At 38.7% G+C, this 116,606-nt stretch overlaps 2 protein-coding genes and 1 non-coding gene across 7 annotated transcripts; 2 read left to right on the plus strand and 1 right to left on the minus strand.

The window, feature by feature from the left end:
- The first annotated feature begins 207 nt into the window (after positions 1-207).
- On the plus strand, positions 208-11,565 carry HACD4 (3-hydroxyacyl-CoA dehydratase 4). 2 transcript variants are annotated; one of them, XM_027722387.2, is made up of 6 exons: positions 208-392; positions 1,258-1,385; positions 5,366-5,478; positions 7,878-7,984; positions 8,718-8,849; positions 9,574-11,565. In XM_027722387.2, exons 1-6 carry the CDS (start codon positions 263-265, stop codon positions 9,654-9,656), a joined length of 693 nt encoding a protein of 230 aa, XP_027578188.1. In that variant the 5' UTR covers positions 208-262; the 3' UTR covers positions 9,657-11,565. The 2 variants fall into 2 exon arrangements, with proteins under 2 accessions (XP_027578188.1, XP_039244756.1); XM_039388822.1 differs by lacking the exon at positions 8,718-8,849.
- A 5,784-nt stretch (positions 11,566-17,349) lies between these two features.
- Positions 17,350-114,329, minus strand: FOCAD (focadhesin). Of its 4 annotated transcripts, none has more exons than XM_027722357.2 (44): positions 114,236-114,329; positions 111,134-111,222; positions 108,110-108,184; positions 106,327-106,481; positions 99,461-99,565; positions 95,385-95,486; positions 92,438-92,642; positions 89,984-90,190; positions 89,463-89,550; positions 88,587-88,789; positions 83,568-83,825; positions 77,179-77,283; positions 76,668-76,769; positions 75,386-75,516; positions 73,703-73,829; positions 65,629-65,763; positions 65,223-65,273; positions 64,506-64,589; positions 63,003-63,135; positions 58,650-58,838; positions 58,276-58,397; positions 51,487-51,579; positions 49,507-49,595; positions 47,337-47,378; positions 45,946-46,054; positions 45,318-45,434; positions 41,334-41,572; positions 39,819-39,908; positions 36,638-36,785; positions 34,621-34,740; positions 33,594-33,716; positions 32,683-32,760; positions 32,249-32,320; positions 31,980-32,082; positions 30,792-30,872; positions 29,604-29,732; positions 27,306-27,421; positions 25,285-25,545; positions 24,607-24,696; positions 23,054-23,231; positions 21,557-21,654; positions 20,434-20,685; positions 19,229-19,304; positions 17,350-17,789 (listed from the first exon to the last, which is right to left on the minus strand). In XM_027722357.2, the coding sequence occupies exons 2-44, from the start codon at positions 111,188-111,190 to the stop codon at positions 17,716-17,718; spliced, it is 5,412 nt and encodes a 1,803-aa protein (XP_027578158.1). In that variant the 5' UTR covers positions 111,191-111,222; positions 114,236-114,329; the 3' UTR covers positions 17,350-17,715. The 4 variants fall into 4 exon arrangements, with proteins under 4 accessions (XP_027578158.1, XP_039244727.1, XP_039244726.1 ...); XM_039388793.1 differs by lacking the exon at positions 114,236-114,329 and adding an exon at positions 112,674-113,885; XM_039388792.1 differs by lacking the exon at positions 114,236-114,329 and adding an exon at positions 112,128-113,885.
- On the plus strand, positions 59,641-59,712 carry TRNAK-CUU. The gene has a single exon. It is a non-coding gene; the product is annotated as a tRNA-Lys (tRNA).
- Positions 114,330-116,606: the final 2,277 nt, after the last annotated feature.

Consider the following 116,606-nt stretch of genomic DNA (forward strand, 5'->3'; position numbering starts at 1 on the left):
AGCACTCCAGGTGGGGCCTCACCAGACCAGAGCAGAGGGTCAGAATCACCTCCCTCAACCTGCTCGCCATGCTGCTTTTGATGAGGCCCAGGATACAATTGGCTTTCTGGGCTACAAGTGCACATTCCTGAATCATGTCCAGCCTCTTATCCAGCAGCACCCCCAAGTCCTTCTCAGCAGGGCTCTTCTCAATTTCAGCTCTTTTTCTTTGATTTACTAACATGTCCAAAGAGAATGCAATTTCTTACAATGTTGTTGTCATATGGTTTATTATTTTCACTTCCACAGCTTTACCATGAACATGTACCTGTTTGTGTATGACTTAATGCAATTCTGTGGACATTCATGGATATTTACAAATATGATCATCAGGTTCATGACATTTGGAAAAGGTAGGATTCCTTCTCTATTTTCCTTAAGCATTTTAAGACAGATTGACAGACACAGAGAAATATCAAATGAGAGATTAAGTTAAGATTCTGAGTGACTATAATTCAATTAGAAAAATACTCCATTAAAAAGACTGAACAAATTCCTGGTACCTATGTTCTGTCCCTGTTACATAAGGAATGAAGCTCATTTTGCTAATGGGCTTTAATATTCAGCAGCATGCTAGTAACATTTGACTTAGACATAGACCTAAATGTGACTAGGTCCAGTTATTATGGCAAACATTAATCTTACTGAAGCCACCAGGAGAGAAGATGTTAGTGGTTATTGCACATGATTCTCTATCTCCAAAAACATTACAATGTATTTCTCTCTCTATTGCCTGGAGTTAAGACACAAAAATAGAAAACTAGTGAAGATTTATAATGGTGGACAGTTGTAGGCATATAAAATGCCTCCTTTCCGATCTACTTGTTTTAGGCAGTGCCATGCGTACGGATACAGGCGGGAACTCAACATCTCCTCATGTTTAGACATTCCTCATGCATTTGCTCAACATTTCCTCCTATTTAGAAATATCCTAAAGTGGTATCTCTAAACCAACACATCCAGCACAGCGTTTGCCCATAAATTAAATATAGGGAATTTAATTACTATCTCAGCTCCCTGCCTCTGTATCAGCCACACACGGAATGGACTGCCTCTTCCACTCCCTGAAGCTTGGCTTCTGCTACCCAAAAGTTTGGTACTGTGTGAACTTTACTTCTCTACATCTCCAGTGGTGATAGGACAAGAGCTAACCCAGAAGTTGCTTCAGACCTTTACTGTATAACTATCCTCTACTTTTCCTCTTCACTTTGTCTGTAGATTCGTTGGCTGACACATTTTACTCCATAGGACTTGTAATGCGTGTTTGCCAATTGTTATCTATACTGGAGATCCTGCACATCCTCACTGGCATTGACAAAAGCCGTCTCCTCCCCAGGTTTTTGCAGGTAAGACCATTTCTCAAAACTCTCTTCATGACCTGCACATGTCAGCCATGGCCACCCCTGGGGACAAGCCCAGGCTGAACTACCCTGAATGTTCCACCTGCACCCTTCCTCAGGGAGCCTAGTCTGCTGATAGTTTGCTAACTGCAGGAATTGAGTCCTCAGAACTGGGTTGCTTGGGAAAGGATTTCCCACTGAGGGACAAAGTCTCAGGCCACCAGGCATCTGAGAAGGGTTAGGTAGGCCAAGGCCAAGTCACACCATTAAAGAAAATGAGTCCTGTGTGATGGATGTGCTGGGGGAAGGCAAGACAGGGCACAGTTGCAAAGCTCGTGCAAAAGGGATGTCTCTCAGGGCATTTTGCAGCTTGAGTTGGAGGAGGGCAGGACAACATGTCTTTGTCACCAAAACAGAAGAAAATAAAATGTGACAGTCTGGCCAGGGAGTAAAGGCAGATGGGACTGGTACCTCAGTAAGGAGATAGAAAAGATATAAAAAAAGATTGGTGGTTTTGTGAACAAAACAGCAGTTCTTCATCCTATGCAAACAGAATTTGATTTACTGAACCAAAACCAACGTACTACTGTGATAAAACCATTAATTTTAAACTTTAAATATTTAGTAGCACTTTTCTCACTTTCTTTTGTTGTTGTTTTTTTTTAAACATTCACTGAATTGAAGAGCTGTGTAAGGGTTTCAGCTACCAAGTATGATACTGCAATCACAGTCATTAAAAAATGGAAGTGAATGTGCTGTCTGCTCCTGCCCAAACCTCAGCTAGCCAAATTTGCTCTGTTTCATTTACTTGATTCAGAAACACAGGCTGCCTTGTGGAAATTTATGCCCTTCTACAGAACTTGCTGTATTCTGTGAGAGATCAGTGCTGGGAGAGGAAGGAAATTCCAATTTGATTTTAAAGAAGGAAAGAAAACTGAAACCATTGTAATTATGCTTTGTGACATGTTAGCACATATTTTCTTTTTATGAATGTGAAAACATAGGACTTGGGGATTTGCTGGTTGGTTTTTTTTCTGAGCAAGAGAGCAGCAAAAGAGAATCCCATATTTTCCTTCATGCAAAGACAGATGATCCATACAGGAAATGATCCATTGCTGAGCAGTAGCATGTGCTTTTTATCTGTGTGTGTATATTTATATATGTACATGACTCCACGTATATATGTATACAGATTCGGTGTGTATAGGGGCACAATATCAACAGACATTTACTGGAATCTCCTCTTCTTCAAGTAGCTTGTCACTTGCAGAGAAGGTCCCCAGTCTCTGATTAACCCCTGCAGCTACCTTTGATTTATGCATACTACATAAAGGTATGAGCTGCGAAAGAGCACAACGTCTTGAAAGAGAATAAAGGCAAGCAGGCAGGCAACCCCCTGATTTATGCAGAAAAAGAGGTAGGATGCCACTGCCTGTCCTCAAGGGGACATTACAATTGCTCTGAGTAGCCAGGTCTGTGTCCTGCCTGCGGACATGCTCCAGAGTAAGGCCACATGTTGTTTCCGGTTTCAGTGTCTGGTGGCTGCTTTGTGCATCCCATTGTTGGCCAGATGAGACTGCAGTCTAACAGGAACAGAAGACCCACAGGGGGCGCAGCTTTGTAGCATGTTCAGTTTCCTGCTCTTGCAGGTGCTTAACATAGTTTACTGTCTGATTACCAAGTTCCATCATGTGCAAATAGTAAAGCTGAGTGCCTCCATCACTCCCCTTCACAAACCTCTGATGAAGGAAATCTGCCTCTCAGGTTTCTGCTTGTGCCCTAATGAGAGAAGGAAATCCACAGCCTCTTCCACTTCTAGATCACGACGCTGAATTGTGGGTCTCCATAGCCACTCTGTCTCACTAGCCAGTGCACATTCTTTTGAAACTGGGGATGGTGACTTCCTACTGCTTGTCCTTTCTCTCACTGATATGGAATCAGATTCTGATCATTTGACCCATGCTGTTTTCCAATGCATTTCCACCGAGCTGCTTCTTGAAAAGCAAGTGACCATTTGGAAAATCTTCCAGCTCTGACATCTAAAAACATGTCCATCTTTTCATTATCAGGAAGAAGCCTTGGTCTCTAGGGCAATTTCCTGTGGCAACTCCCTGAAATAGCTCTTTATTAACAACATTGCAGAACTCTCTCCACATCTCAGTCTGATGTTAGGGTCAGTAGCAAAATGCTCACATCACCAATGCTGCACTCTTTACTACCCTTCATCTAACAATTTTATCTCAGGTCTATTTTATCTGTTCTCTCCAGCACACAATTCCATTCAGTGCTCACACTGCTTTTACCTTTGTTTTATTTTCCCTCTTGTGATGGTTGTCCTGCCATGTTTCTCCTACCTCTGTTCTATCTGGTTTCAGATCCTGAATCAGTACTTCCAGTTCCCCCATGTTTTTGTCAGGGTCCTCAGCATCATAGTACAAACACAGGACATACTACCTCTCACTTTCTGTTTCTTGGCCCATATATACAGAAGTCTGTCAACATCTGACCTTCTTGGAAATCAATTCCTCAGTTAGGGACCTATGGGATCAGCAACACAAGATGACAGTCAGGAGAGCGTTAGAGGCAGCAAAACCATTTTTAGCTGTTGTGGCCCTCAGTGCTTTCCAAGATGAGGAACCAGATCCCCAGGGGATAGACATGCTTTCTTTCTGTATGAAAAATTGCTCTCACGTAATTTGGCTGAATAGTGAAGTGAAGGCTGCTTTATGCAACAGATGTGGATTGCAAAAAAAAAAAAAAGTTTGTCCCAAAATGATCCATACAGGAACCCATAAACATTATGTAGCAAAACTACCACACAAATTGGCTAAGAGGCAAAGTTCTTATTTTGTTTAAGGTAGGAGTAAGGGGGAAAGGGGGCACCAGTGAAGAATAACTGTGCTTATAAAAATAACCTTGGTAATCCATTTTCATTTCACAACTTTTCACTGACTTGACACCTCAACCTCTGAAATCATTAAACCTAAGGTATCTTATGGAAGACATGGCAGTGGGTAAAAAAAACAAACAATGAAGCCATATTGATTCATACCAACTGATTAGATGCATGTTTTCTCCTTCAACACTTTCAAACAGAGTGTAAATCAGAGTGAATTGGTAATGTTCTCGGCGAGCCTGACAAGCAAATTCTTGGCAGTACTAATATATTTACTTTGCAGGGCAGGGCATGGATACTGTTAGGAAACTTTTCCAGGAAAGCTGCAAAAAGACAAACTTGTTTTTAATTTCTTGAGCTTTGGTACCACAAAAGTCTTTATTTTAAGCTGGGGACACTGCCCATTTAATCCACTTTTATCTCTTCATTTGTAAAGGCATACCTTGTGGGTTGGATAAAGTTCAACCACTAGAAAAATCTTATAAATGCTGTGGCAATCATTCACGTAAGTGACAAGCTTAAATCCACCTCCCCCAGTCAAGAATAAGATGGAAAGAAAGACAGGAATTCTGCTTTTCCTCCCTCTTTCTGCAAATCTTACATGACAGAGATGCCTTGAGACACAGATCTCTTAAGTTATGGCAAACAGAGCTGGGAGTGTGAGATTAGTACTTTCCGGCACACTACCCCTCCAAGAAGTGCCCTCTGTATCCCACTGCCTCCCCCACAGCCTACAAGCAAGGAAACTCATCTCTGCTGGCCCTCCAGGCACCCATGTGCAGTGGGAGTAGTCCTTGCTTCCACGACCTCAGCCGGTTCAGCCACAGGTTTCCTTGGCTACAAACCCAAATCATGCCGGTTGGCAAGCAAACCTCCACACTTACCACGGCAGATCTGTGATGCTGCAGCCAGCAGTCTCCAGTTGCCTGTGCTGAAGGCCAATGGGATCTTGAACAAAAGCAGGCCAAGAAACAAAACATTCACTGCTGAATTTGCATAAAGGAAACTGGATCCACCCGTGGCCAAAATGGCACAGAAATAACAGCTACAGAAGGTGCTACATGAATTCAAAATCCTCTTTTCTTTTCAGATCACTGAGAGAATAATTGTTTTATTTGTCGTGATCAACAGTCAGGAAGAAGTTCAAGGGAAATATGTCGTGTGTGTTTTATTTTTCCTTTGGAATTTATTAGATGTGGTCAGGTAAGGAGTCAACATCAAAACCACGAGGGGAAAATGGGTTATTCTTGCCACCAGAAGCCCACCCTTACTGTGCAGCAGGCTCACTGAATTGTTTCAAAATTGGTAAAGCATATTATCCATTTTAAGTAAAGCTTGAACCTTGTAAGTTACTTACTGTTTTTTATAAAAATCCACATGGTTGAGAGGCAGAGTGACTTAAAAATATAAGACAGAGTAATGCAGTAACATAATGCATTATCATTTGTAGTTCAAAGGCTTTGCCTTTTTTAACAAAAATTTAAAATGAAATCACAACTACCTTCCAAGGAACACCAATTTCCGAAAGCGATTTACCATCCTGTTGCTTTATTTTTTTGTTTTTATCCACTTTGATCCAAGATTGACAGCACAGTATAGCACGAGCAGAACTTCTTGCTAAAATGAAAAGACTATTCTAGGTTAATTGCACCTGTGCTTTTCAAAGAGCCAAGAGGTCCCGCAGCAGAGATGAGCATTTTGGTGTAGTAGGGCATATATCACACCACAAGGACAACAAACATACTTCTCAAATGTAACATAAGCCTCTATGCACCTCAGTTTGTAGACTTACAGCAGGTAAAACATACAGAATTAAGAAGCATTTTAAGAAGCATTTTAAGAAGCCCTCACAGTAACCTACGTATGGCAGCAAAATCTTTTTTTCTTCTGCTAAATAGCTTTCTGCTACTTTGAATATATTGCTTAGGGGACTGACTGAAAAATATGGATTTAGGCAGCAAAGGAAATGCATGTTATAAAAGAGATCTAAAAAAGGAAAGTGTCAGAACTGATAGGGATTTTAAGCCAGCTTCAGAATATTTGTACTACATGTGTTAATAGACTACTACTTGTATTGTTTTTATTATTGCTCCATCCCATTTATTTTTGAAGCTTGTAAAGCTAAAATAGTAGAACTTAATCTGAAATGAAAGGGTTCTGTGCAGCTGGAGAGATGTCAAAAATATAAACAGAATTGGCTGTAAAGTCCTGTCAGTGCACAGTAATTCAATCAATGCATCATTAATTTTCTACCATTGCTAAAGAACATGCTCCAGCATCACAGCAGTAATGGCAGTTGCTTAGTAAGCAAAATACTGTAGTCTATAGCAGCAAATGACCAATTCAAATAACATATTACAACTCATATAGGTTTAGAATTATTGCCTGATTTATTTTATAGCATCTGTGTCACGCCTAGTATCTCAAAGAAACATCTATGTCTAAAAGTGCAAAGGGATCTATCCCATCCAACTAATCTTGAAATATTACAAGTTCTTCCACATAGTCCTTCAGGGACATAAATATCCCTGAAGGACTACTTACTATGCATTGTGATTAATGGTGGCCATGAGCAAATTCTGCAAGGTTTTCTATACCTGATCTTTCCTGCTTATAGCATGAACAGCCCATGGAGTTGTATAGAGAGGGAGTAGCTGTGTCCTTTTCCTGTTTTGTATCAGGTTGAGATTCAGCTTTAAAAGCAACAATAATAAAAAATGGAGACAATCCCAAGGTTTCAGAGATCAAACTTGAGAGAAAATGGTACAGTTACAGCCTATCAAACTCTTCTACAGTCCAGGTATGATGCAAAATGAATCAATTAATAAGAAGGGAATATAGAAAGTTTGTTTAATGTTGGTTTCATCTATCAGAAAATCTTGGGTAACAGATTTTCATATCTCTAGCAAGACCACAGGGCAAAAAGCCTTTCAGCTGACCAAAAAAGTGATCAGACCTGTTTCTCAGTGTTTGGAAAGCTGCTGTACCACTTTAAGATCAAACCAGAATTAGCTCATCTTTGGAGACTGAAGTCCTAAGCATTCTGGTCTCCCAGTAACAGCCACAGTAAGAATAAAATGATGAAACACATTGGAGCACAACTGTGTTTTTTTGCTCCTACTACCCCTTCTGAGGTCTAGCATAGGAGCAGATGTACTACAGAAGGTTAAGTTCCTGCAATTACCTTCCTGTTTAGCCTTCTCCAGCAATGATTTAGCTAGCTCAGCAGTCACAAATTAGCATTTTCTTAGTCCCAAGTGATAGGCATATTCTACCTGCACCTACCCAGATGCAATATCCCCATCTGAAATTCATTTTCTAATGGATCAGTATGAAATCATGATGTTTCTGATGGAGCTGTCTGTCTGGAGGGCTCTATTGCTGTCTGCCTGCTCTGGGGTAGCACCACAGACCCACCTCTCCAAAACAGTGAACCATCTACTTTTAGGCTATGGAGCCTTAAAAAAGCCGTTGCTCACTCTGAAATTTACTGAGATAGGCAGCTCCAAGCTCTTCTGCAATTCCTTTGGATTTTTCAATAACATCTCTTTATTCTAAAAGACTCATGCCCTCTGAGCTCATCTGCTTTCCTCTTGCTGCAGATACACTTACAACATGTTGGCAAGGATGGGAATATACTACCTACCATTGACATGGCTCAACTTCTCACTGTGCATCCCACTTTATCCCCTTTCAGTTCTGGCTAAAGGTAAGGAAGTGGGAAAGGTACCAACAACTTGCTTCCTCAATATTCTTCAATAAAATGTGAACACTTTAACTGCCATTTGCGTTTAAGGTAGTTCTTCTTGTGTTGCCAAAGTTGTCATAAATGTTTATGTATCTTCATATTAACCTGTATGTCACCTCTCTTTCTCTTTTCTGTTCTTTTTTCTTTAATAGGAGCTCTCTGACGTTTGGAGTTTGTGTGTCTGGTGGGGTTTTTGTTTGGTTTTGGATTGTTTTTTAACAATATAGGAAAATGTTCATTTTTCTAAGTAAAGCAGAAAAATACTCTCGTAAAAGACAAACGGATTTCCCCATTCCAGACTGAGCACATTAGACAGCAAGTTCCAAAGCTGCCTTCTCCCCCATGAGGTTGACCTTACTGGTTTAGGCCATACTTAGCAGATCATCACACTTACTTCAAGAAAAGTGCCCACTGAGAGCACACTGAAAGGACTGTAACTACAGGATTGACACTGAATAGGAAATACTTGCTAATTCTAGTACTAAGAGCAATTAGCACCTCAGTCCTACAAAACTGAACTCAAGGAGAAAATGTTCATATGTGTATTAATATATATGAATGTGAATATATATGTATATTAATGCATAGGTATATACAATACAGCTGTTTGTGCTTTAAAAGTAATTAACTGTTACACAAAGCTTTTTGATGATCTTCCACCTCCTTTTGACTAAGGATTTACCATGTTTTACAGCATTTGCAATTTGTGTATCACTGCCTTATTTTGAATATTTTGGCACATACTCCATCAAGCTACCATTTCCATTCGCCTTCTCAATCTACTTCCCCTATGTTCTGAAAATGTACCTACTAGTGCTCTTTACAGGTAAGTATCTCATCTTTCAGAAAGCTGGGTCCCAAGGCAACTGGGATGTCTATGGCAACAAAAAATCAAGTCAGTATTGTGCCTTTCACAAACTCTGTCTCTGCCACATCTTCTGCAGACCACTGCAGGGAAGTGCATCACCACCTGTTTTGATTTCCAGTATCTTTCAAATACAAGTTTGAATTTGTAAGATACACTATGTGTATGAGGTATAAAAATACAAACCAACAAAAATTGTTTCAGTGGTCCTGGCCTTACAGCTACTTAGCGAAGCTTTCTTTTTTTGTTTTGTTTTGTTGTATTTTTGTTTTTTTTTTAAATCAATTTCCATTTGATCATACTCTTGTTCTGTGCAATTATTGCTCATTCATTTGTGCTAGCTGGGATGAGAAGTTATATCTAAATTAACACTTTTACTGCTTGATTATTCAAAAGGATGAAAAAACTAGCCCACTCCAAAATCTGCATGTAAATAGACTCCTTCTCCTCCTCATCAAAACACTTTTGAAAAATTTGGACATTACAGACAAGTCTTTGTTCTGTCATTGACTTTAACATGAATTTGAAGGATCTCAGCTTTATGACGCAGTGTTCTGTTCCTAAGTACATGGAAGGAACCCTGCAAGGTTGCCAGACGAAGGCTCCTACTGCTCCTTCTAAATTTATTCAAGACAGTTTTGGACTCTGCTCCCTTGTTCTTACACCATTTTCTGTTTTGATTCAGGTATGTGCTTTATCATCCAGAACCTCTTCTCCGAGAGAAAGGCACACCTAGGGACAGGCAACATCAAAACCAAAAGAAGCTAAGTTGATATTTTGTTTCGAAATACAAAATATACTCCTAGTGGACTGCTGCATATCATAAGTTAAAAAGAAATTAGACGAAGATTTTTCAATGCAACACTCCTCTTTGCATGTACATCATCTGGCTGTGTAGAGTTTTCAGAAAGGCAGGTCTCTTGAATGCACCTCAAAAATGGAGCAACTTCGGAAAACTTTTGAAAGTTTTAACTAAAAATTACTGGAGTTTTTGATATTAATATATTTTTTCTAACATATATTAGAGAATTCTGAACAAACTGAAGAGTGCCTCCACTCACAGTCACACCAACAAACCTTATTTCGGTATTAATTCTTACCTCATTGGCAACAAATACTCTGTAATGACAATTACCATTTAATCTGTAAGATTACTTTATATTAGGCCAACATGTATGTGACTGATATATAAAAGTTAAAAAGGCTGGAACTGGATCTCTCAAGGAGAAGCCAGAACCTTTGCAACCTATGAGACTCACATGCTGATTAGCCCCAGGCACTCACATTCTGGCCCATTCTTCACTTAACAAAAGAAGATTCCAGTACATGCAGCTAAACCAGAAAGGCAAGTGATCAGGTACTCAACTACTATATATTCAAGGGGATATTTAAGGAGCAGAAATAAATACTTATGATCATGTATCTGCCATGACTTGCCTCTCTCCCCTCAATGATTTTCTCCCATGCTGAACAGCAGACAGATGTGTGCAAAAGAAGTGGGATACAGTCAGGCCAAATACATGTTGCTCTTTAAAGGGAACTGAATGACTACCAAAAACCATGTGCAAAAATTTAGGCATTTTACTCAATTGCATTGCTCCTCATACTTCTGCAGGACTATCTGTGAGAATGCAACTAGATCATTGGCTCTTCAGAGGTTGGGAATTAAGAATACAACAGCAACACAGTGGATTGTACAGGCAAAAGTAGCCAAATAACTCATTTTGGCTGGCAGGGGCTTTTCTGATGTTTTATTTGTATTGATTATCACCTGCATTTCAATTCAAATAGGCGGGGCCGAAAAGTGAGGCTAACTTTTTGAGTTTGACTGAAAACTGTGGGGAGGGAAGCAAGATAATAGTAGGAGGGAATATAATAGGAAAATAAACACTATCACAATATGAAGAGGCTTTTGCCTGTAAGACTTTTTAAACCATGTAGCCTAAGAAGTTCTATAAGGAAACAGAGAAGCTAAACTAATGTGTTATGAAAGGTCACCTACTATAATTTTTATATATTTAATATCTATGGCAGGCAATGCCTGCAGACTATTGTGACCACTCTATTTGCAAACCATAAGCAACAAGATCATGCATGCAATAGTATAGGGTCAACTCTGGATTCTTTTTTTTCAAAGCACTGGAAACAGATAGGAATTTGGAACTTACTAGACAAACACAAGTACTTCCACTTTGGACTTCTGTCTAATCCAAACTGATTTCAGTGTGAACAACGTGAAGAAACATCTAGAACAACTGAATAAGATGACAGTTTTGAAGAGGATAGCCCGAATAAATCCATATGAAACCACTATATAACTTTGAAACATGGACATTATCCCCCTTGGAAATTCAATCTAATATGTTTGTTATCAAACTACCTGGAGTTAACATACCCTGTAGGAGGAAACATCACATATGATATTGTATTGGGTCTACGTGGCAAGGCTTTGGTACTGTAGAAGCTGCAGGAATGGCCTCCATGAGAAGCCAGGGGCCTCCCCCATGTCAGAAACAGCTGGCTCTAGCCAGTTCCAAAATTGAGCCACTGCAGGACACTGATGAGCCAAACAGCAAAAATGGTGGCATCTCTGTCAACATGTACATAAGAAAAGGTAAAAAAATGTTATGCAGCAGCTGTGAGAAAGAAGAGTAAGAAAAATGTGAGAGAAACAGCTCTGCAGACACCAAGGTCAATAGAGAAGGAGAGGAGGAGCTGCTCCAGGCACTGCAGCAGATTCCCCTGCAGGCCATGGAGATCATGGTGGACCAGGCTGTCCCTCTGCAGCCCATGCTGAAACACGCTATACAGGAGATATCCACACTGCAGCCTGGGGAGGACCCCATGCTAGAGCAGGTGGCTGTACCCTGAAGGAAGCTGCAGCCCATGGAAGGCCCACACAAGAACAAGTTCCTGGCAGGAACTGTGGCCCATTAGGGACCCAGGCTGAAGCAGCCTTTTCCCAGTGGATTGTACCCAATGCTAGAGCAGTGCTTGAAGAATTGCAGCTTGTGAGAAGAAACCATCAAGGTCTGTATCCCATGGGAGGGACCCCATGCTAGAGCAGGGGAACAGCGTGAAGAGAAACATGCAGCAGAGATGAAGGTTTATGAACCAAGTGCAACTCCCATTCCCTACCCACCTTGCACTGCTTGGGGAGGGAGGAGGTAGAAGATTCAGGAATGAAAGAGTAGAGCTGACCCTAGGCAGAATGGAGGGGTAAGGAGAAGGCAATTTTAGTTTTGTCTTTCTTAGCATCCTACTCTATTTTTAACTGGCAATAAATTAGTCTTCCACAAGTTGAATCTGGTTTTCTGATAGTGAATGGTAAATGATCTCCCTATCTTGACCCACGAAGTTTCTCCCTGTCCTGTTAAGTTGCTGGAGTGAGAATGGACATCTGGCAGCCAGTCGAGGTCAAACCAACCGCAGATTAAACCATGTTTATTATTTTATGTTAAAAAACTGTTATATCACTGAGTCTTGCAGCAGTCTAAAAGGCTAGAATAGGAAAAGGATTCTTTGAAATTCACTATGGGGAGGACTCCTGTAGGCATAGATATGCTTTTGGAAGAATTCGTAAGGGGAAACTAGAACTTGCTGTTCCACTTAGGAAGCTTTTCTCCCTATCCCTTCTGCATTTCAGAGAAAGCTGCAGGGAGAGCTGTGAGTAAGCTCTCTCTGGAATGCAGGAGAGATTAATTTCACAGACATGTACAGGGCCTCCTTGGGCCAGAGATGGTGGGGGAGGAGAAAGAGAGGATAAAAAAAGCCCTGGAAGAGCAGGGGAGCCTTTTCTCTGAGGCCCAGTGCTGTCCTGCAGCACTGTGAGGTTTTTGTAAGATTTTAGCATCCTTGTCTTTGAAATAAACCTTTCTGAATCCTTTCCACTGCCTTGGCATTTTTGGGTAAAGTATCTGCATACCTTACAACCCTCAAACCCAAACTGCAAGAAAAAGGCATGAACCTAATGTCAGAAGAATTCCCCACCTCCTTCTGGTACAGAGGTAACTTGAGGCAGGCAACTGGGAGATCCAGGCAGTCAGACTTCCATGTGCGACGACAGCAGGCCACTGTACCTTCAGCTCCAATGCCTCACCTGAGTTTCTGGGAAAGCTCTGGATTGGGCAGGCAAAAAGATGTTTAAGACAATGGCTTTTATGACAAAGAGTTGTACTTCAATGATTGTAACCTGTTAGAGAGGGATGGGATCCACTTGTCTAAAAATGGCAAGAGAATCTTTGGCAGCTTATGTTCTCCTGGGGCGTAGGCATGGCAGGATGGATCGACAAGGGGAGAACAGTGGATGTTGTCTACCTTGACTTCAGCAAGGCTTTTGACATCGTCGTAGGTAAGCTCAGGACATGTGTGTTAGATAAATGGACAGTGAGGTGGATGAAGAACTAGCAAAGCTCAGAGGGTTGTGTTCAGCGAAACAGAATCTGGTTGGAAGCCTGTAGTCAGTGGCATTTCCAGGGATCAGTAATGGATCCAGTCTTAATTCAACTTGTTTATCAACAACCTGGATGAAGGCATCAAATGCACCCTTCAGCAAGTTTGCTAATGATACAAAGCTGGTGGGAATGGCTGATAAACCTGGAAGCTGTGCTGCCATTCAGCAGAACCTTGATAGTCTGGAGAGTTGGGCAGAGAGAAACCTAATGCGGTTCAACAAGGGCAAGTGTAGGGTCCTGCACCTGGAGAGGAATAACCCCAAGTACCAGTACAGGCTGGGGGCTAAACTACTAGAGAGCAGCTCTGCAGAGAAAGACCTGGGAGTCTTAGTGGATGACAAGTTAAACGTCAGCCAGCAGTGAGTTCTTGTGGCCAGGAGGGCCAATGGTATCCTGGGGTGCACTGGGAAGAGTGTGGCCAGCAGGTCGAGGGAGGTGATCCTGCCCCTCTACTTGGCCCTCCATACTTGAGGAGAATTGTGTTGAATTCTAGACTCCACAGTTCAAGAAAGACAAGGAGCTACTGAAGAGGGGCCATCAGTGGGCCACAAGAATGATCAGGGTTCTGGAACATCTCTCTTATAAGGAGAGACTGAGGGAGCTCGGCCTGTTTAGTCTGGAGAAGACTGAGAGGGAATCTCATCAATACATATAAATATCTCAAAGGTGGATATTAAAAAGGTGGTGCCAGACTCTTTTCAGTGGTGCCCAACTACAGGACAAGAAGCAACAGCCATAAACTAAAACACAAGTTCCCCCTCAACATGAGGAAGAACTTCAAATTGAGCATGGCAGAGCATTGGAACAGACTGCCCAGGGAGGTCATGGAGTCTCCCTCTCTGGAGACATTAAAAACCCACCTGGAAATCTGCTTTTGAGGACTTAGAGATCCACAAGTGTTGGTCAGTCTTTAAGAACCACCCTTTAGAAGCACAGGAGCAGGCTGTGCCAAAAGTCAAACAAGACAGGCAGAAGAGCAGCTTGGCTGAACAGAGGACATTACTAACTAGCTCCCTAAAGCACTTAAGATTTCCTCTCCTGAAATCCAGGGTAGCAATTCTGATGACCTTTTTTCTCATTTACACCAAAAAATTTAAACTGAACCATTTCATGGTCACTGTGGCCAAAAGAGACACCTACCATCCCATCTCCCATGAGTCCTTCTCTATTCACAAACAAGTCAGAGGGGCATCTTTCCTAGCTAGCTCACTGAATACTTGTGAGAAGAAATTATCTTCAGCATAATTCTGGAACTTCTCAGACTTGCTTGTCGCAGTTATGTGTGAGAAGTTGAAATTTTCCATAAGGACAAGTGTTGGAGGTGCCCCAAGAGAGTCCTATGAGTGGTGGAAGAGACTTAATGAGGAGAGATCAGAGGAAGAGGAAAAAAATATCTCAGAGTGCTCCTACGCTGTCATGCACAAGATATGATCATCATAACCACGAGAATGCCTATTTCCAGTGTTTTACTTAGTTATACAATTGTTCCCTTGTTGGTATAATATGTTTTATTATGAGAATGTGTGATTCCCTTCTCTGTGCCCCTGTTACCTCTTCTCCTATTGGTTCTATGTAAACCCTTTCCTTATTTGTCCGACCCTGCTGCATCGCAGTACTCCCCATAGATGGCTTTTCATTTGTCCATGTTTAGATAAGTTCCACCCCTTGTTACTGTGATTGGCCGCTCCTTGAATACTTCTCCCAGTCTCCACCCTTTGTTCTAGCAAGTTCCCTGCTCTCCCTTTATAAGCCGGCGTCCATGTCCAATAAACGGCCATTCTGTGTCACACTGTGACTTGCATGCAGAGTGGTCCTTCTGGGTCTTGCTAAAGTGGGGGTTACAGCTCTCCCCCTGTCAGACAAGGGCTACTGATCCAGAGATTTCTCCTCATTGTCTATAGATTAAATAGTCAGTGCTGGCGTCATGGATGACTGAACAACAGCAGACAATGACATCTGCTTTGTTTTCCATCCCCCTTATTCTCACCCAGGGGGTTTCAGCCTTAACTGTAAGGACTGTACAGTCAAACCTGTTCCTCATACACAGTGCAACTCCTTTGCCTCATCTGACCAGCCTACCCCTCCTTAACAGCCCATAGCCCTGCATCCGAGCACTCCAGTCATGGGACTCATTCTACCAAGTCTCACTAATCCCAAGGATATCACAGGTCTGGGAGCTGGCTAATGCTTCCAGTTCATCCCGCTTACTTCTTATATCTTATATCTGGTGTACCAGAATTTCAATATGCTTCTAAACTCTCAGTGCTCCCTGCAGCTGTGTTAGCATTGCCACCCTCAGGCCATGCCATGCCATCCCTTGGCTTACATTTTTTACTACACATGAGTAGAAATTCAGTTAATTCAGATGTTTATATACTGCTCCACTACGCAAACTAAAACACAGCAAGTAGGCATCACCCAGTGGTTCCCTTTAAAAAAGACAAAAATTTCATCTGAATTAAAATGCTACTACACATGCAAACTAAGATAAGTAAAGGTATAAGTTAGCTTGAAACAGTACATTAGAGATGGCACTATTAAAATGTGACATATTTGGCTTTGTTAGATGTTACTTAGAAGTATACACACAAATAGAAACGTCATCAGCTAAGATACTGACTCAGTGACAACTGCTTTCAGTGAGTCATTCTGCACATTCACCTTTAGATAGTCTTCTCCATATACAGCTGCATATGCAGCATGAAATTACAATTAATTATACACTATTTTGGAAACACAAACAAGTACTGCACTAATCCTCCACACACTCAATCACTGAAGAAATGTCCAATCACTGTGGGAAGCCCACTGCCATTCCACAGTAGCCTTGTTGGATGAGAAACAACCCCCCCCGCTCCTGCCAAGAATCATAGAATCAAAGCATATTCTGAGCTGAAAGGGATCCACAAGGATCACTAAGTCCAGCTCCTGTATCTGCACAAGACAACCCCAAGAGTCACATCACGTGCCTGAGATCATTGTTCAAACACTTCCTGAACTCTGTCAGGCTTGGTGCTGTGACCACTTCCCTGGGGAGCCTGTTCCAGTGCCCACCCACCCTTTGGGTGAAGAACCTTTCTCTAATATCCAACCTACACCTCCACTGACATAACTTCAGGCCATTCCCTCATGTCCTGTCACTGGTCACCACACGAAGAGATCAGTGTCTGCCCCTCCTCTCCCTCTCATGAGGAAGTTGGGACTGCAATGAGGTCTCCCCTCAGACTTCTCTTCTACAGGCTGAACAGACCATGTGACCAAGAAGTCAGAGGAGAATTTCTTTCACAGATGAAATGTTACCAGTCCTGAAAATAGGAGAATTCCCGCAATGAGGTGTGTCTTCTAGATGTAGGGTGGTGACATTTCCTTCAAGCTGATCAAAATTAACAATTCTGTCACTAGTACTGTTTCAAAAGACATTAAGGAACAGTGCCCAAGCAATTATATTGAGTTAATTTTTGTCTACTCCAGCAAGGAGGATTTGTAAATACAAACCCTCTTTAAGATCTGTCTTAGCGAGACTGCAAAGTAGCAAAGTTCTCTGTTCCTTCAGAAAGAGAAAAGTATTAAATAAGAAAAATAGCACAAGCTAATCTACTTAAGATGGTAAAGGTGGAAAAGAATTGCCGTATTGTCTCTTTTTCCTAGAGTCAGAGAAGAATTCTTTTTATGTGCAAAGAAGGGTAAAGGAGACAAAACTAGTAATAAGTGGAAAGAAAATTGCAGCTGTCTTGGAGCTGCAGATTTAACAGCCATCATATCATTGACTTATTTCAGTGATCCTTATAAAGCCACTGCAAAATTGACAGACACACCACCCCTTTCAGAAACGCTGCTCACACTATACACCTGCTGTAACTGCTCACACTATGTATGTGTTGTCACTATTGCACAAGAACATAGTGTTATTTCTAAAAAAAAAAAAAAAGGATTATCAGTTAAAAAGTAATGCTCATTCAGAAGTCTGTTACACTAAAACACATTTCAGTAAATAAGCTACATCCAAACAAATTTCACAAGTTTGTTTTATTTCCATCTATTCCTACATAGCTTCCATGAACTAAAGGAATATTCCACTCCAGCTTGCAAGGTTCACAGGTGTCACTCAACTCAATTGAAACTCAACTGAATATGTCTTTCTCATTTATATTCAGCATGTTTGAAGAAGAACACCAACCCATCAGTTAAAACCAAAATATTTGTTTTCATCTTAGGAGTCTTTATAAGGAGGCAAAAGGGTAAAATAAAACAATTCAAAACCCTCTGATAGGAAACGTCTTTGGAATTTGGTTTATTGATACCTGAGTCATAATATTATGTTTTCAAGTATGAACAGTTTTCTTCATTGGATAAGATGCAGTGTGCACTGTATCTTACCACCCATAAGCTTTAGTCCATACTGCTTTCTTCTTGAACTCTGCAAGAGATCTCAAGGCCAGAAGTGTAACTGTGAAGACAGGGGAAAATTAAATTAATTTTGCAGTCCAGACTGGAAAAGATGTGAGTGTATTTTCCCTACTAATTTTACTAACACAGGTATGGGTTTAATTCTCCTTTTACTGACTCTTTTCATGACTCTTCCACTTTTTAGTATGACTTTTTAGTATTACTGACACTGTTTGCAAGGTACACTAGTCTCTACATCCCTCTGAAATGTGATGTTGTACTAGGCATTTCCTATGCCATAAATGGCATGTCTCCTACTGAAATGACATCACATCACCTAATAATTAGTCTATCACTTAGGCACATAGATGAATCACACTGCAGAAAGTTTGAATGCAATGAGCAATTATGCAAGAGGGGAGATAGGAGGCACTGGGAACAAGAGAAGCACAAAGTCGAAACTGTGCAACTCACTGATTCCTTAATTCAATTTGTAAAGATATATGTTTAGACAAAATCCAGTAGCCAAATTAGTAACAGTCTAGTTATTCAGAAGGGAGTTTCATGTTCTAGCACGTAAAAGCAAAAAAACAGTGCAAAGCTCAAGGGGAACAATGACTTATCTCAATCAGGGCATACTGAGAATCTACTGTGTTTATCAGAATCCTCTGATATACAGAGGAGATTCGCCAATAGCCCTTGGCATTGCTTCTGGTGGAGATCAGCAGACACAACAGGGAAATTTATCAGAGTGACTGAAGACTGCAGACCCTCAAAACAAGGCTAACTGTCCTAGTAATGAAAAGAACTTATATCTGGATTTCAAGAAGCCTTGTTTAGGTCCAAAAAATCAGGTGATCCAAAGGAGGTGGCTTGTGTTAATGGAAGGAAGCACAAGAGCACTTACTTCACTTGGAAATATTTGTAGTGTCCTCTTAAAATGACTTGCACTGATTGTATTCACAATCCTACATATGTAGGTGAGCAATGGGATTCATGTTAAGGCCACAGGCTCCTACTGCAATTCAAAATATCATTTACTTTCCATCTTTATTTTCAGATATGTTTTCAGCAACCCTCACTCCTCTTTCCTTTTTTTTCAGACCACTTCACTAGGCTGTCACTGTCCATCTCCTATCCCTTCCCTACAGTGCAATCTTCAGTTGCACCTAAGTTATGTGATTTCTCTTCTAGTATTGGAGTGTTTCTGAACAGTATGTTGCATTTTATTTTTAAGAGTAACTTCAAAAACAACGGACAGATCCATCACTGAAATAAGCCTGTAGGACTAGATGTACCTTTAGGTCCTTAGGATCCTCAGTGGTACATAGTAAGCAGATGAGACAGCAAATATAAGAAGGTGTTACAGACAAGAATATTAACTTACTTGTGACAGTTTTCTTAAAGACAAAATACAGCTCATCTCACTTCTTTTAACAACTGCATTTTGATCTGTCCTGATAGTTTCGAAAAATAAGGACCCAATTAAAAGTATCTTACCTTTCAGCAGGTCCATGGAAGACTTTGATAATGCTTCCTTAGGACTTTCCATCATATTGATCAGCCAGTCAATAAACTAAAGATTGAAATATGAAGAAAAGTCTCAATTAAAAGAGCCTCTGCATCAAAACATGACAAATTCTTTTCAGTTTGACAGGCAACATCTGATTGCTGCTAAATTCAATTATCTAATCAGAGGCAGTGACCAATGAAGCTTCTGCCCAGAGTATCCAAATGCCCTGTAGTACATCTCACTGTCAGGGCAATTTTTCCCACAGCTGGATCTGAAACTCCCTTTGTTCCTTCTCATTATCACAGCAATAATTCTTTGCAATGAAGAAGGCACAGTAAATAGTTTGCCACCATCTTGCCTGTTCATGCCTTTAACCTAATAATATGATTCTTTCTTATTAGTCTCTTGTCCAAATGTTCTACTGCAAATCCCTCAGAACTCTCATTGCCTTTGTTCCTCTTTTGACCTCTCTCATTTTTCGCTACTTTTCTCTGGCAGTGTGAGGTGTCTGGGCGACAATGTAGTATTTCAAACTTATAAGGATGATTTTCAGGGCAAGACCTCAAATTCTTCCTTAAAGCCTAATTAGGCCCTGCATTTCTCCCACATTCTGAATTCTGACTTCAGTGGTAGCTCTGAGCACAGGAACCTGCTCAGAGGAATGAGTTCCTAACAGATTCTGGTTTCCACAAAACAGCTAACTATTAATCTAAAGGTTTATAACAGCATTTCCGCATATATCAACTAGGTGCAATCTACAGTAGGTCTGACAAATTAGGCACAATTTTCCACACTTATTTTCAACTCATACTTGAAAACAAATGATACAAACTACAAAGAAGACATTTGATTGCCCCTAATTGATACTGTTGCATGACCAACTGTTGCAGGGGGTCTGTTTTTCAGTGTTTATAAGACTGAGTTGCTACCAGCAGCTCCAAACTCTCCTATCATGACTGTACCTTCTAAAGAGTTTAATTCCCATCTTTGGAATTATGTTTTTCTTTGCAATCCTCCCATTTTACTTCAGCAACTACATTCACATCTGATTAAAAATAAAGAAAAGTGATATAACAATTCATATGCAATAAATGTAGAGGAAATAACTGCTCTACCTAAGACCCAAGCTGACTACTAAAAATGGGGTCCTTTCTGACTCTTGTAAAATGCTTACCACTACACACAATTTTACCTTCTGGGTTTGCTCTTTCCAAGGCTCTTTAGCCAGCAAAAGGGAAATGCTGCTTGGAAGGAGAGTGAGAGTTTCTTGCACAGCAAACTTGTCAGTTGGGTGCTTGCCAATGTGATCCTCAGATAACTGCGGTAATATCGTGTGGTGCTTCCATGGTGACCAGTCAGCACTGAGGCCAAGCAGTAATGGTGCACCATGGTCAGCCCAGGCCACCACAGAAGCCGCAAACAGCCACAGGAGAAAATCTATGCACTAAACAGGAAAAAGGCAAAAATGCACTTTTATTAAATGAATAATACAAAAGGGGGGGAAAAGCCCAATTAAAAAAACCATTAAAACAACAACAAAAAAATCCATCCAAGGAAGAAACCAACCACAGAACCAAAATCCAGATAGCGACTTGCTCTTCAAAACAATCATCTGAAAATTCAGCTAAAACTCAAAATGTAAGAACAAAAAAGTGCTTAATATTCTTCCATGCTTTGAAACAGCTTATGCCTCTTTCTAAATTCAAACTAAACTGTCTACAACAGAAAGAAAAGAAGAAGCACACTCTTTTTAAATCATCCTTTATATTAAACGTTTCATTTAAAATGGAGAAATAACTTCTTCATAGCAACCTGACTGTTGAGTGAAATCAGAGATGCTCACCCTTTTGGTGGCTGGGAAATATTATAGCAATGTAACAAATGCCTTTCTGATCTAAGCAGCAGCTTATTTTTTGTCCTCAAACAGAAGACCTAAACAACATTACTTCTCTAAAACTGTCCAAGCCCCCTCAGAAACAGCAGAAACAGTTCTGACCTGCCTAGACAGTTCTACGAGTAAATTCAAAATTTTCCTTCAATTGTTCTAAATACAGTAAATGTGAAGTAATTATTTCCTTTAGCTTCTATCATAATTTAAATGTCAAGGTCATTTTAGAGTAAGAGTTTTAAATATTTATTCATTTACTAAACACACATTCATTCACAAAAATTGTGAATGATCTTCCTCTGTGGAGGAAAGATCACAATCTTCTAAAATATAAAAGCATGGGGAATAACACTTATAACCGAGGAAGAATGTGAAATATATCAGAATCTCCTTTTTTCCTGTTGCAAATTATTTTCACAGCATGTACCTCTTTAAGATTGACATTTTGTAAGAGTATTGACTTGTATGCTACATTGCTGATGCAGCCCATCAGGTCTAGCAGCCAGTCCATTCTTTTCATAACTCCTAGAAAAAGAATAAGAACATTGACTCATGCAAAACACTAGAATGCACTGATTTTCATTAAAAAGCAAGCACAGAAAATCACTATAGAAAGTACTGACTGTAGAAGAATAATGATCACCAACATGGTTGCCACTGAGAGAAGACATATGAGCCTTTAAAGAGTACAGAAACTTTGATTATAATGCAGGGAACACATTGAACACACAGAGAAAAGAATGCTGAGCAAAAATTGTTTCACATAATGGCAGCCTGCAGACCCCACTAACCAAGTCTACATACATGACCACAGAACTCTAAAGTCTCCCTCAAGTTTTTGCCCCAGTACTTCATCTAAGTCTAGCACTAATGTCACTGTAGATTGGGCAAGAATGTGGGCAGTGCTGTGAAAAGGCTCCTACAGTGTTGAGAGGATCAGTAAAATATGGCCAAGGCACACAAATAAAATCAGCCCTCAATTCAACCCAAGGACGGAACACATTTCACTGATCCAGATTCTGCTGTCCATAACCTATTGTATCTCCTACAAATTAATTCACCTTTGAGACCATGTCACTTCATATGCTACCATTTCCATGTAATCTTTACAAGTGCTCTCTTTCACGCTGCTCCTCTTTTACCCAGGAAGCCTCACTTCACTCAACTGAAACTCAATATTTTTTGAAGTTCTTCAAACACAGCTGGCAGCTAAGGCATCTGGCAATATAATGCATTCAAGTTGTTCTGTGAACACAGGCAGACAAAGACCCTTCTGCCATGAAAATGAGACGTCATTCTTGTCTCTTTCTGTTGTTTCTTCCTCCTTTATCTTTCTGTGTGATTCTCCTACTTCTCTTGTGTCAGCCTCAGTGCTCTGTCAGACCCATAGCTGAGCCACTCCAAATCCTTAACCCACCAGATTTGTTTCCTGTGTTAATTCAGAGCAAGCTTTTCAGGAAAGCAGGCTATCTCCCTGGTTCAATCAGTTTCATGGGAACATCCCCCCACCTACTGTGTCACACACCCCGCTAAGTCATTTATTACATCTTAAGGTTAGCAGAGTGGCACTATTACAGGTCTCTGATGTACAATGTACATTCATGACCTTACACTGCTTTACACTGAGAGTCTGAAATGAGTGGGAGACAAGGATCTAGTCAAAACTCTGGTCTGTAAACCATCTTGATGAGATAAATAACTTGTAGCTGAACCATGAAAAAATAAAGAATTGGAGAAAAACATAAAAGCAATGTTTGATACAAGTATTTGAAGAATACAAAAATTCTGAAGACAGTGGTTTCTAATATGGATAAATTTGGAAACACTTGGATTAAACCATCTTAGAATTATTTTAAAAGCATCAGTGTAGATTTATCAATATCTGTTCATTGTCTTGCTGATTCTTATTTAAGCCCGATCTTACCTGTGTTTTCATGTCTCATAATACGAGCATGATAAAAACTATACAAGAACATCCATAAAATATTTTCTTTCTGGTGATATCCTGCCACAGTATCAATCACAGCATTCAAGTTCACCAGAGACAGTCTGCCTTGGGAAACCAAATACACTTTCACGAATGTGGCCTTCTCTATATTGTTCTGCAAATGCAATTAAAAAACATGTTAAGTTGAAATGGGTGTTTCTTGTGGGAACGGTAAATGCGGCATTCTTTGAATATCTAGCAGGCTCATTTTTCCTGAAGATATATTATTAAACAGAAGACTGTACATATTATTCGAACTTTACAGTGGTCCAAATAATCCAGCAAAGTGTAACTCAGTACAGTTTGTTTTCATGTTGCTTTAAATCTTACATTCCCCTTTAAATTGAAATGAGTCAGCTTGACAGTTCTGGAGATTCAAGTTTTCTTGCAAGATAAATTCAATGCAGTGACAAAAAAGAGGTTTTCTTAAATGGTGTTTTCCAGTGTGGAAATAAGAACTAAAAAATACAAGGAAATGACAGTTCAGCTTCTCTAACTATTTGAATGTTTGATTCTCTAGTGAGTCTGTTAGCAAAAAGAACAGCACAGCTTTAAGTCGTGGATGTTTGTTTATAAAAGCCTGTTCAGAAACCATAAAGTGTTTCCACACAGGTCATTTCCTTAGCATTTCAGCTCTAAGAATTCCACTGCTAATTGATTCCATATTAATCAGGAAACATTCTAAGTGTGAATGCAAATATAGCAAGAGTCAAGAATCAAAGGATGTCCAGTCAATTACTTCACGTTTTTAAGAGAACCATGGATCCACCAGTTCAAGAACAGCTAATCACCAGGATACAATTACACTCCTTTTCAAGTAGGTGGTTATGTTAACCAAAGAGGACCACGGTTTGCAGTTTGCATCATCAATCTGGGATTAAGAAGATCTAACATCATTCCTGTGTGGCTAACAGAAGTAACTTTACAGAATCACAGAATCAATTAAGTTGGAAAACATCTCTGAAATCATTGAGTCCAACCTGTGACCAAACACCACCTTGTCAACTAGACCCTGGCACTAAGTGCCACATCCAGTCTTTCCTTAAACACCTCCAGGGATAGTGACTCCATCACCTCCCTGGACAGCCCATTGCAATACCTATTCACCCTTTCTGTGAAGAAATTCTTCCTAATGTCCAACCTAAATCTCCACTGGCACAGCTTAAGACTCTGTTCTCTTGTTCTATTGCTGGTTGCCTGGGAGAAGAGGCCAACCCCCACCTGACCAACTTATTTAAAATTCTCCCAAGTTCAAAGATCCAAGGTGAAAACAGCAGTATTTCAGTTGAGAAAGTTTTGGATATGGGTTCTTTGCACTTTTGCTGTAGGCACTTTTGCCTGCAGATTAGATCCATAACACTCTTACTTGCATAGCAGATAAGACAATTAATGCTGTTAATGAGCTAAAAGAGTCTGGTGACAACAAAATGATAAAGTATGCTTGTTTTGCGTGATTTGGTGATAAAAGACCAGAATCAAAACATAATTACCTTTGAGATCTGGACAATGCGATCAACCTCTGAATCAGCCATTTCTGAGATACATTTTGCTACATCAATATACATCTCCAGTTCATCTCTCTGCAAACAGAAAAGTAAATGCATATTTAAATGTCTATTTCCAGTATTCTAGTCTCAAGACTCATTTTACTTAATCTATTTTAGAAATTCTGTATTTGCTGGGGAATTCAGTGTACTTTATTATACAAGAATAATGGCAGTTGAATACTTTCAAAGAGCTTGTTTTATTTTTAATGAAAAAGTGCCCTTCCTTGGAGGTATTTTCTACCTCCTGCCTACCTGTAGCTAGATAGCTTCTTTAAATCACCGTGAAAAACTGAATGCTTGTGGAGAAAAAAAAAAATAAAGCCTTCTAATTGTTGTCTGCTTCTGTTTCAATAACATCTATTTCAGCATTAATAGTGTATTTTTCCATTACCAAATCACTTACGAGGGAGAAGCACACATTAAACTGGGTTCACAATGTCATATTCTGAAGTAACCAAAAGTAACTTCAGTTGAAATTATGCTACTATTTTAACTATTATCATTAAAAATTGTACAACTAATTCATTTTTCAAATCTGATGGGTTGGTGCAAAAAGATGGGACTTACCATCACTAAAAATATCTAGCTACAATGTTCATACACCTCATACTTATTCCTTACCTGAACCTCATTTGGAAGAAGCTCATATATTTTCTCCACCGCCTGGCACAGAAAGCTCCAGCAAAACTGGGCAGGGTTGGGAAGTTTCATTGCCTGGATAAGCCCATGTAGAACACACTGGCAAATTTCTGGGGGTTTTGTGCGGTTCTTCACTTCAAATTGTTGTATCAGAAGCACTTCTGTAAAAGACTGCAGTTTGTCTTCCGCAACGTGTTGCATCCACAGGGACAGCGACATGAAAAGGTACTTCTGAGTTTTCATCTGAAAAGGAAAAACTTTAACTCAGTTTCAGATTCTACCTCTTCATTGACTTTGAACTATTGTTATAAAGGATGAAATTATTTAAAAAGTGGCTTAAAAACCACTTAAAAAAGCACTCTTAAAATCACAATACCTCTCACTTTTTCCTCCCACTTTTGATGAGTTCAAACATGTCAACATTCTGTTTTCCTTAAAAATCAAGGAACTTACTTTCAATGAACCCTAAATACCACATCTCTGTATGGATAGAATGATTTTACTACATGGGGCCCACTGCATTCCTACACAAAGCATACAGACACTTTAGACAGCCAAGGACAGAAGTATTGTAGTCACGGCACCATTAATGTTGCCAGCTAGTGAGGAAGAATGAATACCTACTGGTAAGAAATGCAGAGCTTACACACTGGCTAACCTGATTTTGTGACCTCAAATTCCCACTGCAGCTGGCAATGTGGTGCTCAGAAACAAAATCTTTTTTTTTGATACCTTACCAATTATATATCTTATCATTTCCACCAACTGTTTACATATTTAAGACTAATGAATCAAAAAATATAAGACAAAAACACCCCTTGAAGAACTGTAATAGGTCACAGAAATACACAATGAATTTTTTGAGAATTGTCACAAACCTGCTCCTGAACTTGTATAAACTGACAGAACTGTGCAGTCAAGCCTACTGTGGAATTAAGAGAGTTTTACATACTGTACCATGGAGTCCACACTGTACCTCCAGAAGAACAGGAGGATAAGCCCAAATAATGGAGGATAAGCCCAAATCTGATCATACTGTAGGTTAGTCTCTACTAACTACTACTACTGGGTATCTACTGTTGGGAGATCAGGATTGTGTGAACAATTTCTCCTGCATTTTTGTAGGTCTTGCTTGACATAACTTTGGAAGTTGCAAGCTGTGTGGTGTTTATACTTACAGACTGTGTGAAACTATGTGAGTTTATACTTGTTAGTTGTGTGTTTATAGTTATAAGGTATGAGAAAATAGTATGTTTATAGTAGAAAGTTGTGGGAAAGCTGGAGATAAAGAGACACCTGCAGAATCTTGGAAAGTCCCTAAAGGCGGATCGATAGGAGGGACTTTGGGTGGCACGTATGATGTCAGGCCGCATGGACAGAGCTTCAGAACAAATGAACTGAAGGCATGAGACGCGTGCACAGACTGAGTTATCCGATCACCTTGTTGTAAGCACGTACCCGGAAGAAACTAAACTGTATAAAAGTTAACTCATTTAAATAATAAATTGGACATTGCTGATCATATTGATCGTCTGCGTGTGTTCCAGAGCTCCTGCTGTCAATAATCTACAGAATTAAGACAACGCTTTCAAGACATAATGTATTTTACTAGATCAAGAGACAATGCTAGAAGAAGCAGGTAAGCTTCTGCACAGATTAAGTTGGACCTTTTTCTAATACAATCAGCTGGTATAATAAAAGATACTTTTTCTCCCTACATACCATCTCTTCTTATGTCTCCAGGTTGTCAGAGCTACAGCACAAAATGAGAGAGGAAAAAGGTCTTAAGCAGTAATGTAAAACCAGTGTACCAGATCTTAAGTCTGCCTTGAATTTCAAGGCCCCAGAATAACATTTCTCTCATTATAAACACTTGCTAAACAGTATTTCTGAAGAACTGTGAAACCAGTAATCCTTTTCTGGTGAGACATTCTTAATATCATGACTGAGGAATTCTATAGGAAAGAGGTGCTGAACTCCCACAAGTTTTCTGACATACATACACTGAGACTGTAGACAAGAGGAGGTGCCACCCACATGCCCAAAAGCATTGCTGCATTTTTAGATGACTGGGCCTGTGTCACAGCCAGTTGAAGGCAGAGATGTTTTACCTCATCACCTACAACAGAAGAAAACAAACGTAAGTTACAAAGAAATTATTTCCGCCTTAAATTTGTTCTCAAGTCATAAAATAAAAGGGCTATTGTTTTACTAGAGCACTACATTACAACTTATTTTTCTAGAAGTGCTACTTAAGGCTTTTAATGTTAACATGTTAGAAGAATCCTCTTCCCATTCATGCACTTCCAGCAAGAAATCTCAGCATTTGTCCAAGTTAATTTCAATTCACTCAAGAACAAAAATGTGGGAATGCTAAGAAAAGTAAAAAAAAAACCCTCTTCACCAAATAAAGATAAGATTTAATCCACAGAAGGAAAGATGAGTCAATATCCCTTCCTCTCAAATGCAGGAGTAATTACCATTTGTTCACATGTTCCTACTCTTCTAAGTACCCCATGTCCATATAATATGTCACAAACAGAGGTTAATCACCATTACCGCTGTGGGTGGTTGGTTGCAACATTTTCCAGGTTAGCACATGGGAAGACCTTAATTTGCATAGAAACTAGGATGGTTATGGAATCCTTACTTTTTTCTCTTTAAAGTCCTCTTAATGACCGGTACAGTCCTTTTCTTAATAGAGTGACTGGTCATAAAGATGATGAAGAGGTACTTTGAGCAATGGCATGGGTTCAATATAGTTCATGACTGCTACAGCAACATAAGGCAAACAATTTAAGTATTATACTGGCATTTGACCCATTAGACAGAAGATCCATTACTGTTAAACATCAGCATAAAGCTTAAATATTGCTTAAATGCAAATGTTCTTTAAGTAATGAAAGAGACAATCAACACAGTATGACTTTTATAAAGTTCACTAACATTAGTGCATAAACAAAGCAAAAATTTAAGAGTGCAGTGTCAGGTTCTTCTAAATAAAATATCTTATAAAAGAAACTAAATAATTTGCAGAGCTTGGAAAGGGTGAAATTTTAACAAGATAACAACTGAATAATTCTATCTTGAACAGTTTATAAGATTATATATCTTATGACACATAAGATGCATGATTTGCCTAAGACTGTTCACTTCAGAGCACTACTGAATAAGAAAAACATAGTACTACAATCATGTAATATGGTTTCTGCTCAGCAACAACTACAATAAACCCTGGAAGACGGGAAAGCAATCTGTTGTCTTCCATGTTTATATGTGAACAAATCTTCACAGTAGAATCTGTGAAACACTTCGGGTTCACAAAACCAGTCATGAATTCTCAGACATGAGTAACATAGAGTATCCGACAGAACTGAGCATGTAGTCTAATTTTCACAAACATATTCATGATACAGCTGCTGGAGAGAAAAGTGTCTAAGAGTATCACATTTCTAGGTGGACTGTTAGGTCATAATACAATTGTTCTGCATTATACTTTCTAGTACAAAATGAATATGCTCATTAGCACATAGAAAGACCTATTTCTGAATGCATTTATAATCTAGAGAAGGATGTGCAACTTCTACAACACTACTGAAGAAAACTTATGCATAAAAATGTAGACTATGATGCTGTCTGAAGTCTAAAAAGAAAACAAATGTACTGTTTCCTATGGAAATTCCCTCATTTACAAAAGTAAGACTCCTAAGCGAAAAACAGGAATGAAAAAAAATCCCTCATACATTTAACAAGTTTCAGCTATTCATAAGTATTGCAGAGCTCAGTATAGGAAATTCTTTCAATTATTCTAAAGCTGTCAGCCAGTGGAATTTAGTAGAGAGTATATTTCAAACTAGTGATAGCTAGATGAACTACCAAGTAGTTCAAATATGTGAAAAAGTTGCCTGTAGCCTCTGACATGGACACTGGACCAAGCATTTAGCAGATACTGAAAATAGGATACAATTTCATGTTGTTTCATGATGGATTCTTCTTACAGTAAATAATTCAAATGAAATATTCAGACTACTTTCACCAGTGCTTTAGGGAATTTCTAATACTGCTCTAAATTTCTCAGTTCTGATCTTCTTTAGTTTTTTCTTGTGTTAAAGCAGTGTCCACATGGTGATCACAAATACATGCTTGCAAACATTAAAAAGTTGGTCCTGAAAGCATAGTAAACACTTAATAACTGCGCTAACTTCAAGTCCCTAAGTGGACTCTAAAGTTTGTGAATGCTGCATTAGTAAAGAAGTCTTGTGACAAATACAAAAGACTTACGAGAAAACTATTAATCTTACCAAAGTTTAGCCTCATCAAAGGAGAAAGAACTGATGCCCAGTTTACAGGTGGATACTGATGGCTTTCTCCAATTAATGCAATGGGTGCCAATGCTGCTTTCACCAGCTCAGCTGGGACAGCTTCAGGACCTAGAACAGAACATTCAATCAGAGCCTGAATTTTATACACAGACATTTGGCTGAACAACTCAGCCAAAAACTGTGAACACTGCATTGAAGTTCAAGCTGTAACAAAGAACTGAAAAGCATTATGAAATCATTGTTACTTCCTTTTGCATCTGAGAATTAGCTATGTCTTGTTTATAATCAACTGCTGTATTTTTAAAATTAATCTGTCTAAAATGGCTTTTTGTTACTGGTAAACAGAAACTTTCTGGTTACTTGTTCTTGAGTCAATTTATGAGTTAATTACAGATATTCCTCATCTAGTAAGATAGTATTTTTGCATTTGCTATTGGGAGAACAGCAAAGTTTTCTGACGCTGCTCTCCTTCCTCATCTTATTGGTGCAGGCCACGAAAATTGTCAGGTAAGTGCTAACCTTTGCTACATACTGTGTTACTTCCACACAGCAAGTTAATACGGTTCTCCTGGAGGCAAAGCATGGGCAATTTTTAACATCCATTTGGAGCAAAACTTGCTTCTTAGGACAGCAGTGAGTTCACTTAGCTCCACAAAGGAGTAATCCTCCCTGCTTTATCTCCCTTAAGACTTTACTCCAAGACATCTACCTTTATCAGCCTTCCTCATATAAGACCATACTTTCTTCAGGCTCCTTTGTGTTTATCACACATAGTAGTAACCTGTTAGAATACCACTGTTACAGAGAATCTTAACCTAGGATTACCAAAGTAAGGAGCAGCATAAAGTTGGTCTGATGATGGAGTATTCCCAAGGACACAAGCTAATGCTTAAAGTGATTTGACTTTCATTCCCACAGGGAAGATACATCATTTCACCCCCGGAAAAGAAGTCAAAAATTAAATGGAGAAAACTAAAGACCTAGCTACACAATTCCACCTTATCTTTTTGAGTGTTACTCATTTTTGTGTTAAAATATCCCGCATCAGTAACATCCAAATTAGTATTTAGAAAAGTTCTCTTAGCAAATAAAAGCAGGTCATTAGGGTCACCCTTAAGAGTCATAAGAAATTTCCCAGAGGAATACTATAGTTTTATCTTTTCTTACCTTTCTTTCCACTTTCAATGGCAAAGTCAATGGCTGCCCTGATAAAGCTGTTTACAGGTAAGTAGCTAAAATCTGGAGGAACTGTGAAGACAAAGGGACTGTTTATATTCTAAAACATCATCAGCAAAAAATTATAACCTTCTGCTCCCATGTACTTTTAAAGACCAAATTGAGCAATGTTTGAGCTAACTACTTCTGTAGGTGACTGTATTTGGAGCACAAGACTGATAGATGCATTTGCCTTTCCACTTCTAAGGCAAGAACATTTCTGGTGGTGAGAAGTGGTGAGAAGTGCCAGGTCTGAAAAAAAAAAATTCTTTCACCAACTAAAAAGTCAGGGATAAGAACTTCCTTAAAAAAATATTGGGCAATGCAAGTTGAGCTTTGAAAGGGAGAGCTTCAAAATTTTAGTAAATTTAATACAACAGTGACATTCTATACCTATCTAACCTCAGGCATGAGTGTCAAAATTCAGACAATCTTTTTTTCTGAGATGAGGAAGTTTATCTACATTTTCTGTTATTGGTTCCCAACTTAGTTCACACCAAAGTGAACAGGTTCAACTTCATTAGTTTCTGCCTATAGTTTCATCAATGACATAATCCTGCCTGTATTTTACCAATGGATATTGAAACAACACCAGAAGGTAATGATATATTGACTAGGGCACATAACACTAGTTTGTTTACTTCAGCTAACCAGAGAAGATATCTTCTAGAAGACAATTCTAAAAAGTCAGCTTGCTCTTGTTATGGACTAGTTTGGAAGTATGGACTTTTTCATACAGTGGGAAGTGTTAAAACAAAGAATAGATTAATCCATTTTCAAGGCACAGAGTGGATAATGTAGGTGTGGAACACATGCGCCATATTCTGTGTAAAACTTCTTTACAGTTTATCCTATTAAAAAAAATATAGAAGCAATATACAAGTTTGATGAGAACAACTTAGAACCTTACTTTCAATCTGCAGGTAGAAGCAGATGCAGGAGATCCTACTGAGCACACAGATTCCTGCTTCACACTTCAACCTTTAGAGCTGGCACACAGGACCATGAGACCTCCAGTTCAAAGGCTGTCATGTTACTAAATAAGGCTGCCATGTCAAGCCTGTAACGTGTCCCTTGATGTCTTTTTAGCGATGTGCTATTTCTGCATGTTCTTTAAGGAGCAATAATAAAACACCTTACCGGATGCCCTGTTCCGGGTAGAAGACAAACAGGACATGTGAAGGCATCCCAGAAGTCTTGCTGCATTTGTCTGAAGGCCAACTTGTCCTGAGAAACTGATTATCTGTTGAGACAAGAAACCACAAGTTGAACAAATTTCCCTACACTGCCTCATTCAAGCTGGACACAGACATTATGTAGTTTCTTCAAACAAATTTGACTTGTTTGTTCAAGGTGTCACAGTACACTAGTGGATTATCCAAAGCAGGAAAGAGAGACCACCTTCTTACCTGTGTAAGGGCTCTGATGACTTCATTCAGCTTACTTTGAAACTGTGAGGACTGCACGCTCTCAGATTTCAGCTGCCAAAAAAAAAAAAAAAAAAAAGATGTAACAAAACAGAGAACAGGTCCTGAAAAGACAGATTACATTTGCACACATGCCTTTTTGTGACAGAGTGGAAGAGAAAAGGAGAAAGCTCACATGGCTGGAAAGTTTTCCCCAGTGGCACTGCACATGGGCCATATGATGGGAACATGGAACAGACCCAGTTTTACCCACTGCAATTCAATATCTCTTGGCTCATACCCAATACGAATTATTGCAAAAATGTGATGCCCTGGTATATAATCACTCCCGTAAAAATGGAGAAGATGCATTCCATCTTGTCTTCAAGCCAAACTTCTCCATGAGATTAAGGTACCATTTGCTTGCATGTTCTCACCTGTATCATGCCTCCTTCAGAACCCACCAGTGCAACCAGCCCACTGACGGCAGCCAGACGCTCCATTGTTGGAGAACCCTGGAAGAATAATTCAGGACTAGTGAGTCATTGTTATCACACAACACTACTGTAGGAAAAAATACTTGTTTCTTCCAACTTAAAAACCATAACTATTGTACACCTCTCATCCTAACAGCCTTTTCAGGTCAGACTCCAGTATGGTAGATAATATTTATCCGTCTCTTGATGAGTGAAGGCTTTATACAGAGCTTCTCTCTCACTCCCCCAAATCTGAAATCATCGCAGATTGATAAATCACTTTTTTTCCTAGCACAGTCTGTACTCCACAAAATACACCAGTGCAATTCAACTCTAAAACACTGCTTCTTTACTGATACTTACCTTCAGCTGCAATCTTAATGTGTAAGTTTGGAGTTTGATTTCAAACATCTGACTTTTCTAACAAGATAAATTAAAATTATTGTAGCAACTAAGGCAATATAATCACTATTCTTTTAGTCTAATTTTGACAAGCACCACCTAATTTCACAAAACACTTTCATTTAATAATTTAGATTTTATCCTTGGACATCGTTACAAATTAGTAAAAATGTCCAAATTAAGATCTCATTGAGATAAGCATTTCTCATAAACCATCTGAGCAGAAGAGAAACAGGTTTTTTTTCCTTTAGCAAACAGCCCAAAGATGTATTTTTGCTTCCAAATATCAATTAAACAGTATGTTTAGATAGCAGTAACTTTTCCTAGCACCACTCCTGCAGAAGAAAGGAAAATTATGTCCCTACTGTTAATTTTAAATGACACACTGCCCGCCCCCAAACAAACAAGCAAACAAAACCCAACTCAAAGCAACAAGTACAAACCCAGCATATTAATTCAAACTCCTTTACCTCAGCAAGCACAATTTTTATCCAGGCTGGTATCAGTCTGTTACTCAGGTCTTCAGCTTTCCCATGACCACAAGATGACAATCCATGTACTACTGCACCTAAAGCTAAAGCAAAACTGTAGATCTGTAAGATGAAAAGGACACATTAAAAAACAGATCTTACAAAGGATTCTTTTAAACATTTATTATGGAAACCTTACCTAAATACTTATTATTTCCCAATAATTAGAAGCAATGTCATTGTCCAAAACACCGGATTGCTTGCTTATTTCAAGTGTTTTCTCATGTCAAACATCATGAGATTTTCTGAGATTAAATACTGATCTTTGGCATACAGAGTCTTTACTTTAGAGCAAACTTTCTGATATGGCGATAAAAAGCTGTAGCACAGGTTGTTCTGACTTCCTATTTTTCAGATGAACATTCTGAACAGCTGATTAGCGTAATACCAGGCTTTGATTCACAATGTTTGCCTCTTCCTGGCTCCTTTTTTTCCTGGCAAACATTTAACAGAAAAGAACCTGCACTAAGATATGGAGATTATTTTTTGCATTTTTTGGGGGTACCCTAGGACACTAGGGATGAAACATACATCTGGAGGAAGCTGTGGCTAAGGTTATGATGTATTGTCTGGAGGCTAAGGGAAAGCAAAAATTCAGAAGAGCACAGTTGACGTATTTTTCTACCAAGAAAAAGATTTTTAAGAAACATGCTATAAAAGAGACAAAAATTGGCAGGATATAGGGACTAAAGACATGACGAACTCAAAAATACCAACTTCCCTTTTAAATGAAATCAAACACGTAAAACCTGCCTTTATTTCACCATCTGGTAATTGCCTACACCTGTAGGCAACACATCAGTGAATCAAGTGGTAGCCTTGGTAATCGCATCGTATGCACAGCACACTCAACACTTGTTAAGGATGAAAGTAGATCAGTATAATTCCTAGACTTACAGTCTAGGTAAAGCAGAATCCAATATTAAATAGATAAGAGAAAAACAGAACTGAAGCAAAACCCAAGCACCTGCTGGTTATTTTCTGCTAAGGTCCGTAGCTTGTTCATGGCCTCCTCAGCCTCAGCTGCTTCTATGATTCCAACACTGAAAGCAGAGACACAGGAACAGGCCACTGAATATGCAAGCACCTGAAAAAGATTTAATTCTAATAAAATTCACTGTAGCAACATTCACAATGAATAACCTGCCAGCATGATAAGAAGACATAACTTTGTCAATTTATACTTTCCAATGTTTATTCTCTCTGAAAGATTCTTCATTAATGTTAATGTTAAACAAATACAACTAAAGCTTGGTAGTACTTCTGATTTTACAGAGGTCAAACTTCTGACTTCCCACACAAATGTAGGTATTCTCCTCAACACAAGTCGCTGATCATTATTTATGTAAGCATACTCAGCATGCTGTGATCCCATAAGGGCTACAATTAGGTCCACCAGGCCAGAAAATGAGCCCATAGTAGAACTCTCCCTCACACACAGCCCACAACACTAGCCTCCTGTCCTTGCAGAAGGATGCACCAGCAACGCTGTTTTTCTTTTTTTCTGTCTTGGTTATGGAGAATAAGGAAACAAACACTGAACTCTCAACAAGGTAACAAGGCAAGTGTGCCAACTGCTTAACCTGCTCTGTACCAAAGTTAAGCAGCAGAAGAACACATGACTATAGGGAAAGTAGAGAGCACCTACCTACTGTGCAGGATGGACAACAATTTGGCTTGGAGCAGTAATGCTCAGATTGCACCTCTTGCTACAGCAGGCCAAAATTACCTCTCAAGTACAGGATTATATCCCAGCCATTTACAGCTCTGGAAGAGCCTCTTGTGCCTCTCATTCATCCTAGGATGCTGGCCAAACTTTATTCATGTAATTTTCTGTACAATTCCTTACAGAGATTTTATGTGGAAAGGGTAGGTTTTGCTTCTCATCCCAAACTATCTCATGATGTTAAACAGCTGCTACCTTTAATCTCAGAAGTTGCTGTACTGAAATCAGTTTAAACTCAGTAATGCACTTGAAGATCTCTGGTGACAGATATATTATTTCATAGCTGTAAGACATTTTAATGCATGAAACATAAACTGCAAATGGCTAATCCCCAACACAGACTTACTGCCGCAAAAATTAAACTCCATCAAAGAAGACCTTTAATAAAGGGCTTTCAGAACAATACTAAGAGCAGGAAGAGAATAATACTATCAGTCCCTATTAACTCCCTTAGGAAAAACAGAGGATTATGCAACTCAACTGTTCAGCTGCTGAGGGCTTACATACATCACGTACAGAGAGGGTTGCTTTTTGGGTGCAAAACACCTGCTTGTTCTGACTGTTTTCTGTTGCAAACTCTTCAATTTCACCAGCTTTCATTATCAAGTTTTACCTCAACAGTGTTATAGGCTAAGTGCACAGGCTGTATCAAGACTTACAGGACATATCCTGGGGGAAAAAAACCCTGAAATGCATGCTCAAATTTAGCAGAACTCGGTTTAAGTCTTTAAAACACACTTACAAAGACAATAGCAAATAGGGCCATAGCAGCATGCACAGGTACAAGATTCACATTAGCTAGTGACAGCAGCTTTCAAAGGATACAGAGGGCATATTGAAGAAGGAAGTATTAGCATTAAGGTTCTCTCTCAGAGTAACATGCTGTCTGCTTTCTAGTAGATCAGATGAGCAGTAAACAATTGTACATATCCATATGTACAATGTGGACCCATATCCACAGTTATTCAGGACCCAACTTTCAACAATTTAATTTAGGGTTAAGGAATTAATGAAGCCCTTCAAAGGGCTGTTATCTTTTCAGGCAGATTCTTAATGTCTGTGTAGAATTACAGGTTATTTTATTATTACTATTATTGTTTTTTCAGCAGATATAAACCCACATATTGTGAAAGAAAAAACACAAATCAAGCACTTCAGTACTACAGACAGAAAAAGCTTCAGTAAAAAGACTATAGTTATTAAAGGGAGGCAACAAAGTAAAAGGAAGATTTAAAATTTGTGTTGAAAGAGTTCATACCTCCTGGACCCATCTGCTTTGGTCCTCACTGCTGTCCAGGTATTTGCAGAGTTTTCGCAATGAAGCGGAAACATGCACTCGCGATTCTGTTTGGCTACTGTGGCTCATGAACGAAAGAACAAGTCCTACTCCTAAAATACATCCAGTGCTTTAAGAGAAAACAAAAGAAAAACCAATTAAGTACATTTTGGCTGCTCTGAACTCTCTTTAAACCCCAACATAGGTTGCTAGGTAAGAAGACTTCTAGCCCTATGTGTATAATTACTTACCATAGTCGATTTTACAAATGATTTTTATTTCACACACGTTTTTTGGGAGACACAGGATGAAAGAAGAACATAAGAAGAAAATGTATATTTAAATAACAAATCCTACACATACAGCCCATTATTCCTTCTGCCTCTTAAGAACCAATAACTCCAACAACAACTACATCAGCTAGTATGAAGGAAGTACGGATCCAAACTTTTAAGCGTGATTTATCCTGATCGTATAAAGTCTGAATATCCCCGTTAAACATACTAATTGCAGATTCACTGGCTATATTAGAATCTGGTGCTGTCAGACCCCTGCAACAGGTTGTTTCATATGCATATGCAACAGTGGATCAGCTTCATCAGGGCAGGCATAACTAGCACGACTAACTGATGCTCTGGATATTTAAAATTGCAACAAGAACACAGCTTCAAAGCATATAATTTAACAGGGCATCTGGCACAAACAGCTTCATAGTCTCTGCCTCTTTATCATATTTGACCAGAAATTCCATTCTGGAACAGAGAACTCTTATTAAATTCTGTACCTGTGCACCCATAGCAAGTTCCAAGTCATCAGTTTTGTCAGAACACTCTCAAACAGTTCTGGCTGCCATCACGAATACTCTGACAGTGATCTCTCACTGGCACGCATCCACAATAGCTCAAAGAAACAACTCTTATCTGAAGATAATTTTTTCCCCCTCACACATCTCCCTGACAATGCATGTAGTGGGCAGTGAGCAGTCAAATGAACGTGGCTAGGATCTTAGGCATTCTTCCAAGCTTCTCCTATCCAACTTAAAAATGGAAAGAGTTACTGCTTTTACTCAGCTAGGTGAAAAAGAAACTTCTGAGAATAACTTCAGTCATATTTATAAGCTAATGTTTTACAGTAACTGTGGATGAAGATGACTGAGCATGGCTAGAAGACCTGGAGTGGTGTCTTGGCAGTGGTATCTTTTTCCAGCAAAGAAAATCAAATAAACCTTTTTAAGCAACTTGTGTATCTGAATTCATGAACAGCCAACAAAAATAAGGATGTGGCTTATACACAAGAGTTCTATACCCAAGTTTACACTACTGCTTGTTGAGAAAACTACACAGAAGATGGAATTACTCATTAGAGCTACATAATTTTATATTACTGACTCTATTAATAGAGACTCAAAACATAGTGGGGACTAAAGCAAGACTAAAACTTTGCTCCCCTTTTTAAAACTAACAATTTTTTTAAACTAACAATTACTTTCACTTGGCCACCTTGTTTGTGAACTACATAAAATGAGTATTTAAGTGCATTTTATTCACATGATACCTCAGATTTACCAGCACATTCTGAGTGTTATACTGCCAGAGCACCAGGGTGCTGGGAGCCCTGCCTCCCACTGGGGGCAATCTGAGTCCAGCCAGCACCGACTCCCACACCTGTGCTGCTTGACAAACCTAAGCTCAAAACAGACAGCCTGTTTTTAGAGAAAAAGAGAATCACCAGTTTAGAAGGGGTGAAACACTGATGAGAAGGTCAGTGTAATGCTCACGTCTCACAGCTGGCCACGCCCGTGTCACACTGGATGAAAAGGCTGGAAAGGACCTTCCTTTGGAATAGCAGTTTACAAGTGCGGAAATGCAAAATTTGGACGAGTCCACAATGTTTACAGCTTTACACTACTTGTTTGCTTACAGAGAATGCTCATACTAGACACCAACTTACTCTTAACCTTTAAAAACCACAGGCATAAAAAACTACCCCACCCTTCAATCTTCCCTCTCTTGCTTGCCATTGTTTCATATTCTTCTGGCATCTCTCACCATCGGAGAAGTCTGGCTTGGCTTTTCCATGAGGCCTTGATCTCCAGCTAATAGGCTGCACAAACTAGCAGCAATAGGTATAACAAAGGGGCATAGCTGGTACATCCCCTGTGCACTGTGTGTCTCACTCTGTGCCACTCAACAGACAACACAAATCCTCACTTAAGCTATATAGGTTCACAGCCCAATGGTGCACAGCTGTGACACCTCACAGCTTTTCAGAAAGTCCCCTGGAGAAGGGAGAGCAAAGGCAAAAGGGAATTATTGCTGTTTCCTGTGAATAGGGAAGTAATGCTCAAAATCAAAGAAAACCTTATGCACCCACACTGAGGCGCTCAAGATACTGCAGTTCTTCCCTGATTTGAAAGGGAAATGACTACTGTGGAAGAAACACATGACCATGTTATGTTAGATGTCTAATGACAACTGACAGATGTGCTTTTTTCCAGGTTTGTCAATCCTAGTAATCGTGCAATGCCTTTCAATAATTTCTTGCCCTGTTGGTGGACCACTGCTCTCCTTGGGACATCTGAGGCATAGCTTCAGTTGGTTTAATCAAATATATTTGTTTCATTCAGTATTCAACATGCCATCCACAGCTGTTAAATTAATGACATGGCTCTCCCAGATAAATTTGCTAAATGAGGTAGCTGCTCCTGTAGCTCACACTGTATTGTACACATATATGTGTCGCTTGAGGGGCACCTAGCAGTTATCTCAAGCAATGACAGAAAAGAATTGAGGATATGTTTCTGGGCTCTTACATGGTGGGAGGCCAAAAGGCAGTGGGCCCAAGCTGAAACATCAGATGTTCACATGGAGATAAGGGCAGTCCAAAAGCAGAGCCAGGGTCCAGAGACATGTTCTCCAACCTTGGGGGTTTCACGCTCTGACTGTAAAGCTTTGGGCAATGTAGCCCAAGTCCATGACTGAGTCAAGTGGACTTCCAAAGGTCCTTTCCAGACTGTATGAGTTGGTGATTCTGTAGAAGTATTGAAAACAGGCTGTCTCCTTATCCTATCTTTATACTCTTCTGTGTAGAATTAAGGAATAAAAGCATGAGTTAAAAAGGTGGAGCTCAAAATAAGGTTTCATAAATAATAAAGGAAACTCACGTGTACTCCAGATTGGTGTCAAAGCAGCAGTCCTCCAGCATATCCAGGGACTTCATCAGAACCAAGTTCATCTGTTGACCAGGTATATCACTACAAAACCAAACCAAAAGAGAAACAACAACAACAAAAAAAATCCAATGAGAGGAAGACTCTGATAAAACATGATCTCAGCTAGACCTGTAACTATTTATAAGCTGAAAACTCATGACATTTTAAACTATTAGTTCTGTAAATCTCCCTCCATCTCATTGCCTAACCTATTGATAAGAAAATGAAGCATTTACATCTCACTCCAAAGATGTCATAGGGACTCCTTTCTTCTAAAATATGTACACAGTTTTATTAATGAACAGACATTCTTAATGGAACCTATGACCTGATATTATCTATAGCGACATCCCTACGAGTTTTGCTGTTGTTGCAAGTCAATGCTTTGAAGAATGTTCGAGATTAGGCTTTCAAAATATACAGGATAGTGGAAGAGTAAAAACAGTCCATAAGAAATGGTTAGATAAATGTATTCACCTCAACATCCCTCACCAAACAAACCCAACCCCTCAAAATAAAGATCCGCATACTCCAAAATACCATGCTGATCTACCTTTATTCTCTTTAAGAGCTTTTTAACGCTTGTGTGTAGCTCAGCTGTCACCACTGATTAATCATCCAGAGATAGTCCATTCCCAAACTATGTGGCCGAGTCAGTGGCAGCAAGGCATCTAGACACTAAAGCATGAAGAGTATAACTGAGCAATGCTGCACAGTATTTTAAAAGCAGATGCCTTGGAAACATGAGCTTCACCAAGTAAATTAACAACTACCAGTCAAATCCGTTCAATACCTGTGCTTGTGCGCCAATTAAACATTTGTTATGGGTATATACGAAGACAGGATCCCCAGAAATCAAGAAACTGGAGGAGTATAAAGCTGAACTCACTTTCTTAATTTCTTTGGAATCATCAGAAATTTTCAACTGAGGCCAACTCTTCTGAAAACGAGGCATTTTCTACCAAGTGCAAAACATCTCTTTGCTGCCTACATAGCTGTAGCAGCACGTTTTGAAGACAGTCCATTACGCTACTTCTGTTGTAGCTCCACCCTCATATGTGTAATTCACACAATGTAAATGGATACTATCCAGTGTCCAGAGCACTACTTAGAAAGAAACCAATGAGAACTATGAATTATTTTACAATTAAATCTTCTAGGGCAGCTAGTCCCATTTAAAAGCATATGTGTGGCTCTTCTAAGTGATTGTTTTGAACATTTATCTTAGGATATTATGAAAATCAATCATTCATCCTGAAAGAATGAAAAAATACTCAGACAGCTCTGGCAAGGGGTGGGGCAAGGGGTGAGGACTGATAATAACAAGCATTTTTTAAGAAATATTGCAAAGCCCCTTAAGAATCATTTGCCTATGACTTATAAATACTTTAATTCCTCAGAACTTCAGGCCACATGCAGAAAAAAAGAAGTTATTTGCACAACTACATTACACACCATAATCCTTACCTGACTTTTTCATCATACAAACGTGAGATAAACATCCCCAAACCAAGACCCATGTGGATTTGAACAGCTTGAGACTCATCAGCATTTGGTTTCCCAGGTAACCTGTCAGTCAACATATTCAGGATCTCCTCAACCTTCTCCTTGCATGATATGATAAAAACTGGCACCAGGAGAGACAAAGCTGTGGCTGCACAGGAACGAGCTATAATACTAGCAGTATTTTCACCTGAATAGGATTTCTAGAAAAAAAAAAAAAAAAAGGATTTTCTTTCCCCTTCCCTCTTGAAGGAAGGAAATAAAATTCCTTTCCAGGTAGTAACACTCAGCACCTCAGGAATTTAAAATAAATACCTATAGAGCAAAAAAGCAACACAAATGTATTCAATCTTGCAATAAATAGTATTTCATGAAACTGCCTATTGTAACTTTTCCATTTGGTTTACCTTCTAAGCGGCACAAAACTAGGGCAATTCAGAATATAATTTCTAAGTATAAATAAGATTGTTAAGTATGAAATGAATCAAATGATAAGACAGTATGCAACTAGAATTTAACAGCTAAATGCATTGGTCTACATTAGTTTTCATCCACCTTGTAAAAATATCCAGCAAAATGATCAGAAGAGCAAACAAAAACCAGCCATTATGTGTTATTTAAATATAACACACATAGAATTTAGCAAGTTGGAAAAAGTATTACCTTAAATGCATCACACCTAGAATGACAAAATATCACAAGACCTTGGAACTCCTCAAGAGCGATGCATCCTAATGCAAGAATTCACACAAAGGGGGCAAGAGACCTACATGCATGCAGGAAGCAGGGTCAAGCCACTTGGAATGAATATAGAGAGGTTGTCAGAATAACTAGAAATGAGAAAAGGAATGCCAAGGCCCATCTGGAAATAAATCTGGCTGAGGATGTCAAGGACAACAAGAAGGGCTTCTCCAAATTCATCAATAATAAGAGGAAAACTAAGGGTAATGTGGGCCTGTTGCTAAATGGAGCGGGGACCCTGGTAACACAGGATGCAGATACAGCATAATTACTGAATGCCTTCTTTGCATCAGTCTTCACTGACAAGACCAGTCCTCAGGAATCTCTGACCCAGGATACCAGGGTAAAGGAATGTTGGAAGGAAGACCAATTTCCCTTGGTCAAGGAGGATTGGGTTAGAAAACACCTAGGCAATCATGACATCCACAAGTGCATGGGCCCTGATGGGATGCATCCATGAGTGCTGAGAGAGCTAATGGACACCAGAGTTGGGCTGCTCATGGTCTTCTTTGAAAGGTCATGATGATCAGGAGAGGTTCTGGAAGGACTGGAAGAAAGCAAATGTCGCCCTGGTCTTCAAAAAGGCAAGAAGAATGACCCAGGAAACTAACAGCCAGTCAGCCTCACCTCAATCCCTGGAATGGTGATGGAGAGCCTCATTCTGGAGGCCCTCCCTATTTACATGGATGGCAAGAAGGTGATCAGAAGCAGTCAGCATGGATTCACTAAACGGAAATCATGCTTGACCAAAGTGGTTGCCTTCTATGATTGGACAATTACCTGGATACATGAGGAAGAGCAGTGGATACTGTCTACCTTGACTTTAAGTAAGGCCTTCAACACTGTCTCTCACAACATCCTCATAGGCAAACTCAGGAAGTGTGGAATGGATGAGTGGACAGTGAGGTGGATTGGGAACTGGCTGAATGGCAGATCTCAGAGGACTGTAATCAGTGGCAGAGGGTCTAGATGGAGGCCTATCACTAGTGGTGTCCCCCAACGGTCAATAATGGGCCCGGTATTGTTTAACTTCTCCATCAGTGACTTAGATGAAGGGGCAGATGCCTCCTCAGCAAGTTCAATGATGACACAAAGCTGGGGGGAGAGGCCGATAGCCCAGAGGGCTGTGCAGCCCTTCAGAAGGACCTCAACAAGTTGGAAGGATGGGCAGAGACTTGTTTGAAATTCAACAAAGGCAAATGCAGAGTCCTGAACAGAATAACCCAGGTACCAGTTCCAGGCTGGGGCCCGACCTGCTGGGGAGCAGCTCTGCGGAGAAGAACCTGAGGATCCTGGTGGACAACAAGCTGTTCATGAGCTAGCAGTGCTCTTGTGACCAAGAAGGCCAGTGCAATCCTGGGATGCATCAGGAAAAGCATTGCTAGCAGGTCAAAGGAGGTGATCCTGCCCCTCTACTCAGCCCTGAGTGAGGCCACATCTGGAGTGCTGTGTCCAGTTCTTGGCTCCTCAGAATAAGAGAGACATGGAGCTCCTGAAGTAGATCCAGCACAGGGTGACAAAGATGATTAAAGGACTGTTATGCGGAAAGGCTGAGGGAGCTGAGCCTGTTCAGACTTGAGAAGAGCTGACTGAGAGGGCACCTCATCAGTGTCTACCAGTATCTGAAGGGAGCGTTTCAGGAGGGTGAATCCAGGATCTTCTCAGTGGTACCAAGCAACAGGACAAGAGGCAACAAGCAGAAGCTGATGCACAGGAAGATCCACCTGAACACGCCAAGGAACTTCTTTACTGTGTGGATGACTTTGCACTGGCAAAGAGACTGGTCACAGAGGTTGTGGAGTCTTCTCACTGGAGATATTCAAGAACCACCTGGATGTAACCCCATGCCACATGTTCTAGGGTAACCCTGCTTGAGCAGGGAGGTTGGACCAGATGACCCACTGTGGTCCTTTCCAACCTTATCCATTCTGTGATTCTGTGATAACCAGCAGAGTTGCTTTCTAAAAGAAAGATCCCTTTTCTTTCCATTCTGAAAGGTAAAGTCCACACAACTGCCTCTACTTATAAAGTAATGGACTGATTGTAAGTGATAGCCTAATGTATATTTATCATCTTCCACATGCAACTCTGAAAAGAAAAATATCCCATCAGGATGCAAGGCGGTCCACAAGACAGTGATTTCTATTGTGTGCCTTATGTTTGTAAAATTCTAAGATTTATTTTTTTAAAAGGATGGATTTTAGAAATGAAACATAACATTTTTCCATCTCAAAATCCCATTTTAAACAGCATAATTTTCAAAGGCATGAATCATAAAACAATTTGTCAAGAATTGCTCATGCTAACCAAGTGCTGAATCTTCTTATGCCCAAACAAGCTAGCAGTCATTTATTTGGTGATCTCTGCCCCCTTTCAGTGATGACAGAGGGTCACATGCCAGAGCTAACTCAGTTCCATCAGTAATTTTCACCTTTTGATAATAAAATCTCACTACCGGACTGAACGTAGTTCATGAATGCAATTACTGAAGTTCTGGTTAAAAATCATCATGATACACTAGCAGGCTGTTACTTGGCCTTGCAGAACCCAAGTTCTCCTCTGCATCTATGACACAAAGAATTTCCAACTTGGTCATTTGACCACAGATAGTAAAGGGTTAGCAATACCTGTTCTTTAAGGTCTATACTGAGCTTTCAGTCCATCTCTAGGTCCTACTTGAGAACTGCCTAACACTTAAATGGCATGAGAATTTCAGGCTGGTTATTACACTGCAAGCACATATGATACAACTTCTACTGGCCCTAAGGGGTTCAAAAGATATTGTAAAATAAGAATCACCTGCTCCATAACTATTAGATTTTCAGAAAGTATGCATTTCAGAGTCCTCAGAAATGGCGTGAGAATCCCTCAGGAGTTTGACAGCGGAGTCTAAGGAGAGACTGTTCATGTTTGAAGGTTTTGCTTTGCATAAACAAGCCAAAAATCCTAGGTTATATATAAGGGGTTTTTTGGTTTTAAAATTTCCTTTATTCATTACATGTGGTTTTTACCATTTTGATAATAAAGACAAAAATTTAAGGCAACCACAAATAAAAGCATTGAAAGAAAAAGAACAAGAGCAAGAAAAATTTTGATTTTCCTGTATTATAACTACTACAGCTCAAAGAGAAGCATGAAACTTCATGATAAGAACTCCAGGTATGAAATACAGATATACTGCCTTGTCTCTAATACCACAGCATGTACCTGGTAGAACCATGGGAAGACTTGACCTTTAGGCTGGTAGCGACTATTCACAATACTCAAGAGGGTCTCTGTGACCATAGAAATCCAGTGTTTCATGGGAATAAAATCCGGTTCAGTCTGCAAAAATCAAGCGCAAATATTCATCATTCTTCTTTTCTTAAATCAAGTTCTACATAAAAAGAAGCTCAGCTGCTGATGTTCCACTTGTACTTCTTTGTGAATGAGGCTATTTTGTCATTTCTATGTACTGTAAGTAGCATGATATATTCTTATCAATGCTGACTCTCCAGACACTACTTTTGATTAAGTATCATTCAGTGAAACCAAAAATTATGAGAAAAGAGGTTGGTTCAGTTTTCAGTGTCCATAGAATGACCTCTATCTCATTTGTCAAAACCAACAAATAAATGAGTTAGTCATTATGCGTCTTGTGATAAGGCACATTCACACTCTGGTCTGCTTTTGTATAGATCACACAGCAGCTACCAGATGGCATTCACTGAGCAGGGTGAAATTTGAACTTGAAAAGGTGAAGTACTTCACACCCACTTTCCAGCCCCCCAAACACCTGGTCTTATTATTTCATTATGTCCTACTAATATAGGGACTCTCTCACAGATTGACTCACCTCAGGCACCCCTTCAGTGTCCGAGGAAAGGCTGCTTTCATATTTAGCTACAGCGACTGCAAGACTAGTTAAGGCAAAAATAGAGTTTCCTTTCACCACTGGACTGTCTCTGGAGAGAAAGAGGCAAATAGTTAAGAAATACAATAGAGATGCTAGTAGAAACACACATCTCAGAGCAGAAAAGTTATGCTACAGGTGGTCCAGGAGGCCTTTGAACCTAGAAACTTTATTGAGCTGTCTTCTAGCTCAGCAAAAATCTATTGCATTTAGTCTTCAGGAATTCAAGAAGAATGGGGGAGAGAAGTGTTTCAGTCTTTTTTTTTTCTTGTCTGTCTTTTATATAAAGCCAAGCACACACAAAGTTGTAAAAAACCAGAAGCTTCCTTCCACTATAATGAGGACTGCTATCCTGCAGAGCAAGTAGCACTCACAGAAATGCACCAGTTGTCTTAGCTAGTACCATCTCTACAGAGGGCACACCAAAAATCTTTTCTAATGGAGAATGCTAGAGGGGCAGGTGTCACTTCACTGCAACAGCATCAGGAGATTTAGCAGAGCAGCGATCCTTGAAATATCAGCTTTAAAGAAAAAAAAGTTTTGATTTATCTCCCTGTGTTACAAAAACATTAATATCATAGTAAATGATAGGTTTCAAAGAGTACTATCTTCTACAACAGTGCAAACTTTTAAGGAGCTCAAGAAAGAAAATCCGTCAACAAGAGAGAATATAACTGTGTTCAGTTTCATAAAAAGATATAGGTTGATATCCCAGTCATTCCCAGCAAAACATACTGCAATATAATCCTGTCTTATTTGACAAAAGCAGCTGAACAATACAACTGTACTAGACCACTTACAGACCAGTACATCTTTTCATCAGTCTTCCGTTTCTAAAAACTTCAACTGCTGCTGTAAAAATACACCTATACTGCAATTTTGGGCATGTGTTCCAGATTTAAAAATCTCATTATCACAAAAAAATATTTTCTGGATTTCTAATTTTTAAAATAAGACACATGAGTCTTGGTGGAACGTTGTTGTTTGGAACACTGAAACTACTTCCTTTCAGGTAAGAGATACCTACAGACAATTTCAGCTAGGTACTTTAGTATTTTCAAGTCTTTCAGGATCTCTCACCTTAAATAATCTCCTAATTTATGTATGGAACCTTTGTTCATTTTTATCATCAGCTCCTAAAAGGCTACATTTCATGATGTACCTCAAACAGAGAGAAACTTCTAAATCTACAAACTCATGAAAACTGGATGCTTTAAATTTCATGAAGTTAAAAATCATCATCTTAACAAGATCCATGAGGAAAAAAGCAGTGTCTTACTCTTTATTGAAAATATGGGAAAAAAAATAATCCACAATAATTTAGCAGTTCTTACTTGGAAGCACCTTTGATGACATTGGTCAACATATCTCTGACCCTGCAACAGAACAGAAAGAATTTACACCACATTCACTATACTACAGTATGAACTTAGCTAACTTCCACTTATGCCTTACATGTATCCATCCATTCTAGGTTAACAATTCAGGCTATCTATCAGAACACTTAGCACAAAAAAAAAATTACAAGCATTTAATCTGTAAAAATACTTATGTACCATCCAACATTTCTTCGTGCTCATGTGCACTCCCAGTGTTTATAAAGGGCTCTTATTTGACTTAGGACCACTTTTTGTAAAATGCTGGTTCATGCAATAGCCATAAATCTGCTTTTGGAGCACATCAAACACATAAGTTTCCAGATCACTGTGCTATGTCTTAGCATAATAAAATCTGAATGTTTTACAATGGTCAACCATTACAATTTATTCAACACTTACTATATTTTGGAAACCTCTATGGGCAGTTACGCTATTAGGTATACAGTAACCTGAACCTATTAAATGAAAGCCATAGGAGTAGTTACAATTTCTTACACCTTACTGTAGCTGATTTATAAAAGGCTACTTGTTTGCAGCTGTGCACTCACATCTAGGCAGAAGCAGAGATGCAATAAATCTCCTATATTGGCAGGTGTGGGTGAGGAGAGAGATCCTCTATATTACAACATTCAATACTGTCATGGCCACAGATGTCATACAGAAAAAGACAGCTCTTCAATCACAGTTTCATAACATGTGATTAGAAGACTGAAGATGCATGTCTCTTAAAACAGGGCTGTACGTTATAAGACTGAGTTACATCAGGCTTTCAAAGAAACCTACCCAGGTTCTCCTTCCTAATCACACTGCTTTCGCACAGTGTCAAACCTACCCACACTAGAAGTATTTACAACTCGATAAATACCAATGCAGAATTGCACAGTACTTACACAATAAAGCATTAACACTAAAGTTTATATCAAGTTGTCCACAACAAGGTTAAACCCAGTGGGCAACAGAACTGCTTAATGGCTACTGAAGTTAGAGCTCTGAAGCTCTCTGAAGTGGGAACTGGAAAAGAAACAAAATCTAATACTCAGCTCCCAGTTCACTTACTGCTTTGATTTCTTTCCTGTTAAAGGGAATTCTCTTAATTTTTGACATAGCTTACATTAATACTATTTAGGAAATACAGAGCTGAAATTATTTTAGGAGCACCTACAAAAGAGAACCTACAGGAGAATCTACAAAAGCAGCATTGTTACAGGCATTCTTATACCCTATCAAGAAAGGGATCAGGCCACTAATACATAAATAATCTTTTCTACAATACCATATCTTTCTGGATCTTATGATGAACGCCTCTAATCCAGAATTAGCTGCCATAAAATAGACACAAATTTTGTATTCCTGTTGAGTGGGACTTAGTAACACTTTTTTGACTGAAACAAAGAGTACTTTAGTTTTGTTTGTACATACTTTGTTCCCAATACACTGATGAACAAGCACAGAAACAGATACTTATACTGTCCATGGATATGTAGTTCTTTCTCTCTGTGAAGCTTCCCACTTCCTACCTTCTCCAAGCCATGCACGTACATGGCTAAATCCTGACAAACTGAGACACTTTTGACCTGACTGAAACAGAAGTAGTCGAGGATACGGATCAGGATGTGCATCATTGTGCTTCCTTCTAAATAACGTCCTCAAGTTCAATATGCCAATTTACCATATGAACTGTGTGTCAGTCCACCACAACATATATCATACTATGGCTTACACTTCTTATATCAAGGCATCTTCAGTGAGACAGCTCATTTAAGTCTCAACAAGGAAATTTTTATCATAATATGTGCATAATCCTGCTTTAACATGCTACAAAACAAACAATTTTTTCCATTCTTTCCAGTTGCTCACTGGAAATAAACTTATAAAGTTTTCAGGCTCTGTAGAGGGGAAGGTACCTGTGAATCTGTGCATATGAGAATACTTACAGTTACCCAGTGGTCTTTCTGTCCACTCCCCTCCCCCACCAGGGTCACCGTACCTGGTAGTTGCTTGTTGATTTTTATTAGTGCTCATACAGTCTTCAAAATGTGCAAAATTAAAGACTTTGAAATCCTGCCCTCCTCTGTCCTCTCACTTGCCATTACAAGAGATCAGGACCAGACAGGCACTTCCTTACCACAGCCAGGCTGTAAATTGTTTGTACTGCACCTCTTCAGGATCCTCTTTTCCATGTTTTAACTGCATCTCCAGCTCTGCCTGCCTCCCCTGTAGAAATGCAGAATAAGTCAAAAGTGGATCTTACATGGCCAATCACCATAAGATTTCTTCAGAGAACACTCAGGTAACACATGTAGCTCTTAAACTGAGGGCTACTTCATAAGTGATCTCACTGTAATATACACTACATTAAGGAGAAAAATTCATCATTTTTTATTCTGAGTGATAAAAACAAGCTGCAGATGGCATAAACAGCCACAGATACTGAGGCATCTATCTAGTACGTGCAGAGACAAGTTCCCTTGGGAAGGGGTACAACAAGCATGGAATAAGCTTTAGAAGCCTGCCAGCTAAAATGGATTCTAACAGCAAAACATCACTTTCCTGATGCACTCCTTAAAGCAGAATTACTTATCTCTTTCCTTTGTATGACTCCAACCTCCCTGTAACCTCCTACACCATTCTTTCTGTACATTTAAAGCGGTGATATGGATTCTGGTCTCTAACAATTGTTATCTAAACATATTAACCAACTTTGCTTTAACATTCCATCACCAATGTGGGACAACTACAACTCAACTTGTTTTGGTTGTCAGCTACTGTTCCTTAGTAGGTTATTAAGCCTTAAGTGAAAAATACAGGCAGATATGCTGTGTTTTATCAGCTATTGAACAGTTGTAGTTTGGGTGTACATAACAACTTGAGAATACAATACAGTGAATCTTGTAAATTCAGATAACACTAAATAGGTGACTCTCCACCAAGATCAAAGGAGCATATACAACACACTGACTAAAAAGAAGGCAGTATAGATGTTCAGAAATACTGAATTATGTACTATCCAGACTACTCATCTTATATCGTAGTCTCTATTGGCCATCTTGGATGAAATGTACTATATAAGCATAAAGAGTAAGTAGGAGGGAACAAAAATAGCCTCTGTTTGTCCTGTAAAATGACAAATTCTACAGATTCTTCAGAAACAAGCCTGGTAAATGCCAAACTTCTTGTGAAATCTTGTCTTGGAAGGGAAGTGAAATAGGAAAGTAAATAAATGCAAGCAGCAATGTCCCCCAAGACATAAAACTGCAATTTGAATAGCTGCTGCTTGCTTCGTAATGAGACTTGCTTAGTTTAGAATCTGGTATTTTGCTGATGGCCAAGACAAAATTTGTTTTGAAAATGTGACAGAAGCATACGTTTTGCTGCACAGCAGTCAAAACTTCTAGAATTCGCTCAGCAACCTGAGCTGCTTGCACTGAAAGCAGCTGATGTGGCCTGGAAATACAAACAAATAAGCCCTTTTAGTACCACAAAGAAAGCCTTCTGGAAGGCAGTTATTTGCTAAAACTTTTTTAGATAATTTTCCTGTTGAAAAAACAAATGATACTACATTGATCTAGGTATCAGGTCAGTTAACCTAATAAAAGAAAGAATTTGAGATATTTCCTAATCATTAGCTAGGCTGACATAATTGGAAGACAAGCTATTACAGTGTGACAGCATTACCTGCTGATTAAGGGAAGTTCTTTTTAAGTTCTTTTTAATGAATCATCCCTCAATAGGGATAGCCTCTGCCCCCTATAGTAGCGGTACTACTATTATAAGCTTCCTACCCAAGCAGCAGATTAGAGCTCTAGCTAAAATTTCATCTTCTAAAAATTCTAAGAAATGACACATTCTGCAAGTTGACATAGGAACAAGCTGCATGAACCTGAATTGTAAACAGAAGTTATACTTCTACAAAGTATCCCAGATTGTACTGCCATTAACTGAACACTCATTTTTATTCTCTTTTCATAAATTTTATTATTAAACACCTCAAGGGTTTTTTTCCTCATATTTTTGTAACTTGTACGAGTGTTCTTGCTGGTAAAAATAAAACTCATACCACTTGAATAAGCATTAATGTGCACAATATGATATACCTCAAAATTACCTGCAGGACTGCACTGTAGGTTCGACTCATAAATCCTAACCAGGCCTGTGGCAGCAGTATGGAGCAGTGCCATTCAGAAGGTTGAATGTTAACCTGTGCAACACACCAGAAAGGTCAGAAGTGGTTACATGAGGCCTAGCATATGCACATTCTACGTTCTCCAGTCTATGATTTGCAGGCAATCATTCCCTCACTCCCACAGGCCATTACACATGGCTCTACGAAATTAGAATAGTAATGTACTTCATTCTCCTTTCTGATTTTACCCACACCAAGTTACTTTCAACTTCATTACCCAGCCCAGTCAAAATTGGTTGCTCCAGGTATTGCAACAATTACTTGAACCCAGAGGGAGCAGTGGACTGTATCTGGCAATAAGCACAACACTTAAAACTGGCAAACGTTTCTTCATCATTTGTGAAAATGTTAGATACTTTTAAAGGCAGAACGGTTAACTAAGATAAAGACCTGCCTTTGCATAATTATTTTCCTAAGTCTTCCTGCTTTATCACCTCTATTTTACACCCCTCATGATCTATATAATGCAGTAAATATTCTTTCTTTACATGGATTTTATAACAAAAAACAAAGGACACTGTTAAAGCTTCATGCCCACTGTTAGCAGTGAACTTTAAAGACTTGTGAATAAGTACTAATACTTCTATACAAATAAAAGCATTCTAAAAGTCAACCAAGAGAGATTACCTACTCCACCTCACAGCTGATACAAATACGCCCTGCAGTAAAAGAGGAAGTCTCATCTTTAAATGACACATTAACACTAGTCCTTTCTTTTTAGCCAAACTTTTCTTCACACACCCCTCTCATCTCTGCTTATCAATTCCTCCAAAAACTGATAAGCAATCAAGGTCCTAGTTAGAATTGCTTGCCTTGGGCTCCCAAGGAATCTGTAGCAAGTCGAGTCTTCCCCTTTGCCTCTACTCTCAAACTATTTTAGACTTCTACACCGTTTAGACTTGCGCTGGTCAACAGTCGGCTGAACGTGAGCCAGCAGTGTGCCCAGGTGCCCAAGAAGGCCAATGGCATCCTGGCTTGTATCAGAAAGAGTGTGGCCAGCAGGACCAGGGAAGTGATTGTTGTCCTGTACTCAGCACTGGGGATGTTGCACCTTGAATCCTGTGTTAAGTCCTGGGCTCAGAGAAGCCAGTGAAGGGTCTGGAGCACTATGAGGAGTGGCTGAGGGAGCTGGGGTTGTTAAGCCTGGAGAAAAGGAGACTCAGGGGTGACCTTGCCACTCTCTAAAACTACCTTAAAGGAGGTTGTGGCAAGGTGGGGGTCTGCCTCATCACTTGTTTTACACTGATACACAACCAGCATAGGGCACACACAAAAAAATGCAGGTAACAGTGAAATTAAGCACATTTCTACCATTTCCTTGGGTATCTAATTGAGATAATACTGCTTAAAGAACCGAGAAACTAAGATATTATTAGTATTTATGGCCTATCTTAAAATCTGCAGTACAGCAGGGAGACTGGGAATCCTAGTATGTTCTTTTACAAAGTACAACAGATTTCCACCTTGATAGCCCTGCCAACTCACATAGTCCCTAAATTCAGTTCACCTCTAACAAACGTGTGTTCTTGAAAATGTGTTTTAAATACCTTCATGTCAGTTGAAATGTTTAGGCATGTATTTAAATGCCCCTCTCATATGGGACACGTAAAGTGCCATCTCAGTGATTTCATAAACAACACTAGCATTACATGTCTGTATAAATGTAATAGTGAAGCAGCATCTCTTTTAATTTTCAACTTTGCTTAGAGGCACTTTTTAACATACTTGCATGCATACACTTCCAAATCCACCCCCCAACATTACTTTGTGAGAAAAAAATTGACTGACTGTGTCCGAGGTGCAGTAGACTGAGGAGGAGAACAGCAAAAACCTGTCAACAAACTTAATTTCTGACTACTGTTTCATCACTGGAGGAAATACATTGAGTAAATTCAGTAGTAGAAATCAGCACAAAGTAGTTCATAATCTGAACTACATCCAGGCACTGAAATATCCAGGCACAGAAGAATACACTACAGTGAATTCTGTTCCAGAAAATCCAATTGTCTTATTAAGGTACTTCACATATTAGGTTTAAATAAGTTCTTGAATATCCTGATTACAACAAAACTGAACAAGAAAAGAAATGTACGGAAGAAGCTTTCCACTTGACTTCTCAAAGATGCATGTCATCACAGCACATCTAATGAACACACTTCAAAAAAAAAGCAGGGAATGCTTCTTCCATGAGTATACAGAATGCCTAACATGATTATTACTTGTAGAGGAGTATTTAATACTGTACAACTCACCACTGGAACCCAACTTTGTAATTGTGTCTGTAAATATGACTCATCATTAGGGCAAAATAACTTGGAGCTATTTTGAACACATAGAAAGCACTTGAATATTGAGAAACATGCAAAGCCAAGACCATCCTCCTTCATTTAAAAAACAGATGCACCAGTTCAGACTGTCAAAGCCACCATTTACCACATCAGTCTGCCAAAAGCAGTCTGCCTCTGTGCTTTTTGCATGTAGCATGAAGTTGCCTTCACCTCCACTAGAGAACAAAAAGATGCGTAGCTGGCTGAAAGCCTAATTACTTTCCAAAACATACATTAAGAGAACCACCAAGACATATGGTACATAATGTGAACATATGTGACTATTCATCCTCATTCATTTTCATAACAGATAAGTGAATCTGGTAAGAAATTATTCCTATGCATTCCTAGGAAGAATTAGTTCCAAAACCTGAAACAGTCACAGGTAATTATTAGCTAATCTAGTTCAGATGACCGTGATAAATTCGGAGACTTCTTGTACAGTAGGATCTAGGTAGCCATAGAAAAAAAAGAAAACCCATGGTCTATAAAACTTCTGACCACTGTGACTACAGTAGCTTAACATGTCCTCTCAGAGCGAGGTTAACAAGCTCTGTTTAATAATCTATCAAACAGCACATCCCTGTTTCTGGAGAATGATAATCTTCCTCTTTTAAGTCACCAGTGACCTCTAAAGAGCAATAGAGCATTTCAAACATACCACAGATTATTTAACATATTTTCTTCTTCCCATGAGATACCCATTCAAATAATAACAAAAAACTCTTCTGCATCTTAATCTGATGCTGCTGAGAGGTATTATAGATGCATCCAATTCCTCAGCTAGAACAGCAACTAGGAGATAAAATAAGTCTGGCCCATTAAGACTGAATATTAAGTTATCTTGTGCTGCAAGCTAAACCCAAGTATTTGTTATTTGTATGTTACAAAGGCTTTTAAATACACAAAGAAAATCTTTCCTCTGCATACCTCATGTAACTCATTTTTTTGGTAGCAGGATCTCAGGCATCACAGTTTTATACATAAAGAATCTCAAAGGTGAAACAGATTTTCTCAAGCCCCTCATCGTGCCCCCACTGTAAAAAAAACTAAGTTCAATAATGGCAACTAAGCATGCAAAGATACCGACAGATATGCAATCTGTGGGTTCATATTCTATTTGAGCATAGATCAAATCACTGAAAAGAGAAACGCTTTATAATCCCAGTATGGTGATGACTGCTCAGTCCTAACTAAGAAAATGGCAACTGGTGGACATTTTTAGAGATAAAATAAATGAATGCCTGATATCTCCCAATTAATTGTATTTTCTTGATGTTTACATTAACCTCACACTTTATTCAGAGCTTTATGCTGAATTCAATGCTTCAAAGGCAACTTTAAGACTTCTTTTAAACAGAACACTTCTTGCTTTATTAAAAAGTCACTGTAAGTGTTAACCCATATCCACCCCACTCCCAATAAAAGAGTCAAAACAGTAGCAAAAAAGTGTCATTCTGGTAATTTAACCCCCCTAAAAAATCTGTTTAATATGCTGTGTTGAACTCTGAAGAAATTACTTTACAAAAACACATTAATTCCTATAGCCGCTGCAGGGAAAAGACAGGCCTAGTTCCTACTAACCCAATTTCCTTCTACCAGCACTGCTATTTGGCAGCTTTATAGCTTAGGTTCTCTGGTTTTACTGTTAAACTCTGCTCCCCAGAGGAACACTGAGGACTAAGTAAATGCTAAGGCATGAAATTTAGTCTGATGAGCCCAGGGACTGGCTTCTCATCTAGACAAAGGCCCAAACACCTTTTTTCTGACAATCCTGACTCCAACTGTCTCTACGTACTTGCTTTTTTTGCAAGAAAAAACTTTGTCTTTAAAAGCAGTGTAAACTAAGAACAGAAATACTGATTCTTGATCACGATTTTATCATTATTGTAGATTTTCACTAAAAGGGTGCAATTTGCACTGTCTGAAAATATTTTGTGCTTAAGTTTATATTTTAAACATATTTGGATTTATTTCTAGTTTTACTAGAAAATCAATTGACCTGGTAAAGTACTGAGATACTTAGTAAAATATTTCTGTCTCCAGCCATTGGTATATATTCACTAACTTTATCCAGTTCACCACATTCAATAAAACCCCCATATTTTGTCCAGCAAAGCATTTTAAGGCTGTGTTTCTATGAAGGTAGCTTGTTTGCACAAAAAAAGTCAATTTTTGATGTGCTGCTGGATTTTATAATCGCTGTTAGTACATAAAAGTAAATTTATATTTTGTTTTCCAGAGATTTTATTTGGTGTTCTAGCAGGGCAACAGGCAAATGTTTATAACGTAGTTTAGAACTGATCCTTATCCCACTGTAATTCAACATATATAAAACTTTCATAAATGCCTTTTATTGTAACGCAATTAAATATGCTTTTCTCCAGAACCTCTGGTCCTGAACCCTGGTCCCACTGAATGAAGCAATTACATAAACCGCAAAGATCTTCTTTCTGGATACTGTGGAAGCCCCTGCTTCATTAATACCTCATTACTCTACATCTGTTCCCTTGACATACTCTGACATATCCCTGTGGAATTCCCCTGGTGCTCTTCACTGGACAACCAAATAGTTAGAAAACAATCTAAAACATTCATTTACACTCTTGTGATGATGAGGGGTATTCAGTTTCTGCTTTCATTCTTTAGCAGTAAAGATGTCAATATGGAAAATACCTATTAAATCTGCATACATGGTTAGATACCTTGAGAACTGTGTTCAAAAGTAGTGCTTGGGTTTTTTATTTTTCTAGTTTAAGAGAAGAACTTGACATATGAAGTACGTCATAATCTCGCTGACACTGACTTTGTAACACAGCACCAGAGATGGATTTCTATACTCCAGTCCAATGGGTGCAGACTGGCTTTTGTCCTTGTACCACCTGGCTTAACTTCCACTGCGGTCCACGTGGTATTTCTGTGTCCACAAGATATGATTATTACTTTTTGTGGTTTTTCAGTCCTGAAGGACCAGAATGACTATGCTATTGTATGGAAGGTAAAGATTTGATGTGTATGCTAGCAAATGGAAATGTTTGAGTGATGGTACAGAGTGGGAAGACTGCACTAGGTAGAAGCAGCCAATTTCAGCACGGCACACATTCACATCACTTGACTGGAAACTTCAGGTAAACTCTGCCACAGACAGGTTTGTTAGAGAAGGAACTGGCTTGCTTGCTTCAAAAAGACTGAGGAAGTTAACTAATATAATCACAGTGTGAACATGCAGGAAAAAGGACCTGAGAGCAAAGCCCAGAGAGAGTCTTGAAGATGCATCACAAGATCAGAACATAGCCCCTGCACATTATCCATGGTAGATGCATGTGTTCTGCATCAGACTTTTAGTTTATAAACAGAAAACTCTTCAAGCCCTGTTTCCACAATCTTCCCACTCAAACCCCATGCTACACTTATTTCCTAATAGAAGGTGTTTGGTGGCAGTGATTTTACCAGCATCACAGAGGAACTTCAGAGTAGGTAAGCCCCACATATGTTGGGTGACAGTCACAAACCAAAATCAGGACTCAGATCACTGTCCCAGATGCTTGTAATTAACCTCTACAGCAATATAAAATGATTGTATTAACAGAATTATTTTATGAACTTCTAAAGAGTTTAACACACTTCCACTTGTAGTAAAAACAGCTTTCATTGGCATAAAATTGTGAAAGGAACACTTATTTCCCTGGATCCAGCTTAATTACTTGATTTTTTTTTCTTTTACTGCTGTTCAAAATTTTCAAAGATCAGCTTTCGTATTAACCATAAAAGTATTGTAATTCTAAATTTTCTGAAAGATGCAATTACAAGCACTTTATTTTCCTTAATGATTAAGGGGGGGCTTATTTCATGCCCTTTTTCCAAAACCACATCAAAAGTAACTGCATGATTTCAGCAGCGTATGTGTAATAGGTCAGGGAGCTGAAACACTTAAGAGACAGAATAAAATAGCAAGTCTTAGCAAAGTGTAGATGTTGTTTCTCCATGGAGTCCCATCATTGTTCAGACCTGCTATTCATCTACAATCGGTTACGCACAACAGGTGTGTAACAGGCAGGAACAGTAGTCTGCAAGGCAGATAAAGACAAAGGTCACCTTCTGTTTGTTCTTCTGATTTTTAGAAGAGGCACTTTGAGAGTGAACATTTAAAAAAAAAGTATTCACACGTTCAATTCAAGTTAGTGAAGCTGGGTGACCGTGGTGGCACTAGGTTGATGGTTGGACTTGATGATTCTAGTTGTCCCTCACAGGAAGCTTAGTTAATTATGATACATTCATACATGCCATTGCTACCTGATATCAATAGCTAATTAGGATAAACAAATGAGGGAGGGAAGGAGGTGTAATACTTTTGAAAAGTGAAGAAAAGCCAGCAACAACTTACCTCATGAATGAGGGCGACCAACATTTGCTGGAAACTGCGCCCTCTGCTAGCCAGAAATCTATTAATAGGCTTGCCATCTTTGCCCATATGGACTGGAAGGTCATAACACAGCAACATGCCAGCTTAAAGTGGGAGGGAAGGGGAAAAGAAAGGTCAATGCCAATACTTGCACTAATAGTTCAGAAGTCTTGCAAAAGTCAGAGGAGAATCCAAAGCAAAGTTAACTTAATAAAGCTAACAATTCAAAAGCATATGCAAGCATATCCAAGTGGCATAAGACATCATTGTTCTAAAACTGATTCACCTTCAGATTCAGATAAATCTTTGGGTCAAAGCATGAATACCTGTCTAACTTCAAGAAAGTCATAGCTTACCTGCAAGGCCTGGTGTCATGCCTGGTTGCCTGTTCCTCTCATACATTTTCAGCAAGAAGTTTGGAACACCTGCCACTGTCTTCCCCTGGTCTGAGCATGTTGTCCCTCCTCTCAAGGCAGAATGATACACACCACGGGGCATGTTGGTCATCTCCTGTTTCACCAGTGATGTTGCAAACTCTTCAAATGCTTGATGAAGTGCAGTGCAATGAAGAGAAAGGCAAGAGACTGTCAGAGCCTGATGACTGAGAGACATAACTAACCCTGGAAAACCCAAAATGAAACCAGTGCTTCTTTCCCACTTCAACTTTATAGTGGAGCAGCAGTCTAAATTTGATGTTGTAGCAAGCGTACCTACATCCAGGGATTTTTTTCCTCCACCTCTAATTCCAATGAAGTGGGGATATAGCAATGCTGAAAATCAAGGGAGGCTGCTGAAAATAAGAAACGTGAGGAATTCCAGTAAAAAACTACTTTATTCAAAGCTGACCTAAGTATTTTCAAGGCTGGGAAGGAAAACAGCTCTAACTATTCCATGAGCTCTTGACTGCATTTTTTTACTGATACACCAGTAACAGCAGCACATGCTGACAGAAGGATAATGAAAAATAGAACTGATGTTGAGCAACACAGTGAAGTACACTCTAAAAACAGGTTTTTCTTAAAGAGATTTAGAAGAACCATAATGCAAAGAGGGTAGATGCAGAAAGAGTGTGTATATGCAAATAGGGGATACAGATAGAAGTATGACCTCAATTTCTTTTAATATAGCAGTACAAATTTTTATTAGGTTCTGTGCTTTCAAGCTATGCATTTTATAGCCTAACCAGGTTTAAAATTATACAGAATTAATATCAAGTTATTGTCCATTTGCAAAGTCAATCTGAAGCAGCCTCTAGAGGTACACATTGGGAAAAACAGGTCATATTTCTGTATGTACACAGATATGACTGCATGGTGTTTGTTACCACATCACAACTGAAACCCAGGCCCCCTGGTGGTCTAGTGCTTAGGATGCGGTGCTCTTACCGCCGTGGCCTGGGTTCGATTCCCGGTCAGGGAACTCCTCCGGGCAGATGGAGCTCGTCAGCCCTGTAAGGCCATCCATCTAAGAGAAGGTCACTCTAAACAAACCTACGTCCAGAGGACCTCGCTGCCACCGTCCAAGCTCGCTCGGCCCCGGCAGATGAACCTCAGGATTAAAGGGAGGGCTCAGTTCAGCGCACGCTGTGTCTCACCTAAAAAATCCACTGCGCAGGCTCGAAGGGTTAATGACCTTTCCCAAATCTTCGTTCGCGAAGACTGGCCATGACAACTGAGACCCAACACTGTACCAGCATGTCTTGCAAACATGATAAGGCTCTTAGTGCTTTCACTACACAAATGAGTTTTAAGGGGATTTATAAGAACTGTTACACATTAGGCTTGAAACCTTGGCCAATTTCATAAATCCCATGCAGTCCTGCTTTGCCTACGAACTAGAAGCATTCATTCATCCTTTCCAAGCTCAAGAAACATCCATGTCATCTTGGAATAAAACAGTTGTATACTTAAACTTTCTCACAGTTTGTATCTTCAGCAAGTTCCCTTGATTTTCAGCAATGTTATTTCCCATTTCAACTCCATAGTGGAGTTGCAGTCTCAATCCAATATGTTTTTGTAGCCTGTCAGGAAGGGCATCTCATCTGGGGATCCTTTTTCTCCACCTATAATGCCAATACTCTTCAAACAAAACCTGCAGAATGAATTTAGGAATTTTCACTACAGTGATAATAGACAGAAACTCTTTGTACCCAATCCTTTATTGGAAGAGTATATACTTATTGACATGAAAACACTACCCACCCACCTGTCTGTGATTTTCATAAAAAAACTTTTTTGTTTAGGGTAGCTGCAATAGAAAAGAAATTCACTGAAAGTGGAAGTTATTTCTCTGCTGGAAACCATTCATATTGACAGAGACAACATAGTACAGGTAGTAGTATGTCATTGCTGTCATATTACTGCATTTGCTGATTATGCCAAAGGACTTAATATTTCCAAGCCATTCAAAAGCAATTCTTCAGGCAAGACACAACCCAAAGCTCTAGACCGGCAGGTAAAACTCAAACTACAAAATCTGGATATGTTTAGTGAAACAACTAGATGTGCAGTAAATGCAAGAATATTTTAATGCTTGAAATCAATCTGAAGGTAAAAAAAGACAACAAACATCACAGCAACAAAATTATTATTATTATTATTAGTAGTAGTAGTAAAATCTCTTGTTTCTAGTAGTAACTAGTAGTTACTACTAGTAACAAGTTTGAGACACGTCTCAGGCATCCAGAATAAAAACTACTAAAGTAAAAAAATTAAGGCTGTTATAACCCTTCTGATATCCTGTGCACTCCAATGCTTCAAAACAATATGAAAACTGAAATCAGTTTTAAAGGAGTTTGAGAGAAAATGCTATCTAAAACTCCACTTTCCAACATTTCATATAAGCAGACAGCTATAGTAAACTGGAACTGCAGCATGTTCCAACTGTCATATAAAAATCTACTTTTAGTTTGCCTCTAATTTTTCCTCAGCTCTGTTGCAGAAATAGTCCCTATAGATTTGTTTGCAAGCTTAGACATTTTCCTCCCACACAGCTGAAGAAGGTACTTGGAAAAATCCCACAATTCAGTAATAAGGCACCAAGCCCACCTTTCAGCTGGAACTTTTTAACTGCAGCTGTCATAGCATTAATTGTTCAGCTCTTCATAAAGAAACATGCAGAGTCTGAAAAAAGCCTAAAGATTCTTCTCCTCCTGCAAGGATTAAAGGAGAGGGAGGCAACAGAAATAAGCAGGAATTCAAAGTTTAAAGAATCAATACAGAAAAGCAAAGAGGGAGCTCTCACAAGCAGCAAGCTAAACTTCCTTTAGAAGTTTCAGTTGATTTGATGTGCACTAAGAAGGACTTCAGGGAAAACTCAGAAACAGAGTTTGTTTTCTTAAAAAGCAGCTCAGTCCTACTCCTAAGCAGTAAGAAAGTACTGAACTAATCTCAATAATGTGTAACAGCAGGATTCCAGCAGATGAGATGACACAGATTCAGCTCCCATAGAACAGAGACTTCGTGGCTCTCAGGCCTGTCTTGGACAATGTCTCATGAATCCAGTTTCATACTCTTTCACTGGAGCAATTAAATCACAACAATCACTCCTGCCAGTCACTAAAGCTTTTGTTCAACTTTTGTTCTGCTCTCTGTGTTAACTATCAGCATTAGAAGACACCTCTTAAGGAGAAATTATTCCCTGAATGTCTGGATTCAAGTATATTTTGATACCAGTCTGTGCATCTTTGTATTCATTCGGTTCACTTTAAAATCCATTTTGGCATCCCATCTTCCCAGGAAGTTGGCTATCTCAGCACTCATTGCTCAGCTTGCATTTTCTGTCAAGATACATCACTCTCCTTCACTGAAGTAAGTTATATCACTCTTCCCCACAAAGCTTCCAGGACTTAGTAGTTAAGACTCTCCAGGTGAGGCTGCACATACTCCAGATGCCAATGCATGCAGAGTTTGATGAATGGATCTTTTTAGGAGTCCCCACTGGGGGAAAGTACTACAAAGCACTACTATTATCTCATGGCAATGTTTATAGGCTGCAATCACACATCAAGATCCCAGGCATTCTACTAAGAATTAAAGAACAATGCCTATGTCCCAGCACAACATCTCAATCTTGTAACTGGAAGTGAAAGTACTTTCAGCATTTCTGAAAGTAATCAAGTGAACAGCAAAACTCCCAAATACTGAAGGTGATTCAACTGCACAGGTTTCAGAACAAGTGCATCAACCAGCCATCTGTTGATGCATACTTCAATATCAATATGCATCCCTACAATTAGGATTTAGGCATAGCACTAACATTTCATCAATTAAGCAGATTTTGTAAACAGCATTGTTTTCATGTCATTAATACTCTGTTTAAAAAACACTTTTTTACTTCAGTCTGTGCTGGGCTAAAATACAGAGCTGCCTTTTTGAAACATCTGCTCATTCCACTCTGTTGAAGTCATGGGTACTTGAAGTAAATAATATGAAACTAGCTTTCCCCGTAGGACAGATAAGAGTTTTTTAATTGTAAGCATTTTTCCCCATCATCAGGACCTCTGACACAGCATCTTCCTAAAAATGGGTTAGGGGCTTTATTTTCCTCTGAACTTTTACATTTTTTTCTGTCATTTGTTAAGAAACAAACAAATAAAAAGGCAGCACTTTAACATGACACTTCATTATAAAAGAGTCACATGTCTGTACAGTTACTGTGATTATATATATATATCTGCAAAGTAACCTCAAATACTGGATATATTATACCTCCTAAAACAGAAGCTGGTGTTAGAGACAACAGCTTGATATATGAAGAACCTGGAACAAAAAGATTTGCCTCCTGCTCCTCTTCATCTTCATTCATGTCTGTTTCCTTCAGCAAGTAACCTTCTGGTCGTGCCTGCAGGATTTAACAAAAACTAAATGTCAGCACAAAGATTCCAAATCCTCATTACCATTCATGATTCCAAGAGTCAAAAATACCAGCTAAATATGAAAAGTTCCCCATTTCATTAATTTAACTCCATTTTACTAATTTGAAGCTGACTGAATAAAAGCTTCTACCTTACTGAAAAGCAACAGCAGTGGATAAAAATCACAGGGTATGTTAATCCACATCAGTAATAGTAAAATTTATCTTGGCACTTACAGACTGAACTAAAATTCATAAAATTTTATTTTCACTCTGATTCTTCTTCAATTTAACAATGTTTTATACTGGCACTTCAATATACATAGAACATTTTTGCTAGATGTTATTTTTACATACTAGTTTTTAGAATCTGAAAAACTGCAACATATTTACACTGCTTTCAGTTAAAGCATACTTACTCATTTTCTAATGAGTGTAAAGTACCAACAATACAGAACTATGTACTACTGTGAAAGATTTAGTACTGCAGCAGTGTTTAGACGTTTCCCTCATCGTATCTCATGGTCTTCTATGTAAAATATAATTTCATTTGTAAGGTTTATGCTGAAATCTTCTAATGGATTTATATAAATTATTCTTTTTAATTTTAAAATTGTTTATTGCAACCTTTTCATAACAGCCAGTTGCAATATGCAAATGACGCCTATCTTGTAAATAAAACCTTACAGAAGCATATACTATGCCATAAAGTACCAATGTACTACTGAGTACTGCCTAGTCTCTTGTACAACATTACTTTAAAGAAAAGTCACACAGATGACCTTGTACTCCTTCATTTTGTAAGGTTACTGAGTCAACTGACCAGAAGTTTCAGAGTTTAACAGCAGTCTAGATACTTAAATAGCTTTCAAATAAATACCTCAATTCCTTTCTGACTTACTTTATTGACAAAAAAGCAAAATGTTATACAGTAAAAGTTCAGAACAAAAACACATGAAAACTTTTCAGCTTAATTCCAAAAACAGCACCCATTTTTCAAATTGACTTACCCATCTCAGGAACAAAAGCACTAAGCGTAACTATACTGCAATGGATGAAGCACCAATCACAAGATCTGCTTAGTTAAGCATTAATAGAAGACCATAAAATCCCCAAAACCTGATGATTTAACTAACAAAATAACTGCTAAGCCCTCATTGAGCTTCATTTGTGCCTTTTCGTGCTCATCAAGACAATACTATCTCATTTCATGAGCAGGAGCTTGTATTCCTCCATGAGGTTCTTCTCGTTGTCTGATGGAGAAGGCACATGGCCTTTATATCCCTTTCAAGAGGATATAACCCATGTCAGATGGAGGTGTCAGATGTCCTTACTATTTAAACATACAATATGGCTACCTGTTCAGGAAGATGAAGAATTGTATGTTCTTCAGAGCCAAATGATGACAGTGATTTATAGGCTGAAATGGCTACCAGAGCATCCTAGAAAATTAATAAGAAGAAAAAGAAGATCAGAAACACAGCATATACTATTGCTACCTACTGGAAACTCCACATACAAAGAGCTTATCGAGTAACTACTGAATGCTGATAAAAAACCCCATAGCAATGTTTTTCTGAAGCACACTCTCAATTGCTTACTTGATATATACCCAATGCAAAGTAGGAAGACCAATTATCTAGGCTTCATAGCAAGCATTCTGAGGGTATTTCAGGTAGAAATACACAAGCTGCATTTAAACTAAAACACACTAGTTCCACCAGCCCCACGGTGGTTTATAGTTAAACATTCCCACTGCACTACAATACTCTACAAAAGAATTGAGTTAGTTGTCACAGTAGCATCTTTGTCAAGAATGCTTCACCATGTTGAGGCTGAAATCTTCCAGGGGAAGTCAAACTAGTTTGTGTTATAATTCTCCTTGGCAGATGTTAGGATCATCTTTCATGTGCAGTACACTGCTTCAAAAACAGTGTTACTGTGATTATAAAACAGCAACAAGCAGAAAACCCTATTCGGAAATGAGATTACTGACACTGTCTTGACAGAAAAGTACAAACCTTAATGTCCAGTTGCTGACATCAGAAATCAAGACTTTCAGTTGTATCACCTACCTTGTTCTGTGTGTTGTTCCAGAGGAAGCTGATAACTTGGGTTTTGAATTTCTAGAAAAGAAAACAAAATATGCATTTATGTTTTCTTTAGCTAAATAAGCAGTTGAAATAGGGGCAGTAACCTGAAACAAACTGCTGCCACATCAACATGCATTGAGCTATAAAAAAGGGTACAGGTTTGAACTCCAGACATGTTCACCTGTCCTCACATTCTGGGAGAGGGAAACCACAGATTAACCTTGCACTGGAATTCCTTACATATTTCCCAGGACTCACTAATGCAAGCAAAAATTGTGAAACTGTATGGAATGTGCATTATGATAAATTAAAAACAAGCAGGCTCATTTAAAAGCTATATACAAAGATATAATAAAAGAAAGACTCACCTTAGTCCATGAGTACATACCTCAAATTCATTTGTATTCACTGTTAATGAGGGAACCAGAGCAAACAATTCATTCAGAGCTTTTAAAATGAGGGGTCTTGTATCACAACTCAGCTTTGGCGACAGCGCACTCCATGTAGAACGGATGCAAACAACCTGAAAGGAAAGTGGGAGACACCATTACTAACAGCAATCTCAACTCGACTTAAAACGTCTTTCCAGTGCTTGTTCTCACTCTTCCTACTTGGAGAACAGGAATATAGTTCATAAACATAAAAATAGCATGCATGTTAAAAATTCACTTGTTTATCAATTGACATAATGCAGTAAATACTGCATAATACTTCACCAGAGAAAGCATCTCTCAGTAGGAATATGCAATATTATGTGTTATGCAAAATTATATGTTAGCAATATGCAAAGCTGTAGTAGATGTATCTTCACACAACACTACTGCTCTACTTAACTTTGTCAAATTAGCTTAAAAGCAAGCTGTCTCTCAGAATCCAACACGAGGAAAGCAGAGGAAGCAACACAGTAAAATATTTCCCCTGGAAGCCCTCCAAATGAAATTGCTTTAATCTTTAAAAACAGTCAAAGCCAACAAAATTTGCAGAACAAATGAAAAGTGTAAAACTTCAGGAATACAGAAGTCATTGGAAACTGTCAAACTACAATAAACACTAAACACTAATTCCTAATACTGAACTGCTATCTAGCTATTCAGAACAACTTTTATAAAAGCAAAAATAATGAATAGACATTTACACTATATCTACAGCACAGCAGTGCTACATAATCGGTCCTACATAGCTCTTCCTGGGTACAACACAGGCCTCACTCAGCTTATTTTCACCTTTAAAGATCTGCATGGCAGCTCAACAAGCACTCAGTACATTTTGTATTTCTAGGCACTGAAAAAAGTCTGGAAGATGATCAGTCAATGGTACAGTTCTAGCTGTAGAATTGTACAGAATTCACAAAAAGCAGTCAAGTCCCACAGGAATGTTGACTAGACAGCACTACTGGCATTAAAACTTTCTCCTTTTTTCCGTGAGATTTTTCCAGTTGCCCGTGCTTTCTCTTCGTAAGGAACCATGTATTTTAGTGAAAAATTAAGTAATTTCCATGCAGTATTTCATCAAATCTCATGTGGCTACCTGTGGAGGACTTAACTTTTCAGATTTTTGTCACCACACCTAGAATAATTCTGTCTATTATTCATCTGTTGTTACTATCTGTCTTTCAGATTTCAGGCTCCACAGCAACAAAAAGAGTACTAAACAGTGAAAAGATACAAAACAAATAAACAACCCCCTTCCCAACAAATAAAACCAAAAACCCCAAGAAACTACTTCTCTCTTCACCCCACTCCCATCCACCCCCCAAAACTCAGTCTTTTAAAGGGAAAAACATACCAGAACCGCAAATCAAAACCCTTCTTTAAACAATCTGAGCAAATGCCATGAAAGTTTCTTTCAGCTGTATGAAATTCAAACAAAGCAACAAAAAACTAAGACATAGAGAAACAGAAATTGATCTATGAAAGGAAATCAAATAAAGATATGTTTATGAAGATATTCCACAAAGGCACTAAGAAGGATAGTATTATTCTGCACTGAAAAAACAGAACCCTTGGTATACCTGAGTGCAGGTAATTGTCAAATTAAGCAGTCACTTAAGTGCCTGCAAAACACATTTTAGAGTGCAGTTTAAAAAACTGAATCCATTTCAAGTTGAATCCATTTCAAGAATAGCAAACCCATTAGTGTGTTTCTATGGTAACGATCACTGACAGATAGAAAGACCTCATCTAATAAATTCCAAGTGAAAATGATACCTCTCTTTCCCTCCTTTCAAAACACACTGTTTGCAAGGATAAGAAAAAAGCTCTTCCAGTGTTCAGAAAGATAGGCGTACCTATTAGCAGTTACTAAACTATCTAGAAATATTAAGTTTGTAATGAGTTAGTTCTCTGGAAAGAGAAAATACACCGTGTATTAATATGTGGAGAAACAAAGTTGTATATTCATGGGGTCCCATCTGATATGGTAATTTAGGAAGACTAACAAATCATTAGCCAGCCAAGAAAGTTTCAATTCATTCTCCAACTTCAGCTAACAGGTAAAAAAAAAAGGCCATAAAAAAAATCACCAGCATTCTAACAGAAGTTTCAGATTTATCAGATATGCATACCACACAGATGAAGCTAGTGAAATCTAAAGGAACAACATACATCAAATGCCTTTTATCAACTACATTGAAGCAACATATTGGTTTTAGACCATGTGTATTTGGTATGCCAAAAACACTGGCCTTTCATTAAGTCATGCATAATCAATAGTCTTACAATAATCATGATACCTCATACAGTATTCAACTGACAATTGCTTTCCACACATATCACATAAGCATCATACAAACTAAGTACAGTATCACTGCCATACAGGATCTACTACTTCGCTGACTAAATGGTATTTCAGTGTTTTTGTCAACATCAAAATATTTTCACTACAGAATCAATTTTAACAATTTTCTTTCACAAACAGAAAGGATTTATTTCTTTACTGCATGTAAAAAGCATTCATACTAATAGCAAAGATTATAGTAAAATTCTATTGATTTGAAATCTCTTGATATATGCCTTTTTTGAGAAGTGGAAGTCCAGCAGAAATTCAATTTTTCTACTGTCTAAAGGAAACAGCTTGAGTTTCCAAATGCCAAACATTTTATTGAAGGGTATAGGCATCACTTAGAAGAGATTCGGTTTTTGTCTTAGTTAAAGTAGTGCAACTTGGAATACACCACAACCTAAAAAAATTTTGCTGCACACTGATAAAAAGGAGAATTTATTGTATGTCTCACCTGTCCAAACACTGCTGACAACTAAATACTTGGTCTTGAAGTGATCTCATATGACTTCAGACATATTTGGGCAATAACCCAAATAAACTTAGTGGTGAATTGATCTGAAGAAGGAAAATAGCTAAACATCATCTGGTGCACAATAAGCACAAAAGCTAGAGGATATTAAAGCCATCACTGAGCACAGAAGTGCAATTTGGCCTGTCATTAACGGCCTTCACCCTCAATTGTTGCAACACTAAAGTTCCTTTAAAAATATACTTTTTTAATGCCTAAAAGCTTACGACTGCACAATTCCCTTCAGAAGGTATTTTCTTGACTTGCAACGTAATAGCAGTCCTACAGAAAAATCCTAAATATGTGAACCAATGGAGTAGAGGGATCAAAAGAGTGGGAGGCTGATACTTCACACACCATAAACGAACACAGTAAATAAAAAAAGGTTATAAAAGCAGTAACAACCTTGACATGATGTCTTTCTGGAGGAATGGGCAACTGCGATAAATATCTTGTGATCAAGTTTATCTGCTAGTCATGAATCCCCAAGGAAAAGCCCTGTAATTCCAGATACACTGCTCAGCTTCACAAAGCTGTCCTCTGAAAATGCAAACCACTCTAGAAAACTAGCAAGATAAGAAAACTTTACAACACTGGTATGCCAATTACTATCTGAAAAAAAAAGAATCAATGCTAATCAGAAAATGTACATTCACAGATCTAGACACACTAGTGTCCTACTTTGATAAGTCTGTTTTCATCTTTTTGTTCTTTGTGGTTTTTTGCATTCTGCATTTGTTCCGAATAAGATGATATTGCCATCTGGAGACATTACAACCACACAGTGCTTTTGGTACAGTACATTTTGCTTTACATTTGTGTTTTCTTGTTATTCAAAATTTATTTTAAAATAGCAAGCTTGCCACTACACAAAGCACTGACTGCTAGATGGGAAAAACCCAAAGCTAAGTTTTACAGATGTCTAGGAAACACAAAGTAGGTTTCAGGTGACCTACTACTCTAAAAGGGTCAGAAATCTTGGGGAAAAAAGTAGGGAACAACATTTAAACCAATATGATTGGTGGGGGGGAGAGCAAGCACAATACTGAGCCAGTATTTCCTCTGAGACAAATATCTGTTCATACCAAATCGCAGCAAGGTTGGTGCACCAAGTCTATCACAGAATCCTACATTCAGACAAATACTTAGGTTGGAACGGACCTCTGCAGGTCACCTAGCTCAGCCTAACTCTCGAAGGAAGGCCAACTGATTAGGTTACGCAGGGACTACTTAATTTGCTTTTTAAGGAGAAATGATGGCTTTAACAGTTGTAAGATAATAGGTGCAAAATTTCTTTGCCCAATCAGAATACTTCCAGAACAAGGAACTGCAACAAAACCCACCTGACCCATCCTGTACTGCAAAGTGTTACACATGCCAGCCAGCTACAGAAATACCTGCAACTTGCAGAAAGCAAAGGGCATACCATCACTTTGCTAAGTGCTACACACTGTGACTGACCAATAAACCTCTACAATGAAAGAAGGTTCACATGGGCAAAGATTATGTGCTCATGAAGCTCAGACAATAACACAGGCTGAGACTGACCACAGCTTTTGCAAAAAAAACAACTCAACACAAAAAAGACCTTTCTTTTAGAATACAGCTATAAACAATTGGGTGGGTCTCAAGCTACAGGCCTGAGCTAGCTTCAACCCACATACTGCTTCCTGGGTACTGGGGATGCTCAGTATCATGACAGTGAGCAGATAATAGAGACCAGCAATGGGAATCACATTGGTATTGTGACTGAACTCTACACCTCAATTGCTATATTTTGCAAAGTGTAACTTATATTTGTATTGTGATTTTGCTATATTTTGTATCACTCTTCTGAATTAGAAATTCTGTGTAACAACTATCTTCAAATAAGTAAGTTTGATATTATACATTACATCCTTCATGCACAGAATAGCTAAAATAACCTGGTCAGAGAGTATTGAACTCTGACACACACTGTGATTATTATAAATTATGCTGCTTGCCCCATGAACTTAGTGGATAAATATGATCTAGAAACAATTTAGAGTAAATAAACCATCTTCTCTTCAAAACACATTTTGCCCAATATGCCAAAACCAGCTGACATGACAAAGTGATCGTGCCACAGAGGCAGAAAGAAGCGCTGCTATTAATCCTGAGGATTAACAGCCAAATCACTCCTCAATGCCATTTTCACAGAAAAATAGTTTGGTCATGATTGTTATGTCTATAGAGTATGTACTCATTCAAATGCAAAGTGCTTACACTGAAATTTCAGCTACAAAATGGAAATTGTTTTTGTGGACTACACGAGCAGCTGTCCAGTTTATGCTAACAGATTTTAAGTACTTGGAGCACAGATTTGCTTAATTTATTTTGTGTCTTCCAAACAGGCCAGTAACGTTCCTAGTCAACTTATTTTACTAACTCATTCCATCCAGGGAAAAACCCTCACCTATACAGAATTCATCCTGGGAGTCTGGCAGCTCCCTTCAACTGCAGATCTTTACAGGCAAGGAACTGTACCCACATTACTGGCTAAAGAGTTCGGACAGAAATTATGATGTTAACTATATACAAGACCAATGACATAAAATAAGTCAAAAAGAGAACAAGGAGTAAATCAGATCTGAGAAAGAGAAACTGGCAGAGACTTGAGCCCAAGAAGTAATGATACTCCGACTGTGTCTCAACACAAACCCACCATTTCAGGAGTACAGTTTTCAAATGTACACTGTTTAAACAACATTCAGCTTTGTAATTCCTTCAAAATGTCAGTCATCATTATTTGTTCCCGCAAACTTTCCAGTTCATTATATTACTCTGATATGCTGGTTTCTTTTTGATCAGTATAACAAATAGATATGGAGTTAGGGAATAAACAGTAAGAAACCACTTCCTCAAAAAGCCTGGAAAGGGGATTTAAATACTATACTTAACAATTTTATTCTTGAATGTTTCTTGGCTGGCACATGGTACTCGATACATTAAATCAATTAGATGCCAGAATAGATAGCCTCATATGAAGTACATTGGCTTTTGTTGAAATCACTGGGGAAAAAACCAAACTATATGCCAAGAAATAGGAAATGTGGTCTGGCAAGAACTGTGTGTATTTTAATCTTTGATGTGCAAGTCACTGTGCACTGTTCATTAAAGACCCTTTCTTATACCTACCAAAAAAATCCCACAAAAACAGAGGGGTGGGGGGAGCATCTAGCCCTTCTTATAAGTCCTACAAAAGCTAAGCTTACACTCTTAACGCTATTCACGTAGGATGCAGTTTGTGTAAAGCTGTTACCTTTATACAAAACAATTACTGTAGTCTACAAAATGGAAAACTGTTCTTCCATAACAGTCAACCGAAAAATGTTACAGTACATTTTATTATAGCATTGCTTTTATGAAAGAGTCTGAGACACTCAGAACTCAACTGTGACAAAGCCACGTGGTGTATACGGCTCCATCATGAACTAAGTCAACACTAAATATATGAAAACACAATTTATTATTCTAGTGCAGAAGCTGACTGAAAATTGGGTGCTCTCTAAAATTCTACATCTAAGCAACTGTACATGGAAAAGCTGAGAGATTAGATCCCTTTCCCTTAAGTCAGTGGCAGAAACAGAAAACTCCAAAACAAAACCAATCTCTATAATTATGTCCTTTCTGCACTGCAAACTCGAATCTAAATATTAAATAAGGGACAGACTACATTACTTAACCCAAATGGTTACCCAGCTTACCAAACCACAAAAGAATTCTCTGTTAAAGTTTCAGCATAGTTAGGTGGCAGGTCTGGTCTCCCAGAACATTACAATATAATGGGGGAAACAAAGCAAATTGAGGAGGGTCCATAAGAATTTCAACAGGAAAAATTGGTACCAGTCCACAAAGTGATTCTTTCCTTCTTTTCTTTCTTCCATCCCAAGTACCTGGAGTTGTTTTAGTCTTCCAGTTCTCAACAGTGGTACAGTACGTCTATTCTCAAATGAGGCTATTATAGTAAGATGTGACATCTGTCACACACCTAACTCATGCTTTTTTGCAGGACAAAGTCCAAATATAATCCAGCCTGGGAAAACAGTGTTTCAATACCAAAACCAGTAGTGATATAATCTCTGTGACCTTAAGAAGAGCCAAACCCCACACCAAAAGCAAAGCAAACAAAAAATTACCCTTAATAAGTTGTTTCTTAGTAGTCATTGCCTGAAGATTTTTTAACTATATTGAATACTAATGCCTATAGACTGCTGATGATTCACTGTGTTGTTTCTGAACCACTGAATGTTTTCAAAGGAATAATGTGGTAATGGCTGGATTTTGTTGGATTGGCCTCACTCCACTGAAAGCGAATTAGTGGATAAATTTAAAATTGCAGTTTGGCAGAGAAATCAAATATTCTTGCAGGATATAATTAGTCCACTAACTCTGATGGCCTGTGTAGTACGCAGTTCGTCAACAGTGTGATTCGCAGCATGTCTATGCTTGCATGATGATGTCTGGGATGTCACTGCGGAAACAAAGAGCCTTGAATCCTAACTCATGGATATCATAGCATCGCAGTACAATCTGGGTTGGAAGAGACTTCAGGATATTTCTAGTCCAACTTCCTGCTCAAAGCAGTGTTACTACAAGATCAGATCCAGTTGCTCAGGGTTGTATCCAAAAGGAATGTGAAAATCTCCAGGGACGGACATAGCACAATCTCTCCGGGCAGCATGTTCTAATGCTTACTTGTCCTTTTCATTAGTAAGTAATGAATGCTTTATAGTAAAACAGAAGCCTCGCAGCTGCAAGTGATTTCACTCCCTATCTGGTACACTCTATGAATGAGACCCAGCAGGGCAGGCCAGTAAGGAAATAAAAAAATTACATGATTTGCATACTTTTTGGCTAATCAGAATTATGTGCCCACAATCTTTCTTTTCAAATCTCAAAGAAAGACGCATGGAGGGATGTCTTCAAAACAAATTGTGAAGCTCTGAAGGGCTGACCTGCTGTGGTGGAAGTTCACCGTACAGTTTCCCAGGAACTACTAACTTATGTTGGAAGAGAGGAATTAAATTTGTCTGAAGAAAAGGAAATTCTGCAACAATCCAGAGTACTCTTAAAAAAAAGCCAACTGGGAAAAAAGGCCATGAACCACAAGCAAAACACAAAACACGGGGACAAGTCAATTTAATCTTACCTCAGCCTCACAAAGTGCCTGGAGACCCTGTAGTACTATGGCAGCCGGTGAAGCTTGATCAGGTTTTGTGCATTCATTTAATACCTGGGAAATTGCAGCCAACATGTCTGCTCCATGCTGGTATGGTCTAAAGGAAAAAACATGAAGATAGAAGGCAATATTCCTGTATACACCCAAGTTGTAACCTATACACAAAAATTCATTAAGTGCTGGTTTTGTTTATGTGACAATTAAACCAGCCTAAAAGTGGGAGGAAAAAAACGAACAAGGAGGATATGACAGACAGTTCTAAAGGCTAAGTGACACAAAGAATTAAATCAGCAGGCACCAAGTTCCAAATACAACATCACCAAGTGGTTAAGTTATGGAAGTTTTTGTCCAAGCATGTTGTGTATGCCAAAAGATTATATCATTGAAGAAGTGACTAAGAATGAAAATGTGCTATTCTTTGCTGCAGTCTTCTGCAAGTAGTCACTACTGCGTATTGGTGGAGATTTTGGCACCAAAAGCCTTTTGTCCTTCTTACATCAGATAGTTACGTTTTTCCATTTCTTTTTTTTGCTGTAACGCCATTTGTCTCGCCTTCAATTGCCTGCATGGGGCTGCTTGTTAGCCTTTCAGTCTTTTATTATCCATTCAGCTTTTTGGGTTGTGACGGCGGAAGTGTCAAGTGCTGATTCAGCAGTGCCTCATACTATTTCTGTAAGAGTTTGCAGTCAATAGCACCTGGCTAGGTGATTCATATGCATAGAACATTCTGACTTATTCCATTTGCTCTCATTTTCTTCCAAACAATTTCTAAATGCACAAAGAATGTGCACACATCTGAACTCTTAACTATACCACTTACCAGGCAAAAAGAATATTACAAATGCATTGAGATTTCTCTCATGCTTTTCAGCCTTTAAAAATTTCTTGAAAGATGCTGTTTGGCAAAATTGAAGAGGGTTGAAGAGGTAAAGGAAAGGGTATTGTCTTTAATAGTTTGCTTTTCAGTTGATGATTAAAAGATACACGAATCTTCTCAGCTGTTAGTAACTGACCTTCAAGAAGGAAAGTGAAAACTGGAACCCAAGATAGATGACAAAGGGAAAAGATGATATTGTGCACATAAAACCAGAAAGTAAATACTAATGCATTTTAAAAAAATCTTTACAGAAACTGCAAATTATTATCAAGTACTGATATTCATGGATTGTTAGAGCTGGAAAGGTTCAATATATCATCCTGTTAGACTTGCACAATGGTGTTCTGTGGTACCATATCTGAATAAAGACCAGAAATGTGCACATGTTACAAAATGTGCTTTTCAAAAAAACACCCAACGTTTCTCTGAATAGATCAAAAAATACACCATTAGTTGTTTCTTCCATTGTTTTATCTTTCCCTTTTTTCTAATTTGGAAGTGTTATGCCTAAAGTTTCTACCCTGGATCAGTACAGGATACGTTTTGTTTCAGGATGAAGAACATTTAATTTTCACAGCATGTATATGTGCTTTCTATTAGTCATAACAGAAAACTCCAAACTTACTAGCTGCTCAGATTAAGAGTGGCTGAGTCTGTGTCTCAACTAGGAAAATATTACAAATGTCACAAATGTAGGTAAAAATTATTATGCAGCTTTTCTGACAAAAAATTGCTTTCCCTTACAAAGACATATGATGGGTAACACTTGCACTTACCTCTGCCTACATATATCTCTTATACAAGCGGCTTTAGCAATCAGCTTTTCCCACTGAGCATCTTTGTCAACAGACACAGATGGCATGTCAGACGTCGCCAAGAACTTCTGCAACTCTGGGTAAATTCGGTCCTAGAAAAGATTCAATCTAAAAATTATTATCATCATACCTTCAAAACGATTTTCAATTGGCAACACTTCTACACGACTTATAAATACCACTTTTATTGTATAACATATTTTGCTTTTCTTCATTATTGGAATCTAATGCTACAATGAGCTCTACCTGGTTTTTGCAGACCAAATCTATATTGCTATTTAAAAAAAAAACTGAGAAGGAAATTATTGTTATATAACTTGCGCTGGTTTTGGCTGGGGTAGAGTTAATTTTCTTCATTGTGGCTCCTATGGGGCTGTGTTTTGGATTTGTGCCAAACACAGGGTTGATAATATAAAGATGTTTTAGTTATCGTTGAGCAGGGCTTACACAGAGCCAGGGTCTTTTCTGCTTTTTGTACTGCCATGCTGGCAAGGAAGTTGGGGGTGCATGGGAAACTGGGAGGAGACAGAGCCGGGATAGGTGACCCCAACCGACCAGAAGGATATTCCAGACCATATGAAATCATGCTCAGTTTATAAAGTGAGGGGAAGAAGAAGGAAGTGAGGAAGTGTTTGGAGTGATGGCGTTTGTCTTCCCAAGTCAGAGTTATATGTGATGGGGCACTGCTCTCCTGGAAATGGCTGAACACCTGCCCACCCATGGGAAGCAGTGAATTAACTTGTTTCACTTTGCTTGTGTGCATGGCTTTTGCTTTCCCTATTAAACTGTCTTTATCTTAACCCATGAGTTTTCTGGCTCTTACCCTTCTGATTCTCTCCCCAGTCCCGCTGATGGGGGAGTGAGTGAGCGACTGTGTGGTACTTGGCTGCTGGCTGGGGTTAAGCCACAATACTAAAGTCTTGTTCTTACTGAATATTATAAAAAGCAGAAAGCCACCCTTCAAAAAAAATTTCTTTCTAACTCCAGCCTGAGACCTCATGAAATGAAAGTTTCATGAAAGACATACTACGAAATTTTTCACTAGAACAGAATCAGTATAGGCACCACTTACACCATTTACTTTATAGTCCTGATAATGACATACTAGTATAAGCAATGATCCAAAATTAATTTCCTTCCTTGTTTAGAGGTAATGAAGTTTTTCAACCGGACTTATTATATTGAATAAGTAAAATAACTATATTCACTATGTAATAGTGAATAACTACAAGAATTTTCTAACCTGTCTTTCCCACAGTGACGTCATCAGCCGTGAAGCAATTGCTCTGAGCTTTGGTGCGCTCCCCAGCATGTGTATGGCACGTAGAATCTGAGCTACACAAACCTGAAAGAAATTTTTTAACCAAGTGTCACTGTTATTTTATATACCCAAGGACAAAGTCTAATCTACAAATAATTATTTTACAACCAAGTACAACAAGGAGGTAATTGTCCAACTGCAATGTCAGAAATAAACTGGAAGTTGTTTTCCAAAAAACTTTAGAACATAATGAATCCAAGGGCATCTATCTTCTCATGACATATATAATGATGATACAGTATAGACAGTAAAGCATAATGTACATTTCACTCTAAAACAAATATCATAACCCTTCCAAAGTACTACAAAGTTACGGTGAAGCTTAAAAATCAGTTAAGCAAGCCATGTATTGCTTAGTCTAATTTTTTTTTTAATAAATAAATGACCTTTCATTGATACAGTTTTCGTTTTACTAAAAATTTTTCATTCTGACCTTGTGTACACCAAGTGTAGGCAATGTATACAATATATCCCTGTAAAGTGCAGGCTCCAAAGGTCTTCCCAATTTAAATACCAGAACTGGGATAAGATTTGGAACCTAAAATAAAACAAACACAGGACATAAATTGGAATTTGTCAACATGACACCTTACATAAGACAGTGAACTTGTCAGAACATACCAGCAGGTCCTACAGTTTTTGCTTGTGTACCTTCTTACCACTATGTGATTAAATCTAATCTTAAATTAAATCTACTCATGATTTCCCACAGTACTTCTTCCTTTTGCCAGAGGCAGTCTTGGGCAACTCTATTTCATCTTACGCTAGTTCTCTAGTAAACAGGCTACTTCCTGCATTCTTCTACATTGTAGCTACATTGGATGACACATATGGCAATCAGACCAAATGACATTCAACATAAATTATAACTAAATCATATTCATAGTCCTTATTTATAAAAGAAATCAAACCTGCTTAAAGACAGCCTACTTAAGCCCAGCCTTCATCAGCTGTGATGGGAAGCGCATTTTAAGTCCTGTGTCCACATTAATTTTGTTATGAAGTTTATTCTACAGTAAAGAGACATTAAATGAAAGTTCTACAATGATCTCTATACTAACATCCACTAAACAGATACTAAGTTTGATATACAAAATTCCCAGGAGAAGTCTAAGCCCTTGCTACTGTGAGGCCAGTTACAAGGTATTGTCATTTAAAGTCTACTTGTTTTGAACTGTATATTTCAATTGTAATATCAAGAAAAATCCCAAAATGTTCTGGTACAGCAAAGCTGCTCCTCTCCATCTCCCTCATGGAATGGATAAACAATGTTGGAATTAATTTCAATATTATATTTATACTAAATCTTCATCAGGGGTGTAACAGCTCCATGAAGCTGATTTGACAATTCATTAGCTCCCAGCAGGCAGGAGTGGGAGGCACACTGCCTGTCAACACTGCCTTCTGCATTCCCCACACTACCAGAGGATGTGGCAGTTAGGTCAAGTCTGTCATTAGCAACCTGAAGAAGGGTTTTCAACGTTACGTTTTTTGGTTTTAAAACTAATTTGCATCTCAAAAATGATGCTGAAGTTTCTCAACAACTCTCCCTTTTAAAATAAAATTAAACATGCAAGACAAAGTGATATTATGCAAGAAATAAGCCTGAGAAGCATTCTCTGTGATTTGGTGGTCTGATTTTTTTTTTTCTAAGCTACAGGACAATTGTTCTTCTTCAAAAGCACAAGCTAAGAAAGGATAACAGGTATCAATTCTGGGCTGAATTTTGGAAGAAGGTTGTCCAGTAGACAAGGCAGTGAAATGAGAAGGTGTTTGAAAGTGTTCAGTATTCTGGCATTCCTGGCTCCAGTAAGCAAGACAAAAGTACTGGACAATTCAGACAAATGAAAGGATCGGTTTTTCAGATAAGTACACAAATGCAGCTAAGTTTCTGTTTATAAAAGCTATAAAATAAATTTCTCTTGAAAATCAGAAGCACTTCTTAGAATACACAAGCTAGGTTTTCAAAAGTTTCATGTATTCTAGAAGGATCCTAACCAATAATTTTCAATCATGAAGAGTCTGTCCACAAGACCTGAGTATGATATGATTGCTTCCCTACAGCTCTCTGAAGTTTACATAATCAAACAAACAAACAAAATAGCATCACGTACCACCTGAGCAAGCCAAATCCAGTTCAATGCATCCTTAAACATGTTTTCTACCCAAATAAAAACGTGTTTTACCTTTTTGTTTTTAATGCACTCCCAGACCCCAAATAACACAAAATAATGCACATTCAGATGGATTTTCCAAGATGTCATTTACCACTAAAATAGTTCATTCTAGCAATTGAAAGACCATAAAAGAATGCATGTCTTCTACAGACTCATAACCCTCAAATAACCATAAGAGATCTTATGCTACTATTCACCAGTGACCTCTTAGTCAGATAATTTAATTTCTTCCCCTTGCAGCACAGCAGTGGTTTCACAGAGTGAAATAACAATTTCTGCACAAGAAAATTCATCCAATTATAAAGACTGTATCAAGTCTATCATTAACAGCACATGTCACAGCAGTCTCCGGAGTGATTTGACTTAATATAGCCTAAGAGCCCATGTTCTACTCTTCATCCTCAGCCTTTAACAAATATTTCTGGACTTTCTTCCACAGTGTTTCAGACCACTACTCCAAAATGCCTCCACTAAAAACAGATCCAAAATAATCACTTATCTTGCACCATAAAAACACTTTCACTCAGTGGAGAAGGAGGAGATACATGCAGAGAAGCCCCTCTACAGCCTTTCTTAATGGAAAGGGTAAAGAAAAAAAGAAAACAAATCATAACCAGAACAATGTCTGCAAAATCAATTATGGCAGTAATTTTTAAATCTAGCAATGTTTTTTAAATGCTTCATTAATTTACTTCAGAGACAAGAGATTCATTATAAAACCAACATTCACTGAGAAAATGGGAGCTACTGTTAGGGAACTCTGCAAAGAGCTGTACTAAACATGAAAATAACGAGGATAGCACTCTCGATGCATGTTCTCTCTTTCTGACCCTGTTTTGTTTTGAAACACAATTCTTCAACTCAGATTTTGCATGGCATTCACTTGTGGCTTTTCAATTCAATATTCACAGCTACAACCACTGTGTCACTTTGTGATTCAGAAAGTAACAGAATTTCACTAGCAGCAGAATTAGTGAATATCTAAATCACTTAAAAAAACATACAAAAAACCCCACCATACAATTCTTTTCATACTATGACCTTCACTATGACATGTCAGCACTTCTATCTATTCCTCCGTAGTACAGGTAGTTCAAAGTTTGGCTGCAAAGTGGACACTTCTTAATTTTGCCCTGTGGACATTTAACTTCTGCAACACTAAGTGCTGACGCCTTCTAGCCCAAGGTTACTTTGATTTGGACATGATTCAAAGTTTAAAAGAATTCAGAATATACCCGCTACATCTGCTACAAACATCTGGCTTTAAGAGTGTCTAAATGCTGTTAACACCAAAGAACAGATTCAAGTTAATACAGATATGACTGTTGAAAAATAAGGTTGGGTTTAACAGCCACTTTTTGTTCTCTTCTTCCCATACCCATCTTCTGATTTTCTTCTTCTCTTCTTCAGAACAGCCTTCTAACTACTATGCTGCTCACACCGTCCACTGCATACTTCAGAAAGTGTTCTAAGAAATTGAAGATTCAAAATATCTAACAAGTTTGCTGTGAGGAGCTTTCCACTTTCTTACCTTAAAGGACATTCCAACCACTTACTTTCATCATCTTTTATAAAGCACCATTTATTTAAGTAGAACTGAATAAAAAAAGAACCAAATAAAGCAATTCCCAAAGTATAACTCTGCCATCAATATGTTAGCGATAGTTGCCTGTACATTGCCCACGGAGTTTATTAATCACTTATTTCTCCCACCCAGGAGCTTCAGTGCTTTCTCCCCTTATACTGTTATTGCAAGAGAAAGACATCACAAGTCCATGGTAATTCTTCCCGTCTAAGAGAGAGAGCACTGCATGTACAAGAAACAATGTAATAAACTTCCAGCACAATGCCACACTGTAATAATCTCTGTGGAGCAATTAAGCAGGCTCAGAACTAAAAAAACTTGTCAGAGTCAAGACAGATGCCAGGTGATGCCCAGTTCAAATGAGACAGACAGTAAGTTCAAGTTTTAAAGCATTAAAATATTTTGCAATAAAAGACATAATTTAAAAGACAGAAATGAGGTAGATATTGCTAACTGGAGAATATTCAGGTGTCCTTGGTTGCACTTAACCAAGGACTGAGAAGGGAAACATCATCCTAATTAAGTGCATTACTCTTCCCACACAAAATTTTCCAGTATTACTCAGCAGAACATCTGCTGTATCACTAATTATACTGATTGCTTTATGTGATATTATGAAAAAGAGACCTGAATACCTTACATATTTCGCAAAAAAATGTTTTAAAGCCCACAAAAATAAAAAAATCTAAAAGCTCTCCACTTCCACACCCTGTTAGCAAAGAAAATGTGAGCCAGTAAGACAGTATCGACAAATCAGGGTTAGAGTTCTGCATTTTAAACAATGGTTTCTAATTCATGCAGACTTCTGCTGATCACTAAGAAACAAAAAATATGACGAAGTCTGAACTTCATCTTCTCATTGCCTCTGGACATGAACCATTCTTACCAGCGCGAGGGAGGACTTTTTCATGAGCTTGAAGGGCTTCTTAGTTCTGAAGCGGTTCTGAAGACCCCTCAATGGTATGTGTCCACCAATCTTTTTTACTGCACTGGTGAACAAAAGCTTTGGCTTAAATAAAGTAGAAAAACCCATTCACATAAATGTTAAACACAGCTTCAGGTTAAATTTATTGTCCCTGGATCTGTCTAAAGCTTCTGTAATTCTGCCTAACTTGCACTTTGATTTGTCTCTAAAACTGTTCATTTAAATATTCCAGATTCCTCTAATAAATTCACAACAGTCACTCCCTACAGTCAGACTTCAGCCCATTCTACTAAGGTGCCATATTGCTTCAGTAATTTTTTTTCAGCAAGTTACCACTTTCTTTGAATGACTGACAAATTGCATTTTGAACAACTATATCAAACAGTTAATCAACAAAGCATTATTCCTTTTCTCTTTCTGTAATATGTCACTGATTTATCATACAAGTCAAAGTCCTAGTGTAACAAAACTAGTTAGAGAGTCCACAGACAAAAACAGGAAATCCACTCCAAAAAGCCTGGAGTTAACTTTGTAATTTTTACATAGCTAGCTACTCACAAGAAAACTGCCTTACTTGCTGCAGTTAGGATCAGAACTGAAGGACATTTTCCCACAATAGGGCAGATGTATGTCTTATCTACTCTTTCCCTAGAGAATAGTTAGTTAATTTACAAAGACCTGTAACTCTGGACCTGTCAAACTCCTCATAGTTGGGGTGTACTACTCATATTAGTTTTGAATGTTGAGTCACAGAAATACTTTCAAGAAGAAACTACCCAGGTGGTTCCACATCAGCTCAGCTTTGCTTTTACACACAAGTGCAGTTCATTTTGCTTACTCCTGCCATTCGAACACAACTAGGTGCTTCCAACTTAAAGTGAGGAAATGAAGTTTTAATAACTACTTTGCAAAAAAAAAAAAAGGTAGGTCAACAAAGCATTTTTAAGCTACCTTAAGTTGTGTGTTTTCCCTGTTCCTTGGAGTTACAAGAAATAATACAACCGAAAGACTAATTTTTGACTGCTGGCTTAGGATCACATTGCACGGTCACATCACATTTTTCATTACTTTTAAGTTTTACATTCTTCCCTTTGTCATTGATTAGCTCCACACCCTTCCGCTTAGCCAGAGCTCTAAATGGCATGTAAGAAATAAAAAGTGTCGTTTTCCAGCAAAAGTATTCTACTCCCAATATGCCTGCTTATTAAACACACTGAGGTTGCTTATTTTTATGCTACCAGCTTTCCAATTTGTTCTTAAATAGTAGTCAATATTGTAATTTTTTTTTAAGTCTTGTGCTGCAGAGCATGTCAACTCTTTGAAAAGAAAGCAAATGGAGCCTGTCTTTATGGTATAAATTAAATTTGAATCGATACTTCTCTCTTCTCTATTTTACAAATAAGATATGATTGTTTCTGTATAATGCCTCCTGCATTACATCGCTGTTTCCAGATAACCCCCTTTATCTTTCCAGGTTATGCAGAAAAGTTTAAGCATCCTGCATAATTCTGGCTTGAATTCAGTACTGAGGCAGAGAGACACTAGGCACATATTTTTAAGAAGCAAGAATAAAGATGTCACAAGGGACTTGGCAGTCTTCCAGTAACCACAAAAGAACACAGAATAATTCATGAGGTCACCAGAATTCGGAAATGGTTTGGTAGTCTCTTTTCAGCTTCCTCATGTTGTATTTTCATACTTACTAGAAAATATCAACAAATACGCCAGTCTTTTTCCTAAGCCTAAATAACTAAAAAATACTCCAAAACACAGACATAATACATATTTTGTTGTAACTGACACACAAAAAGTGAATTCCAGACAGCTGAGGGCACATGTGTGTGCACCTCTGTGCAGGATGAGGGTCAGTCTGCATCAGGAACGGCAGCCCAGCTGCCGCCTTAAAAGCTCTTATGTCCAGATGTCTGAAACTGGTGAGACTTGGATCCAGAGGCTACTCTACATACTGACCATGCACCACTGCTGGAGGGATCCTTACTGTACCCACCAGGAATGAAGGTATATCCTTGTCACTTGTTGGACCTAGGTCATGAAGCTGTGGCAGCCTTGCCCTTCTTGGGCTGCTAAATGCCGTCCAATTCCTGAAAAAAATTGCACTAACAGTAAGTCTTTACCTGAGAACAATCAACCTTGGCTATTTCTGTAGTAGTCTGAAGCACAACACGAAGAGTGTCTCCATTTTCTTGGATCAGTAGATAAGCCAACAAAAGAAAAACATGGGCAGGGACTGGAGTGCTAACAGATAGCAGTGATTTCACTGAAGATAACCATTTAGTAACTGCGGACTTCTCTTTCAGGAGCTCTATGATCTTCCAGGTTGTGTACAATGAACTGTAAGAGCTGGTTATAGGAAAAAGGAGTTTGCAGGACACCTGAGAACAAGTGAAGCAAATAAAAGTCTCAATCAAACAAATAAGGTACCACAAAAAAACAAAAATAACATCCAAGTTGTCATCCAAAACATTTTTTATGGTCCCAATGCAATAAATGCAAATAACAAACTGCAATATATTTCTTTGAAATCCTTTCTAAGAATTATTGCACTATGGATGTTTCAACGGTGTGTAAGTTTTGAGCTGACTTCCCACCAAGTCTCCGAGACCCAGTGAAAGCCTTTTCCCTCCCTCCCCCTTTGGGCAAAGGAAAAAAGCTATAGAAACTGAAAGAAACCAAAACCAAGTGAATTATACCAAAATATATATATTTTTTTACCTATATCACAGTTATATACAGTGAGAATACTATGTACAACCCCAAAAAAAGGGAAAGGGGAAGGGAAAGAGGGAAAAGGAACAAAAAGGGACAAAACCAAAACAGATATGCACAAACGAAAACCTGGAGCAAAATAAAGAACTAGTAAAATGAAATCTCAACACTTCCCTTGAAAAAAAGCAGGATCACGCCAGACACCACCAGCACCCTCCACCTTCTGCTTGGCAAACAACAAGCTTAAGCAGGCTTCAACTCCCAGATGAGCAAGACCAATCACAGGGACCTGCTGTCTCCCAAGCTCACCGGAAGGGAAGAGGATCTCAGTATCTCCTCCCCTCATATTTATACCTCTGTTTACATAAAGGGATAGGGTGGAATACGTCCTTGGTTATCAGGAAGGAAGGCCTAAGACTCAAAACAATTACAAATGGGCTGATAATTTCATACTCAGGAGTTCCCACTTTATCTGACATCCATCACTCCTGTTCCTGTTGGTGACTGGAGTGCTACTTCCTCACTAAAACTGACATAATAAAACTAGAGTATATTAAAAGCTTAAGTTCCTGACAATGACAGGAGAATCATAAGTTTAACTATCATCTACATTATTTTTAGAAAACTGTCTTAACTTTTAATAGTACTTAATATCACAGTTTAGGTTAATCTGTTTTTACATTTTCTGTTTAACGAATTTGTTTCTCAGAACAAAATGAGCTACAGTTGCAGTCACAGAAGATAACATTTAGCAGCAGGACAGTAGTAAAATAAAAATGAGGAATCCTCTTAAGTTGGATTTTCATATATGTAAGAATATATACATTCTAAAGTTCCTGCAAATAAAGTTTAAAGTGATTCATTAAAAGAGAAAAGTTTAATCCAAGACAAGCCATTTCTTTACTATTAATTCTCTGCTTCCTTAGAAAGTACAATGTTTTCAGAAATACCTCTCCACTATCAAGACAGTAGTTAGCGGGCAGTGATTAGGTGAAGAACATTTATATAAAGATCAGGTCAAGAAAGTACTTGAAAAGAGGTCTCCAAATAAACATCAAAAACGGAATTCAGATTCTAAAGGGCAGAGAAAAGAGATTTTGAGTGGCAAAAGCTGTTCTAAATGCAGAATTTCATTTTAATCACACTGTAATGTAAACTTATTTTGCCTAATAGAAGGTAGAATGCCACTGTATTTTAGATTACCTTTTAAAAATAACACTAAAATTAGCTTATTCCATTATTTACACTTTACTATAGTGTATGTTAAAAATTCAGCAGTCTATAATGCTCTCTCTTCTGGCTGGCAAGATCACTTGGAGCCAAAAACCTCTTCTGAATACAGATGTGAAATTGCCATTTATTGAAAAAGGTAATTAAACTTTATCCAAGGACATACAGTGCCCTAAGAAGAGCTTCAGAATCCGTAACATGTACTGTTTAGTTACCTGCCTCTAGAAGATAATAGGTCCTGAAATCAAGATCAGACTATTAAAGGAGTTTTGTTGTTGTTTTGGGTTTGTTTGTTTTCGTTGTTGTTGTTGTTATTTTAAATGCCTCAAAAAACCTGCTAAAATTGGTAGAGCCTGAAATATTATATTGGTATTTCCCATTCCCTATTCCATCCCCAAAGGTTTTGCTTCAACATAACAGTACTCACTCCCTTCTCCCTTTATTTCATTTGCATAAAAACAGGCTATGATTATAATTTTACTTTAATACTGCATTCCATTCAAGTGGGTTAGGTAGAAAATTTCAGTCCGTCAACACAAAGATATACATATATATAAATCCCTCAATGGCAAAACATAAGTGAAGGTTAGCCTCATTCTAACTTTCAAAATCATGGGACTACAGGTAGAACAATTCTCTACCATCAATGCAAAAAACAAACCAAAAAACACCAAAACCAAAAACCATTAAAGAACACGTAACTTGCGTGTGCAGTTAAAAGCAAAGAAGCAGCATGCCCTCTACACAAAAGTGGCCAAATACCCATTGAGGACTATGAGATCCTTTCCAGGATTCTAGGGCATGCAGATACAAAAGTCAGAGCTCAGCTAGAACTGAAATTGGCCAGAAATGTCAAGAAGAAGAAAGGGTTATTCAGATACACGAGCAGTTAAGCAGAAACACAGGGAAGACACAGGTGTCCCAATGGACAACACACTGAACATGGGCCAGCAGTACATCGCTGCAGCTAAGAAGGCAAACAGGATCTTGAGTTGCATCCATGTCCAGCAGACAGAGATGTGATCATCCTACTTTATCAGCACCTGTCAGACTGCACATGGAGTAGTGTGTCCAGTTCTGGTCCCCACAGTTCCAAAACAGATGCAGACAGACTGGAGAACGTCTAAAGGAGTGCCATGAGTTAGGTCTTTTCACACCGCAGAAGTGAAGGCTAAGGGGGATGCACCACTGCTTTCCAGTACGTGAAGGGCAGTTATTAAGAGGACAGAAGCTCTCTCTTCATGAAGAATCACATGACAGGGCAAAGGGCAACAGACACAAGTTGCCTGGGAGAGGGGTAGGAATAGCTTTACATTACAAGAAAGACATTTTTTACAGTGAAAACAATCATTCACTGGAACAACCTCTCCAGGGACATGGTGGAGTCCCCATCACTGGAGGTTTTAAAGATGTGATTGGACAGGGTACTAGATAATCTCATCTAGGCTCCCGTCCTATGAAAGGCTGGGTCAGATGATCTTCCAGCCTGGGCTGTTCTGTGATTCTATGAAAATATACCATAACTTAATCATGTTTGCTCTTAAATACTTTTATTCAAAGCTTGTTCACTGTGGACATAACATTTGGTTTTTCCTACCTCTTTTTGTGCCCATTTCCAGTGCGAGGAAGGTCTAAGAATAATACAATCAAGATTTTATTCTCTTAGCATTGATCTGATCCTACAATAAAAATTGACTGAACTCATGGGAACATTGAAAAGAAAGTCTATATTTTTTAATCTTTTAGTTGAGAACCAAACGTCATGGGCATACTTATTACAGACAATGACAAGGCAAAGTAAGTGTCTGTCTCCCCATTCTAATTGCTAACCATGTATTACCAAAGATCTGCCATGCTACCTGCTATGAACTCTGCAAGGATCAGTGAGACAGAAGTGAAGAGACTGTTTGAGAATTCCCACCAAAGACAAGTGTTTTCAGTTTAACACAGCTAACAGAAAAAGTTAGTCATCAAAAGCGATTTAAACCCTTAACATAAAAGCTTTCACATGCTTTTCTGAAGAAAGAGAATACCAGAATTAGTACAAAGTTCTGTTACAGAAAGCCAGTGTAATACAATGTACTGTAATCTTGTCCTACAGTAACCCAGTAGTCATGTAAGATATTAAAATAGCTTCTAAAACACAACAGAAAACAAAACAAGTGGGCCAGTGACACAGGGCATAGAGGATCGAAGTGCTTCAAAAATCCCTCACTGAAAAAAGTCTCCAGTGGCATCTGTACAGGTTGTCACCCAGTAAGTCCCATTAAAAGAAGTGAGTTCTACTTAAAGTCATCCCATACCTATTCTTTCAGAGCAGAATAAGAAGTGTAAGCTTTAGTGAACTTTAAAACAGTTATTTTTCATTAGGAGTACGAATGGGCTTGCCTTTTCAAATTTTGGAAATAGAAGATGAAGTTGGTGAGGTATTCCAGGACAAGGAGACATGGCAGAACTCAGAACCGGCATTCTGTTTCTGTCTCCAACTGGTCATATCACCGCTCTCCTTACGCAAAATAACAGGAGTGTAAAGCAGAAAGGGAGTTTAGTTTCCCCACTTCTAAGCATATCTTGATCAAAGAGACTTGTTGTGGTGGATGGCAGAGAAGTGGGACACAAGTAATTAACAAAAAAACCCCAAAACTCCAACCAAAAAAAAAAACAACCAATAACCCAAAAACACACCAAAAAGAAAACAAAACAAAAAAACCAACAGCATAGAATGAATAAGGTTAATGAGCTAAAATATGCTAAATGACACTTAGATACTCTGTAACTCTCTTCAGCCAAAGGAGAAAGAATGGTAGTTAACAGTCGCATACAGCACTAAGGAAAAGGACAGAGACAAGGAAAATAAGCAAGTCTGAGAGAAACAAAGTAAATACACATAATCCTGTTTTCTGTAAGTCCTGTTACTTGCTTTATAAGGTAGGTGAATTCTTCAATCTATACAGTCTCTTAAAGTAAAAAAATCCTATTTGCTAAGTAAAACAATATTTAGCTTACAAACACACTTCCACTTCCCTCATAGTCTAGTTTTATGGACTATACATACTTCCAAGTGTTTCCATAGAATGTATTACCCAAAGAAGCTCACACACGCAGTCTCTTTCCAAGCTAAAGGATAATGCAGCAAAATTGTTAAATGTCTCCCCTACCTGCCCCAAAAGAAGAAAAAAAACCCCTTATCACTTTACCATTTCCTGTTTATCCTTCAGACCTTCCTCCTGTAATATTCCCAAAAGATTTACAGCCAGCTGCTGCCTGGTAGTTCCAGAATCATCCCCTAAAAGGCAGTCTCCAACTGTTGTAGAAGATAAGATCTGTAGCACGGGCATCACCAAAGTCAGGGCTGTGGTTGAGATATTCTTGGTTTCTGAACATGAAAGGAGCTTGTAGGCTATTGAAGACAAGGTCAAGGGAAAAAAAAGTCAAGTAGGAAAAAAAGAATTAACATAATTTGTACTTTTAGACATGATACAGACATCTTTAGGAAACACTCCAGTCAAGCAAAGTAACAGTCCCAGATTTACAGTATGTGTATACTAGAGTTGAAGGGCAAAAGATTTTTTGGTGAAACTCCAATTTTATTAAGAGGCCCATACACTTCTGTTGTTTATAGCAAAGTACCTGATGGCAGCAAGAAATAGAATGTAGCAGACCTTTGCTTTTATTGGAATAACTGCATTAATCAAAACTGCTAAGTCAAAAGCACAGCCAAACATTGCCATGACTGTGAGGCCTGCTCTCAATACCTGTCAAAAGAAACCATTCAGGATGCATGAACCTCAGCTGAGAATATCCTGTTGTTGATTCAAAAATTAAACATATAAGCTCCAAGACAAGGAGGACCTTAAAAAACAGTCATATCCATGGGAAAAGTCACTGTTGCAGGAAGAATTATCTTTATGTCATTACTTTTTAAATTCAGGAAAAATTCTATTTATTAAGAAAAAAAACATTTCACCATCCAGTCCAACTCCAGGAGAATGCAGTGTTTATTTTCATAAACATGAAGAAGGAAAGACACAGTTTTAAGAGTGTGGATTCCTATTTCACAAGAAGAGCATTACCTAGACTCAAGACAGGCTTTTGCTGACTTTCTGGTGTTTGCAGCAGTAGAAGCGCTAGCCCAATTATACACTGGTTGACTGGAAATACCTATGAGGAAAAAAAAAGGCACTGTTTCAGTGTCATTAAACAGTGCAAATAGGCAACTATCAGAACAGTGAAAGGAGTATCTTCATGAATTCCACTGAGTGCACATGCAGTGACAGAGCAATCAATGAAGAATATGAACAGTACAAAAACAGTATTTTAACTAAATAATTACAACATTTTAATTTGTTACTTTGTTCAAACCATTTTAGCTCAGTTTAAACCAATTCCTAAACTAAAAGATTAACTGATATATACAGAATCAATTGAGTTTTCACCTTCTGAAGATCTTCAATCAAGAAGTAAAATTAGAAGCTTTTGAAACAACACTGATTGCCTGCAGATGAATGCCACGTATGAATGTCTGTACTGTCTTAAATATGAGATTCTTCAGATTTAATAAAACTATTTTATTTTTTTCCCCATATACTCTTACCTCTTTTAAGAGCTCAAAGTTGTCCTCTATTAAGGAGACCAAAGATGAGCATTCTCCGGTCACATCTAAACACACTTCACAGAAGCATAACAATTGCACACAAAACTCAGATAACTGAACTTTCCAAAACACAGGATAGCGTAGTAGGCTGAGGAATAGCTCTTGCAGATAAAACAAGGCTTCTGTAACTTGCAGTAAGTCTTTAAGCTGTAGAGAGGTGGTTAAAACAAAACAAAGTCAAAACACATGATGATTTAGTTCCCCTTCCATATATACACAGAATTTAGAATTAATTCTTTTAGCTCTGCTATGTTTCCATTGCAAATAGTACAAAATCTTCACAGAAACTCATTTATGGACTAAACTATGGAATCCCTCATCCAATTCCCTAAAAAAAATAAAATTTATGTACTGCTATTTAATATTTTTAAGTAAAATGAGAAACGTGAAAGAATACAAAGATTTCATGGTAGCTGATGAGAAAAATCCCTTTTTACTCAAAACCAATAGCAATTCATTCAGTCCTCAAGATTCTTGCAACAACATAAAAAAATAAAGTGTCTGACGATTTCATAGAGCAGGTAAATATTCTTATAACAGAATAATAATATAATAAATATAACAGAAACATCTGGCTCTAGCATATTTCCTCTATAATGTAACCAAGATTTTAAGACATGTTTCAAAAGAGAAAGGCAGGTTTTACCTGCTTATAAAGCACCATGCAAGCTACTTACTACAAAAATTAAAAGCTGAAGTGCAATACCCAAAGCATTAAGTATCTCCATACTTGAAAGCCAACTAAAGATGTTTCAAGAAGCAGGTTGCCTCTAAGTCCCCATGTGTTAGACGACAGTTCTTGAAAATTCTAGTTCCAGACAAACTGTTCCAACCCAAACTCTGGAGCCAGCATTAAGCATAACATCTTGATTTTTATTCCCTTTTTGTTCTATAAATAATCTGTTCTAATCTTAAGCCTCATGGCCACTGAATTTATAATCTGAAAAGTCTGCAGGTGAAGAGATGTACTTCTGACAGCTTGGTTTATACTGTCAGACAAAATGACAAAGTGTTTCAACATTTATGCTACACATAAAGGATTAAATTAGGCTAAGCTAAAAGGAAAGAGAAGAAGAACCTGAAGTTCAGAGAAAGAAGGGGAAGGAACTGACAGATTATAAAACAGTCCATCAAACAGGCTTCTTGAAGGAATACTTTCCTTTCTGTTGTGAAAGTTGTATCTCAGGCAAGACAAAAAGTGTTCAAGCTTAATACGAGTTGAAAAATATGCAACTGATTTCTAATTTTAAAAAAAAAGTGCCAATGTGCATGGAGGAAAGAAAGGCTCATAACTGATTTTTTATAAGTCTTCTTCAATGCCATTTTATGGTTAAATGTTACCAAGTCTGAAGCTAGGTCATACATTCAAGACACAATGTTATACTGAAGCTCAGGTAGAATCAAGACAAAATCAGAAATGTCTCTATGATTAGAAAAGGTCAGCATGTACCTGTCATCACAAAGAATTGACCTGAGCCAAGACAAACATGTATGACACAAGTTATAGTTTTACCAAAGGACTGAGAAAAGTAGCTATGAGTACAAAGAAGACTTTACTAGTAAAATGCCTCGCAAGAAAGATGATACCAAATATCCTCGAAACAAGCCAACTTATCTTTACCTTACTTATATTAACAAACCCTCTCTCCATGCCAATAAGGCCATAGCACCTCATGTTTGACTGAATACATCTGAAACTAAAGATGTCGTCCTAATATCATAAGAGGAAGGAAAAGGTACATAGGTACAAAAAAGCATAATTGATGTCACATTAAAGCATGAGGCAAAGCTGAGCTATTAAGCTTAACCGACATCCTAGGTCCATAACCAAAGTGGACATAAAGATTAAAATTCCTAGCTCCTAGCATGTACTGCTGCGCAACTTAAAAACACATTCATAAGCTTCAGCATATTCCAAAAAGATTAAATTTTGTCAGATCCAGTAATCCCTCTCTCACAAAGAGAAAAGAATACAAAGAGAAAAGAATATCTAGAAGTACTTAAATCATACTTGTCATACAGTTTGTTTCATTTTAATATTATCCATTTAAAGTTAAAAATCGCATGTTTCTGACAATTAACCTACCATTTAACAACATTTTCTCATTACTGTCTTTCTAAGTTTACTATATGTTTACTGAGGAAATTAGTTGTAAATAAGTATGGTAAACATGTTTCTCAATTTCCATCCTATCAGATGTATCAGATTTGAACAATTAAAGTTTTATCTTCTACCAGAAAGAGACAGTTTGTTAGCCTTTTGTACTATCAACAAATCAGGTCCACAGAAAATGGAAGAGAACGCTGTATTTGTACACTTGCAAGATAATAATGTTACTATCATTGCTCTGATATCATATATTTGTAAAAGGCGGGGTCAGGCAACAACTGTACCTGAAGGTGTGGAATCAAATCACACAGAAGCTGAAGAATCTCACATTCCAGCATGGAAGGTGTGTCTTCATGCTTTAGCCCACGAGGCTGAAGTAAGATCTTAAGTAAACCCGTTCGCAGTTCAGCATATTCCCGTAACTGAGATGGTTCACAATACAGGTATCTTAGAAATGGAGCCATTATGCCAACACATGAACTCTCTGCCCTGCAGTTCAAGGAATAAGTTTGCCATTACTGCTTTCTACTGAAAGCTTAACAAGCAACAAGGAAAACCCAAGCAATGTGACATTACCTGCAAAAATTTACAGGATGCAATTAAGACAAAGGTGTTAAGAACAGAATCACTAAATCTCACAAAAAAATTTGGTCTTATTTGGACACAGTATTGTTTTAAGACCTTATACAGGAACCATACCATGAAGTGCAATATTGAAAAGACCTGATATTTAAGCATGACTACTACTCAACAGGTATTTGCAGGTTATCACACTCTAAATTTTATTTTTTCCTCCATCAAGATTCAAGAAAGTGTCTTTCCTTGCTGTATGTTTTGACAGACTAATGGGCCATTCTGAAGTAGCATTTGGACAAGACTATTCAGAAGTATCTTTTTAAAACACATAAAACATATATTCATTAAAAAGATGTCATCCATTACTTATCAGTTTTTGCAAAATGATCTTAAATTTTTTACTGGGAAGCCACCTCAGTTGTTCCTGTTTCATGTAATTTTTTTATCACAGAACAAATCTTTTGGCTTGACAATATTACGAATACAAGCTGTCCTTGTAATTTTTAAAACAATCAAATAAAGCTCATGGTCAATACATTAACAAATCTAGAATCAAAGAATCATTTAGGCTCAAGTCCAACCACTAACACAGCACTCCCAAGCCCACCACTAAACCATGCCCCCAAGTGTCATGTCTACATGCCTTTTGAATACTTACAGAGATAGTGACTCTACTACTTCCTTGGGCAGCCTGTTATGATTCTTGACGAAATTTTTCCTAAGAGCCAATCTAAACCTCTCTTGGCACAACATGAGGCTGTTTACTCTCATCCTGTTACTTGTTACCTGGGAGAAGAGACTGACCCCTACCTGGCTACAATTTCCTTTCAGGCAGTTGTAGAGTGTGAAAAGGTCCCCCCTCAGTCTCCTCCAGGCTAAACAATCCCAGCTCCCTCAGTCACTCCTCACAGGACTTGGACTCAAGACCCTTCACCAGCTTCACTGCCCTTCTATGGACACGATCCAGAGCTTTAATGTCTTTCCTGTAGTGATAAAGGGTCCAAAAACTGAACAAGGGATTTGAGATGCAATTTCAGCAGTGCCAAGTACAGGGGAATGATCCCTTCCCTGCTCCTGCTGGTCAAACTACTGCTGATACAAGCCAGGATGCCATTGGCCTTCTTGGCCACCTGGGCACACTGCTGGCTCATGCTCAGCCGCTGTCAACCAGGACCCCAAGGTCCTTTTCCTCTAGGTAACCTTCCAACCACTCTGCCCCCAGCCTGTAGCTCTGCCTGGGGTTGTTGTGATCCAAAGACAAGACCTGGCACTCGGCCTTGTTGAACCTCATATAATTGGTCTTGGCCCATGGATCCAGCCTGTCCAGATCCCTCTGCAGAGTCTTCCTGCAAATCAACAAGGAAGCAAAAGTCCGTTTTAAACAACATTCAGTCTTGATGCAAAGCTGTAGGAAGAACTCAGTAACTGGTCTACATCAACATATGTGGAGCTTGTTTATGTCATGCTTAGGGACACTGTTTAGTGGTGTGCTGGATAGCATTAGGTTAATGGTTGGAGTTGATGTTCTTAATGGTCTTTCTCAACCTAAATGATATATTCTCAGTCTAACACTTTATCCACAGAAACCTTGAACAAAGAGCAACAAAGGAAATTTAAAATATTTTCCTTTTCAGTAAAAACAACTCCTTTTAATTCAAAAGAAGCCACTAGCAAAAAAATCCACACTTCATTCCATCATTCATACATCTGATGAGACTCTTCATGAGTCCCATCCATTTAGTAGCTGAGTGAAAGAACAAATGTGCTAAGTGCAGTTTCAAAAATACTCTGATCAATTAAATTGACTGTGTAGTTTTTGCTCGAAAGTCTTACTGTTGATCAAGTAGTCTAGGCCCACTAGAAATTTAAGAAATTAATAAATTTATTTCTTTACTCATAGCAACAGAATACGGAAGCCAATCTCTCTGCACTATTACTCTGTTATTAGTCTTCCAGAAAACAGAAGAGGGATACTTTTATCTGAAAAGCACAGATATAGGTGTAAAATCACTGAAAACATTTAGCTTTAAGGCTGCTACAGCATTTGTTATTTTATCCTGAAGCTCTATTGGGCAAGTTCCTTCAAGTTAAGCACGAAGAAATGTTGAAATAGTTGGCATTTGGGTATTTGTTCATTGCTACAGATGTTTTATAATAAGACTGTGGTGTGATTTTTTCTACTTTTTTTAATTAAGAAGCATACACTGTTTTTCAAGACCTCTTCTTTTACCATGAGACGTAATCATCTGCACTTTTCCGTCATCATCCCATCACTTTGTATAGATGAGTCACAGCTGCACTGTATTAATTTTTTTTGACTTAGCAGTCAAAATTGACAAAGCTAATAAGCAAAATTGCTTATTTTAAAAAAGGTAACTCCAAAGGTGCTATCAGTTTTGCACCAATTATTCTATATCCATAAAAACTTTATCTACAGTTAATAAAAAGCTATAAAAATGATTTTGATGGATTATGCTAGTAATTAATTATTTATGCAATTATTTTAAACATTGAAATGGTGTAATTAAATTTTACAATTATCTTTCACAAAAGACAGAATTCTTACAGCTCGTTGCAGCTGCCTTCAAAAAAACAGTTACAATTATATGATTCAGTTATCTACATTTGCTACTTTTTAATTATTCATTCATTTACCTCTCTGGACACTGATGGAAAAATAATGTTATCTGCTGTAGTAGAATTGGCCAGCAGTCAGATCTGTTTTCAAGGACAGTGATTAACGGATGGGGAATGCTCCTGAAACACAAGACATAACATTTTTATCTCTAATGCAGAAAGGAAGTATGCAAAACTTGCTATGTTCAAAATAAGTGCAGCTGTAGATAACAGACAATTTAACCTCCTGGTTTTACCAACTCCCGGTACCAGCTTTGCTAAGACTGCTACACTGTCAAGAGAGTATATTTTCTCAGAACTTCTGGAAACAAGATTGAAACAGAATATCTCTATTTGAAAAAGTATTGGTCTCATTCTTTGTTTTTAAATTAAATAAAATCTAAGGATCACTGTTCAAGCCTGATTTGAGTAATTGGTAGCAGCACTAGGCTGTAGTACTGAGCTCCAAGCAATATCCACAGAAAAATCTGAACCACTTGTCACACATCATCTGTCCAGTCTTCCAAGCACAGGTACAAGCCTTCAGCACCTACCTACTGTACTTCCTTCCAAACTATAAATATTTTACTGAAGTTACAGTCTTTTATAATCTGTGTACAAAGACTAGAAAAGCTAAGGCTATTGCTTCATTTCAGCTTTCCAAGATGACAGAATGCAAGAAGCAGAAAACCATGCCAGGACCTTGAAAGTGAATAGCCCTTGTAAAGACATATAGGGTTATAGCAGCTGCTTATTTCAATACCTTTGTCACATTTTAAAAATTAATTACCTTTCCTAATCAGAAGAATATGTCTTCAGTCATCACTTAAATGCTTCTATGACACTGAAGGCAGTGGAACCTTCCTAAAGTCAGCACATGCGACACATCAAGTCCAAAATGAAAATGGCTTACCACAGAGGAAAAAAAGCAAGCCTTTTTGGACAGATTTTGAGTGTTCTGAAACTACTATAACTGCACCAAACTGGATGATGAAAGAAACTAGCTAAGCTCCATAGTGAACTAATAATGAAACACCAAAATGTGCAGCCTAAAAAAGGTGCATCTGATAATGCTAATAGCAGTAGGAAAAATGAGGTTTGTAGATGAGATTTATTGTCAACACTAACTTAGGAATTGCCAGAACAGCACTGTAAGACACACATCTTTAAATGACATTACAGTGCTACTACCCTAAATTATTGCCAGTGGGTTCAGGATAAAGCAAAACGTACAACCAGACACAGCAGTTATCCACTCATTATATGTAAGTGGTCAGGGAAACATAAATAAATCATACAAGGTAAATCTTGTATGAGAGGTAACAGTAAAACACAAATAATTTTTAACTTTTAGGTCATCTCAACTTTTTTGTTACATCTCTGAATACAACAGAGCTCCAATCTGATTCAAAGGACAAATCCAGAGACAGACTGTTTTTCTGTATCAGGAAACAATGTCTGCAGTCAACATACTTTTCTGAGGATGCAGATGTGACCTTGGTCCCTTCAGAATGCTGGGACAGCCTTTTGCTCCATCAAATATGCATTTTTAAAGCATTTTTCTACCTCCTCTGAATTTCGAATTCAGAAAGTTGGCAGCTTTCCAGAATTTTAAAACAATAAAACCATGCATGGTGAATCATTACGAATAATGTAAACTACTAGTTCATTTAAAAAAAAAAAAGTTAAATAGCTTTCACAAAAAATTTATAGCCAAAGTGTACTATAGCTCACCTGCATTAAAAATGCTGACAGGAGCCCCCCCCCCGCCCCCCCCTCGGGTCAAGATAAAAGCAATTTATTAAAGAAAAGCAAAGGCTATGCAAGAAAGCAAAGGAAAAGAAAGCATTGCACTGCAGGCAATGTGCAGCCACTTCCTGTGAAGAAGGGCTTCAGTCTGTGTAGCCATTGCTTTGGAAGATAAACGTCTTAATAATGAATGCACTCTAGGCTCCTTCCTCTTAGCTTTTATTCCTGAGTAGACGTTGTATGGTATGAAAGATCTATCCCTTTGGTCAGTTTGGGTGAGCTGTCCTGGCTGTGTGCCCTCTTGAAGTCTTGACCACCTCTACCTTACTGGCCTTAGAGGGATGGCAATGGGCTGGAGGACAGCACTGCTCAGCAGTAGCCAAAACACTGGTGTGTTATCAATGCTGTTCTGGCTGCAAATACACAGCACTGTGATGGCTGCTACGGAGAAAGCTAACTCTATCCCAGAGAAACATAATAAAACAAACAAAACCAAAACAAACCAACCACACTTAAAAACAACAACAACAAAAAAAACCCAACAACCACAAAATGCCCAAATCTGCAAGACATTATTTTCTTTCATTTCTTTTCAGGAACTGTTCATGATATTATGTCATCATAAGAAGCTGTATTATAAGACAAATTCTATTGTTCAGAATTAAAATTGACCTAGGCCAAATCTACTTATTACCCTGTAATACTAGTGACAATAGCAAACCACTTGAGAACATACTGGAGCTTTTTGATTCTTCATTGATGATTTCCACATGGAATACTTTTGCATTGTTGACAGCATAATACATGAACACTGTAACAGCAGATTACTGTTCGTGAGCTACTGTAAACATTCTTCTATTTCTTAGAAAAAATCAAGTTTTAATGGCATTTGATAGAGCACAACTACCAAAACTGTTACATAACAATGAATGGATAGGGTTTTCTGTACACTAAAACCCAGAAATCAGGTTTCAAAAGCACAAGGCCCTGACCTTACATCAAACAATCTGACATCTCTCTTCATTAAAGCTGACTGCAACCAAAAGGGAAAACAAAAACCGTACTGACTAAGTGTAGGTATGCTGCTTATTTTCCATTGTCTATTACTTTAATTCAAACCATTTTGAATGTTCCAAATTTCACCTTCATTGTATGTTACCAGTACTTTTTCTTTTGGTAGGTGGTTAGGGAAAAAAGCAATTACCTTCCTTCGCTCTACTGGGCAGAGGATATTTCTTTATTCCAGCCACATCCTACTACCTTCTTTTTCACACAAAGCCTGGATTAGGTTGCTTTAACTTAGCTTCTTCTACCAGGAGACTTTAAATATGTTTATTTTACTACTAAAAAGAAATTTTCCAAATGAGTTCCATCTTAGTACCCTTCATTATCTGCCTTTTGAACTAAAACTGCTCTATAAGAGGAGACTCTGTAGGAAGACCCAATATACCTAGAAAAACAAAGGATTTCAGGAATGCAAGCATATCCAGCACTCCAAAGCCCGTTTCACTTTTCTTCACTATTTCATTTTGCTTAATTAACGACATGACTCCTGTCTTTTAAACAATGCATTTTATATCCTTAAGCCATTATAGCTACAGCCTCCTACAGTGATATCTCTTAACTGCATAAAAAGACACTTGAAAAATGTTCATGACATCTACTAAGCTGGAACGTTCTCCAGAAGATATAATAGAGGGTGCTAATGCCAGTACTGACTCATGGTTTCTCAAGAGCTGAATGAAGTCATTAAGATGTTCCCTTCAAAAGTCTGCAATTGCATGACAAGCAGCTCTAGATAAGTAGGTCTAGATGCATCTTTAAGTCACTTATTTTTACATGTATATCATCTTTGCAGCAAAGACATTGAGGAACTTGACTTTGATAATAAGAAAAAGCAGGAAAAACAAATGAGAGGGAAGTAATTCACAGTCTTAAAATACTTATTGTGTTCTTGCATACAGCCTTCATGTTGCCATTGCCACCATAAGTTCGAAAAGCACAATCTTACCCCTGTACTAGAAAACTCCTTAAAACTGTCAGCCAAAAAAATAATCATAGAATCAGAGAATGATTTACATTGGAAGGGACCTCTCAGATCATCTAGTCCAACCCATATGCTCAAGCATAGTCAGCAGGTAGTCAGAAAGCTACCCATTATCACATGCAGTCAGGTTCTGGTATCTCCAAGGATGGAGATTCCACAATCTCTGTGGGCAACTTGTGCCAGCACTTGATTACCTACACCACGTAAACAAAATAGAACACGAAAAAGAAAGACTGAAAGCCAGTATTAACTTTTTTTTTTTCCTGAAAATCAGAAATTAGATATTATCATATCTAAATAAAACTAACGTGACACTAACCTGATTCCATACAGATTCCAAACAGACTCATCTCCATCTTTTCCCAGTTGAATAGCTTGAATTTGTAGTAACTTGCAAATAGTTTTTACTAAACCATGCACATTCCTGTTGACAAAAAGAAATAGCATCATGTATACAGTTACATTAGTTGATTCTTACATAAGAGAGGGAACAAAACACTTGAAGCCTGGAGTTCTTAAGGACTCTTCACATCTGCCTACATAGGTTTGGGCAAGTCGTGCACCCACGTGTCTTTATTTTCCTTTTCACATAATGAACAAAATAGCAGAGAAAATAAGTAATGCATCAATTAAAACTTTTGATGGTTTGCTTCTACCATATATTACAAGTACATTTGCTTTCCCCAGATCAATTCAAACTCATGCATTTAATATGTTAAAACCAGAAAATTAGCGCTTCTCTGAGTGCAAGCATACAGGTAAACATCAAGCAAGCATGGTACACAAATTTCAACAACGCCACTGTCTCAGAAGTGAAATCACATTTCAGAAAAGACACTTGAGACGTCTAGTTTGTGCTGATTTTTGATCTCAGGAGTACAAAACAGATACATAAGTTATTTTATCTCCCTTCTCCTATGTTACTTAATTTACCATTCAGGGAATCTAAAGAAACTTTGAGTTCATGTATCACTATCAAAATGGAATTTTGATAGGTCTTCCCATATTCTCCTGGAAATAGACTAAAGAAATTAACCAAGTCCACCACAAGGTGGTGATAATGCAGTAAAAAGAAGTCTAGAGCTTATCAGAGCTTGGCTGAGCTTACAAAGACAACTTCCAAACTTTTGCTCTCCTCTTCATAATTAAGTGCTTTCCATACTCTTCCAACAAGACCACGCCAGAACCAGCCCAATCCCTTTCTCAAGAAAATAACCTGGATTCTATAATGAAACGCACTTTCACAAGGTGCAAATGTAGAAGCAGAGGAAAAAAAAAGTCATGATTGGTTCTTTGACTTTTCACCCAGAACATGCTATACAATTGCATCATCATCACCTAAAAATTTATTAGATAGCTTACTAGTCATGTTAATAAAACACAATTACTCCTCGCTTTACTTACATAATGAAGAGGAAGAGCTATTAAAATACACAACTATAATAGATCATTACCTGACAAAAAGTTACGTTTATCTCAAAGAACAAGATAAGGGAGGAAAAACAGAATTTGGTGCTGGGCTTTGTTTTTTTTTTTTTTTTCTTTTTTACTGTTTTCCTTTTTTCCCTTCCTATCAGGAAAAAAATCTGAGAAATCTATTTTATCTGTAATTCCACTTCTCCACTAGTGAAAGGAAAACTGCAGGTGAGATGGAAAAAGAAATTACAGAGAATTTACAACCTTCTCATAGGACAAACAAACCATCATCCTAATTTAACACATTAGCAAACTGAGATACAGTAATAGTAACTGTCTGGTCTAGAGTGCAGTATGTTCCATAAACGTCTTCCAAAATTATGAATAGATATACAAACATTTAGGCTTTAAAGCTATACGAAAAATTCCGAACAGATTTAAGCAATTTCTATAAAAGAACAGGAAGCTTCACATGAACACTGTCAAAAGACAGGAGCTTACATAACACAATATCAACACAGATCAACATCAACACAACACTGTGTGGCAACAATATCTAATCACAAAGAAATAGTCTAACTTAATATTTACAAACACTTTACTGAAGATTCAAAAATTGCAAAGGCAAAGGATTTCATCATGGTAGAAACATAACTTAGACACTCTCCCATCATTCGTAAAAGAAAATGGGAACACACAGGCAAATACCACTTTTAACTGTCAAACCTTTTACTACTTTTTTGTAACCACCTGCAGACAAACTCTTTCCTGTGAGCTGGTATGGCACACCAGGGAACACCTAGAGAGTCCCACAGTGGATCTCCCCACCAAGAAATGCTTAGTTTAATATTCTAGATACAGGCAAAGTACTATATTCTCTCTTCTGTGCCTTTCACCCTTTTACCGGCAGTGCTGGAAAACACTGACCCTGATCAAAACTGATAGAACATCCTTCTGTTTTCTCTCTTTCTTCCAGAAGTGGACCAGTTTTAAGATGTGCCTTTAATCTTTAAAATGACTGGCTGTTGTGACACCTGGCTCTCAAAATGATGAAATCTGACAATGCAAGAAAACATTAGGTTTGACAGAACACTGCTTCAAAGCAAAAAACAGGAAGGTATGCTGCAGCCTTCTAAATCCCAGTGTAGTCAATGTAAAACACAGAGGAGGAAGGATATTTTTGGAGGGCAGGGAGAGAACAACCTTTTAGATTTTTCATTGCTAGAAAGAGCCAGTTAAATGGGAATTTGCAAGCATATTTCCCACTTCAACTGGATAACTATGCAGCAAGGGGAGAAAAACGAACCATAAAACAGTAAGAAAACTGTCTTTCTTGTTCTGAAACTCCTGTATTGCTGATCCTAATTCCCAGGCAGGAAGTGGGGAGAGAATGGTTGCTTCAGGCTTTACGCTTATCTCCCGAACACATGCAATACAGTGGGGCACAGTGTATTGCAAGGACTTCCCCCCACCTTCTACAGGTGATAAAAACATTCTGAGAACATATATACACATAGAAATTCTTGGGATTACAATAACCAATTGTTTGACAGGTGGTTTAGAAGACTGACTTGATTATTTATCCTCATTCACTACTGAACACAGGCCACAGAGTTTTATCATCATCATCTACATAGAACGTTGCAAACCAATCTTAAGAACATGTAAAAATGCACATGTATCTATTTACACATGTAAATATACTTCCTCTATACGCAAAAACACACAAATACACACATAAATACAATGTTTTATGGAGTTTAAACTCTTACGGCATCAGAGGAAACTAATACTAAGAGTCAGTCATAGTACAGTGATGTACCACAGAGGTAAGAGTAGGTGTAGTGAGCAGGTAGTGTGAACCACAAAACAAGTCACCTCAAATAAGCATGAGATGTTCATCTCTGACAAAGCAATATGTGCCTCCTAGTGTGCATAATTTGATACACTTGACAAAATATAATCCAGCAGGTACTCTAAGCCACTGCTAAATTCATTGTAACAGAAGGAAGAGGAGCAAGAACACCAGTAGTCTTTCCAATAAAACATACATCGAACTCCATTCAGCACTGAAAGTGCTCAGCGGTTGCAAATGCCTTTCTGTTAGCTGCCACTGGCTGCTAATTCCATATTTATTTTACTTTAGAGACACTGTGCACGCAGCAGTGCAAAGCCACAGAGCAATCTTACATGAAAATATGGCAGGGAATAGGATGACAAACAGCAGGCTACAATTCTAAGCCAAGATAATAAAAAAAGTATCACTACTGAAAAGAACCAACCTGAAATTGTCAGTTTAATCAGCTGCTGAGGCTACAGACATTCTTAAACCCATAGACTTCTGTGGTTAGGCAACATAAACCCTCTGCAATCCATAGTGGATGCAGTTTGAATTGTAGCAGCTTGGGGAAGGAGAGGGTGGCGGTGGGAAAGAAGCAAAAAATACATTAAAGGTTCCTGGATAATTTGCTGGCATACAGTAATTAGTTGTGTGTTGATTTCACACATTAAAAATTTTTTAAAAAATCAAAGAAGGCTGTAGAAATGGGGCAGATCCAAGTCCCTTCAATACATAACTCTGATTTTGTTTTTTAGGTTAACTCAATCCTAAATATCCCACTTTACACTTTTTATTTCCTGAAGTAATGTGCTGGTTTAAAGGTAAACCAGCAGGGGAAATGAACTCAACTCAAAAGAGAGATTATAAGTCAGAAGAACAATTTAATAAAATAATACAATAAGTACAATTTTACAGACAAACAATTGGTTTTAACCCACTAAACCCAAATATATAACCCAGCACCCTGGGGCATGAACAGAGTGGTGTTCTTTGGGTCCCCTGAGTCCAAAGGAAAAGGAAAGGGGAAAACCTGTTGGTGAGAGTGCTGTTGCAGTCCGGTCGAGAGTGATGGTTGCAGTCTGGTTGAAAAGTGGTGGTTGCAGTCCAGTCGAGAGTGGTGGTCTGCAGTCTGGTTGAGAGCACTGATCTGCAGTCTTCCTCTGGATCCCACGAGTGGTTAAAAAGGTCCCAAGACTCCAAGATTATATATCCTCCAGTTCAGGCAGGAATGCTCAGTACCTCCCTCAGGGCGGGGGGTTCCTTAATGGGTGTGAGGACAAGAGCAACTCCTATCTCGCAGGCCTCTTAGTACCCAGTTTATAGCCTGAGGAGTCAGGCTCTATGTGCAGATGGCGTAAATGGTTCATTGATAACAGTTTCTGGGAATTGGCATGGATGGCTATAGAATACACAGTTTTGGGTTACACCCGTCCAGTGATGAACTGGTCTCAGCTGTCCTAACTAGGACAAGTAAAAAGCTGCATTAACATTTCATCTCCTTATAAACTGCTGCTACCGTAACAAACCTTCAGCTTGATGCCTTAAGCCCCTAATGGTTTTTATTTTTCTAATATTTTTAAGTCTTGTAAGTTTTATAAGTAGACTCTAAAAGCAGCATCCCTTACATCCCTTTCCCTGTAGCACCCTTGTTTACACATTCCTTAACCCTCTTACCCCATCTATGCTCCCTATATCACTCCTACCCCCAAATACAATAGAAATGTTTACTCTTTTGTCAAGGCAAGGCCTAGACTGTTTAGAGAACAGCCATATCAGGGCCTGAACATCAAAATGAAGTCAAGAACTGGGTGACTATGTACCCTTTGTGCTCTGATGATGGTGAAGGTGATGAAGTAGGTGGTCCCAAAATACACCCCAGACCCATTTTCAGGGGGTGGACCTGGGGGGTCCAGAGTAAAGGCCACAGGGTGGACACATTTGGGATTGGATGGATGGTATTATAAAATGTAACATCTGGGGCACAGCGGGCGTGCCATGTAACATCTTTTGCCTTGGCATAATAAACCCTTTCCTTATCTCACCCCTAATTAACTGCTCCGGAGATTTTTTTGAAGCACCATAAATCCCACGGCAACAAGCTGAACGGGAATTTCACATTTCCTAGTCTGCAAGCCACAGCTAATCAAACTTTTACTCCATCTTACCCTACAGGACTCAGGTTCTCACAGTCTTAGCACAGGTACTTTTACCTCTTTATTAACAATGCAGACTCCTCCAAACCAAACTAGTAAAGTTTTGTCATTCGGAGGACAGTGGATTGCAGAAATTATCCATATTATAAAAATACATTTACAAAACCTTTTCTAGGGATCCATAGACACCAACTGTAAACACACACAGAATCAGCATCATCACAGTAAAATTCTAGCTGTCAACAAGCAAGTCATAAGGTAAGAAATATTTTTTTAGCGTTTCACTGGTTTACTCAAACTTAAGCTCACCTTGGCTCAGACTGATTATGAGAAACTTTTGGCTAAAACTGATTATGTGAAGGTGAGAAGGGGTGAAGAACATGTCTTGAATAGCATGGTTCTTCCAACCACTATGCTGAATACACCAGCATAATATATGACAGATATAGCACTAAATAGCTGGCTTGGCTAAAAAAACTCTAGCAGTCTAGCAAGAGAATCAGACAGCTTGGTGCAGAAATTCAGCTGGCTAGCAAAAAGCAATTTGACACAGTTGGCAGATTTAAATGGACACATCTTCCTGATCATCATTTGACTTCCCCTTTCTAAATTTTACGTACAGTGTCTTTTCCCCCCACAACGGCATTTGCAGCTTAAAACACCACTGTGAGATGTAAGCACTACATTTGCAGAATGTTGTAGGAAGAAGTAGCTGTAGTGTGTTAGGCAAAGTGATTTCTTCCTCAGCAGACAAGGAAACAAACCACAGCATTCCTAATCTCAACACAAATTCTTAGGGTGACTTTATTTGACCAATTTTAATTAGACAGACTGGTTAGGAAGTTATTTCTCCCCATTCTGGTTTTGGCTGGGGTAGGAGCTGTTATGGGGCTATGTTTTGGATTTGTGATGAACACAATATAGATAATATAGGTTGATAATAAGGATAATGTTTCTGTTACTGCTGAGCAGGGCTTATACAGAGCCAAGGCCTTTTCTGCTTTTTGTACTGCCACACTGGCAAGGAAGTTGGGAAGCTGGGAGGAGATATAGCCAGGACAGACCCAACTGACCATAAACGAGACTATATGGCATCATGCTCAGCATATAAAATCAGGGGAAGAAGGAGGAAGGGGGGTAAGTTTGGAGTGAGGGTGTTTGTCTTCCCAAGAAACTATTGCACGTGATGGGGCCTTGCTCTCCTGGAGATGGCTGAACACTTGCCTGGCCATGGGAAGCAGTGAATTAATTCACAGCTTTTGCTTTCCCTATTAAACCATCTGTATCTCAACCCACAAGTTTCTCTGGCTTTTACCATTCCAATCCTCTCCCCAATCCCACTGGTGGGGGGGTGAGTGATCTGCTGAAAGGGGCTTGATTGCCAGCTGGGTTTAAACCACACCACCCTCCCACATAATGGAAGTTCCTGCCATTTTTTTTCCCCTTCCCAATGACAAAGGCAACAAAACTAGGCAATGCATTGACTTCTGAGGCTCACAGTTCAAAGTTTAGAGCACCAGTATGAACTGCTAACAATTTCAGCTTATACCCATAGGATATTCTGAGTTCTTATGTCAGACCCACACTGTCACACAACCAAGATGAAAGCAACGTGCTTCAGCAGAGTGATAGGGCAATACCAGTCCTTAATGCCACGGTTTATTTGAAGATACTGACACTTACAGAATCTTTTCTCTTCCCCTGTATTTACAAGGGAAAAGTGATGACTGATAACCAGCTGCCAAAAGGATACAAAATTAGACAATCAAATACTACCTTGCTGAGGGAATTAGGTTGAGAGCCCCATGAAGAATGTAGTCGAGCTCAGCATGTTTCTCTGCAACAAGCGCCACCAACCCCTCAGAGCAGGCTGTTCGCAAGGCAACATTCTCACTGCAACACTTCTCCCAAAGCAGGTTCAGAGCAGGGGTCTGAGGGCAAAAGCATGGGACAAAGGCAATAAGAAGGCTTTAATTCATCTCAAATGCACTTTTAAATAAAAACCAGCTCAACAGCTGCTCCTGAAGCCTTAGAGAGCACAAGAGAGGAAGCTGGGATACAGATTCTATTCCTAAGAAAGGTCTTTCCCAGGACAGTTTCCACTTTTCTACTCCCACAGTAGGGTGTAGGACTCACTGTCTCTGAGAAAAAGGCGAGGCAGATGAATTATTCAGCTGTGCCTATGCAGGTAGAATCATAGAATGGTTTGGGTTGAAAAGGACCTTAAAGATCATCTAGTTCCAACCCTTCTGTGATGGGCAGAGATGCCACTCACTATCAGGTTGCTCAGGGCCCCATCCAACCTGACCTTGAACACTTCCAGGGATGGGGCATCCACAGGTAGGCTATCATCAGTTTCCTGATTTAAAAAATCAGGATGCAATTGGAAGCAACTCAGGAACTGGTATGACAAGTTATGTCTACAGCAAGGTGTAGTGCAGACAGCTAAAGGAAGGCTGTCCAAAGATAAGGGCTATCCAAAGTCGACTTTACTCAACATGTGAAGTTCTCTCCATTTGCTAGTAAGCACAAAGATTTGGCAGTATCCATCAAAACTACTGCTTGTTTCCACAGTAAATTTGTATTCACAGACTAGTTTGCTAACTTTATGACTTCCAAATGGAGAGCAAGGAAGGTTTTAAAACAATTGAAAACAGCAAAATGCCCTTGAATAAAAAAGGGAGCCTGCAACGTCTAACCACTGCAATCTCCTACTTCTTAGCATTTTAGAAGGTGTTGCTGTATTTCAGTTCAATACTTTCATGGGGCAGCGGAAGGGGAAGAATCAGCTTGTAGCTCAAAACAGAAAGTGACTGGGGAACGTGGTAACGATCAGGACAGTGGAAGAGCTTCTGTTAGATAAACTACACACTTCCAAAATTCCCTCACACCAAAATTCAACACTTTTCAGGTCTGGGTTTGCTACTTCGTGGGGGCTAAGGAATCAGATTGGGATGAAAAATCTACAAATAATTTTCTATTAATTTCTGGATAAGTAAGCTTTTGGGGAGGAAAAACAGAGAAGCAGAAATGCCAGAATTTCACATGCCTCTCAGTTAACAAGGCATGCACTTAAGTGAGCTTGACTCATTTAAAATGCAAAGTATACCTCTACATCATGCTCTCAAAGAAATACAAGCTCTGCTTAGCTAACATGAAATGTAACACCAACACAGATATGTGAAATGCCATATTTTTGAAATTTTTATAGTGATGTAAACAAATTTCCACCTCAAGTGACAATGTCTCACCATATGGTACTTCACTTGCAGAAACATAACTAAATTAAGCTCTCTTAAACTGAACATAGTTAGATCTTAGTATTCTGCAGCATTAAGACTTCTGCCATTAAGACTTCTAATGGAAGTAAAACTGCTCTTCTGATCCCAGAGATTTATTGTTTCTACCCATACACCCAGACATACATTGATGACTACCTTATCTAACTTCCGGAATTGTGTTAAAATTACACAATGGAGAACATCAAAATGTAGACAAAGCACGTAGAATAGGAATATATGGATGAGAGAGGAGACGCAAGGGAAAGAATGACACAGACCTGGGCAGAAGCCTGTCTGATCTTCTCCGAAGAAACTTTTTCTTTCAGTATTGCAGCAATCAAATGCCCTACCGCCTAAGAGAGAAAAAGAAATAAAAACCACATGCAGATGCGTGAAAAGAAATAAAATAAAATGAAATAAAAATAAATAAAAACCACATGCACGATTTTTAAATTCTCCATTAAGAAGACTTTACAATGCTCTTGCATGTGATCATTTTATTATGATTTGAAATCTTACTGGTATGGAAGCTGAAATATATTTTAGGGTTTAAAATCTCCATAATACTGTTGTCTTGAGGCAGAAAAGAAACAAACTTCCATAGGGCTCCACACAGATCCAAAGGTCTCTTTGAACAGGTACATAGGTACTTAGGAATTGCATGTATTTTAATGCATCAACTTTAATAAACATTTACAGCCCCCCTGCTGTACAGATCCCCATGTACTTAACAGCACTGGTAATTACTACATCCTTTACTACATAGGGAAACAGAATCAAGAGAGGAAGCAGAACACAGCAAATCTAAGCAACTTGTCCAAAGTTTTGTATCACAAGTTTTGCTAAACACTGATCATAAACATACTATCATGCCTTAAGCATTCCGCATATCCAATAGCACAGCTCCTGCCAGAAAAGGTTAATTTCCTTTAAACAAGGCATTTGAGTTAACATTATTCCTCATTAACCTATTCAGTGGCAGAGATCATGAACAAGTTTTAAGTTTTCAAGGTCATCCAGAAAAAAATGCTTCATTTCTAAATAACAGCATAAATTTCTTCATTTGAGATTGAAGATTAAGCTCCTCATTCTATTTTAATACAAGGAATGTCTGATTTCCTCAAACTGCATTTAAAAATCTAAATGTGAACTGAAATACCCTCAAAGGCATCAGGTTGTTTGAACCCAGTGTTTTGTCTTCTGACTCATCTCTAGTGCTTTACTCTGCCTTGTTTCAGAAATTATTGACACTGCTACACAAAAAAAACTTTCTGTGAGAGACAGAAAAAGACATGTTTTCATAGTAAGAGCACAAAAACGTTTCAGTCTATCAATCTGCCCAGAACAGCTGCTGCATCCACTCCTCTCTGGTAAGGACAGATCATTAGTTTTGGCAAAAAACTAGGTCAGCAAGAAAGAAAAAATACTAACATTTCTTTTTTGTTAGTGTATAAAAAGACAGGAACAAATTATTTTAAATATTTTCAGGTTCCTTCTCCTTTCATTATTTACTTCCACCTCATTTAAGTACTAGTTGCTAGCCTGTCATGACAAACAACAGCACTCTGAGATAAGGGCTCATATTTCTGGGAAAGACGGCACTTTGAACATTCGTAGGCTACAAAGATTGTGCTTTTCATAGGTGTGGATATGTACTCTAGCGCATTTTATTTAAAAAGACAGGTTATTATTTGGAAATCTTACCCTTGAGAAATCAGAATGAGAAAATGGGACCAAGTCAGACACCTCTGTTTCTCTGCAGCTATCCCACTGCAAGAGCAACAACGTGTTCTCCAGGCAGATTAGATCTCTTTTAGGGCACTTACCAAGTGAATCTTATATTATTTTTTTCTTTTTCGTGTTTATAAGGAACTTCAGAAATTAATTCACACCCACATCCTTAAAACACTTTCATTACACATGAAAATGGGCTTATCAATAGAAACTGGCTTTTGCAGTGACCTAGCTATACAGGAAAGTAAAAATGCAGATTAGCCTATCTATGCTCAAGTTTCTCACTTTTCTGATCATGTGTAGATTACATGCTCTGCAGAGCAGATATCCTGGTTGGTCCCAGAAACACATCTGTCGTGAAGTTAAATCCTGACCTGATGACAGTTTGAAGATTACAGCATGGTTTTCAGGGGACACAGAATACAAGTGGAAACTATCAAAGCAGAGGACAAAATCAACCAAAGCAGTTGGACAGCATCAGCAGACCTTAATCATGTACAGCTGTAGTGATGAGCCAAGACATTTCAGCAACAGAAGTGTACCACAGGGACATTCTTCAGCACTGAAGAAAAATTAGCTTCTTCCAAGATGCTGAGTCCTACCCATCAAGGCTAGTAATGACGTAAACTCATCTGCAGTATGAGACACTCTGGTAGACCTTAGATGAACTCCAGCTTTCAGGGACATGATTTTCTCTCCTAAATGCCAAGTTGATGACAAACTGATCTCCCTTCAAACTTTACTGTTGTTAAACCAATGCAAACTGAGCTGAAATGAAAAGGCAACAGAGGCACCAGGTTGCATTCATATCAACTTAATCCACCAGTTGAATGACTACATATTTAATCCTGAATTTGAACAGGAAGAAGAAAACAGGGAAGTTAGCAATGAATTTACAGATGAAGAGATAGGTTTTTAACACTGAAATGAGAGATGGCCAAAGCAAGGAAGGTGTATTTTTTGACCAAACTCTATTAATTCTATTATTCCTTCCGGTCCATTAAAAATATTATGATAAACGCTTTTTACACATGAGAATGTCAGGTGAACATGCTCAGAAGCCAACAGATGGATCTGATGATAAAGGGGCTGGTCTTTTGAGCTGTATAAAGTTATTCTTTGATGAGTGACAAGACTGGAGTAGTTCATCAGTTCTCATCACACAGGAAGAAAACAAATCAGTCCTAAAGACAGTTCTATGAAGTATTGTCAAGTACTTCAGCCCCACACATGGCATCTTGTAATTTCTAGCTTCTCTTGAGATCACAGGGTCACCAAAAACCATTTGGTCCTACTCAAACATCCAGTCATGGAAAGTTTCTGATTTTCCTGAAGAGACTCTGTAGTGATGAGAAATTATGCCAATGTTTGGATTACACAGAGAAGGCAATTAGTATTTGTTTGCAGCTTAAGAATACCCTGGGTTTCTGACTCCAGAGAAAACAAAAAAAAGAAAAAGAAGACACACCCCAGAAGTCTCCCTTATTACATTTCACAGTTAGGCAGCAGGCATTGGAACAAATGCTTCCATAGACAACTTCATTTGTTTAATGCTTTTAAAAAATTACCTGTGACTGAACAACTGCATTAGGAAATTCAAATCGCTTCTTGATGTCATCCAGCATTTTGGCTCTGTCATATGACACTAAATTTCACCCTGCAAGAGAGATCAAAAAAATATACTTAGGACTAGGAAAGACAGCATGCTATTTCCCAGAAAAAAAAAAAATTATGTTGTACTTAAAAACAGATGCAAGCACTAAAACATTTTCTTCCCCCTCCAAAGGCTACCGTATCACTTTGCCTTTTGGGCTTAAACCCAGTAAAGGCTGAATACTCACTGATCTTGCACAAAGAATGGGTGATGGACATTTCTTAAAGATGCAGCAAATATACTGTTCCATATGGCACAGCATGTATGTACTCTGAAAGCATTTTAAATACATCTCATTGACTTTAAAATGGGACAGCTCAAGTGGAGTGTCCACTGTCTCTAAAATATGATTTAAAATGCAAAAATTATCCATAATTTTTCCATCATTTCATGCAAAATCAGAAGCGAAACAAACAAAACACTCACCTGGGAGACTGCAAATGGTAATTGTAGTTAGGGGCTGGAACAGTTGACATGAAAACTTTCTCTGTGAGTTAGAATATGCAGGTACCCATAAGCACACAAGAATTTAAACTGAAGAGAAATCAGGACTCTGTTGCACACCAGTGAAACTGATGGCCACAGAAAATATTCAGATATTTCAGTTTACTGTAAACATACCTTCACCCCACCCTAACAGAGCTCTGGGGCAACAGCCTGGGGCACACAGGGCCTGCCAGGGCCCATGGCCATCTCTGCAGAATTGCTCCTCACACAGCCCATCCCCAGTCCATACTGTAAGGGCTGGGCCAAGACACAGTATCTGTCATTGTTGAAATTCCTGAGGGTCCCATCACCCTGTTCCTCTTGTCCATGCCTAGGGCAGACATATATCCTATCTTTGACACACGAACAGGGTGAAAGACAGTGTTGAAAGTCTTGTTCAAATGGAGGTAAATGACACCTACCTTTGCCTGCAAATCCAATTATCATTTATTAAAGGCAATCAGGTTGGTCAGGAATAATTTTTCCTTGGTAAATCCATTACCGTGCTTATTATTCCTAATAAGAATCACTGAATCAGACAGTTTAGGAACAAAGATCTCCAGAGATCTTCTAGTCTAATCCTCTCATCAAAAATGGTCTGATTAGATCATCTTGCTCTATGCCAAATCCAGAGAAGTCTTGAAAACCTACAAGGATGGAAGTGGTGGAGTCACCATCCCTGAAGAAATGACTGGGTGTGGCACTTTGGGCTACTGTTTAGTTGACATAGTGGTGTTTGGTCAAAAGTTGGACTTGATGATCTTGGAGGTCTTTTCCAACCTTAATGATTGCGGGTCCCATCTGACTCAAGGATATGATACACCATCAACCACGCAGGCAAAAAACATCCACCCCAAAGAAGTCACCGAACACATGCACACAGGATAAAGAAAGAAAATACAAGGTATTGGAAAGGGAAAGGAAGCCTGGCTTGTTTTCCCAACATAATCAATGTGAATGATAAGTACCTGTCGAGAGTTGAGCTTGGTTTACTGCAAGGTGTCTACCAAGCTGCTCTATCACCTTCCCTTCTCAACTGGAAAAGGGGAAAAACTATGATGAAAGGCTTGTGTGTGGTGAAAAGGACAGGAATATCCCTCAGAAATTACCATCATAGGCAAAACAGACTCAAGTCAAGGAAATTAATTTTAACAAATGAAGTCTGAGTAGAATGATAAGAAATAAGAACAAATCTAGAAACACATTACCCCTACCCCTCCCTTCCTCCTGGGTCAACTTCACTCACTAACTTCTCTACTTCTTTGCCCTGAATGGAATGGGGTGTCAGGAAATAAGGTGATAGTCGCACTCTTCCCCAGATCCAGCATGGGATCCCTCCCACAGGTCTGCAGTTCTTCATAAGCTGCTGAAGCAGTTTATGTAGGTCCCTTCCACAGGGCACTGTCCTTCAGGAACAAACTGCCCCAGCATGGGTCCCCCAAGGGGTCCCTAGTCTTGCCAGAAAACCTGCTCCAGTGTGGGCTTCTGTCTCCATGGAATCACAAAACCTGCCATGAGCTTGCTCCAGTGAGGGCTCCTCTCCACGAGGTCTCAGCCTCCTTTGGGTGTCCAACTGCTCCAGCATGGGCTACTCTATTGACTGCAGGTGGATACCTGTTTCATCACGGACCTCTATGGGCTGCAAGACACACAACCTACTTTACCATGGTCTTCACCATGGGCTGCAAGGGGAATCTCTGCTCCAGCACCCGGAGCACCTCTTCCCCTCCTTCTGTACCTTGGTGCATATTCTCACTTCTCTCCTTGGCCTGCTGTTATGCAGCAGTTTTTCTCCTTCTTAAACACATTATCCCAGAGGTGCTGCCACCATCACTGGCAGGCTCAGAGGTAGGTCCATCCTGGAGCCGACTGGCAGTGGCTCTGTTGGATACAGGGGAAGCCTCTGGCAGCTTCTCACAAAAGCCACTCCTACAGCCTCCTCTCTATCGAAACCTTGCCATGCAAATCTAATAAACCATCCTGATGATAAGAAGGACAAGCACTGCTAATGCAACTGAACCAGAGAAGGGCTGTTATAGTGTTACACCTTCAGATCTGCTCCATACCAGTTCACCCAAAGTAATTACGTCAAGGTAAGCTAAGCTACACAACAGAATACGATCGCAGGGAGCACTGAGACCACATTTCCCATACATATATTGCCTCTGGCTCATTTTTAAGGACTTTCGATTTGAAATGGTGTTCCTACCAAACCAGCGCAGTGAGCACACCTGCCAACACCCGCCCCTCCCCACCCCCCGCTCCCGTGCGACGTACACGGCACTTCATGGAGCCTTAAAACCACCAGCTTTAAATTAAAACCAAGCCAAATTAAAACAAATAACACCGGCTCACACAGGGCAGCAGCGGTAGCTGCCTTTACTCCGCTGCTGGCCTGACGCAGCTGATCGGTCCCCGCGCCCATGCAGGGGCGGCGGAGCTCCGGCCCTTGCTCCGCGTCCTCCCCCTCCGCCCTACTGGCGGCCCCGGACCGGCAGCACAGCCGCCTCCCGCCGCTCCGGCCCCTCACCTCTGCTCGGCTGAACTCGGCTCAGCCCGGCCCGCGTCGCTGCACGCCCCGCACAGCCCCCGGCACGGCTCCGCCGCACCCCGGCAGGAAGCGGCCGCCCCCCGCGCCCAGGCCGCCTGCGTGGCGGGCAGCGCAGGCGCGGCGGGGCGAGGGAAGCTGCGGGATGAGGAGGAGCGTTTACCTTGTGTCGAAAAAGATGAGGGAATTCATTCACCTAAACAGGAAAGAAAACAAATTTTTATCACCTTCAAAATTACCGCAGAGTGAGTGCCTTCAGCTTCCTAAGTGCTTTGACTGGCAGTCATCGATCAAGCTGCAGAGACATCAGGAAGACCCTGGACACCAAAAATAAATGATGTTCTGGTTGCTGCATGTTATCAGAGAATCAATTAGGTTGGAAAAGATCCCCAAGTCTACACTTTCTCAAAGAGAGAAGAAGAGTTTAAGCTCAGTTCAGATGTATTTTGGTAACTGCTATGTTACCAGGAGGTAACCATGTGGCAGTGACAAAAGAGGCTGTATTTTCAATTAATAGTTATTTTAATGTAAAACATCACTTCTTGAACGTCAAAGTAATAGGCAACTTCTACAAGGCACATTTAACATAAGAATGGCTATCAGTAAGAATATCTTCAGAGAAAAATCACAAATATTTTGAAAGGAATTTGTTTGAAAAGGGTTAGATAATTCTCTACCTCAAGGTTTTCTACCCTGAGTTGGTTTGAGCTGAAAGTAGTGGAATGCTGACAAATAGGAAACAAAAGTAAATGTAGGCAAGTCCATCTAATACTTTTATTCATTTAAAAAGGTAAGGGATATATTGTTTCCAGCTTCACCAACTAAAGCCATAGGCAGTTTATGACATCTGAAGAGTCCTACTCCTGCCTTCATTGAATTGGTGGAAAACCATGCCCTGAAACTTCAAGAGCCACAAAAAGTCCAGAAGTGACTCAGAGATCAAAACTGTATTCTCTTCAGCTGCCTACATATGTACACAAAAAGTGAAAATCAATCACATCCCATGGGTCATGCAGACTGCTTTCTTTATCCATGGTCTCTCAATGGCAACTCTTTGCAAACAGCACATACAAGTATTTGTGAGGTGGCTTTTGACTCAGTACCCTCTGCCCAAGATGGGCTCTCACAGCTCATTGCTGCTGAAGCTGCAGTATCTGAAGATCAGTTAAAAGAACCCATAGGACTTTTCACGGGGGTGTATTTCAGTCCATCTCTAGGTGACCATAGGCAATGACATGAATCCGAAGGCAGTGTCCGGTCTCCTTCCTATTTCATGATCTCTGTTTCGTCTAGGAACATCTCTCTATTGACAGGCTGCTTTGTTATTGACATATTTTGAGATACTTTGGGCCTCATATTCTCTGTTTAGTTCTTGAGACATAGTAGGACATACACTGCTGTCTGAAGTGGCTTGGGCCTGTGCTATGCTGCTTGGTAACCTAAGTGATAGGTAGACCCAGAACCCGTTGAGTTAGTCTGTGAATTCACTAAATCTTAAATCTGTTTAGAAATTTTTGATGGTGTTTTATAAAAAAATATTGATGGCTATATATTTGAATAGTTAGGAGATCATCATTATTCACTCAGGCTAAAGAAATAAAAGCTGAATGGAGAGGAGAGAGCCTGTACTATAAACCAGGTCATTTTTTTGCCATTCTAGTTTTCCTTGGAAACATAAACAAAAAGGCTTCTGACAGACATGAATGTCTTTATGGTTTTGAGATCTTCACATGCACGGAATACAGGGCATTTGTTGTGGGAATTTTACTGTGGTTGCCCCCTCACATTAAGTTTGACTCAGTGAAAAAGTTACACAGCCAAGTATTTTTCCAATAGTGGAGGGTGAGAATACAGTGACTGCATTCTGTACCAGGGAGTGGGGGGGCGAGGTGGCAGAAAGAGGCAGTGTGGGGGCTTTCTGAGTCTCGGTAAGAATGTCTCAGCAGCAGATGTCTTAATAAAATAGCTGATACAACAGCAAGAGGAATGTAGATAGCAAATAAGACTTGTGTCCCTTCAGATAGTGGGAATTCTGCATTCAGGACCCCAGATGTATTTTCCCATGGCATACTGCGCTGATCCCATATGTGGAAAGAGGTTCCTCCTTTTTCAGTTGTTGTAGCTACTACTGAACTTTCTTATAAGAAAACTCTGTTCATAAGGGATGTTTGTATGAGAATTCGTGCAGGACTTTCGATACAGGCAAGGCCAGGGAGATGATGTAATCGCCAGTGGTGAGTGGGAGCTGCCTGCAGGCTCCTCAGTTAAAACATGCTGGATGAGTTTGTCCAAGGGACTTGTGCATCATAACACAGGCTTGAAGGCCATGCTGGACATGCAACACAGCACAGTG

Source organism: Pipra filicauda, unplaced genomic scaffold (genome assembly GCF_003945595.2).
Source record: "Pipra filicauda isolate LSUMZ 115617 unplaced genomic scaffold, ASM394559v2 scaffold68_size4259465_pilon, whole genome shotgun sequence".
NCBI classification, from domain to species: Eukaryota; Metazoa; Chordata; class Aves; order Passeriformes; family Pipridae; genus Pipra; species Pipra filicauda.

Bases quoted from the DNA above. Each gene is read 5' to 3' on its own strand.
- HACD4 (XM_027722387.2), top strand. From the start codon at position 263: ATGGTTTATTATTTTCACTTCCACAGCTTTACCATGAACATGTACCTG. The intron at 393-1,257 runs GTAGGATTCCTT...CTTTGTCTGTAG, and splicing joins GTTCATGACATTTGGAAAAG to ATTCGTTGGCTGACACATTT. The intron at 5,479-7,877 runs GTAAGGAGTCAA...CTCTTGCTGCAG, and splicing joins AATTTATTAGATGTGGTCAG to ATACACTTACAACATGTTGG.
- FOCAD (XM_027722357.2), bottom strand. From the start codon at position 111,190: ATGCTGGATGACATCAAGAAGCGATTTGAATTTCCTAATGCAGTTGTT. The intron at 47,379-49,506 runs GTAAGGAAGTGC...GTTCTGTTGCAG, and splicing joins CAATTTACAGCCTGGCTGTG to GGTCAGAGATATGTTGACCA. The intron at 29,733-30,791 runs GTAAGAAAAGAT...GTTCTGTTCTAG, and splicing joins CATTGAAAGTGGAAAGAAAG to GTCCTGAAGCTGTCCCAGCT.